This window comes from Rhinatrema bivittatum, chromosome 3, assembly GCF_901001135.1.
Source record: "Rhinatrema bivittatum chromosome 3, aRhiBiv1.1, whole genome shotgun sequence".
NCBI classification, from domain to species: domain Eukaryota; kingdom Metazoa; phylum Chordata; class Amphibia; order Gymnophiona; family Rhinatrematidae; genus Rhinatrema; species Rhinatrema bivittatum.
The window spans coordinates 272,542,091-272,664,142 of record NC_042617.1 but is presented as its reverse complement, the minus strand read 5'-3'; the positions used below and the strand labels follow the sequence as shown (position 1 = coordinate 272,664,142).

Here is a 122,052-nt window from a genome sequence, read left to right as displayed (position 1 = left end):
AAAGATCATACTGTAGGGGTTCCAGCCCTCTTGAGATCTCCAGATTATAATATCGCACATATTATGACTTCATCTTTTGCACAAATTGTCTATTGTGATTTGGTAATTAAAGTGAAAAAGCATTAGAATTTCTTTTGTGAGGCAACACTTTTTTTTCTTTTCCTCCCTGAAGACTCCTCATGGGTTTAATATGTGCAGGAGTGGCCCAACAGCGCACAAGCCTGTAGTCAGCCGAAAACATCATAGGGGGCACATATGGTAAAGCTAGGAGTCTTGTGAAGGCAAGAGAATACGTCTACATTTGAATAAATGGGATTTTTTGACGCACAAACCTTAGAATTTAACTCATTCCTGATAAAGCAATGGACCCTGCAACCTCAGCCAGCAGTGTTATTTTACAGAGCTTCCAGGTGACTCCCTTTGAGCCCGTAGAAATCCGCAAGGGCCCATCCCTCCACCGACCTTGCCCATCCCATCACTGCTCTGGAGCCCAGGAGACGCAACAGTTGAGAGAGTTCTTAGATTTCATAGCTGGGTCTCTATAACTCCTTGTTTTACTATACAGAAGTTTGAAACTGCTTAAATATACCAGTGCAAAAAGGACTTTTATAATTGAGGGACCCCAGAAATTTGGGGAAGGATGATATTCCGGAGGTCCTGGGGAGAGGTTGCACTATGTTCTGGGGAATTGGGGGAGGGAATGGTCTGGGTTCTAGGGAGTCCCAGGAGGGGGTGCATGCTATTTTCTCTCTCCATAGACAGCAGTTGCATAACCTTTGCAGCGTCCACGGTTTCTGCTGAGCTAGTGTGACTGTTGAAAAATTAGATCCCTGTTTGTTCTGCTGGATGAATTTTGTAAACAGATGACAATCTGGGGACAGCAGAATATCTAGGATGTTTGAAACCAGCTCCCTGTCATTGCCATTGCCCCGAGAGGACACTTGTGCCCACAGTGGAGAGAGGCTGAATCTCTGCAGAGGTCCTGCAGTTCTCTGAGGATGTGTCCTGCCTGCAAGTGCTACCATGGGGACAGCAAGTGACTGTGAGGCTTTGTGTTTCCTGACTGTAACTTGTGCACTGCGTTGATCTGTAGGGTGAGAGAAAACCATGAGGTTTGCCACCTGGGAGGTCAAAGGAATATTAAAATAACTGGAATTACTGTGCTTCTGACACTAGGGAGGGTCTAGTTTAGTGGCAATTGCTGGCACTAAGACATCACAGGCCCTGGCAGTTACCTTCATTTGGAAGGTTGAGCCTCGAAGACATTTCTGCTCTCAAGAGATGAAAAAGAAAGAGGATGGTAGGGGGAAAAGTGGCAAGGTACCCTGGGTAGATAAGAGAATGGTATCCAAGAGATTGTACTAAACTCAGAAGGCTGCTGCTCCTCCAGCAAAAGTGGGAATTTGGGGATCTGCATTCTCCATGTTGTGGGAGTTTCAGGCCACTGGGTTTCTTGTTTCTCTTTAATTAATTGTGGCTCTGTGAGTGTTTGTCTTTCTGAGCTGCCTGTCATTCCGATCCTTCAGGAGGCAGTCACCAAATTCCTGAGCTTGGAAGGGGCTTCATTCACCCAGATCTTCCTCAGAGTCGCAGGGAGATGCCACAGAGGTGAGGGGCGCGCCGATAGCCACAGACTTATCACTAGGTAAGTGGACCAAATAACTGCCCAATACAGGTTTTTTTGTGATAGAGAATTGCTGGATGGGGCAACAGAACCCAAGGGGGTTAGTTCAGTTCTAGTAGTTCCCAGTATCTGGGAACCCCACAGCCAGTCCACTGTTTAGAATATCCACAATGAATATAATTGAGATATATTTGTATTCATTGGAAACTCAGTATATGGAAATTTTATCTCATGCACGTTTGTAGCAGATATCCTGAAAACCAGACTGCGGAGTCAATAGGTCAGGTTTGGATATCATTGTTCTATGGATAGTCTCCTAGAAATAGCAGAAAGAGAGCAAAGCTTCTAATGAATAGTGTCGTGTTAACATGTGGTCCATCTAAAATAAGTATATGAAGTCTGTATATAAAATGCGACCGGACATCAGAACAGCGCATTAGTCCTATAAGAGAAGGTGCTAGAAGGGGAGGAGTCGGTCTCAGTGCTCTAGGAAGAGAGGGCACTAGAAGAAGAATCATCAATCTCTTAGTGCCTGGAAGGGTTTCACGCTTCCACACACAGGGGTTGGTGAGTGTAGTAGGGTGGGAGAACCCATTGTCCAGCACGGTGTTTCCCAACCGGTGCACCATCAGACCTGATCGATTGTGCCCACAGAAAAGCCGCCACTGCCTGATGCTCAGGTCCAGACCAACACCTGGGCTCTGCTCTTAGTCACCAGTAATGGCTCTTAAATATGCAGGAGCTCCTTTCCGAGTACTTTCAGGATGAAGCATCTATCTCCTTACTTAGCTGTGGCATGAGCCACGGTGTGTAGGAATTAGCGGGCACAAGCAGGGCACAGATAACCAGGCCCTGCTTTGTGCAAGGGCCACGTACGCAGCACCCCCTCCTTAATTGCCTCTCTTGAATCCTTCCAGCCTCTATCTTTATCCCCAGGCCGATTGAGATGGGGGGGACCATGCACTAAACGTTGGATGTAATTCACTCTGCGCATTAAGAGCTACAGGAAAGAAGTGCTTTGGAAGGCACATGCAGCAGTCATAGTAAGCGAGTCAGCTGCGTGCACTGTATGGACATGTGCCTTCTCCTGCACTTGTGTATATATAAAGAAAATGAGTCCATGGGCATCTCTGCCATCTTTCTCCCTTTCTTCTAAAATTTGGAACAGACTGGTAGGGCTTTCCTAGCTCTTCTTTTGGCCATACGAGTCCCCTGCATGTCTGTGCTGCCTGCCTGCTCCCTGGAGGTTGGTGTTGCCTCACAACATTTTTGTCATCATCAATATGCTTTGTATGCTTTGGACTTGAAAAGGTTGGGAAACACTAGTCCAACGTATAGATAACGGGTAAAGAGAAATAGCAGAGGGATGGGGGGGGGGGGGGGGAGATCAGCACTGTTGTTGAAAGCTTGGAGGTGTGTTTGCTCTTGTTCTGATGGAAAATGCTGCATATAACAGGAGACATTTGAGCAATGCCGATAATTTTGCATTTCTTCCTGCTCTCTTGCTCTTCCAGCTCAGTTGAACCAGGACTGAGATCTACTCCCACAAGCCTTCATTTGCAGATACCCAAGGATTTTTTTTTTCCCCTCCCCGTTTCTGTATCTCTTCCCAACTCATTTAAGCCACGATGACTGTAGCAGCAATCCTTGACTGAGAGCCATGCACCAGGGCTCCTTCCAGAACCTGGCAATCGTGGACCCTAAACTAGCCTTGGGTGGCGGTGTCGGGCGGTGATTGGGACTCCCTCCTGCTGGGAGCTTTGAACACTGCCCTCCACATCATCATCCCCGGCCCTGGCTAGACCAGGGAGCAGAAGAGCTGATCTGCCTGGAAATGGACAGCACTGCCACTAAAGCCACCAGACTTATTCCCCACTTAAGATTATCTTGGGCCTTTACACCATGGAAGATCGCTGCCTGTCGCTGCAAAATTGCAGCAAACCTGTCCTCTTGGAACATTTAACTGCAGGGTATTTTCCATCCCTCGTTCATGCCTGCCCTTTCACAGGTAACACCCAGCTGCCTGAGCCAGAGGAATCCTCCGCCGGAGGTGGCTGATGTATGTGGTGCATCACAGCCACCTGTTGGACAGCACTACCCGCTGTGTTCCCCCGAGTTTGCATAAGAGAGGAGTCCCACTATTGCTGCTCTGAGAGAGAATGATTCTTTCATTGTTCTTCCCCCTCTAAATGGGCTTGGGTTGGGGGGGGGGGGGGAGGAGGGATTTTTCTTCTGATTTTTGTTGCCTCTTTTTGTTCAGCTTTTCTCAGGGCTGCCCGTAGGCGTTGGCACAGAATAAGACTCACTTAGTCACAGTGTGATCTAGTGTTGCTGCTGAAGCGGTTTCCATGGCAATTCTTCTCCTGTCATGTCATTGGTTGATTTCAAAGGGGGTGGGATGGGGGGGGGGAGGGTCAGGCGTGGCGAGCTGCAGGTGAGTTCAGAGGTCACCACGAACAGTGCACCTGATAAGAGATGGAGGGTTGTGAGCATGCAGGAAATCCGTCTGCTGATACAAACTGTAGCACTCCTCTTCCATCTGAGATGAGTTTATATAATACAAAGCAAGTAATATACAGCCGTCTGTTTTACACATATAACACAGGGTTTCTAAGTCTAGAAAAGTACAGCACAGAAAAACCTCAGTACGAACTGCTGAACAAAAGATTTTCTGTAATCATGTAAGTTTATAGACTGTAAATATATGTATTTATAGGTTACTGTACAGTGAAAGAAAATGAAAATTGCTGCTATACTGACATGAAACTGTTTCTTATTCTTTAGCAGCAGCAGAATGGACTCCAGGAGGTGGCTAGGGAAGGACTGCAAGATGCCAGGGAAGGAATACAGGATGCCGGGAAGGTACAGCACTGTGCCGGGGAAGGACCATGAGATGCCGGGAAGGTACAGCACTGTGCCGGGGAAGGAATACAGGATGCCGGGAAGGTACAGCACTGTGCCGGGGAAGGACCACGAGATGCCGGGAAGGTACAGCACTGTGCCGGGGAAGGACCACGAGATGCCGGGAAGGTACAGCACTGTGCCGGGGAAGGAATACAGGATGCCGGGAAGGCACAGCACTGTGCCGGGGAAGGACTATGAGATGCCGGGCAGGCACAGCACTGTGCCGGGGAAGGACTATGAGATGCCGGGCAGGCACAGCATTGTGCCGGGGAAGGAATACAGGGTGCCGGGAAGGTACAGCACTGTGCTGGGTAAGGACCATGAGATGCTGGGAAGGCACAGCACTGAGCCGGGGAAGGACCATGAGATGCCGGGAAAGTATGTATTAATAGTAATATTTTATTTTATTTTTTTATTTTTATTTCACCATCTTTCAAACCAAAACATTTGAAACACCTCTGAGGATCCTGCCCAGTGTTTTACCCTCTCTAAACTGTCTAGGACCTTTTAGGACCCCCTTCCTAGAGGTGTCTTCAGACCCCTAAGAATACTAGGATCGAGCTCTGGGGGAACTCAACCTGAAAATTCTGGGAGATGTTTCCAAAGAGAAATATTCAAAAAAAGGAAAAGCAGTAATGTATTAAAATATAACTTTTTCTTTAAAAAGTGCACCAGTATTTTTATATATACAATCATCACTACTATGCACACATACTGCCACTTCTAGTGTTCAAAGGACTGCTTTACTGCTTGCTTTGTGTGGTCATGTCTCCTGTGCATGAGACCTACTCCTCTTCCAGGGCAGTATACGAAGACCCTATGCTCATTCATGTTCTCTTTAATTTTGCTGTGTTTGCTGCTCTCTTCTGTTACTTGGCAGAGTTGCCAAGTACAGGCTCTGAAACTGTTTAGTCCTGGCCTCTACTGAATCTGGCATCCTGTAATTGCAGGAAAGAGGTTGTGTGGACATTTTGTCTGCTAGGACATGAATTCTATACATAGGCTTTCAGACAGCCATGAAATTTCAAATGGCTATTGGGTCAGGCTAGAACTAACCTTGACGAAAATTCATAGAATCATGTGATCTCCCTTGGGTAATGAACTTACCAAATAATTTTTTTTATACATTCCATATGCTTACCTCTGAATACAGCAATTCATCAGTCATATGTATTTGTCTTATCTTCCTATATTTTTATATTTATATTGACAGATGTTGTCCTATATGTTTTTAATGTTCATATGATGCAGGTATAACATGCTGAAACGGGACCATGTTGGTTTGAGAGCTCCTTTATCCGTTTTTTGTTTATATACATATTTTTACATTTGATTTAATTTCACCATTTATTAAATATTAATTATTGTCAGAGTTTGTATTTTTACACTTCTTATTGTTCTGGTGCCACTGCTCTTCAGCAGCTTCCTTACTGGTCTCCAGTGGGTGATGGAACTCCATCTTTTTTCTTTTTGAGGAGAAAACTAGGTGACGGCCTAGATCTCTTTCAAGATTTTGTGCAAGTACTGCATCAGGTAGATCCTGCAGGATGCTATGCAGGGCGGGAACAAAGTGTTCTGATCACACTTTATCCCAAAAAGGTCCAGAGTTTGAGAATCATGTCCAGGGCTGTGCCACCAAGGCATTAGTTCTTCTGCCTTGGTCTTTTTTTAGGGTGGGTTTGATTATTAAATCCTTCATCTTCCTGGATAGAATGCTTCATGATTGCCTTCTTACCAATAGAATGTATGGTGTGTGGCGTTTCTCATCTTCTCTTGAAGAGAAAAAAAAAAGGGTGGGAAGGCAATGCCATTAACCTTTTAGGGGCATTCAGGTATTTCCCTGTACGTACCCAGATCAGTCCAGACTGCTGGATTTTGCCTCCCTTCCAGCAGATGGAGACAGAGAAGAACTTGAAGAGCACCCCCTCTTAATCTGGTGTGCCACCTGCGTCTCTTCAGTATTTCTCTATCTCTAGCATTTGGAGGTGGTGCAAAACCTGTGGTCTTGAACTTACAAAAAAAAAAAAGCGGAAAAGAGAATTTTTTTTTGTTTTCTTTCTCCTTGGCAGATCAAACAGGACAACAAAGTTAATCCTTCAAGGGGGTTGGCAGGTCCTAATGGGACCAACCCCCCTGGTAGAGGGTATTCCCGGAGCTGGGGTTGGATACCCTGCCTGCTCCTTAATTCCGTGAGGCACTAGGAATGAATACCGGTGGTCTGGTCCCTCCCCCTCTTTTGTCCCGGATCCGGAGACACCAGCATACCTCCAGTTTACTCCGGTAAAACTTTTGGGATCCTCTTTTTAAAAAACAAAAAAAAGGGGGCACAGCAGTGGAATTGAGCCGGGTACTTTCTTTTCTTATTCTGCCGCGGCAACCGCATGTTTGGTGGCAGTGCTGTGTCGTGCCTGCACTTTCGAACTTTGTGGCCGCTTGCTTCTTCGGCGCTTCTTTTCCGCCGGCCATGCCACATGCCTCACGGTGCTCGGCCTGCGGGGAACCAGCTTCACGGCTCTCCCGCGCAGGCCTCTGTTCCCGGTGCCTTTACAGTGGGGAGGGGACATTGGACGCCAACAGGGGAACAGCAGCTAAGTCCCGTGGTGCGAGCCAACAGCCAGACAGGCAGGAGACCACGGCTGCAGCGTTCCCACTGAGTGTGGGAACGGCGGTCATTTTGAGTTCTTTTGCTGCCGCATCGGATGGAATGGCAGGGGGAGGGGATCTCCCGCCTCCCCTTTCTCCTGCTGATTTGAGACCTGGAAGCCCTCAGGGCTCATTTCTGGATGCTTTGATGATGACCCTGAACCCCTGGTAGGGGATGTTAGGGGTCAACCTGCCTTTTGTGCTTTTGATGCACAAAGCTTATCTGGCGAGCCAGTCTCAGCAAGGTGGGCATCAGTGCGCAGGCCGACTGACGGTACTCCGCCCTCGAAGGTCCCCAGGCGGCTGGAGCCACAGGGAGGAGTTAGGCATAGGAAGATCCGGGGTCCCTGTGAACTTCCTCGTGGGAACTCGGGCTCCTTAGAATGTCCAGGGCCTGATACTCCGCGCCTCCTTCTCCCCTTCTCTGGAGTAGATCAGGGTGAGGAACTAGAGAAGGATTTGCCGTTGGATGGCGACGATCTGAGGGTCGTGCACTTATTTCAGAGGGATGAGCTTGACCTGCTAATTCCACATGTCCTAGCCGAGTTGGAATTTCGCTGCCTCAGGATGTCCCAGGCCAAGACACGGTAGACCCTGTTCTGGCCAGGTTGTGGGGTCCAGCTACGACATTCCCCTTTCATCCTATGCTCCAACAACTGATGATCCGTGAGCGAGATACTCCGAAATCAAGCCTGCGAGTGGGACGAGCTATTGACAAGCTCTATCCACTGCCTGAGGACTCCTTGGAACTCTTGAAGGTTCCTAAGGAGGATGCTTCAGTGTCAGCTGTCACCAAAAGGACAGTCATTTCGGTGGCAGGAGCAGTCACTCTTAAAGATCTTCAGTACAGAAAGCTCAAGGTCCATCTCAAAAGAATCTTTGAGGTGCCAGCGCTTGGTATTAAGGCTTCTATCTGCAGCAGTCTTATGCAGCGAGCGAGCCTGGGTTCAACAACTCCTCAGTGCAAAAGATCTCTCTTCTCAGGAGTCTGAGAGGAAGAGCGTTTGGAGGCAGTGTGGCGTATGGCGCAGATGCCTTTTTTAAAAACAAAATCATGAAATTGACTGACTGAAAACCTTGACAAAACACCTCAGCAAGACATCGCACTGACTAGTAAAGACTTAACTAACTGGGCCAAATTTGAAATGGTCTCCATTTTGGAAGTTGAACGACTAATTAAAACCTTAAATCCAGCAAATAACTCTCTTGATGAGATTCCCATTGTAGCACTAAAAGAATTAACACAAACTATCGCTCCAACCGTCACAGCTATTATTAATAAATCTTTAGAAGATGGCACTTTACCGGTGTACTACTTAAATTAGCAATAATTAAACCCATCATTAAAAAAAAGAACTTAGACCCTACTGACCTTAACAATTATCGCCCTATTTCAAATTTATCTTTCCTTGCAAAACTTATTGAGAAAGTAGTTTTAAACAGCAGTTTGAAACACTTGGAATCAAATGACATCATCTAATCAACACAGCATGGTTTCAGAAAACATTTTAGGACTGAGACTCTCCTCCTCTCTCTAACATACACTATCATGAAATGTTTTGACAACGGGCATAGATATCTCCTTATTCTACTTGATCTTTCTGCAGCTTTCAATATGGTCAATCATAAAACTCTCATCCATAGGCTAACTGAAATTGGTCTCACCGGCTCCACTCTACAATGGTTCACTTCTTATCTTAGCAATAGAAAGTTTCAAGTAAACATTAACTCCGCTAAATCCGAAACAATAACACTTGATACTGGTATACCGCAAGGCTCCTCTCTCTCAGCTACTCTTTTCAATATTTATTTATTTCCTTTATGCCAGCTCCTTTCCAGACTCGGACTAACATACTATATGCTGACGATATTCAGATTCTCATTCCGGTTTCTGATACTATTGAACAAGCTTTCAAACTAACTGAAATGTATCTCAACGTCATCAAAAAAACTATTGACCCATATGAGACTTAGCATTAATCTCAAAAAGAGAATTTATTCTTCTTGAAAGGAAAATATCAACTGTAAACTGTACTACCCAGCTAGAGAAAATTTCAATTAAATTAAGTGATAAAGTCAGAGATCTTGGCACTGCCTCAATCCCGAGCTAAATTTTAAAAAGCACATTTCAATAAAGATCAAAGAAGGATTCAGCAAACTTTTAATGCTAAAGCGCCTTAAACCTCTTCTACACCATAACAATTTTAGAACAATTCTACAATCATTAATTTTTACTGGCATAGACTACTGCAACTCCCTCATGTTAAGCTTACCTAAATCTACGATCCGACCGTTACAGATTCCTCAAAAAGCTGCCGCCAGAATACTAACCGGATGCAAAAAATCAGATCATATTACACCCATTCTTAAAGCACTACATTGGTTACCAGTTGAAAAACGCATCAAGTACAAGGTACTTTGTATTTAACATAAAGCCATATACGGCAATCAGGTAGAATGGCTAAATGCCGTGGTCAGTCTCCATACACCACAACACAACCTCAGATCGTCCAAAAAATGGCTATTATCAATCCCATCATTAGTGACAGCTCATTTTACCACTGTCAGAGAAAGCAATCTCGTTAGCAGGACCTGGCTTATGGAATACTCTTCTAACGAATATAAGATTACAGAGCGATTTTAAAACTTTTCAGAAAACATCTTAAGACCTGGCTCTTCAAGCAAGCATATAAGGAGGGCATTGGGTAAACTAATTCATTCCACCTACATTGCGCTATTTTAATTGTTATTAATTGGGTATAGTTTTGATGACTTTTTACTGACTTTTAGTTTTTGATATATTTATTAATGTTAATAAGTATTTACATTTGTTATTTTACTTTGCTCTTAGGAATTTGATGGCTGGTACTTAGATATTTTAATTTAATTTATCATTCTTTTAAAAATTCATTGTTATACTTTTCGACATCTTTGTTTAAATAATTATTTTTATTGAATTTTAGTATTTTTATTTTTCAGACTGTTTTGTTTCTTATTATTCTTGTTTGTAAACCGTTGACTGACTGCTCCAAACGATGGTATAGAAAAGTTCATAAATAAATAAATTTATACGACCACCTCCGTACCTCGTCCAGGACTATGGTGTCCACAGTTTCGGCCAGAAGGCTTTTGTGGATATGCAACTGGTCTCCCGATGTTTCTTCCAAGTCTCAGCTGGGGGCGCTCCCCTTCAAGAGCAAGTTCCTGTTTGGAGAGGATCTGAAGCAATTGATAAAGTCCTTAGGGGAGAATAAGGTGCATAAGGTCCCTGAGGACAAGTCTAGGGGACCTAAAAGTTTTCTTCCTATCTGCTCTTGCTTTTCGGGTCAAGTCGTTTCCATCAGAGTAAGGTCCCCCCACCCCCCCTCCCTGGGATAGACAATCCTTGGGGAGATCTCAATCTTGGTCTCACTCCTTTTCGGGACATAATCCGAACCATGACGGAATCGATCAAGGGTCTTTGGGACTCATATCCTCTCAATGAGATAATGCTGGCCCATTCTTCCATTCCAGTCATAGGTGGACGGCTGTCCCTGTTTTACGAGGAGTGGGTCAAAATGATGTCGGACCAGTGGGTTCTAAACATCATAGAACACGGCTATGCTTTAGAATTTGCTCAGCCTCTGTGAGACCTGTTTCTGATCTCCCTGCAGGTCACCGGTAAAGAAGCAGATCGTGAATCATACCCTTCACTGGCTGGGAAAGTCTTGGGGCCATAGTTCCTGTTCCCCCAGACGAGTGCAAGACCGGGAGATACTCCATCTATTTTGTGGTGCCCAAAATGGAAGGTTCTTTCTGTCCGATCCTGGATCTCAAGAAGGTGAACAAAACTCTCAAAGTGCCACATTTTCAGATGGAAACCCTGCGCTCAGTCATTGCGGCAGTGCGCAGCAGCGAGTTCTTGGCTTCCCTAGATCTAACAGAAGCATTTCTGTACATCGGGATCCGCAAGGAGCATCACAGATTTCTCCCGTTTATGGTCCTCGGGAGGCATTTTCAGTTTCATGCCCTACCATTTGGTTTGACAACAGCTCCCTCACCTTCACCAAGATGGTGGTGGTGGCGGCAGCTCTCAGGCGGGAGGGAGTACTGGTTCATCCATACCTAGACGACTGGCTCATTCAAGCGAAATCAGAGGACATTTGCAGGCTGGTGAAACACAGTCTTTCACTGCTTGCGCTCCCTCAGATGGGTCATTAATTAGTCCAAGAGCCATCTGCTTCCTTCCCAGATCCTGAACTTCTTGGGAGCACGATTCAATACCTGAGTCGGCAGAGTCTTCCTCATGGAGGACCAGATAACCAAGCTGATGTCACAAGTTCAACATCTCCTGTCAGTGCCAGTTCCCAGGGTCTGGGATTACTTGCAGGTTCTTGGCTGCATGGCGTCCACTCTGGAATTGGTCCCGTGGGCATTTGCTCATATGACGCCTTTGCAGAGAGCATTGCTTTCCCGCTGGGATCTGATGTCAGGGGTATTCCAGGTTCCATTGCCACTCAGAGTCTGCCAGGTTCAGTCTTGGTTGGTGGCTTGTCCTCGACCACTTGAAGCGAGGTGTGGATCCTGAGGTGCCTCAGTGGGTGATAGTAACCACGGACGCCAGTCTCTCCAGTTGGGGAGCCGTATGCCAATCTGTCAGCCCAGGGCCAGTGGTCACAGGAGGAGGTGCAATGGTCCATCTATCGCCTGAAACGAGAGCAGGGTGCTTGGCATTGCAGAGATTTCTCCCTCTCGTCCGCAGTCAGGCGGTACAAGTTTTGTCTGACAATGTGACGACAGTGGCCTACATCAATCATCAAGGGGGGAACCAAGTGTCATCCAGTAGCTTTAGAAGCAGAGAAACTGATGGTCTTGGCAGAACGACATCTAGCCCTGCTGGCGGCCTGTCACATAGCTGGGGTCTACAATGTACAGGTGGATCTTCTCAGCTCTCAATGACTGGACCCCGGAGAAATGGGAGCTGTCCTGGGACGCAATGATGCTCATCTCTCGCCAATGGGGCACTCCTCATTTGGACTTGATGGTGACTCAGAAAAATGCAAAGGCACCATGCTTTTTCAGTCACAGAAGGGAGCATGGGGCGGAAGGGGTAGATGCCCTAGTACTTCCTTGGCCCCACGATGTTCTGCTCTGTTTCCTCCATGGCCTCTGGTGGGCCAGATTCTGAGGTGAATAGAAGCTCACCCAGGGATGATTATCCTAGTAACTCCTGAGTGGCCTCGGAGACCATGGTTCGTGGACCTAGTCATCCTGGCTTTGGATGGTCCTTTGCGACTAAGTCATCTTCCAAACCTGCTGCGTCAGGTCCAGTATTTTTAGACTAGGCATCAACGTACTTGATGCAGAAGGAGAAGTGCCAAGGGATGGATCGTATGAAGCACCAAGAGGTGTTTTAAGGGCTAGCCTGGTGGCTCAGTGGGGCCATCCCTGTGTCTGGTCTTCCACGCTGCAAGCTGGCTGGGGAATGCTGTGGAGGGTAGCGTTCACAGCCTCCAGAAGGGAAGAGAGTCATCGTCATTGTCCCAGGGTGGCAATTAGTAGCTGGTTTCATGGCCCGTGATTGAAAAGTTCTGGAAAGAGCTCTGGTGCCTGACTTTCTGGCTGAAGGACTTCCACTGCAATGTCTAGACTAGGTAGGTTGGTAGGGATTATGAAATACAGGAAAGTTTTCTCAGGCAGTTGCCAAATGAAGGCTCATAATGCCTGGATTTCAGTCCTAGTTTTGATTGGGCTAGAAGTCCAAAGGCGCAAGAGGAAATTGCTGGGTCCAAAAAAAATCCCTTTCTTCTTGCTAGACTAGCCTTTACTATGGAGATACCTCGTCCCGGGTCAGTTTGTCAGACAAAGGGCATCCAGTACCCAGCATCTCCCGAGAACACTTATACTGATTAATAAAATGAAATTATAGTTTCTACTGAGTCTAAGTGTTCTTGTATCCCTGGCTATAAACATAGAGTGTGCTTTACACTCGGCTGATGGAGAGAGAGGACATGCTTCTTTTTTTTTTTTTTTAAATTTAAGGTTTATTAGAGAAAGATAATACCGACAATACAAAACCATACAGCATCTGTGAAGCATGTACAATAACAAAATTGACAGTAGAATAGATGCAATAAAGACTTACAACAGATTCTCTGCTTTTCTCAGTTATTGTGTAAACATATCCCCCCCCTTCTGTTCCCCTCACCCCCCACCCTTCTCCCCTACCATCCCTGGGAGCTCCTGCAAAGGTAGTATGAACAAATAACATAAGAGAAAATCAAACATAAAAGGAAATCATATCTTCTTCTGTTGTTGTTGCCATGTTAGGTATAAAGACCAGGTACGCTGAAAGGCCCCTATTTGTTTCCGACGGTGCGCCGTAATCTTACTAAGGGTACAAACCTTTGCCACCCGTGACTGAACCTGCAATAATGTAGGTACACCCTGAGACTTCCAGTGTAAAGCTATCTCACATCGAGCAGAGGTGACCACCAATCTAACAAAACGCTGTAAGGCCGTGTCGAGCTGTGGATAGTCTGAGTTAAGCAGGGCAACTATGGGGGTTAGAGTAATAGAAACATGCAATATGTCTGAAAGCCACACAGCCAGTCCCTGCCAAAACTGGGAAACAGCAGCACACTCCCACCACATATGATAAAAGGAACCTCGCTCCCCACAACCCCTCCAGCACCGATCCGAGGCCGTGGAATAAATTTTATGGAGTTTAGCGGGGGTATAATGCCACCGATAGAGGAGTTTGAAACTATTTTCCAAGTAGGAGGCTGAGATAAGACCCTTACACCCCACTGTAAAGATAGTGTCCCAAAAGTCGTCACCCTGCGGGGACCCCAGATCAGCCTCCCAGGCGGACAGGTATGTTGGGCGCGTGCCCATACCCTGAAGGAGCAGCTTATAAATTTTGGACATTAAGTGCTGTACTTTGTCAGCCGCTCGGCAGAAATTCTCAAAGAGACCAATTGGCTGGAGTAAATCCCGGGAAATATGGGTCGCTCTTGCGTAACTCATTAGTTGGAGGTAGCGATAGAAATCCCCCTGAGGTAAGTCATGCCGGGCCTGGAGAGTGGAGAACGTCACCCACGAGGAGTGCTCCCAGAAGTGACTATAATTATAAAGACCCTTAGCCAACCAATCTGCAAAGACCTGCGGAGCTGTACCCCCCAAGAATGACCCAGAGTGAAAGGGGGGAAAAAAGGACCGACCCCACCTTGGACCCCACCACCTGAGGCTTCCATTTATACCAAAGGTGTAAGGTACACTGAATCGTGTCCGGTAGGCCTTCCAATTTGGGCCCAGAACTAGGAGGTTGCCAGAGGATATTAGTCAGCAGGTGTGGCCCGATAAGTTCCTGCTCCAGAATCGCCCAAGGTTTGCGGGCGGTAGTTCTGTGCCAATCAACAACAGCTCGTAATTGAGCCGCAACATAGTATCGTAATAAGTTAGGCACTGCAAGGCCCCCCCGCATCCGAGGTTGAAACAATACTTTCTGGGCCACCCTGGGGTGCTTCCCCTGCCACAGGAATTTCATAATCCTGCGTTGCCACTTGAGAAGCAGTGCAGTTGGTATGACGCAAGGAATGGTCTGGAAAAGGTATCCAATCCGGGGCAGGATGTTCATTTTAAAAGTAGCAATTCGTCCCAGCCACGAAATGTGGTATCGATTCCACTCCTCCATTTCCCTGTACAATTTAGCGAGAAGAGGTGGATAGTTAAGCCTAAAAACATCAGAATGAGCCCCTATAAATATACCTAGGTATTTAATTTTCTCCTTTGCCCATTTAAAAGCAAAACGGGCTTTCAGATCCCGTGCCTGGTCCTCCGGTAACGTAATATTAAGGATTTCGGTTTTGTCCCAATTAATGGAGTAGCCAGACACTTGACTGAAGGTTTTAATAATCTCTACCACGGCTGGCAACGATTGCTGAGGGTCCGCAAGGGTCAGAATGACATCATCAGCAAACATCGCCAACTTGGAGGAATATGACCCCACACTAATGCCCATCACGTCCCTCGACAACCGGATCCGTTGGGCCAAAGGTTCTATAAATAGGGCAAATAGTAATGGAGAGAGCGGGCAACCTTGGCGGGTGCCCCGCTCAACAATAAAGAACGGGGAATAGCCCCCATTTACCTTAATGCAGGCCCTCGGTTTATCATATAATTTCTGAATCCAGGTAATGAAAAAAGGCCCAAAACCCATGGTATGCAAGACTTGAAATAAAAAAGGCCAGTGAACCAAATCAAAGGCCTTTTCCGCATCCATAGCCATAAAAAGAAAGGGGATATGATGGCGCTTAACCCACCAGAGGGAATCCAACAACTTCCGCACATTATCGGACGCCATGCGACCAGGGATAAAACCGGCCTGATCCGGGTGAATGAGTTGTGCTACATAACCGTTAAGCCTGTTAGCCAGGATTTTAGCCAGAAGCTTGAGGTCTATGTTCAGCAATGAGATGGGCCTATAAGAGCCACACTTGGTAGGGTCCCGTCCCGGCTTTGCAATGATCGTTATACCCGCCACATTAGAATTAGGATTCAAAACCCCCTCGTGTCGCAAGGCATTAAACATGGCCGTAAGTAGGGTAAGTAAATCACCGGCAAAGCATTGATAAAACCGGGCAGTAAACCCATCCAGCCCCGGGGACTTGCCAGCCTTAAGTTGCTTAATGGCAAATAACACCTCAGATTCTGAGATATCCTTGTCTAGCGTATCCCTGGCGGACTCTGATAACTGGGATAAGGGAGTGTCCTGTAAAAAGGATTGTATGTCCCTGAACTCTATAGAGTGGTTATGGGAATACAGTGCAGAATAAAATTGTAAAAAGCAGTCACGGATCGCATCATTGGAGGTAAGTGGTGCACCATGAGCACCTACAATTTTAGTAATAGTGTTTTGTAAGCGTTTGGCTCTCAACTTATGCGCAAGCAACTTCCCCGCTTTATTGCCCCCTTCAAAGTATACTTGTTCCGTTTGCTCCAGCTCATGCGCAATTTTGGCCGCATCCAGCGCCCCAAGTTGCGATCGGTAGTCAGCTAAGGCCAAACGGAGCACTTCAGTGGGGGTTTGCTTGTGGCGCTGTTCTAAGTCCAATAATTTGGCAGTCAGGAGCGAACGTTCCCGCTGGGTCTCCTTTTTAACTCAAGAGGCCCGAGCTATAAAAGTCCCCCTAAGCACTGCCTTTAAACAGTCCCAGTAAGTGATGGCGAGATGTCAGGGTGAAGGTTATGAGAACTGTAATCTGTAAGTACCCGCCGACATTGATCCACAAAGGAGTCACTGTCAAGTAAGCTATCGTTTAGGCGCCAAAAGCGTTGGCCTTTGTCATAATTAGGGAAAGTCAGCTCAGCCCACACCGGAGCATGATCGGACCACGTGATCGACTCTATAACCCCTTTGCGCACATTTTGGATCACTCCCCTATCCACAAAAACATAGTCTATCCTAGTGTATAGGTTATGGGGGTTCGAGAAAAAAGTATAATCCCTCTGGGTGGAATGCAAAAAGCGCCACACATCTACCAGCTGAAAGTGGTCCAAAAAAGCAAGGAGGCTATTGCGGTCTCTTTTCAAAGTAGAACATCGCCCCCCCGAGGAATCAAGACCAGGGTCTAAGGGCAGATTGCAATCTCCCATCACCATCAAGTGACCCACTTTTTTCAAGAGGACCAGCTTCACCAGCGCATCATAAAATTTGGCTTGGTGAACATTGGGGGCATATACGTTAAGCAATGTATACGAGACCCCAGCAATATTAAGGACCAGCAATAAATATCTACCCAAAGGGTCAGCAACACTGTCAAGCAAGTCAAAAGCAAAGTCCTTGTGAAATAGAATCCCCACACCTGCATATTTAGCAGCTTTAGAGCTAGCCGCCCAATACTGATGCGGGTAAAGGGCAGAGCTCATTAAATGCTCATAGCGCCGCTTTAAATGTGTCTCCTGGAGACAAGCAATCGCAATATCAGCACGCTGCAGATCTTTATATAGTAATTTACGCTTACGGTGCGTATTCAGTCCCTTAACATTAAAGGACTGTACCTTAAAGGTAGCCATCCGGACAAGTGATGGTGCATTTCAAGTGCCCCAGCGTATATAGAGCAGACAGAGATAAGAGCAGGAGAGGTCCCCCCATGAAACAAGAGACAACTAAACATAGTACCAAGCAGCACGTAGCCCTCAGTGAGCCGGGCAGTAAACAACAAGGCAATGCACTCCCAGAGAGGAGATCCCCACTATTCCCCATTCCCCCCCTCCCCCCCTCCCAAAGGAACCACAATCATCTCTTGGGTCCCCCATCATCTAGGGGTGAGTGAAGACAGCTTCCCAGGTGCCGTCCCACCCGGCAGCATCAGCATATTATCAAACATATAACCAGTAACCAAACCCTCCACGTCCGGTGCGGCTTAACAAGAAACAGTGTCAAAGCCTTCAGAGCCAAAGCAGCCAGATCATGTAGGGGCTCTGTTCGCGATATCTGGATCCGGGGTGCGTCGCAGTCTCTTTCCCCCCTTTCCCATCCGCTGCCAGCGAGGTTCCTCCCTGCGGTCGGCACGTGGCGAGGAAGATGGCGGCAAATCCGTCACAGTATAGCCAAGGTCCTTCAAGATGCCCGCCGCTTCATGCACGGATTGTGCCTTGTGCGTTGTACCTTGCACAGTAAAGCTGAGGCCAAAGGGGAAGAGCCAGCGGTACCGGATGTTTTCTTTAATCAAAACAGCAGTAATAGGTTTCATAGCCTGGCGTTCTTCATAGTAGTCGGGGAAACATCAGCATAGACTTGCACATCATGTCCCTGCAGCTGCACCTTCCCCCTCTGGCGCGCCAGGGCCAGGATCTTCTCTTTCACAGGGAAATCATGGAAGCAAGCGATCACATCCTTGGGTTGATTAGGAGCTCTCTGACCCTGGACCCTGTGAGCCCGTTCCAGCTTGACCACTAGAGACCCTCCAGAGCCTGCAGCATTTTGGTTTGCATCTTGCTGTAATAAATCAGTGCAAAGCTCTGTAATAACTTGCACACAGTTAGCAAAGTCAGAGGTCTCAGGAATGCCCCGAAAGCGCAGATTAGCCCTCCTATTCCTGTTTTCTAAATCTTCCAGTTTGGAGGAGAGTTGCTGAATTTCACTAGCCATTTCCTTATGGCTATTCTGCAGCGAGCTCATTTTATCTGCCTGAGATTCAGTGAGGGTTTCATACTCAAAAAGCCTCCTCCCCATTTCACACAGTTCCTCCTTCATTTCACCCACCGTTTCACGGATCTCAGATTTAAAAGAATTGAGATCGTGGCTGAGCTCCCCAAACCAAGCCTTAAACTCACCCCGAGTAGGGATTTCCGAATCGGGGAGTGCCGGTGCTGCAGCTGAGGCCTCAGAGATCGCTTCTCCCGTCACGGCGGCCATTTTGTTTTTTCAGGAGAATTTTCCCGGGCCGATTTCTGGTAGGAAAACTTGCAAAAGTCGGGTTTGGGGGCCCGATTCGCCATCAGCAGCCTTCGGGGGTGAGCTTGGTGTTGGAGCCGCGTCAAAAGGTGGAGGGATGGCTACGATATTATCTGGATGCTATCCGGCATAGCCAGGAGCTCCAGGCTAGGCTGCCACTCGAGCCGCTGACGTCATCAGCCCCCCCTGGACATGCTTCTTTTATGAACTCACTCTGGCCTACAAGGGTGGTTGCCAGTAGCCTCTGACTCTGGCAACTGAAGACAAGTGAGGACTGGTCACGTAGCTCCCAGATCCTAGGTTTCGCCCAGGCTTAATAGAGCATTGGGGCTGATTTATTCGGAAGAAGCCTATTTCCCAGAGTGTTTCAGGTTGAGTTTCCCAGAGCTCGATCCCAGTACTGAAGACATCTTAGGAAGGGGGTCCCTAAAAGGCCATAGATAGTTTAGAGAGGATAAAATGCTGGGCAGGATCCTCAGAACCCCTCTCTTGCTCTATTTTCTCTCCTTCCTCCCCCCTTCCCTCCATGTTCTCTCCTAAATTGCTCGGTCCAGAGCACTAATAAAATTGGGGAAATTTAAAAAAAAATAAATAAAAGGCAAGTAGCAGAAATCAAGTCCGTGTCCTACTGGGGAAGGGAGGGGTCAGAGGATGTGTCTCAGGTGGCAACATCTCTCCTTGCGTGGGGCAAGCCAGATGAGCACATCATGGCTTATTAAGGAGCAGGTACTGTAGTTAAAATAAATAACTCAACACTGCCAAAACACCAGTGGTCGTGAGCAGAACTGCCACGGGAGTAGCAAGACCGCTGCAGGCAATAATAAACCCAACCAGGCACCCTGTTTAAAGGTAGGAGGGGGCTAAGCAGGTCCCCAGCATTATGGGGTCTATGTGCCTCATTTTTGATGCAGCACCAGAATTGTATACGCAAGAGGAAGATGATGTCCTCCTTCCCCTGACTAAGAAAGACCAACTGAAAACCAATTCATCGACTGAATCAGCCCAGCCTCCATCAGGGGAAGAAAAGTCTTTATTCCCAGGTGGGCAGATACCTTTATCCCCTTCCTTGCATGCCTCATTAAGAGGAAGTCTAAGCATATAGACACCTTTCCTTGGGGAGGCTAGTTCCTCAGAATTTACAACATGTGATGCCATGGCAAGGTGGTTTTTCACCAGAATTTGTACTAATAATGCATCAAATATTTTGTGCATTTCAGAAACCAGAAGGACCAGCATTGCCTAGGGCCCCTTTGGATAATCACTTCTTAAAAAAGCAGTCAGCTAAGCAAACATGGGGAGACCCTAGAGATTCCCCTCTCTTTCCGGACTCTTAGAAGCCTAGAGGAAGCCTCTGGTCAGGGGATAATTCAGATCGATTCCCAAGTAGGTTCCCAGGAGGAAAGGGAATGCTGTTCAGAAGAAGAGGAATAAGACCATAGTCCAGCTATTCAGAAAGGAGGAACTGTCAACTATTTTCAGTGTCCTGACATTTTTAAAAAAACCTCAAAACAAATCCTTCATGATACTTATATAACTGTTCTCTGTTCAACTCCCAGATCCTCATGAAAGAGTGCAAAAGATTGACTATTGACAAAACAATTTGACAAAAAAATTTTTGTTGGAAGGAGCGGAACGTTTCATATGCATTATCATAAATCCCCACCAGGGGTAATATGACTGTTGATTGTAATCATAAACGTCCCACCTCCGACCATTATATGTGATAAATGTGCTACAATCCACAAGCTTTTTGTTGAATCATTTTTTATCTGTTACTATAAAACATTATGCATAATTAATTACGGTGAAATAAATCACTTCAATTTTTCAAGTGCTGTCAAACGCTCCTCGCAGCCTTGTGTACTGATCCCAACGAAGGGTAAAAAATCCTCAAAGCCGCTGATGACACAACCTAGAACGGCTTAATTGGCAGTCTCTTATGGCTTAGAAATAAGCTCGTACAACACCCCGACTTATCTGGTGGTTGAGCGGGTCACCGACGTAGCCACGTTTCAGGTCCACATTGAGACCTTTCATCAGGGAGTTTGTCCTCTTGCGATGTGTCGTCGGTCAGTGTTGAGCCATTGCCTGCTAAGTTCCTGGCGTGAGTCTTAAGACTCTATCCAAGGCTGACAACGCTCTGGGCTAACGGAAGTGTCAATTTAAACTCCCGGTTGGGCTAGCTGAGCAACCAATCTCCATCAAGCTCTGAACAGATGACGTATACAAAGATTTACCCAATCAAAAGGGCGAAAACTCACTCCATTCAATGCGCGGTGAAATGAAAATCATGCAATTGAATTCCAGTCTAAAAGTTCATTCAACCCTGCTGGTGCTTGAGATTGCAGAGTGAAAATCCAAAAGGCTTCTCGTTTATTTAACAATCGAGTCCAATTGCCCCCACGAGGAGGCAATGGGACTTGATCCAAAATAGTCCATTTTAAATCTGAAAAAGCATGATTCATCTGCACACAATGGGAAACAATCGGTGCGGTTAAAGTGGCAGTGTGTAATTTGGACTTGTGTTCATTTAAGTGGATTCTAATTTTCCTGACAGTACGGCCAATGTACACCTTGGGACAAGTGCATGCGATAGCATACACCACATGATCTGATTCACATGTGGTGTGAGTCTTGCGGTAAACTTTGTATTCTGTAACAGGATCTATCCAAGTTTCTCCATTCATGCTCTGTGCACAATGGGCGCAATGTCCACATTGGTTGTGACTACCACCTGGTTCACAAATACGTCCATCAGTCACCGCATGTATCAATGCGTCCCGGATATTCTTGCCACGTGTCGTGACTATTAATGGAAAATCTTTGAAAATTTCATGAAGCGCCAAAACTGGCCAATGTGCCCGAATTGAAGCAGCTATGGCTGAAGTAGCCACTGACTGGTTTAACACACATACTAAACCGGGATCTTGTTTTAGAGGTTTATAGGATAGCAAAGACACCCTATCAGAATATTTTGCCCGTTTATATGCACGTTTTACCACCGATTTCGGGTAACCCCGTTCCAAAAATCTGTCACTCAGGATCTGGGACTGAAGTTCAAATTGATTCTGATCAGAACAAATCCGTTTAATTCTGAAGAACTGACTAACAGGTAAGCCACGTTTAAACGATGGCGGATGGTGGCTATGGAATTTTAAAAGGTTATTCTTGTCAGTGCGTTTGCGATACACTGTGGTTGTAAATTGACCATTCTCCAAACTCACTAAGACATCCAGGAAAGGTACTTGGGTGTATGACTGCTGTTTAGTGAATTGCAAGTTGGGGTCTTGCTGGTTTAACCACTCAAAAAACAATGTCAAATTCTCTTCAGTGTTTTTCCACACTAAAAAGATGTCGTCAATGTACCTGACCCAAATCACAAATCACAAATGAACACAAGTCCAAATTACACACTGCCACTTTAACCGCACCGATTGTTTCCCATTGTGTGCAGATGAATCATGCTTTTTCAGATTTAAAATGGACTATTTTGGATCAAGTCCCATTGCCTCCTCGTGGGGGCAATCGGACTCGATTGTTAAATAAACGAGAAGCCTTTTGGATTTTCACTCTGCAATCTCAAGCCCCAGCAGGGTTGAATGAACTTTTAGACTGGAATTCAATTGCATGATTTTCATTTCACCGCGCATTGAATGGAGTGAGTTTTCGCCCTTTTGATTGGGTAAATCTTTGTATACGTCATCTGTTCAGAGCTTGATGGAGATTGGTTGCTCAGCTAGCCCAACCGGGAGTTTAAATTGACGCTTCCGTTAGCCCAGAGCGTTGTCAGCCTTGGATAGAGTCTTAAGACTCACGCCAGGAACTTAGCAGGCAATGGCTCAACACTGACCGACGACACATCGCAAGAGGACAAACTCCCTGATGAAAGGTCTCAATGTGGACCTGAAACGTGGCTACGTCGGTGACCCGCTCAACCACCAGATAAGTCGGGGTGTTGTACGAGCTTATTTCTAAGCCATAAGAGACTGCCAATTAAGCCGTTCTAGGTTGTGTCATCAGCGGCTTTGAGGATTTTTTACCCTTCGTTGGGATCAGTACACAAGGCTGTGAGGAGCGTTTGACAGCACTTGAAAAATTGAAGTGATTTATTTCACCATAATTAATTATGCATAATGTTTTATAGTAACAGATAAAAAATGATTCAACAAAAAGCTTGTGGATTGTAGCACATTTTGCACATTTATCACATATAATGGTCGGAGGTGGGACGTTTATGATTACAATCAACAGTCATATTACCCCTGGTGGGGATTTATGATAATGCATATGAAATGTTCCGCTCCTTCCAACAAAAATTTTTTTGTCAAATTGTTTTGTCAATAGTCAATCTTTTGCACTCTTACATGAGGATCTGGGAGTTGAACAGAGAACAGTTATATAAGTATCATGAAGGATTTGTTTTGAGGTTTTTATAGTATTGTAAGGATCCTTCTTAAATTGTATTGGTGCCTATTGATAATAGGCTGACATTTTTAAAGACATCATATACCAGCCCAAAAGACCTGGCAGAAGGGGATCCTATCCTGCAAGGATTAAAGAGACCTCTGAAAGCATTTTGTTTGCATAACACCTTAAGGTACATGTAGGTTATCCCATTCTATAAGAACCAAGGGGACTTAAGGGAGGCAGGGGTGTGAGTAAAATTTAACCTCTACCTCTGAGGAACAACATAATCGTTTTAAAATACCCAGAGTAGATGCCTTGGTCTCGGTAGTAATACGTAAAACAGTCCTACTAGAAGGGGGAATGGCCTTAAAGGACCTTCAGGATAGGAAGAGAAACCATTCTTAAGCAGACATTTTCCATCAATGCCATGACAATCCAAACCTCCAGTTCTGGTGGCTATGTGTCCAGCAGCTCCCAGAGGGCACAGCAACAGTGCATCTAGAATCAACCGTAGCATTTTGGCAGATGCCATGTACAGTTTGATACGGATGTCTTCCCAGGCACTAACCTCTTACGTTGCAGCCAGGAAGTTACTATACATGTGAAACTGGGCAACAGATTCAGCCTTTAAGACTCGCCTTTGCAAGCTTCTCTTTAAAGGAGGGCTTACTTCTTGGGGAGCAGCTGGAAAACCTGTATAAAGATTTGGGGGAATCAAAACCCCAGATGCTATCAGAGGATAGGCCTCCCTAAGCCCCTGCAGATCAGAGACCCACACAGATACAAAGCCATACAGGGAATTTCCCACAGACACAATACAAAGTAAGATTCAGATTTTTCAGGGAGCTAGAGGGGCTAAGATGGAACCACCCCTGCAGCAGCAGGAGGTAGCCATCTTCTCCAATAAAATGCAGCGAGTCCCTCTAGCAATAGTCTTGATTGACAGCCACCTCTTGCAGTACTATGCGGAGTGGACCCAAACTGCAACAGACCATTGGGTTCTGGACATCGTACAAAGGGGTTATGCACAGAATGTATGAAGCAGTCCCAAAGGTCTTTGATTTCTCCATGTACTTCTTGCCTCAAAAGAGAAGACAATAAGAGGCAAGCTACTGAAGTTACAGGGCCTCCAAGCCATACTTCCAGGGTACCTATTCAAAATATTTTGTGCTACCAAAGGAGGACAGTTCCTTTCGTCCTGTCCTGGATTTAATGATAGTCAACAAATGCTTTCATATACCCCATTGTTGGATGGAGACAATATATTCACTTATGATTGTAGTAAGAAAATAAGAGTCTTTGGCATCTCTGGATCCAGCAGAGACATATTTTCATATTCTTGTGCAAGCCTCCCATCAGTGTCTGTACATTTCTGTGTATTAAACCAATACATTAAATTCCAGGCACTACCCTTTGGGCTAGCAACAGCCCCCAGAACTTTCACCAAAGTCATGGTAGTAGGGCAGCAGCAGCCTTTGGCAAATAGAGCATAATTGTACACCATTATTTGGACTATTGGCTCATAAGAGCCAAATCTACTCAGGAGAATCATCAAGACCCAAAGGCAGCAGTGTACCTCCTGGAGCATTTGGGCAGAGTGATAAACTATGTGAAGAGCAACTTAACATCCATCTCAGACCCTGGATGGAATTCTTGGGTGCCTTTTCGATGCAAGAGAGGGGCAAAACTTTCTAACCTTCGAGGCTCTCCAGACTGATCAATCAGGTGTCTGCCTTCTGCTTTCATGACACCCAAAGTGTGGGACTATCTGCAGTTATTAGGGTTCATGTCAGCCTCCTTGGATCTGGTCCTATGGGCCTGAGTACATATGCACCCTTTACAGCAGCGCCCCTACTGTCACGCTGGTCCCTTACATTTCAGGACTACCAGCTCAGGATCCACTTGCCCTCAGAGGCAAGACAAAGTCTGGACTGGCGGCTAAGTCCCTGCAGAAAAGGAATAATCTCCCAGCTGGATCATCGTGACTACAGATGCCAACCTAAGGAGATGGGGAGCCTAGTGCCAGGGCCACATAACCCAGAGGCTTTTAGGCAAGAGAGGAAGAACTCTGGCCAATGAACAGGCCAGAAACAAAGATCATCAGACTTGCTCTGATACACTTTCTCCTGCTGATAAAAGGAAAGGCTGTCCGTTTTGGTTGTCCACGCCACAGCAGTGGGACGTGTAAATAAGTGGGTGGTGGGGTTGTGTTTACAGTCCCACTTTGGCACCGGAAACAGCCCTCTTGTTTGAATGAGCAGAGGAAGACCTATTCCTCCTAACAGCCTCATACGTAGCCAGGAAGGAGAATCTCCAAACTGACTTCCTCAGCAGAAACAGACTGGACTCAGGGGAATGGGAGCTGAGCCTGGACGCCTTGCAGCTGATGGTGGATTAGTGGGGGTGCCCAGACATAGACTTAATGGTAACCAGGCGAACTCCAAAGCTGACATGTTTTTCAGCCATTGAGCAGAGTTGGGCCCAAACGGGGCAGATGGCCTACTGAAAACCTTCCCTCCATGGCTTCTTATAGGCAAAGTAATAAGGAAGGTAGAGGACCACTCCTCCATGGTCATCCTGGTGACCCCAGATTGGGCAAAGAGACCGAAGGTATGCAGAGCTAATGAGTGGAGTTCCTCTGTCCATGCCCAGGAGCGAGGACTACTGTGGCAGGGGGGACCCATCGCCATTCTCTCTTGTGGCCTGGCCCTTCAAAGACATGCCTGCTTGGAAAAGGATACTCTCCAGCAGTAATATCAACCATGGTAAAGGCTTGTATGATCCGTTTCTTAAAAATAAAAGATTAGAACGAACTTCAATCGTAAGAATAAATCCATCTCCGATCATATCTTTTAAAGGATTTTTTATATGGTCATTAATGACTTTTATATAGTATTTGAGTTAGATTTTCTAATTTATATTTGCATACTGCAAGCACGATGTGACTAGACCTTCCTGCTTAGTTTAAAAACACATTGGCAGAATAACCGGCATTGTTTCAGTGTTTTGATGGGTTGTTTTTTTTCAAGTATATGTTTTTTAAGTATATGCTTTTCTAGTAGCACATAGTACCCCTTATGCTAAACAAAAGATTTTTTAGTTAAGATTTTAATGTAATACCCCCGATTTTGTCTAGGAATATGTTAGAAAAGTGATCTGGTATATATCGTTTGCACTGACATGCGCTATTCGATCAACACGTATATATTTGACAGTCTCAATGTAAGTAATTAACAACTACATTGTCTGCTTTTTATGAATTTGCACATGTTTTACATACATCTCTAAAATTGTTTTGTAAAATATAGGCACTGTCCTTTGAATAGAGCCTATGAGATTGTGATTTTTGCAGAGCATTTAAGGTTGGTGTTCAACTTTTTTCACATCAATTAAACGCTATGCAGATTAAAAGATCATTATTAATTTTTTATGTACATTGATTTTTCTATATAGAGTTGCTCCCAACACGGATTGTTTTAAGAGATTTAGTTCCAAGCTTGATGCTACATTAATGGTCCCAAGTTTCAATGAGAGTCCAAGGTAAAATTATCAATAGAATATCTAAATAAAAAGAAATAGCTCAGCGACATTATTAGAAACATATTCATATTATATGACCCTACTGTTTGCACATATTGGTATACGTAACATTTAGAATAGTCCATGTAACAGATGTTCAGTTAAACGTCACCATTTTATGTATTTTAAATAGTTATATATTTGTCTTTTAAGTTGTTTTATTATTTATTGTATAACTTTTGTAATTCCTGTGATTCATCCTCAGCCCCTGAGGCAGCCGCCATATGGGCGGCGAAACTCGGCCAGAGTCGGGCAACAAATTTTTAAACACGTCTCCACTACAATAAAGATTGAAAAAGACTTGGGCATCTAATTCTTTTTTGTTTTCCCTGGAAAGGGAAGGCAGCCTTTAAGATGACTATAGATAGGATGCATCAAGGAAACAATAGCTTCAGCTTGCCTTCTTTCTGGCAGGCTGCAATGCATGCGCACTTCAGAAGTGCACAAGCATAGTCATGAGTAGTGGCGTCTTCAGCCTCTCCTGAGGAAATCTGTAAGGCAGTCACTTAGTCATCCTTGCCCTTTTTTTTTTTTTTTGTAAATTTTATTTTTGATTTTTCATTCTTACAACAGAACTGCAAAAACACATTACAAAATATCACAATGTAACCCCTCTCCATCCCTGCCCCTCCCCCAGTGCTCCCTCCCCGTAATTTAAGCAACTTAAGTAGCAGACACTGTTACTATAGAGCAACCTGCCACTCAAAACTCTTCCGGGGTGTAGAAAGGACATTATCTGGCACAGTTTGCTCAATCATCATAAGGCAAACAGTACACTATGTGCTTTTGCAAAAATGAGTCATATTTAATTTGAGACAACGAGCGAGCCGAAAGGTGTTCAAAAACTACCATCTTAAGTCTTAATCTCCACTGAAGGAAGGCAGATTGTTCTACTTTAATCCAAAAATCCAAATTGTTTTTTCTTTGCCAACAGAAACGCTTTCTGTAACAAAAATCTCTGAGATTTGGTTGTAATGTGATATATCTGGTCCATATAAACAAATAAGCAAAGATGAGAGGACAATGGCAAAGTAAAACCTAATAATTTCCCCCAAAAAAACAGCACCAATATCCAAAAGGCCCATACCACAGTGCAATCCCAAAAGCAATGAAAAATAGTACCCGTGGAACTTGAACATTTTAAACATTTGTCTGTAGATACCAATTTGGCTTTAAAGGCCCAAATAGAAGAGAGAAACAAGCGACGTAAAAATCTGAAGTGTGTCTCCCAAAGTAAAATATTTTCCGAAACTTTACTGATATTCTCAAAACAAGATTTTAATGCTTTATAGGAAATAGGGGCATCCAACTTCCGGTTCCAATGAGTGGCTACTTCTTGCATAGGATCTGGCTGTTTTATGGCTTTAAGGGCTTTTATCAAGGAGGCAAGACATATTTTGCCCTGGGGGGACATTAAAAAAAACAACCTATCTAGCTGTCTAGCATACTCTGGTGAATACCATTTGAATAAGTCATGTTCAATAAAACATCTAACTTGCAAATAAGCATAGAATTCCCTATGAGACAGATCATATTCCAAACGCAACTCCATGAATGCACGAACAGTGGCAGAGTCCGCATATATGAACTGTCTCAAGGTAATTAATCCCTTAGCCGCCCATTTCAAAAAAAGCATATTCTCCAAGCCCAGTAAAAATCTCAGATAGCCCACAACAGAGAGAAATGGTGAGAATTCCCAAGGAATCTCTAGCTGGCCACACAACATCCTCCAAACGCGGCGACATGCATCTACAATGGGATTACTATTAACATAATCAGGTAACACTTGACCAGGGACATACAGTAAATTTCCCAGATTCAGTGGTGTACACTATGCCTGTAAAAAGCCAGTGGGTGAAAAAAACCTCTGAACCAGACAACCAATCTTTCACATGAAGTAATAAACCTGCTAAGTTGTAATTCTGTAGGTTTGCACACTCCATCCTGCCTTCTCCCCATGTTAGCTGCATCTTAGAAAGCACTAACCGGGCCCTTTTATTTCCCCACAAGAATTTCCTTAAAGCTCTGCCTAATTCTTCTAAGTGTCTTCGTTTAAGCCACACCAGTAGCATTTAAAGTACACAGAGCCGACGGCTTAACACCATCATCTTAAATGGATCCAGCCACAAATAGAAAGGGGGAGTGATTGCCAGGCAGCTAAATTCCTTTTGGTCTTTGAAAGGAGAGTTAGAATATTACAGTCATATATCTGGAGGATATTAACCGGAATTTTAACCCCTAGGTACTTCATCTTACTCCCTACCCAGCGCAAAGGAAAAGGGCTTAGCTAGTCAGCCTTTTAAGGATCCGGAAACATCCAAGGCTTCAGACTTGTCTAGATTAATTTTAAGGCCCGAGAACACCCCCAAACTGCCGCAGCGTGTGGACAGGATCCGTTAGGAAAACGAAAACATTGTCTGCAAATGCTGCTATTTTAAAGTGGTCCCCACCCATCGCGAAGCCCAATATATCTGAACATTCATCAGTTTTCCTCAACTAGGGATCCAAGGAAAGAATATATAGCAGTGGAGAGAGTGGACAGCCTTGCCTTGTACCCCTTTGTAATTCAAACTCTTTCGACATACAACCCTTTGCCAAGATGATGGAGCAGGGTTCCTGATAAAGGAGAGAAATATTACACACTAATATCCCTCCTCAAACCCAAATCGATGCAGGTCTGAAAACAAATACTGTCAAGCTACCCGGCCAAATGCTTTTTCGGCATCAAATCCTACTACCAACGCCTTTGTCAAATTAACGTTTGCTCTGCGTCATAGCGGTCCATAACCTCAGGATATGCTTGCTCACCATCCTATCCTTCACAAAACCAGTTTGATTCTGTGAAATCAAGGAAGGCAGCACCAAATTCAGCCTATTTGCGATGATTTTGGCAAAAAGTTTCAAATCAAAATTCAACAAAGATATGGGTCTGTACAAAGCTGGCTGACCCAGATCCTTTCCATTCCTTAGGGAGAACCATAATATAGGCTCGTTTACTATCTTGGGAAAGGCATCTTTCGATAAGGCCTCAGTGAAAAATTCTTTGTATCGCCTAGGTCCTCATTTATAATCTTATAAAAATCCACGTTGAGTCCATCTGGACCCAGGGCTTTATGTAAAGGACTGGTCTATATACTATCCAATATTTCCTGGCGGGTAAATGGTCTATTCAACTAAGACAACTGTTGGGTTGTTACCCTTCGCAGGGTTAAATTATGAAAAAAATGATTTCCACCGCACTAGCCTCCTCTAATCTATTGCTCTTATAGACCTGTTCATAGAAGGACCAAAAGATCTGACAGATCTCTGCAGTGGAGGTCTATCGAACTCCATTAGAATCCCACAGCACCTCAATATAATTATGCCCCTTTCTAACTTTTCCAGCCTTATTCCGAAAATGGTACAACTTATGATGTAAATGACAATTCAAGGAATACAAAGTCTCCCTGTAGCGTCGCTTATTAGCCACAGAGGGATATTCCATTAATCTCACTTTGGCCTTCTGAAACTCTTTCTAAATCCACTATATGCTTATTAAGCAGTTTAGTTTTCCAAATCAGATATGCAGTAACCTCCCTCCGCTTTACCACCTTCCCCCGTTTCCCAAAACAGAAGGGGATGGAATTGATGAAAGTTATGAGCCAGATATTCTTTCCATTTAACTCTAAGATATTCCTGAAAATCAATATCTCCTGTAAGATGAGTAGGGAAGCACCGCCAATGCTGTTCCGTCCTAGAGCCCCCCCAACCTGAGATCTATCCATATCATGGAATGATCAGAAAATTCAGTGGGTCCTATTTTGGCTTTGTGGACTTTAGAAAAGCTGTCAAAGGGAATCAAAATATAATCAATACGAGACATAGTCATAAGTGCCCTGGAGGTATGAGTAAAACGTTTCACTTCAGGATGCATAATTCTCCACACATCCATTAAATGCAGCTGTGTACAAAGAAAGGGAATACTTTTGTTTTTCCCCATTCTAAGTAAGTGCACCTGTGGGATCCGCAACACAACTGAAGTCCCCAGCTAGAATCAAAGTACCTGCCGAATGAACTATCAAGGGTCTCACCAATTCAATAAAAAAAAAGTATGATTTGTAAGTATTAGGGACGTGAACACTACCCAAGGTGACAAAGGTGACAATCTGACCATACAACGTCCCAGTGACAAAAACATAATGACCCTCGCTATCCTTGTGTGTGGATGAGTGCTCAAAAGCCACCTGTTTACCCACAAGAATCATCACTCCTCCTTTCCTATTCAACGCTGAGGAGTAAAAAACATCGCCCACCCAATCTCTGGATAGTTTACCATGTCCTTGGTCATTTAAATGCATCTCCAGTAAGCGAGTAATGTTAGCCCTTTTGTAGCCTTTCTCTTCCAGAAACTAGGAGCCATGAAACTATCTGAAAGTGTAAATAACTGTTCCCTATTTATCTCCACCTTACTCATAGTTTTATAAACCTTTGTCATATCTTCTCCATTTTCTCTTCTCCATGCTGAAGAGCCCTATCTGTTTAGCCTTTCTTCATAGGGGAGCCATTCCATCCCCTTTATCAGTTTTGCTGCCCTTCTCTGTACCTTTTATAGTTCCGCTATATCTTTTTTGAGATGAGGTGACAAAACTGAATGTAAAACCCAAGGTGTTGTCGCACCATAGATCTAAACAGAGGCATTGTAATATTCTCCATTTCGTTCTCCATTCCTTTCCAAATAACCCCTACCATTCTAACGCTTTTTAACCACCGCTGCAAATTGAGCTGACAATTTCCACTTCTTGTTCATAGACACCAAGATCCTTTTCCTGGGTGGGTGACGCCTTATATGGAACCCCGTAGTTGGTATTATTTTACCCTATGTGCATCACTTTCTGCTTGTCGACATTAAATTGCATTTGCCATTTAGATGCCCAGTTCTCAATTCTGGCAAAGTCTTTTTGCAGTTCTTCAGTCTGTCGGTTTAACTACTTTGAATAATTTTTGTGTCTGCAAATTTGGTCACCTCACTTATTGCTTCCTTTTTCAGATCATTAACATGTTGAACAGCCGTCCCAGTACAAATCCCTTAGGCACTCCACTATTTACTTCTTTCCATTGGGAAGACTACCTATTTAGTCCTACTGTTTGTTTCCTCTCTTTTAACAAGTTATCTATCCACAGCAAGACCTGGCCTCCTATTCCATTACTTTTTAGTTTTCTGAGGACTCTTGAAATTCAAATATGCTATGTCAACTGACTCACCTTTTGTTTCCATGCTTCTTCAAACCTTTAAAGAATTCTAATAAATTAGTAAGGCACAACCTCCCTTTGCTAAATCCATGCTGGCTCATCTCCATTAAATCAGATTTATCTATGTTTAGTAATTTTAGTTTTAGCAATAGCTTCCATTTTACCCAGCACTAGCGTCTGGCTCACCGGTCTGTAGTTACTCAGATCACCCCAGAGCCTTTTTGAAAATCGTTGTTACATTGGCTACTCTTCAGTCCTCAGTACAGAGGCAGATTGGAATGATAAGTTACAGATTGCTAGTAGCAGGACTGCAATTTTATATTGAGTTCCTTTAGAACCCTGGGGTGTAAATACCATCAAGTCACAGTGATTTGTTACTATTTAGTTTGTCAATTTGTTCTATTACTTCAAGATTCGCATTGATTAGTTTGTTTTCCTGAATCATAACCCATAAAGAATGGTTCCATTATGAGTATATCATCAATACTATTCACAGTAAAGACCAAAACAAAGAATTAATTTAGTTTCTCTTCTCTGGCCTTATCCTCCCTCTGTGCTCCTTTTACCCCTGGTCATCTAATGGTCACAGTTCATCTTTGCTATGCTAGCTCCAGTACCAGGATATCAGAGTTAGGGAGCACAGTAGTTATCCACTGCCCAGCAAAAGCCCTGATAAAGTGCCAACCATATGACAGAAACCTCTAAGATGTCATGTATGATTGGCACTTTTCACCTGCCTAATTATCTCAAAAATCTGTCTAGTAGTTGTGCTACATATAGGACATCACAGACAGATGGCGGACGTGATCTGACCATGAGGCGTTCTTTTTCACTTTGTAAGGCAAAATGAAATGAGAAAAAAAAATCAGCAAGCCAACTGAAAAAATGCATCCATGTCAAATGTCTTGGTGGATGACAAGGAAATGAAGGAAGCTACAAGACCACAGAAGTAGTCTAGTGGTTAGAGCTGCAAACCAGGGTTTAAATCCCACTGCCACTCCTTGTGACTTTGGGCAAGTCACTTTACCCTCCATTGCCTCAGGTACAAACTTAGATTGTGAGCCTTCTGGGGATAGGGAAATACCTACAGTACCTGAATGTAATCTGCTTTGAAGTGCCGAAAAGTGGAATATAAATCAAATTAAAAAAAAAAAAATTAGTAGAGACCTTTAGGTCTTCCCAGAAAGCTCTGAGAAATCCATTCAGTGCTAAGTACAGTTATATGACCCTCTTGTTTGAAGCTGCTTGTCTTCAGAGAATTCTCTTGTACCTTTTGAAAACCGTTTCTTTTTGTCATTACCCAATGCTGGTCATGCAGTGCGGTTACAGTACTTGATGGGAATTATTATATTTCATTACAACTTTTTAAAGACTAATATAAATCTTCTTTTATTTTCAGGTATCTTGAAATGCAGTATGCAACAGGCCTGCCATATAGACCAGTCCAGGGTACCAGAATCCATAGTCCTCAACTGACACAGGATTCCACCAGCTGGCAGGCTGCTCCTGCACATGCTTCTCTCTTCAAAAGCTTCAGTTCGGGGAGAAATATTCAGAAGACAGAGGAAGAAAGATGGGAGAGAAGAGGGAAGGATAAAAATAAAATGAAAGAGTGTGTGCAAAAAGAGGTCAGAAAGGCAAAGGCGGCAGCACTAGAGAAGGAAAAACCACAAAAGGAAGTAAAGGACCCAGCCAGAAAACGAAGAAAGGGCACTCCCGAGGCACTAATGGACTGGAGAAGCCCCAGTCAGTCTGGGAAGCACAGGAGAAGAGAGAGGTTTAAGGAGTGGTCCCAGGATACCAACTCTATGTACGAGAGAAGGAAACCTCCTTACCACAGAGATAACAGGGAAAAGGATTTAACTCCTCCACTTTGGGTGCGGGTTTCAGAGGCAAAAGTAGCCACGCTAGGCCAGGACAGTAGTAGGATACGGGACCAAATTCAGAACCCACCAACATATGTTGAGTCTAGATCAGATGTAAGAATGAAAAAACAACTTCGGCACCATGGGCCTAGGAATAGTAAAGAATGTCCACAGGAAAGGTCAAAATATGCAGAAATCTACAATGGAATGGAAGACTTGCCAAGTTATGAGATGTGCATGATGATGAGGTGCAGGTCAGAGCAGGATCTGTGGGACAGCGCAACAGAAAATGAACTGAAGACTCCACGAAAGCGGGTGCTGCCCCCACCTTACAAACCACCTCCTGCGTATGAAGCTCAGCATCGGATCCTTAAAGTGAAGAGGAATCGAGTTAATAATTCAGGTCAAAAACCCTCAAAAGATGCAAAACCAGGGAAGGCAGCAATAAGATCCAGAGTCCAGAGGGAGGAGCCTGATAGGTGCAAAAAGGGTGAAGATCAAGAGTATGTGGAGTGTTTCAACCCAAACCAAGACCAGCCCTATCATATCATGAAGAATACTACTGAAGAGAATGTCGGATTTGTAGAAACCAGAAGGGAAGAGATGGGTACTGAAAAGAGGATAAAGTTTGACCCGAAAATCTATAGAAATGTGATGTCTGGTTGGAAGCTACCTCAAGGCTTAAGCACTTGGAGCAGATTCTTAAAACACCAAGAAACTGAAGGTTCTCAGAGGGAGGGTATTGCACCACCATCTCAGATGCAAGAAGATGCAGAAAACATCTATGAGACTGTGGAATGGGAAAGGCTACCACCAAAATCCAAGAATCCTCTTGAGGAAAAACTCAAAAGGGCAAATTTGGTGAAGAGCCATGTCAAAGCAGGCAAGAGGCCAGGGCAGATGCCCTTCCACTTGGTTTCCAGCACGAGTGAAGGTTTGGCTTCATCTTCAAGAGCAGCACTAAAAGGTTCCATGTTCCCCACGGCTAATGGACCAAGTGCAGGACACAGGGCCAAGGAGAAAAAGTTACGCAGCATGATTAAGGCATCAGAGACTAGGTACTTGCAAAGCCAGGGCAGTGTAAAAGGAGATAAAATTCCAAAACACTCCTCTAGCCCTTGTGTGGCTAGCTCCAGTGATGTATGCCAGGATAAGTTACCTTATGAGTGGGGCTTCAGCTACACCGCTAATCAGTGGCAGCCCAAGGATAAGACAATAGCTGTTAAGAAGTACTACAGTGGTGGGGAGATGCCTGAACAGCCAAACCACCTTAAAGTACGTCATGCAAATGAAGCAAGACTCCAAAAACAAACATCCTGCAAGCCAAATGAGGAAATCTACCAGCATTCCAGCCAGACATTGCCCAAGCAAAGCATCCCACAGCACTGGAGGAATAATGAGAAGAGTTGGGGCTCCTGGGATAGCAGAAGGTTGGAAAAGGGAAATCTGTTTCCTATTGGAAGTTTGATGGGAGTTTCTGGAGGACAGGGTTTAGATTTTTCAAAGCAGAAAAAAGTCATGGCAGCCAACAGGCTGCCAAGCACAGATTGGAGCTGGCAGCCTGGTTTGGAAAAAGATTACCAGCAATGCAGTGCTGGTCCTAAAATCCAAGAAGCTGAAATTCCATGTGTGCAGCAGACTTCAGCAGAACATTATTGTGGACAAGCCCACATGTCAAAGAAGACACCTCGAGCATCAGTGGAGAATGATGGAATGTTTGTCATAGATGCCACCTGTGTGAATGTTAGGGCTGAATATATTTTCCCACCTAGGAAACCGTGGGTAAAATATGTACACCCTGCACAAGCTGTGGAGGAGTATAGAACAGCAAAGAACCGGGAACTTTCTCCAGAATGTTCTCAAAAAATGAACGAACAAATCTATGACAGACTTCCTCTGAGGACTCCTTGGCTGGAGCCAGTTCAAAGGAACCATCTGACACAAGGGAATGAGCTGCCATTTGATAGCAGTGAAAGGGTGTCTGGAGGACTTGGCATCCTACAAGAAGAACGACGCCCTCATTCTTTGCCAGTATGCCATCACCCAAGAAGTAAGACCCTGAAGGAAGGAATAACCAGGATTTTAGGTCTTTCCCTTACAGACTTGAACCCACCGGAAGCAGGGCAGAATAGCAATACAGATAGCACAGCAAATGTGCATCAGAATTCTAACAATGGCACTGGAAGGCAAGGGAGCAATGAGCCACGTCAAACCATAGGAGATGATATAGTTCCTAAGTGCCTGACTGGTGTTTCGGGCCATGTTTCAAAAACCAAAGACAACTGTCAATTAAAAGGACACATGATTTGCAATAGTACTATAGAAAATATGACTAACCAAGAGGTTCCCACAAAATATTCTCTGTATCTGGGTATTGTGTATAAGCCATCACTTGATTTTAATGACCAACAAGGTGAAGGTCACCTTTGTCCAGAGCTGATAGCAACAGAGAGAGACAATACTAATGTAAATGATCCAGCAGCAGACCAACAGGCTGTGAGAAGTCCTACATCAATGGACACCACATTAATTCCAGAGGGTGAGCTAAACCTGAACATGTGGGAAAGAATCTATCCTCCAACTGATCTTCTCCAAGAAAGCAATATTGATACTGTGGAAGAGCCAAATCTTTTGAACGTAAGGAAGATCGTGGATCCTTTGATAGTAGATGAGATGCCTAGTTACTTATCTACAGGAGCTGTATCTTATCTTCCTTTGCAGGAACAGGACTACGCTCAGACTGAGCATTCCCAACAGATAAGAGCTATAGAGGTCAAAGAGGAGCCACGTTTTGAAACCAATGGGAAGACTACATGTCCATCTGTAGCACATAAGGTAGCTGATGGATTGATTGAAAATGAGGGACTTGTTTTACACCCTGTGAATGAGGTGATATGTGCTGAAACTGTGCTTCCCACAGAGAAAATCTTTGACTACGCTGAAGATCATAAACTTGGCAAAGATGAGATCACTGATCCATTGAGAGTAGGTGATCCATTGAGAGTAGGTGAGCTGGCTGATGGAGTGCCTGTAGGAGATGGCACTATCCTGGTGCCTGTAAAAGAAGAGGTTTACCCTCAACTAGAACACTTCCAAGACCCAGGCACCAGTAGGACTGAGACAAAGCCAGGTCACTGCAATGATGGGGAATTCTCACATGACCAGACTTTGGGAAGCCATGTAATAGTGGCCAATGGATGCCCTGGAGATGATGGCCCTGGTCACATTTCCTTGAAATCTAAGGCCTGGCCTCCATCCAAGCTCTCCCAAGAGTCTAGTAGCATGTCTGGCTGGAGCATGAATCTTAACAAATACAAAAAAAATATTGAAAGGACACCAGTGAAACATCATTATATCAAGAAACCTGGGTTCTATGCTAAGGATCTGCGGGAAGCTGTTTCCCGCATTCGACGCCACACAGCTCCTGATTCTGATACAGATGAGGATCAGGACAGTAAGTCACCGGGAATGATAGAAATGGCGCCAGGAGATGGTGTGACCAGGAGAGAAGGGCAGGTGGATGTTGCCACCACCTCCAGCAGTTCTGATGGTTATGATTCTGATGTTACAGTGATTGTGTGCGATGAGACCAGTGATCTCAGTAGAGAGAAGACAACAGGACAAGTGCTTCCATTTCTTCAAGATGCAGTTTCAGATATTGCAGGCAGATCAGGGGACTCTGAAGAACCTTCTCAAGGAAAAGCCCAGAGAAGCAGTGACCCTGATCACCTGGCTTCCATGAAGCCTCCAGAGGGATGGTTGCAGCCTACACAAGACTCCCAGTATTGTATAGAGCTGAGCATTAGATCAGAAGACCTGGACACAAATACGGAGAGAGAGAAGGGTAGGGGAGACGTGGACCTCGGCATCTACATTGAGAAAGTCCTGGAAGAGCTGACCCGGGCTGAAATGGAGCTGTTTGGAATGAATCAGGATGAAGGTACTGAAACTCAACCATCTGCAGGGGAAAGCAGTAACCAAGGATGAGAATCCCTACAAAAGGTAACAATGTATTACTTCTGCTATTGCTCTTAATTATGCATTACTACTGTCTTAAAATGTGTTCTTGGGCACTATTCCTGGCAGTCTTGGTGACTATTTATTTTTTTATTGGTTGAAACTAGACCAGAGCCCCTGCCAAGTCCAACTTTTTATAATTCTAAATTTTAGTTGTTGAAAGCAAATCAAATTAAGGCACACTTTGTTTTCTGCAGATAAGCAGGCTCAATTAGCCATGACTTTGGGGAACATCCTCCGGTCCTCTAGGTGGCAGCGCTTTCTCAAAGCACACAGAGTATCTCCCATGTGACTCCCATCCTGCCTCAGTCTTGTTCTTGCCACACTGCTGGGTGCACATGGAGCTCTTCTCTCTTAGTTTATTTTTGTTATTAATTTAGTTACCTTCGTTCGCTGTTCGGAGGAAGATTCACAATGGATGGTGGAAGCTGGGTCTGTGCTGCTTGTGTCAGACCAGGTGTTGTTGAGTCTGCTCCGGGGCCTAGATGGAATTTCCCCAAGAGCGAGGACAGAGTGTGCCTCTTCGGCAAGGCCCTATGGTGAGCCGGGGACTCAATGTTAAGAAACCCATTCTGGTTCAGAGTGGAATATCGTGGAAAGTCCAGCCACTTGATGCATCAAAGTGCTTTTTCGCCGAACCTGACACATCGGTGCGCCTCATCGAAGCCGAGGCTTCCACATGCTTCATCGATGCGATGCATCCAATGCAGCGAGGCATTTGCGTCGGAGTGGCTGGTTGAAGCCGGGGCATCAGCTCATTCGGCAGCACGTATCTTCCCATTTGGGGATCCCAAGTTGCATACCTCCCTTCGCCGGCACAGAAATATCATGACCTGATTGAGGTGCAGGGGAGAGTTGGCCGATGTCATCGATGTGCACAGTCAATGCTGGAAGTATGCTGACCTGTGGAGGCATTGCTCCAACATAAATATAGGCAAGGCCTTGGAGGCCGGCCAGCAGGTGTATGTGGACTTACCTTGTTAGGCCTCATCGGAGGAGAGCATCGCCAGTTGGTGAGATGACTTTAGCACTCCCAAGATAGGTCCCTTCGAGAAACTCTTCGAACACCTCTCTGATCAGGATGACAGAGTGGTGAGGCGGTCAGTCCATCTTGCTTACACACATGGGGTGCAAGGAAGAATGTTTCTCCTGTCCAGTGCATTGGTCGATTTGAGGTTGCCTGACCCCAGCGTGGAGGTTCATGGCATACTATGAGTCGTTATCAGTCACATGTAGCCCAAACTCTTCAACTCATTGGAGAAAAGGGATGACTTAGACCTGTAACAATGTGTTACAGACCGGGAAAATGAAGCGCCAAATTTGGCAAATTTCTTTAGCAGCCCTGGGCAACAGTCTGCATAAAGGAAAACAAAATGTGACTACGTCCAAGGACCATGGTCTGTGGCTGGATTAGTGGCAGAGCACAGTGCCCAGCCAGCAAGTGTCAACCAGTCGGAAAATGATAGCAGGGTCAGCCATGCGATTACACATAACCCACTAATAATCGAGGTGGGCAACACGGGGATGCAATGCCTGCACCCCTCACCAGGCCAGATCAACATATGACGAGTGTAAGAGGTGGCAACTCTGGTGCTAGTCACCCTCCATGGCGCCCAAAGAAGGGCCATCTGCCAACAGATGTACCATGCCTCCAACGAGGACGGGGGCGCCCATACACATCAGATTCAAACCCAAGCGATCCGGTGAGGGCAGTAATGGCTCGCACAGGTGGCCAGAGGATGATCCCCTATACAGACGAAGGAGGAGGATAGACTCCACAGACAGCTGCTGAGAAATGGGACTCATCTGGCAGTAGACAGGAGCCCAGGCCTCACACTCTGAATAACCACAGCCTGTGCAAGGATTCCACAGTAGATGGATGCCGTGGCACCTTACTCCTGAGAATGGGAATCTAACCACGCAGTGGCAGGTTACCTCGTCAGGTGGGGGACCACCCTAGTACACCTTGGTCGCCAAAAGCAATAGGGAATCCAGGCTCCCTTGTCTGCTCACAAGGGCTTCGACTAGTACAAGATGCTTCTCTCTTCCCAGAGATGAAGAGACTACCATATAATTTCCTCATATCCCACATATAATGAGGACCACTCAGAGACGAAGCTCGAATGGGATCGGTATCACACTCAGGACCTCAATGGTCCACAGAGACCGTGGGATGCTTACCTGGTTTGTCCACCCATTGGGAAGCTAACACCCATGGAAATACACAAGGCCTGCTGTCAGGAAAGGTGATCCTTCCTCCACCCGATATGCTCCTGCTAGCATCCAGCATTGAGGAGGTTGAAGGACACATCAACATACTTGAACCTACCAATCCGGAAGCACAGCATAGGGGGGTCTTCCAGTAAGTACCCTGCATGGAAGGACTACCAAGGTGATTGCGCCAAGCATGCAAGGTGGAGTGGAGAACACAGATTAAACTTTCTCTGCTACCTAGGAACTGTGTAGAAGATTTTCTCCCCCATGCTGAGCAAGAAGGTCAACGGCATCAGACAGGGCACATCAGCACCATTGCAGCCTATTATCTCCTCAGGATGACTCCCTGGTGTCATATCTAGCATTGAACTCCAGATTACCGAAGATTCCTCCGGCTATGCCAGCAGTCAAGAAGAGTGGTCCTATGAAACTCTAGCCTGAGCCGGACTTAACTCAGGTTTTTGCTATATGCATTGTCAGACAGCTGTCACCAGGAACATCGTGCCAGGTGGAAGTCTGCCTGGGTCGCCCTCAGTTCAGGAAAGAGGGTCAGTGAATGATGGGCGCTTATCCACTGCTTCATTGTATCACAAATCTCGCTGCAACAGGGCAGCGCTATGAACGCATCCTCACCCTTCCTGGGGTTATCTCGGCTCTCCTACTTACTCAGGCAATAACTGTGCCAACCATCTCCCAGAGCGACTTCACATATTGAATCCCAAATCTGCCCAACCTACTGTGACCGCTGCGTACACTCGGAGTCTAGCACTCCCAACTACGGCGTCCTTCAAGATGAAGTGCCTGGGCTCCGGGTCCTAGTGCATCCTGTCTTGCTCCAGCAAACAAAGCATTCTGATGCTGCGCCGAGGCCACCAAGACAGAGCAATTGCGGCATCCATCGCACTACGAGGGATGCGCTCATAGAGTCGCCATGCGACCATTGTTGCATGCCTTAAACATTACACTGCTGCTGATAAGCAGGTAGCCACAGAGGGTAGAGAGGATCAACCCATCCTCTGTCAAGGATAAGTGAGAGACTGTCCGCGACTATGGGTCAGGTTGATTGCATCATTGGAAACTGGAAGAGGTGGTACACTGGCCCCAGGGGGTGCCGACACTACAACCTTCCAGCTTGGGACTCCCCAAAGTCATGGCTAATTCAGCCTGCTTATGTGCGGAAAAGAGCAAGTTTGCTTACCATAAATGGTGTTTTCTGTGGATAGGATGAATTAGCCATGTAATTCCCGTCCGCCTCCCCAGACAGTCTGCTATTGGACTCCATCCAGAGCTTGGATAACAGACTGAGGCAGGATGGGAGTCACATGGGAGATACTCCCACACGGGCACATAGAGCACAGCTCTGTGCACTTTGAGAAAGCTCTGCCACCTAGAGGACCAGAGGACATGCCCCAAAGCTATGGCTAATTCATCCTGCTAGCGACAGCAAACACCGTTTACGGTAAGCAAACTTGCTCTTTTCAACTTGTGCCTAGCAACCCAAGGAGATAAAGAGACTTGGCAGAGATAAGCCGAGTCTTGAACTCATGTCTTGGGATGCCTCCTGAAGCTTTGTCCCAGGCTCTAACTAATCATGCCTTCTTCCCAGCTGCTGAAATGGGGTGATTAAAAATAAATTTGCCCCATTGCTGGAGTTTTTGATTCCCAGGTCAGGCCTCTGCTTCCAAGATGAGCTAGGGCTGCAGGAGAGTCAGCATTTTCAGCCTCTGGAAGGGGGAGGGGGAGTCCTGGTCCTCATACAATGGTGACACCTAGTGGCCACATTTAGAGTTCATGCCTGCAGGATACTGGTGGATGCCCTGGTGCATGGCCCCCAGCTGATAACTGTTGCTGTATTGACTGGACTTAAAGCAAGCTGGGAGGACAGAGAAAATAGGGGAAAAATCCTTGGGTGAATCCCAAGGCGCCTGATGCCAGACCCTGAGTATGTTTAAGCTGGAAGCCCAGAGGAGCAGGAGGAATTTGCTAGGGCTCAACTACAACTATCCTTCAAAGCAAGAAGCTTCAGGCCACAAGGAGCTGTTCCAGGGCCCCTGGAGCTAGGTGCTTATATCATAGCTGGAAGATGGGGATGATGCAGAGCTTCTGGCGGCATTGCCCTAAATTTTGTCTGTCTGTTTCTTTGTCCCACAGATCTGACAGCTCTTCCAGGCTACTGGTGCAGGAGAATTCCAGGAACAGGGAAGCCTCCCCTGGATTCCAATGTGTGCAGAACTCTTCCAGGTGCCAATTTCCCTGCAGTTCGCAGGGATGGTTTGGTTTATTATGTTCATCCTGATTAATTCTTAGCAGCATGCATCTGCTTTTCCTTTATGTCTGTTAATAGTTGCTGCTACCCTTATGATCTATCATAGAAATTAAAAGGTGTTGTCCATGATCTCAGTATTGGTGAATTGGTTGAGATGAGATGACATCTGTACCATAAGAGGTATCATGCATAGTATTCACTAACTTGTTTACCAATAACCAATTAACACGAAATGGCCTCTTACAGCATTACAAGAATCACGTGCAAATTATACCGTACTGTAGCACACCAGTGGGAGATTTGATGTTTTATGGCCTAAGTGACATCTAATAAGTTCTCCTGGAGAACCTATGAATTTCATTTTCCTACAACTGTTGTCCTGGAAATGTGGCAATCCATTTATGCTACACCTGCAACGACCAGTGTGTTGTATAATGAAGCAACCACTCTCTATGCCATTTCTGTTTATAGAGCTCCCTGTAACATGCTCTCTGGCTAGGGAGGCCAGTTCTTGAGAGGGTGCCCACAATGCACACACCACCTGATAACAGAGCTGATCTTTGACTCCTGCAGCTGCCTCCAGCCACCTATTTATCCCTTGCCCTAAAGAAGAATTTCTGTCAGCTGCAGTGCAAATAGGGCTTGGACTTTTTTCTTTCATGCTTCTACACTTATTTTTAACAGACTATGGAGTGGCTCTGCTGCTTGCATTGTAAGCTCTTCCCTGCTTTACTCAGTAAGTAACATTAGTGGTTTTATATATATGGGTTTTTTTTTGTTACCAAAATTATCTACAAAAGTGCATGCATCTTGCTGGGAGTAGCTAGCTAGCTGTTTTGCTCTCCTTTAGCCTCCTTAGTGAGGTCTGCAACTTGCAGACTACAACAGTCTCCAAATCTGAGCTTACACTTTCATTATGCAGGTGCTAAAAATTGAGTTGATTTACAATGCAGTAAGCTTATGCTATCCTAATGCAGTGGGAGTTTAAAAAAATACACTGACTTAAAATGTGTGCAGAGAGACTTGCTTAATGTGCATAGAGTGATTTACGTACAACTTGTTTTCTGAACGTAAACCAGGTTTTTTTATGCACACACATGTTTTGGCTCCTAAAACACAGCTTGTGCACAACGTGTATTTTCTGCACAGAAAGCCTGAGTACAGGAGTTCCTTGTGCACAAACCCTAGCTGTGAAAACTTTACTTCAGTTTTGACCAGGATTTACATTTCAAGCATTAATGATACAGGAAAAAAATGTACTCGTCTGTAGGGGGGGAGGCTAATAGCTTGATTAACAGGGGATTTGCATGAACGTGTGCCAATGTATGTGCACATCTTGGCACATGTTTTGTTTTGTTTTTTATGTATAAAACTTAAATTGGCAATAAAGTTTATGTACACAAAGTATGTATACAATCTGGCCCAAACATCTGTGCACTCGTTAGCACTTCTTAATAGAGAGGGGCCTTAAGGCAATGTTTGCTGTCTAATATGCCTTCTGGCCTCAGTGTCTGTACCATGGAAAAGTCCACCACCACTACGTGATCGGATCCAGAGCAGCAGCCAGGCATTGCTCTCAGCCTCAGTGGTGGCTCTTAAACGTGGATGAGTTCCTTTCTGAAAACATGTGTAATCTCGCATGCCTCTTCCTAGCTACAGCATGAGCCCTGGACTGTAGTAATTAATGGGCAGCATGCACTGCATGGAGTGCTGGGCCCCACTTTATAGGGCACCTTCTCATCTTCCTCCTCCTGCATTTCCTCCTTTGACTCTTTTCAGTCTCTGTCATATGCCCAGGCTCCATCAGAGAGTGTAGTGAGCATTGGATTTTGACCCAGTCTGCATGTTGGGAAAAGCAGCGGTGGAGGAACATGTGGCAGGCATGCTGGCTACCCATACCATACCAACTTCTCCCTTCTCTTAAAATTTGCAGCCAGAGCTAAGTGACCCATTGTAAAAAGCTCATCTGTCTCCCAGCCCCCTCTCTTCCTTTGTTTTCAAATGTGGAAGCAAAGGCTGCTCCTTCCCGTGTGTCCCTAACTCTTGTATTAAATATGTGTCCTCTGCCTGCGCTGCCAGGTGCAGTTTGCTGTGCCACAGAACAGTTTTGTTAATGTAGATGTGCCTTGGGCTTGAAAAAGTTGGGAAATGCTGCCTTAGGGTGGTAACTTTTTTTTCCAGGACTGAAAAAGAATGTTTGTGCCCACCAGAGCGTGCTGCAAGCCTATCATTCTCGGGCGAGCTGCTGCAGAGCAAAACAAGTAGGTGAGGAGTGTGGGCTAATGGTTGACTAATGAAAAATTATAGTTATACTCTCTGGAGAGAGCATGCCATCTACAGCAATAACAGAGAAATCAAGACATTTGTTTGTAAATGTGCAAACAAAAGTATGTGCTGCTTTACTCAGAAACTGCTAACATGGACAATAGCACATGTGTGATAGGGAGAAGATTTTCGGGGGGAGTAATGGGATGCAGAGAAGACTTTAGCATTTAGGTGATGGAGGCTGGTTGCTGAGGACCGATTATGGACCCAGCAGGAACTGCCCAGGTTGCCCTCTCGTAGCCTAACTGCAGGTCACCACCCACTGCCAGCTAGTCCTGCTTTTCTAGCTCCCATCTACCACTAGCATCCTCCCGCAGGACATGAAGGGTAATCAGAGTGGGAGCCTGAGCTGCCCTAGCACTCTGCTCTGTGTATTACCACCTACACCCCCAGCCCCTTGCAACCGTTATTAAGGTCTTCTTTATTTTAAGGCTATTAAATTAATTTAGAGCAATCTTATAAGATGTCTCCAACGTGGGGAGAGGGGAGGACTCAGTGGTGGGGGTTTTAGGAGGAGCACGGGCAGCCTGGGTCCACTCCCCAGCTGGGCTGAGAGGAATCAAAGGAAAGGGAACTGATCCCAGACCCCTTTTAACACCGCCGTCAAGGACAGCTAGAGCCCCGTTTTCTCTAGTGAGTGGGACACTGGATGAGAGGGAGGGATGCTTGTGATGGAGTCTTTCTTGTAGGGTCTCGGGCAGCGAAGGCAGGAGGTAAATTGTAATTAGGGCACCTCAAGTACAAGGTTTGGAGCTGTGCTATAATTAGCTTCTTAGGAGGGTGACTAAAAGTGTGGGGCTGCCATATGTCTGCATAAAAGTTAACAAGCAAATTGGAATAGCTTAATCCATTTTTTGGCTAGCTTTCTGCCTCTAATGTTCCCTTCCCTGGCTCCAAACAATGAGCAAACGTGAATCATAAATTGTACTCCAATGAAATGTGAAAAGGGAGTCCTTCCATCCTTACGGTGAAGAGTGTGAGGTGGGTGCTGCTCTGGCCCTTGCCCCTTCTTCCCTGACTGCTATTTTGGGTGCTGCGATGCGTCACACTGGGACCTTGCTCGCTCCCTCCCTCCATTTCCTGACATTTCAGTGTCCAGGACTCCTTCCTGTCTCCTCTCAGTGAATCAGACCAGAAAACCCCCCTGTGGAACTCCGGAAACCGCCTCCCCCACAGGAGGGGGGGGGGGGGGAGGGAGGGGATCCCCCACTGGAAAGAAAAAAAAAAAAAAAGCAATACAAAATGGCAATTTGTAGCTTATTTTAAACTGGAGCCCTGTAATTATTGGGAGGATGACACAGGTGGGGTTGGGTGGGCGAGCACTGAGCTGCAGGGGTTCTACCTCTGCTTGCATGGGGCTCTTCCAAGAGGCCCAGACGAGGCGGCTGATAAAATTGGAACAACAGGAATCACTTGGCTCCCAACTGAAATTATTTTATGAAACTCTTCCAGGAACTGGGAGCTTATGCCATTAACCCACACCGCAGAAAATGCACTCGCCCCCCCCCAGCTCCAGCCAAAGTGTCACTGTCTCTCCCCTCTCTTCTGAAGAAGGGAATTACCGATCTCAAAAAGCACCTGTATTGCATCAGCTTTAGCTAATTCTTGCCGTGGTTCAATACGAGGTATCCGGGCCCAGTTTTATGCGGGACCAGAACGCTGCCTTGGAAGGAGTTTGTAACAAACTTGTGCGGTACTGGTAAGATTCCTGGGCCTTGGGGGTGCTGTAGAGGCAGTGTCCACAGGGGAGGGGGGAGCCTTAGCCATTGGGGCACCTGCCCCTATCCAGGCTGCCTATGGCCTGGCTTCATGAAGGGAGCTGATCCTGGTGCCCTGGCCAAGGATTGTGCCTGCCATAGCTGAGGGGGAAGGGGGAGGGTTAAAGATGTGGAGAAAACTCCTGGCTCGCTCTGAATGAAGGATGATGCGGTAGGCTTGGTATGGGCAGTTTCCGTTTCAGCAGGAAGTTCAAAGGAGCAAGGAGGAAACTGCCGGGCCAAAAAAATAAAAATGTATCGCAAAACTGATCATTTTCAGACCTATTTTAGGGGCTATGTATATTTTGTTTCTTGCATGCATGTGGAGATGCTGGACTTGAGGCGAGGGCTGGGAACTGGGTAGGCCCTAGGAAAGTAAACCGGAAGTGGTGTGGAGAGAGAGCCCTGCAGAGTTACCGTGTACTTTCAGTGGCTGCCTGACCCCGGGAAAGGTCTCTTCAGCCTTCTCCCATGCCTAAATGTAAACAGTAGGTTTACAGGGCCGGTGCTTCCATTAGGCGAACTAGACAATTGCCTGGAGGGCCAACATTTTGGTGGCGGTGGCTGCAAAATCCAACCAGCGTGAGGCCCAGATGGGGTGCTGTGCTCTGCTGGAGCTGCTGCCAGCAGGTACGTTGGAGAGGGGTGCAAATACTCTTGCTCCAGCTCTGGTTAGCAAAACTATGTTTAGAGAACAGTAGGTCATCATCGGAGCCCCCTGCAAGCATGAGATGGAGAGCTATAAAGCCAGAATGGCAGAGGGAGCTGGGGCCTATACTGTGGAGTACCAGTTCCTGAGAGCACAGTTGCACAGTGGCTGAAACGTTATAAGCTGAACGCGTGTGCTACACCCCATCACCACCTTCATCATCAATATAAAGAGCATAAAAAACAGCAGTGGCACTTAAGCCGAGAAAAATAAATATCATTTTGGGAATGCAAATAAATATAGCTATGTGTTTTTGAATCTGCTGGAATGTTGTAGCTTTTTTTATGCTGTTCTTTGAGTTGGCGGTTAAGGCGCTACTCTTATGCTGCCTGCATCGGCGATCAGTGTGAGACGTTTCTGCACCGGGAAACCATTTTGCACGTTTCTATTATGCCTATATAACGCGCAACTAGCATAGCAATCCAAATTACTTTACCCGATTAGGCAGTCTTCCCCTGATTCCAATGTGCTAGCATAGGTTACCCTATTCAGATGTGCTTTAGCAGGGCGACCTCTGTTTAGCTTCTGTCTTGCTTCAGCACCTGGTGTCTCTGTGCTGACCCGGGCTGAGGTGTCATTTCTGCGGCGAGACAGTCAAGAACTATCCAGATGTCAAACCGCTGACCGCACGCGGGGTCCATGTGCACTCGGGATGAGTAAGCAGGAGAGGCTCCCCTGCAGTGGACGTGCCTGAGGGCCAGATCTGGTTTTAGACTATCTTCCCACGCTCATCACTCGTGTCCTCCAGTTGCTGAGAAATTATACATAAGGATTATGGAAATATACCAGAAAGATCGATCTAATCTGATTTTAGTTTTGCTCCTTACCTAAGTGTATAAAAGTGTTTGCAAACTCTGTCGCCTCCTTCCCACGCCATTCTACCGAGGGTCTGATTACTTTCATTTACTCAAGCATAGCATCCACGGCTTTGTATTTTAACAGAGAACTCAGACAATCCCCCCCCCCCCCCTCCCCATCGAGAGCTCTGTCACCTGTCACAGGGCTCATACGTCACCCTCATTGCGCCCATCAAGGTTTTTACATCCCACCACGTATATGCAGTTCTGGCTTCGTCCTTCACTGCTGCTAGTTAGTAGTTTGCTCACTCTGAACCCTCCAGTTAAGGTTTATTCACCTGTGCAATGTCAGAGGTCAGCCCGGTTTTTGGCAGCGACTGGGTTAATAAGGGCTCTGGTTCCCCCCCCCCCCCCCCCCAGCCCTCCCCGCCCCCATCGCTCCCTTGTCAGTTCGGCCTCTAAACTATTTTTCCTGGAATGTAAAGGATTCAGAGGGTGAAGCCAGGACCACAGGAATGTGTGACTCACGCTCCTCTTCCCTGCAGCTCCCTAGTACTCGTCCCTTCTTCGCTCACCCCTGGATGGCAAGAGGTCCTTGGTGAGAATAGGCTGGGAGTTTATGGACGGTCCCTAGTGGCAGCCCCCCCACTTTTGAGGATGACAGGCTAGGAATTTGTGGAAGGTCCCCCGATGCCAGGCTCCCTTTGGTGATTCGCTGCTGGGGCACCGGAGGATGGTCCTGGATGCCCGGCGTCCCCTGTCTCTTAACTTCAGGCCGGGCAGACACAGCATCTGGGATTCGTTTCTTTCCTGGAAGAGCGCTGCGAAATGTTTTAAGTGCAGAGCAGCCATTTCCGTCTCATGTCCTGGCGCTGAGGCAAGGCAGCCTTCGGGCTTTACTGTCATCGTCTCGTCTGTAGATGAGGACAGGGGGCGGCCGATCTCAGCTCTGCCCTGTCTGCGTGCCCCTCAGCGGGTTTCTGTAGGGTAAAGCACCCTGCCCTCGCCTGCCGAACAGAAGGGGGTGCCAGGGATAGTTATTTTTAATGAGGCTGGTTTGGTGAGGGGCTGGGGGGAACTTTTTCCTTTGCCCCTCTCTCTCTCTCTCTCTCCCTCCCCTCGTCCTCCCTTCATCGGTCTTGTGCACCACATGTGGCTCCCATGTGTGCTGCAGATTTACCTTCTCTGGGAACTATCCATCTTCAGAAACTCATCACCACCAGTGCAAGCAATTAAGAGCTTCGGCGGATAGTGCTGAGGATGGAGACTGACTTGGTGCCAGGGCGTAGATTCAGGGCCAGGAAACTGCACAACCCGAGGCAGGAGCCAGCTGGCATCTCACCCACTGCACTCCTGACCCCCCTCACCTTCCTTTGGACCTCACGCCGTTTCCAGTAACATTGTTCACCAGGCCAGTAATAGTAAGCCAGTAACCTGCTCACCAGGATGGTAATAAATAGTAAAACAACAAAGTTTAACATGGATTTTCTTACTCCAGCTTTTCCTTGCTATTTCTAGGAGATCAGCTGCCTCCCCCCCCCCCCGCCAACCCTTGTCTTGATTACATTATTTTCCTCACAGCGATGCCATCCGGGATCCTGGCAATGGGAGCTTCCTCTTAGCACAGTGCCGCAGCCGGATCCCAGCAATGTGAGCTTCCTTTCACCAGTGTTCTGCCTCAGAATCTGCGGATTAATCAGTATTGTTATTAATAGTTATTCGATATTGAAGTCCAGTAGCATTTAGATTGTTGTTGGCTGAGCATAGTTTTTCTAAACCCCCTTTCCTATGGAGAGAATGTATACTGGCGAGTAATCACTTTCAGCTGCCCTTACAGGAATTGTCAGGCTTGTGCACTTCACTTTCTCCCCACTTGGTGGTGCTAGGGCACCAGACCGTTTGTGGGAAACCGGAGCAGCTGTATAGCAGACCCCGGGACAGCACGCAGAAAAAAAGCTGCACTCAGTCTAGACCAGCGGCACCCTCCAGGTACCTCCTTTATACATCTTGAAAGAGGCCATGCCCTCAGCTTGCGTCTGCCTGAACCACCTGCTGTTCCTGTCCCTCCCTTGGGGGGTAGATACCTGCTGAGAGAGGGATGTGGGCACGGGATGCTCTAGTATGAAGCAGTGGTAGGAGGCTGCAGCGTGAGATCCCTTTACTGAGGGTGGAAGAAGCTTACCTACAGCCCCCTTGATGCCCTTGGGCTGCTATTGCTGAAGGTGTATGCATGAGGCTGGGGCAGAAAGTGCTTAGATGGAGGCTGCCTGTTTTCCTACTGTGTTTTAGACAGTCTTCACTCTCCCAGCGGTACTCTGGGTTACTGGCTGAACCATCTGACCCTGGGCTGGGTTTTCTCCCATGATGCTTTGCTCTACCACCATACCTTGGGCTCTCGTCTACAATGCCCAGGTAAGGCTCTTGCAGTTCACCGAAATAAAAAAAAAAATTGATATCCAGGATCACATATTCTACCCATTGTCCATTACAGTCCTGCCCTCTGACTTTAATTTTCCTTCCCTATTTCTCATCTACCTGGGTGTTTATCCCAGGCTTTCTTGAATTCTGTTACTGTTTTTGACCTCCACCACCTCTGTGGGAGGGTCATGCCACGCATCTACCATCCTTACTGTCAAACAACAACAACAAAATCCTAATGTTACTCCAGAATCTACCACACTTTGAACCTCATCGTGACCTCTTATTGTAGAATTTCTTTCTCTCTATAAAATGCTTGCTTCTTGTGCATCATTTATAGCTCTGAGACATTTGAATGTCTCTATGATATCTCCCCTCTCTCTCCTACAGGTGTGAGAACCCAGCAAAGGAACTCTGTGAGGGCTGGGAGGTTTTATACTGCTATGGAATTTTGTAAACTGAAAAACAAATTATTCAAACATAAGCCTGTACCCCCTAAGCAGCCTCAGGTTTGTGCTGACATACCCATCAGGTAATAATAATTTAAAAAATCAAATGTTGCTGAACTGTAATGTTGTTTAATTATAATCAAAGGTTATGCAACTGCATTTGTGTTTATATGAAAACATAAAAGGGCAGATTTAAAAGGGTTATGCTCGCCGAGCCTATTTTGCATAGGCCCAGCGACGCGCGCAAAGCCCGGAACGCGCATATGTACCACAGCTTTGTGAAAGGGGTGGGGGCAGGACCGAGGCCTCTGGCACAGCGGCCGTGCTGGGGGGATCGATGCCGAGGGAATGGAGCAGCCTCAGAGGGAACGGGGAAAGCCATTGGGGCTCCCCAAGGGCTCGGTGTGCGCAAGGCACACTAGTGTGCACCCCCTTGCATACGCCCCCGGATTTTATAACATGCGTGCGGCTGCGTGCACGTTATAAAATCGGGCGTACATTTGTGCACGCACAAATGTACCCTGCGCGTGTAGGTTTTAAAATCTAGCCCAAAATGTATATGTAAAAAAAAAAAATAAAAATCAAATGTTTGTACTGACATAGTTAGTTATAGAAAGGTATGGGCCATTTAGGTTTGTCTTGGCTTTTGAAGTGATTATGGAGATCAACAACTGTGTATCTGTGAAAGCATATTTGAAGAGCTTTTGTCGTAAAGAATGGCTTATTTTAAATCTTTGGTCTGGTTTGATTAGTGAGCGTTCTTATTTTTGTGTTGTATAAGTCTCACTTTAGCACCCGTGCCAATATCAGAAAAATAGATCCGAGCCTGTGAGAAAACCGTCCTTTCGTATCTTGTTTTTGCACATCCTGAAGCCATGTCAGAGAGCAGAGGAGCCTGGAGGTTGCACCCTGCCATGTGGCTGTTATTGTTTACTTACAGGCCGATACAGTACAGTGCGCTCCGATGGAGCGCACTGTTAACCGGCATTTGGACGCACGTTTTCGACGCACAAGCTTTACCCCTTATTCAGTAAGGGGTAATAGCGCGTCCAAAACGTGCGTCCAACCCCCCCCCCCCCCCGAACCTAATAGCGCAAGCAACATGCAAATGCATGTTGATGGCCCTATTAGTTATTCCCACGCGATTCAGTAAGTAAAATGTGCAGCCAAGCCGCACATTTTACTTTCAGAAATTAGCGCCTACCCAAAGGTAGGCGCTAATTTCTCTGGGCACCGGGAAAGTGTACAGCAAAACAGTAAAAACTGCTTTTCTGTGCACCCTCCGACTTAATATCATGGCGATATTAAGTCAGAGGTCCCAAAAGTTTAAAAAAGTAAAAAAAAAAAATTTGAAATAGGACCACAGCTCGTGGGTTGAAAACTGGACGCTCAATTTAGCCGGTGTCCGGTTTCCAAACCGTGGCTGTCAGCGGGCTCGAGAACCGACGTCGGCAAAATTGAGCATCGGCTGACAAACCCTCTGACAGCCGATGCTCCTGTCCGAAAAGAGGCACTAGGGACAAGCTAGTGTCCCTAGCGCCTCTTTTTACCACCGGGCCTAATTTAAATACATTTATTTATTGTATCGCACGCACAGGAGAGTGTCCTGTGCGTGCACTGGGAGAGCGGGCGCTTGCCCGCTCTCCCGCGTTTTTTACTGTATCGGCCTGTCAGAAAGGGATTACATGCCTTTATATTGTCCAAATAGTTTTTGCCATAAACTATGCCTCCTGGAAATTGTATTTCATAAGTCAATAGATGCTGCAAGTCTCCACTATACTAAGGAGGCTTTTGAGAACCTGAACAAGCTAAATTTGTCTGTCTGTCCCAAGCAGCATCAGGTATGATGCCTCTTATACCATAACAGATCATCACTCACAGCACTTGTTAACGTATTATAAAACACCTGTGAACAAAACAGTACATAATTCACACCTCTTATGCCCAAAGAAACATTAGTTTCTTCTATAAAACAACTGAGAATGCACCATTATGGCATGACATCGTATCAGACTGGAGACATCATGGTTGCGCCTCCATAATTTACTGTAAAGTGCCTACAAGTTGTATATTAATTTTAATTTGCGTATGTAAAATCTCTTTACCCAAACCTGTACTGAAAGGTTTCTAAGTGGCATACAATCTATCATCAACTAAAATTCTTATGAAAGCAAGAAGATGTGCCTAGAGTAGTGGTTCCCAACCCTGTTCTGGGGACCCCCCAGCCATTCGGGTTTTCAGGATATCCACCGTGAATATGCATGAGAGATCATTTGCATGCACTGCCTCCATAACATGCACATTTTTTTTTCTCGTGCATATTCACGGTGGATATCCTGAAAACCCGACTGGCTGGGGGCGGGGGGGGGGGGGGGGGCCAGGACAGGGTTGGGAACCACTGGCCTAGAGGATTATTCCCAGATCTCCAAGAAAAAATAGTGAAAGGAAATGTATTTATTTATTTATTTAACGCCTTTTTATACCGACTTTCGTAGGTGCATCACATCGGTTTACACAAAACAGGAAAAAAGAAACTGGAGGATTACATATAACAAATTTGAAACATTTTGAATGACGCGGGTAAAACAGAAATAACTAGGGTGAAGGGGAGATATAAGGGAGGGTTACATTTAACAGGTTAAAACTAGTATACACGGAACCTTGAAATTCATTTTAAGAGAAATAGAAAGGGGTAACTGAGGCTATTTACATATGCATTTCTTTGAGTAAACCTCCCTTTCCCATTTCTAAATCTTTTGTAACTAATTTTACAAGCGTCTTTTGTAGCTGGTTTAGGAAGCAGGCTTCCCACTTTTCTGCTTGGTAATGATTCATTACAATCAGAGTAGCAAGGCAGATGGGCACCTGTCAGGCCCAGCCAGACTGCCCAGTGTCTTTCCCGGGGCAGTGCCATAGATTTCAGTTCATCTCTGGTTTTCCCTGCATGTTTTTTTTTCACAGCTAGGGATGCTCTGCACATAAGCATCCAAATGCTAGAAGGTGACTGGTGATGTTATTCATTAAAGTCTCAATCAGTAATTAATTTCTAGCTACCTAGATTTTAGATAAAATCAAGGAAAATCACCTTAGATTTAAAGGCAGAGTCCATAAATCAATTGGATTGATGAACTAGTGTGTTGCTTTGATTGTATTATTACTAATGTATCATGTGGTTGTTTAAAAGCATTGTTTCCATTTTGATTTAAATATTCAGCACCTCTTGAGACGGTGTGGATATGCTACATCTGTGCAAATTTAGAAGGAAATGGAAGGATTTCTTGGATGATATCAAAGATCAGTGGGTATAGGATAATCTGCTTAGGCAATAGATGGGCCAACATTTTGGGGGGATCATGGAGACAAATCTATTGAGAGGCAGAGCCAGCTGTGGCAGTGCGTCTCTTTGGCTTTTCTAGATCACCACTAAGGGCCGCCAGAGAGGGAGGCAGCTGGAGCCAGCTAAAAAGGAATAGATATCAGTCCATCTCAGCCTGTTCTGCTGTGTTACTGTAATGTACCAGACTCTAGAGCCTGGACAAAGGTGAGGTGAGTGAGGCATCTGTCTTGGCCATAACAAAGAAGGGGAAATGGGGGGGTGGGGAGGGAAGAAATCCATGACAATCTGAACTAAAGATGGCCTTGGAAGTGCAGCAGTAAAAAAAAAAAAAATAAACAACAGCTCACATATGGGCCAATCAGCACTTTGACTGAAGCTGATGGAAGAGAACCGCACGCCAGCCAGGGCTGTCAGCTTATGAAAATGAGATTTTTACCTACAGCCTGCCAGATTTTTAATACAACCTAACTTTTTATGGACATACTTTTGTTCTGTTGCCATTTTGTACACAGCTGGACTTACTATGCCGAGATTCACTCCTCTCTGCACTGAGGGTTAGTTCCCAGCTCCCAGGAGGTGCGCCCCCCCTCCCAGAGAGCCTGAGCCCACAGCACTATGGCCGTGCCCTGTTGCTCCTGGCGTTCTTACTGGAATAGTCACAAAACATGAGAAATGCAACTAGGTAGCTCAAACCGAGATCACGTAACTAAAAAGAGACCGAATGTCCATTTATAGAAACCCCATGATTTTAAAGTTTATGGTGCAACCATTCGGGCCGATACAGTAAAAATCGTGAGAGAGCGGGCAAGCGCCCGCTCTCCTGTGCGCACAATACAGTAAATTTAATTTATTTAAATTGGGGTCCGCGGCAAAATGAGGCGCTAGGGACACGGGTTCGGCAACCGGACGCCAGCAAAATTGAGCGTCTTTGGGTAGGCGCTAATTTCCGAAAGTAAAATGTGCGGCTTGGCTGCACATTTTACTTTCTGTATTGCGTGGGAATACCTAATAGGGCCATCAACATGCATTTGCATGTTGTGGGCGCTATTAGGTTCGGGGGGGTTGGACGTGCGCTTTCGACGTGCTATTACCCCTTACTGAATAAGGGGTAAAGCTAGCACGTCGAAAACGCACGTCCAATCGCGGGTTAACAGTGTGCTCCGCTGGATACAGTACAGTGTGCTCCGCTGGAGCGCACTGTACTGTATCGGCCTGATTGTGAGCAATGGGTATCAGCAAGCCAGACACGTGGTACTTAACAACCACCTCCATCAGTCTTCTCAATCATGTACCCAGAAATTAACTGTTGATCAGTTCAATTATTTTTTTTTTTGGTTCTTTTTTGTTATTGCATATAAAATTCCAAAAGCTGTAAAATACACAGTTCTTTTTCAACCATAACTAGTACTGCATAACAAAAAAAAAGAACAAAAAAATTATTGAACCGATCAACAATCAATTTCTGGGTACATGACTGGGAAGGCTGACGGAGACGGTTGTCAAGTTTCATGTGTCCCACGTACTGATTCCCATTTCTCACATTGATTTCACCTTATTCTTACTAAAATGACATTATTTGTATAGCTATGTCTTTTTTCTTTTTTTTTTTTTTTACCGACTGTCAATAAATGTACAGACAGTTGGCAACCTTGACTTCAGCAATGTGGAGCTGACCCACATGAGTTGGCAGAAGAGCAAAGCCCTGCAGTGGGTGGCAGCTGTAAAGGAGCCAGGTCTGGTGTGTGGCTGATCAGGGCCCACCTTAAGACACAGGTAGTGGCCCAAGTAAAGTATAAACTAGTGGACTTCTCTTGCTTACAAGAACATACAATACCATTGTGATTTTCCAGGATCTTTTTAATCATATCAGCCAATGATTTTCCCGTGTGTGAATGTATAGGTACACATTTAAACAAACAAAAAAAACCTCTCCAGTGGTTCACCACTAATTTTATCCGCATAATGAATTGTGATAGCTGACTGGTCAGCATTCTTTATAACACATGCAGAATCAACACATATCAAAAAATTCTTTGCTGATTTCATTTACCGTACAAATGCCCATTTGAGGCCTATCAAATTCATAACCTCTCTGCGACATTTCAATAAATAGTTCTTCACATCCTATTGGCGTACGTCACCATTTTCCTGGGGGGGGGGGCACTGTCTCCAAATGTGTTTGATTTTTTGCACCCACCTTAGCAGGAATGGACTTCACTTGTAAGCCAGGAAATGTTGATTCTGATCTCAGTCTCTCAAATTTGCTGCTAGTGCTCTTTTTTTTAACATTTGCATTGTGGCAAAGAGAGCTTTCTCCTGGAGTTAAAAGGATTTATTCCAGTTGTTTGGTGGGCACGCTTTGCCATCCCTCATGTTTTAAAGCTAGAGTCCATGAATAGCCTCATCAATGGTACATAGCTATAGTAGTAGTCATCTTGCTGAGATTTGGTCTTCATGTTATACAATAAAGTCACTGCTTGAAGGTACTCAGCAACACATGGCGAGAGAAATGTATTCTGCCCCCCCCCCCCTTTGAAAATGCACAGCAAGGATTCATCACCAACATCACCACATTTTGCTGCTCCGTGAGATATGGTGATGCCTGTTTTCAATCGATGAATCCAGTGTCTTGCTAGGCAGACTTTGATACAGGAGTGGGACCCCCAGTGATGATGCACCTTCTGTCCATTGGATAAAATGGCCTGGTGGCTTACCCCTGCTTTGACAGGTGACCCCAGGGGAGCTGGCAGCAAAAGAACTCAGGTGCCAGCAGGTAAAAAGCTAGCTCCCATGTGGGCCTGGCGGCAGCTGTAGAGCCAACTGCTGTACGGGGCCAGCATAAGGGAAAAAAAAACCAAACCCAAAGTCGGCAGGTGCAGGGGCGTGCATGAGGAAGTACTGTTCAACCTGCTGCTGGAGCAGCCCGCTAGTTCACTAGAACCAATGAGACCCGGATGGGTGGAGAAGCAATCACACTGATGAGAATAATTTCTTCCCGCCCCCGTCCTAGCTTACTGGGAACCGAAGTCTAAATAACAGCCAAGAAGGAGCGGTAAGATTAAGTCTAGAGAAGGGAATGGGAAGGAGAGAGTATGGTGAGAGCAAAGGGGTCGGGCAATCTTGAAACTATACCCTAAGTGCAAAAATACCTTAATCTCAGTAGAGCCAGGTGCTAGGACAGGGATGGTGAATTCCAGTCCTCGAGTGCCACAAAGAGGCCAGGTTTTCAGGATATCCACAATGAATATGCATGGGATAGATTTGCATACAGTGGAGGCAGTGCAGGCAGATCTCTCTTATGCATATCCATTGTGGGTATCCTGAAAACCTGGGCTTTTTTTTTTTTTTTGCAGCACTCGAGGACTGGAGTTCGTCATCCCTGTACTAGAGTCTAGAAATATAAAACTTTGAGTGTTCGTTAATGTAGTGGGATCTCATGTATATTTTCCTTTATTTTTGGTCTTAAATTCATTTAGGTGGGGAGCATTTAACCTTCCCTTCTCTGTATTCTTTCTCACCTTCTTAAACTCCAAACAAGTTAGTATGCAGGCCACTTAAGGGCCCTATGTAATAAGCATTTTTCGTCTTTGATATATTTAGCCTGGAGTGGAGGAGCCTCTGTGCTTAGGCCCCCAGCCAGTTTGCTGTATTCTTGCCTACTGCATGGTGCCTGGCAGCCCTCTGCCTATGTCTGATGGGGATATTGCTTAGAGGTGATGTTCCCTGGTGGAAAAACTGAGTAACTTCTGAGAACCTTATTATATATATATATTTTATTTTTTTATTTTTTTTTGCTCGTCACCACAGGGGAAAAAAATGGTTTATTTTATTTATTTTACAGAATTTAGAAAGAAGTCAGTCTGAGCAGGAAAAGGTGGTGTCCTCTGGCCCGTGTCCAGGCTAAAATGACAGGCTGTGGACCAAACTCGATTTATTTTCCGAACAAGAGTGTGTCAGGGTTCCGAGGCCTTTTCAGTGACCTCTTCGTTCCCTAATTATTCCACTCGCACCCCGAGACGCCATCATTCTCTCTATATTGTTCCTGCAGCTGAACAACAGGGAACCAAAGCCATCGGCAGGGGTGATCCTGAGTAGCCTGGGAAACCGAGTCCTGTGTAAAAGCGGCAGTTTGAAAAACATGATCGTCCTTGCCAGTTTCTTAATTATAACTTCAATTAGCAAAAATAAATAAATAAAGAGCTAGAGTGTGTTTGCATGAACTTATCCTGCCCGAATTCTGTGCTGCTTTTCCTCGCCCCGTCAGACCCCCCCCCCCCCTCCTCCCTGCTGTTTCCCTGCCGGTCTCCTCTCTACCCTGCCACCTCCACCTACCAGTTCTGCGCCCCCCCCCCCCCCCCCGATCAACTCGGGAAGGGTAGGAATTGCCCTGTATCTTCATTCGGGTCGGAACGATTCCTATAACTCTCCAGTCAGACCCCCCCCCCCCCTTAGAAAGAGACGGAGTATCACCTGTTTCATGCCAATGCGCAAGCTTTGACCTCAGCAGGCCCAGAGGCTGGCACGCTGCTAGTTTGCAGGAAGCCCGAAATTCACAGGTTGCCTGTAATAGCGCTGTCACGACGGCAAGATGGGGGGAGCTGAACTTTTAACCCATCAGATGCAGAGGCTCCTCGTCCTTCAGTTCCTCACCAACCACGCTCAGGCCCCGAACAATTCAAAGCACATCTCTCTCTCCCAGAAGCTGCTGCTTCTGAAAATAAAGAGACGGGTGGTGAATCGCTTTGGTTTTCCCCAGTCCTAAGCGTGTTTGTGGGGAGTTTGGGAGCGCCCCAGAAACCACAGTATACTTGGGAGGAGGAATGCTCTTCCCGCTGGGGGGGGGGGGGGGGTGAAGGATCTGCCACCATCCGCCAGCCTGGACTTAATTGAATGCAGGTGGCAAAGTGCTGAAACACACAGCTTTATTTTAGGAAAAGAGGGGCAAGGTCGCTCTCCCACATCCAGAAGAGAGGAGGAGCCCACCCTGATGTGAGTGTGCTTATTATAAACACAAGTAAGGCATGGAGACCACAGCTCGACAGAAAGAAACCCGCAGTATGATCTAATAGTTTAATGCTAAGGCAAGGCCTTCTGCAGATCTCACACCTGTTTTGAGGTCGCTTTGTCCATTTTTTTTTCATTCCCATGCAGTGAGAGCTGCTGCTGTGTGCTCAGCGCTTTCTTTCCATTTGCAGGAAAGAAAAAAAATGACTTCAAATTTCCTGCTAGCAGAGGAGGAGGATTCGTTTGCTCCACCGTCCCTTGTATAAATCGTGCAGTCCTCGTTTAAAACTTTGGGAAGGGAAAGGTGGTCAAACCGAGCGCCCCCTTGCCCCTTCCGTTGACAGAAAAGAGCTGGGAAAAGGAGAGACCACTCTTTGGTGGGCTCAGATCCCGTGAGTTCCGGTCTCTTTGGAGTTGCACCTTTTTGGTTGGGAGGGAGGTTCCCTTTCCACCCAGGAGCCGATCATGGAAAGGAGCGTCAGACTCTGCTTCCCTCTCCCCGAGGTGCATAAAAGAGGACTGTGCGGCTTTCGCAGCTGTAATGGCCCCCCCCCTCCCCACGGAAGGCGCCGCCACGGCCCGGGGATGGCGGGAAGTCCCGCCCGCCGGAGCTTTCAGCACCATTGCGGTGGACAGTTCCCTGGTGTGTTTCACCTGCCTTCCTCGCGCTGGCTGGGAGAGCGCGCGCACCGGGGCAGGCCTCGATCCCGCTCCGGGGTAAAAGAAAGACCGGGTCTGCCTTTCCCTGATGGACTTTCGGCCGGGCGGTTCTGCCTCCCCAGAGAGCTGCATCCCGAGGAGCATAATGGGTCCCCAGCCCTAAAACCTGAAGGGAGGGTGTAGTTCAGCATTTAATCCATTTTGCAAACAAACTGAAAGATATTTGGGGGGGATTGCTAATATACCCTTCTCTCCCTGACTGGCCCACCCTCCAAACACACACACACACACACAGACACACACATCCCTTAGATTGTCCTCCTATAGATACAGCTTCACACAGACACACACACACACATCATCATAGATACACATATACATTTCCTGACAAACTTGCTTCCTAACATACACCTTTCTTCTTCTCTCATCTAAAGGACTTAATTCAAGGGGCTTGTCAAACAATCCATATTTTCATTATATGTTGTGGGGGGGGGGGGGGGTTGGAAGGGCAGACTTGGAGTAAAATTACCTGAAAGGCCCCTTCTCTGACTTTGCACATTACCCTTACACCACCTCCACTGACTCTGAACACCATCCAACCTTCTCCACCTGCAACCCCCCACCCTCTTAGCCACTGCCAAAGGCATCCATCTTCCTTCCTCTCCTACACACAGGGCTGGGCTTTTGGGGTGTGTGACCTGCGCAGCCACACTGGGCACCATGCTTAAGGGGATGCCACCCTTCCATACGATGTCTGCAAGCAGGAGACTCGGGAACACTGTGCAGGAGGAAGGAGGCTTCTGTCTGTGGTGATAGGTGAAAGATCAGCCTGTAGGGAGGAGGAGAGGTGTGGAAAAAGAGGGGGGATACTGCTGGGCAGAAAAGAAGTGATAGAGAGAAGAGCATGCTAGAGGGAGAGGGAGGGGGGTGCTGGATACTGTGGGCAGGCGGAAAGAGGGCAGGACAAAGGAAATACTGGTGCTGGGCAGAGGGTAAGGGAATTGTGGGAAGGGAAAAGATGGATATATTGTGCTGAAACCCACTGCCAAAGGAGGGAGTGCTGTGCCAGAGCTGCTGCCGAGGGGGTGGGGTGCCAATTTCATTTTTCACACAGGGTGCCACTATCATAGAGCTAGTTCTGCCTCCACAACAACTCTCACCCACCTTCTCCATCTATAACCACCACCCTGCCCAGTAACATCCACAGCCCCTGACACAAGCCATCCTCCACTTTTCACATCTCAAGGCCTTGCACACTCTTCCTCCCCATTCTCCCACTTTCCCTCTCTCCCTACACACATATACACTCTCTCCCCTTCATTTCCCCTCCCTTCCCCTGAGAGGCTTTCACTCCAGTGTCACTTATACTGTCTTTGTACTTAGCACCAGCACCAGAGCCACTGATAAAAATATATACTTTATTCTTCTAGTAAAATTCCGGAGAAGTGATTTTATGTGAAGTACTTCTGTCAAAAACAAACACAAAACACTTTGCTGAAAGCTATGGTAGGTTTGTCTAACTGAAGCTCATGGGTTTTGTTCGGACTCTGTTCAGGTATCGCATAATAGAATTATAATAAATATTGGTTATTTACAACAAGAGAAGTTACATCAGCATTTCAGTGCACTATATTTACAAAACTAAAACAAAAATTACAACTTTAGAACTGAGAGAATACTGCTACAAAAATATTTGGTAACTTTTTTAGCAAAGTCCAAGAAGAAAGCAAATATATTTGGTAGTAAAGTAGACTCCATGTGTCTCTGGCAGTGTGTTTGTGTGAATATTTAAAGCAGGATGTGGAGAGGGGATGTGTAACAGTGAATGTGTATGCCTATGGCATGGTATGGAGGGATCATGGTATATCTGCATAGGAGAATGTATTTTTTTTTCATATGGGGTTTGATGTCCTTCTGATTTACTCATGAATTTTAATAGTTTAAACGTGTCAAGTACAATCACTATGTATACACAGACACATGATGTTGAAAGTGAATCTGAAAACTTTCATTCACTTGGATGGCTCTGTGCTCTGCTCCTGGCTGCTAACAGACAAGAGTCCATCACGGTCCTCTCTGATAATCCCAGTTCAATCCTTGGCCAGTTCCTCACTCATTGTGTGCCAAGCCTTGTTCCCATTATCCCTGCCTCTTCATGTCTCTGTTATAATTGGTGGTTTCCTGGAAACAGAAAGATTGATGTCTTTTCGTGCTCCTCCTCAGAGTCAGCTCTGAAGGTATTTCCAATGAAGTGATTAGGATGAGGTTCTTGGGTCTGAAGAAGCTCGATGTATGTACCTTGCCAGGCACTTCCAAGCGTGATACTCATGTGCTGGTCCTTTGACATTGCCAGCCCACAGAGCAGGAATCCCAGTGCCTGTTGTCTCCAGCCCTCTGCCCTCACAAGCACTCATGCAACACTTGTGTGTTGGTGCAGTTCAAGCAGCTGACATGGCAGCACCAGTGGAAGGTGCAGTTGCATCTCTCGGTGACCTGCTCTGACCGGGTCCTGTACCCTCGCCCACAGCAGAGCAGCTCACAGCCATCCAAGGCCATAGAGGAGCTGTTACAAGTACGCCCTGTGGTGCCCATGATGCCTGTCTTACCACTGTACGTACAGAAGTTTGGGGACTTCTCAAAGTAGACCAGGTCCTGGAGGGAGGGAGGCTTGTGCGCTGGGTTCTCCGGCTCCAAGTGGTACATGTCAGCTCTGGATGCCCGATTGCTGCCTTTGTTGCCATAAATGACCCTGGAGGCTCCGTCAAAGCGATCCTTCAAGAAGTCCCCCACTGATCGGAGGGTGGGGAGTCGCATCCAGCAGGTCTTCACCGTGCAGGAGCCGGACATGCCATGGCACTTACACTCCTGCCGCATCTCTGAGAACACTGTCTGAAAGAAGAAGGATGAAACCCCATTAGTAAGTCACAGGATGTGTGGAGTCCAGGAGATGGGGAGATAGTACAAGTGTAATGTGCTGCTAGTAGGTGTGAGCTTCTCTCACTAGGAGGGGAGATTCAGCAGTGTGAACTTCCTCGGGGCAGTTGTAGTGTGAGATAATGATATTATAATTGCTGACTGAGCAAATATACTCAGTTCTGAATATTTCTCTGTCTGGATACAGTGTTTTGTTTGATTACCATAGCATTAAGTAACATATTGGCAAAGAGCAAATATTAAGAATTAATAGCAGGTTTTCTATAAAAGTTGGTGTCTTCTCTCCAAAATTCCTTGTCCCTCACATTTGGAAAGCAGAAGCTTTGACCACCTCCCTTCCCCCTACCCCATCGCCTTCCAATTAATTCATTTTATTGCAATTAAAAAATTGTAACCATTTCCTCACAGACATGTCTGCAGATAGCAGGGCCCTTAAGAGTCTGGCCAGATTAGCCTGCTGTGATTCATCTGTAGAGGACTGTAAAATAAATTAATTGCATCTCCACATGGGAAAAAGAACACCCTTCCAACCAACCACCTCCCAAAGCCATTACTCATCTCTCTCTACTTCTCTTTAGATTTTACACTGATGCACTCTTTCTCCGTCTCTTGCTCCCTCTCACCCTCCTTGCCATGCACATTTTCCTTCTCTCCTTCTCTCCCCCTCACCATCTCCTTCCATCTCTCTTCTTCTTCATCATCTTTCTTCCTCGCTGTCTCCTTCCATTTATTTCTCTTCCCTCTCGCTCGTTCTCTTTTTCTCTAGGACCAGTGGATCCCAGATATGTCCTGAGGGATCCTCACTAGGTTGGGTTTCAAGAGCTTGACAATGAATATGAATGAGGTGAATTTGCATGTACTGCCTCTATTATATGCAAAGGTTTCTCATGCATATTTGTTGTAGATATCTTTGAGAATCTGATAGTGTGGGTGTACCTGAGGACAGGTTTGGGGGACCACTAATCTAGATTCTTCAATACTGGCCAGTGAGCCTTTTCTTGGGTCTCCTCTATGACTTATTCAGTAGACGTATTGCACAGAGATGGAAAAGTGTTTGGTAGGGGCTTACCAGTCTCCCTGCTTCATTGTTATGAAGGTTCATCAGGAACTTCAGGTCTCTTCCCCGTTCGCTGGAATCCACAAACTCACGACCAAAAACCTTCCCAAAATCAATGTTGTCACTGCAACCTCCCCAGTGCCAGTCTGGACCCCCGGGACCCCTCCTCCTATAGTCGCACGTGCAAGACTCGATGGACCCCTCGGAGCAGGACCTGGCCACTGAGTGTGTGACCCCAGCACTGGTCAAGGCGAAGATGAAGGCAGTTTCCCTGCAGCCTGCAGGAGAGAAGGGACACTTTACCTGGTGCCGACCAGAGAAACAATCTCCCTCCAGTTACAGTTACACCTGCAGCATGAAACCAGAGTACCAATAATTGTGCCATTTTTATTGTGACCGAAAAAACCCTGAAAAATGAAAAGCCTAAGTCATTTTTAGCCTACTTTCAGAAATAAAAGGTTGTTGAAATTGCTATGTATGTATGTATCCCTAATAACTTTCTTGGTTGGTGTACACATTAAAATTTCAGACAAAATAAGGAGGGAAATGGGAACTCTGATATAGGTGTTGGGGGGGGGGGGGGGGGGGAACGGGACAGGACGGAGTATCCAGATCCATGCATATACACGTTCAGTGTCCATGCGCATACATTTGTCTGAAAAATAGGCTCCTTTTAGTTCTGTCTGGAACTTCTTGTTTAATTTATTAGCCCTCTCACCACTGAAAGTAAGCTAACCCAGCCAGCCCTTCAAACAAACACTTTCCTTCTGTCAATTAATAATCCCAATACCTGGAAAACAGGAAGAGGCATTAAGGTGGATCATAATGAAGAGCCAGGACTGAACATTCTGGTTGACCCAAGTGCTTCAGGCAACAGAACATAGGGAGGATAATTTTATAATAGCCCACGCAAGGCTAAACTTGTGGGTACTTTGTATAGGGGCTATAGCTTGAATTTTCAAAGAGGACTTATACACATAGGTCCACTTTGAAAATTCATGGATTGTCCCTGCAAGCACATACACATAGGCACAGAGTTACTCTGTCTCCTGAGCAGGTGTAACTTTCTACATGTACATTTACATGAAGACTTTTGAAAATCGAAAGCATGCATATAAATGCTTTCCTCTCCCCAACTCTGCCCCCTTCCTCCGAACACCTCTCAATACTACAGGTAAAAGAACACATAGAATGGGTTTTGATGTACTGTACACTCACATCCTCTGAATTGATTTTCAAAGTACCACTTACTCCCATAAAACAGGGTGTTTGCATTAAGTCGTTTTGGAACTGAAGCCTTACTTGCCTACAAATTCTCTATTACATCCAACAAATCCAGATTTCCAATTTAAAAATTCTCCTTCCTACAGTTGTATCTTTTTTTGCATTTTGATTGATACTAGAATGGCCTCTGGGTGCACACCCTGTCTGGTCAGGGGTTCTCAGGATGCCTGACTCAAAGCCATCCTCCCTTAAATGATTTCTAGAGAGCTGCCAGTGTACAGAATGAAATTAATCACAATTTACAGCAGAACTTGCATCTTTTAGAGCCCAAGGAGGTACAGTGACTGTCTTAAAGACACAAAGTGTGAAGGAGACAACTAGTTTGTACAAGCATTCATCAGTTACATAATTACAGAGTTGGTTGGGTTGAAATACAGACAGAGGTCTACTGAGTCCAGCCTTTTTCTGATTGCCTAACAGCTCTGTTTATGTATCCTGGTGAGACCTCATTTGAGTATGTGCAAAATTCTGGAGACCGCACCTTCAAAAGGATATAAGCAGGATGGAGTCAGACCAGTGGAAAGCTACTAAAATGATCTATGGTCTTCATTAAAAACACATGGGGACAGGCTTCAAGATCTAATATATCCTGGAGGAAACGAGGGAAAGAGGAGATATGATAGAGATATTTAGCTACCTCTGAGGAATAAATGCACAAGAAGCAAGCCTCTTTCGGTGGAAAGGAGGCTCTAGAATGAGAAGACATGGGATGAGAGTGATTATTCAGAAGTAATCTAAGAAAATATTTATTTATAGAAAGGATCAGAATTCAAGAAAACATGGGACAAATATAGGGAATATGAGAGAGAGAGGAAGAGTCTATAAAGTTGAGCAGGAGATGAGGATGGGCAAACTGGATGGACTGTATGGTCTTTATCTGCAGTCTTATTTCTATGTTTCTATGATCATCCAAGGAAGCGTGAAAAAAAAACCCACTTTGAATGTGAAGACTAATTCTGCAACAATAAAAAAAAATTCCTCCCCAGACCCAAATATGGGTATTGGCTCAGAACTGCTGGATTAGAAATTACTCTTAACATTGTGCCCACTAATAACTTTTTCCTCTGTGAACTTGTCCAATTTACTTTTGAACGGCTTTGGTGTTGCAGCTATAACTACTTTTGCTGGCAAAATATTCCATAAATTCATCACTGCTTGGGTAAAAAAAACCCCCAAACAAACAACACCTCCCAGTGAAGGTGGTGAAATCTTTTACCTCCCAGGTCAGAGTGTCTGGGCAAGCAAGGGTAACTTGGCACCAATTGTGGTGGTGACTTTTGCAGGACAGAGGGGAAGGATCATGGGAGGAGTCAAGCAAATGGAGACTAGCCAGCAAGTAGGGGCATAAAAAGGAGCAAACCAGGTGACTCACCATCCTTTTCTCTTTTCCTGCTCCCACTCACCCACCCTCTTAACAATGCGGTTAAGGAATTTATTGGAAGAGGTGATGCATAAAAGGTTGGCACAGACGGGGGGGCAGGCACCTGTGTCAGCGAATGCAAGGAAAGGAGGGAATTAGCAAGGCGTGAATTGGGCATTGCCCGGCCTTCTGGCTAGAAAATGATAGAGGTGGGGCATGGACTGGATCAGGATGGACATGCCAGCTGCTACTTTGGTCTGGCTGGTACGAGATGGCAGGCTGAGGGCAGCAACAGGTGAGGAGCCACCACAGGTTGAGGGATAGGGACTGTATTGGACCCATAATGCCACGTGTGGAAACATGTAAGAAAGTTGTGACCCTGTTGTACCAATAAATAAAGTGTGCTCTTGTGATTTGTGTAGTGGGTTTTGTGGATGAAGGGAGGAGTGAAAGAGGGAACTCATGACTTCCTACGTTAAAGGATGCCTTCTTGTTTAGTTAGCATCAAAGACTGACCTCTGTTGACTATCTTTCCGAAGACATTGGGGCCCTGAGTGATGGGGCAGTTCCACCTGCGGTTCCGGAACTGCCATTTGCACTCCTTGATGGCGCTTTGCAGGCCACTGCTGATGCTGTGCAGGATTCCTGGATTTTGACGAATCAGTTTCCTCTGCTTCCGGCTCAGCAGTTGCAGGCTGGGGTCCAAAACCAGCTGCACATTCTTGGAGTCCATTAATAAGTTTGTGGAGGTGGCGACATTCACAATCCCCCTAAACAGAGTATGAAAAGGAGATTCAGTGTGATTTGATTGCAGTATCTGTAAAGTGACTATACTAGCATGGATTTTGTTGTCTAATCAGCAAAAAAATAAATCTTTTTTTTCTGTCTTATGATATTATTTTTTCCTATTAAGTAGGCTAAGTATGGATATATTTTGCACTGTCGCGTGGACATGCAGGAGCTTGTACAGAATAGTATAAATTTAGTTGCAGAATTCCATGCACCTTATCGCAGAACCTGTTTTTGCTAGATCAGGGCTTCCCAAACCTGTCCTGGTGATGCCACAGCCTTTTTATAGATATCTACAATGAATATGCATGAGATAAATTTGCATATAGCAAGTTTCCAATGTATACAAATTTTTCATGTGCATATTTGTGATGAGTATCCTGAAACTCCAAGAGGCTGCAGGGTCACCAACTATCCTAAATTGTAGGAGGGACAGAGCAGAGTCTTGTATTGTATAATTCCAAGACCTAGGCTTCCTTTACCTTCCTACAATAGTTAACTGAGGCCAACCCTGAGACTTGGGTTTAGCTATGGAAGATAAGTATGGCAGAGCATTAAGCAATAGTGACCAATAGGAAGGCCATTCAGTGGCATTTAATGTCCACCAGAAAGAGAGAGCAGAGGACTGTGGTCAAAACTTTATCAGAAGGTAGTATTACCAGCCACAAGATAAAATGTTAAAAAATAAACTTAAGAGAGTTCAAACTTCTCATGTGCTCAAATTCCTTTACTGGTGGATAAAATCCCAGTAATAGGCAATGGACCTTATTCAATAAAGATTGCTTTCCATAGATACAGAATGGGAAAAAAGCCCCCCTCCCTTTTTTTTTTTTTTTAAATAAAGTCCTGTGATGACATGGCTCATCTCCTAATTGAACATTGCTATCCCTTTTATAATTCAGCAACAAAGACGGCTGCAGAATATCCTTAGGGGTCAGAGAGGGACTAGGATTTAGGATTTGGAATTCCTTAAACTAGACGGAAGGCTATTACATATCTCTGAAACAAAACATATTTTTCTAAATGCATTTTTATTGGAAGAAAATGTAGCAATTAAAAAAAAAAGTCTTTCCTTTAAGAGTTATAAAATGAAAAAAAAAACAAACTGAGTCAATGCATGTGGACCAGCTAAAATAGTTGTGAGTAAAACATATAAAACCCACTTCTCTAATTACAGGACAATAAGGACATCACAGAAGGACCCCCCCCCCCCCCCATGCGTCAAACCCAAACAAGGCTACTGGCAGAAAGACAATCATTAAAGCAGTGAATTGAAAAAAAAAATAATAATAATAACAGCCAATTTCTGTGTAGAGGAAAGAATATATCACCCTGGGGTCGGTCTACCCCCGGGGGATATTATGTAAATTTTAGGTCACTGTGGGTGAAAGAGGGAACAGTTACGTAGCCAGAATGAAAGTCGAAAAGCCTGAAGCAAATGAAACACGGGCACCGTGGTGCAGAAAGAAGATGTCATTTCTGCCTATACCGGAGCGATGTGCAGAGCTCCCTGCACTGGCAGGAGGGGGTTGTGGCGCATGGGAGATGCCGGGTGCTGGATGGTAGGTGGGATCTTGATGCTCATCTGCCGGGCATTGGTGGAGAACCAGTGATGAAAGAAAACAAAAAAAAGCTGAACTTGGAAAAGGAGGGATAGCCTACAAGAGTCAGGCGTGGAGGGCTGGCAGCCGGGATGCCGCCCTGGCAGGTAGCGAAACCGGGCAGGTGGGTGTCCACGGGTTCTAGGGCTCTGCTCCGATTTACTTCGCTGCCGCGTTCTTAAGCTCGGAGACTTCGCCTGGAGAGGCAGAGCCGCAAGGTAGAGATAATCTCCTGCTTCCCCACCGTAACCCAGATCAGCCAGCAAGCTGATCCTTCCCTCAAATCCCAAGAACGTAGCTAGCCAAAGGGGGAAAATCGGGAGGGGGAGGACTCTTCCCCGGAATACATTTTCTTCACTATGAGAAATAACAACGTAATAAATTTCTTTTTTTTTTTTTTTGTCATCTCGTTTCAAATGCCACGAAAAACACCCAGCACAGACACCGCTCAAAAGGCAAAGAGCAACCTGTGAGCCTCCCCCAAAAGAGCGAGACACCCCCCCCCCCCCCATCATGGTGGCTTTCCACCCAGCACACGTTTCCGGCTGGCACCCACCGGCCACTCTCACTGCCCCTAGCGCAAAGGCTCTGGCAGGGCTATGACACGGGAGGGCTGCCCATGGTCGCGGAAACCATACCCGGGAGCCCGTGCCACGGCAGATATTAAGCATTAATCGGATGGGCCGGTCCTGTCTTAGCAACCCCTGACGAGAGAGCCCAGCTGGCTATGGAAAAAGCAGGCAACTATGGTCCAGCTGAAGCCCCCTCGTATAACGGTGAGGCTTGCAACTGAGCGCGGAAAGTCCGAGCTTTCCTTGGGATAAGTCAGGGAATACAATAACTTATCCGCATAATCATAAACATCAGAGATCCAATACAAAACAAAAAAGAAAAAAAGATTATTTGAATCTAAATGGCGGCCTGCCCAACCCATCGCTCAGCTATAATCGGAGTGCAGGGACCCCTGCCCCGGGGATGGGACACCCCTTCACCTTGCAAGTGGCAGACTGAGTGCTTCTCCTTCTGCAGTCCCCGGGGCTGCCTCACTCACGGCGTCCAGGCCTTGCCTCCCTCCCATCTGACAGAGAACCTCTGAGCTACCTTTGCTAGCGGAGACTGAGCTCAGGTCAGACTTTGCACTCTGAGGATGCTTTCTCCAGGTAAAAAAAAACCCAAAAAAACAAACAACAACAAAAAAAACAAGCAAACAAAAAAAAAATAAACATATGACTGCTTCCAGGGACAAAAAGCAAGGCAGCACATTAAATCTTCACCACATCCATTCGCTTACGCGAATAGAGAGTTAAGATCCATTGCTATGGCACTGCCCCCGTCCTGTCCCTAAGGAAGATACCTCAGCTACTGATAATTCAAATTCAGTTTAGATTTAGTAAGCTCCAGTTCATATGTCGGAGGTTAATAGTATCCGTTATAACATGCAGTCTATTACCCGGCCTGTGCTTTCAATTTGGTCTGACCTGTATATGAATCATACGCGTATAACTTCTGTATTATATACAAAGTCATCATCATGTTATGTGATATTGAATATGTTTAATGAAATTCCTCAAACTGGACGGAAGGATATTGCCTATCTCTGAAACAAAACAGGTGTTCCCAAACGGGGAGGTGGATATCTCCTATTACACCCACCGCAGAAATCTGGCTCCATCCTTTAAAAAAAAAAAAGAGCACGTACCTGCAACTGATAGTCTCATTTTCTTTTATAACATTGATTTAACAGAGGCAAGGTCATGCGGTAAAGATACAAGGAATTGGGATTTTTGGTCGGAGATGCCAGAACCTATTTCAGCATGAGCAGAAAGAGAGAGAGAGAGAGAGAGAGAGAGCGAGCTTGAGAGAGGAGAAGAGGGTGCTAGAAATTAAACTTATTAGACGGTAACTCTTACCTTGCAATTCAAAACAGCGAGCGAGAGAGAGGAAGGCGGTGCGCGCTGCCCCAGCATTCGAATGGTAAAGGTGGGATTCAAGCGCTCATTGCCCTCCGCTCTCTGTTACTGATTCTGAAGAGAATAACTTAAAAAACAAACAAAAACCACCACCTCCGGTTCTGCGCTCCCCACAGCACCCCCCAGTCCTAAAAACGAGACCCCGGGACCCTGGATGGCTCCCGGCAACCTGGCACCCGGGAGAAAGGGGTGGCTGGCACCACCAGCTCTCACCAGCTCATCCTTCCCGGATCCCTTTGAGTAGAGGGAAAGCTGGTGATCTCCCTAAATTATAGCAGCGAAAGACTCTCGTCAGTTTTTGTTTTTTTTTTGCAAGTCAGACTTACCACCATCTCCCGCTGTTATTCACCGCCAGAGTGTTGGATAAGGAAGAGAAAGTCAAAACCCACAAAGTTTTGAAGCCCAGAATAAGTGCTAGTGGCTTCATGTCTCTCGGGGGGCTGGGGGGGGGGGGAGGGGGCGTCTCCTGGCTGGAAGGGAAGCCCCCGGGCAGGGCGGACGGTTCTCCTTCAGAAGGGCTGCAGCGCGGGCTGCGCGTTCCTCATCTTAGGCAAAGCGTCTAAATGTAAAGATCTGAAGATGGCGTAGCGCGCGGACCTTATCTCCGAGAGAGCGGGCGGGCGGCTATAAAAATAAACGGCTAAATGAGAAGAGTCTCTTCCCTTGGATCAAGCGGCGCTTGCAGGATCAAAACCCACCCCCCCAAAAAAACAGGAACATAGGAGAGCGGGATCCGATCTTCTGGTTTCTGGCAAAAAAAAAAAAAAAAAAAAAGATGTATCCCGAGGAAAATGTAAAAAAAAAAAAGGGGGGGGGGGGTCCCAAAAGAGACGTTCGTCTGATGTTGTTCTGCTGGGTGCTGAGGGCTGCCGCTTGCCTTCAGTGTCTCCTGACCTCTTGCCTGTTCTTATAGAGGGGGCAGAAGGAGGGTCTCCCTTGGCTGGAGGAGCCCCGGCTCTGACAATGAGGCAGGAGACTCCTTCTGCTCCTTATTCAGAGCAGGAGCTGTCTCTTCCCATCAAACTGTCCGTCGGGGGTGGGGGGGCGGAATTAATGCTCTTTTAACGTCCGCGCAGGCGACCTCTGTAAATCCAGCGCTCTCCCCCCCCCCCCCCCCAACGCTTCTCAGCCCAGGAGCCGCGCGCGCGCGCACACACACACACACAGGACGCGGGGAGAGGAGGTCTCTGCTCCCCCCACCCCCAGGAGCTCTTGCCTTTTTTTTTTTCTCAGGTCCCTTTGGCTTGGTCACTGTTGAGTAATAGGGTCATGGGGGGTGGTTTCTTCAAGCAGCTAAAATGGATGGATGACTTCGTGAGATGAAAAACTGAAGGGTAGGGGAGTGGGGGAAACAGGGCATGCATGCGCGTCCCATCGTATTATCTGTACTGCATGGTTGGGAGAAAAAAAAAAGCAAAGCCTTAAATAAAACAATAAAAGAGAAACAAAACCCCGATAATCAGGCGGTCTTGGTGCCGTGCACAGTGCGGTCCCTCACAGGCCCTGCGCTTCCCATCAGATCTTCAGGCTTTCTCTCTCTCCCGTCCTCTTCCTGGCAGCGCTCCCTCTTGTCACCAGAGGCCACTTAGGGAGTTTCGCCGGCTCTGAGGCTTGTCTGGGGACATTTTGCGCTCTGGGTTAGATTTTATTTCTCTCTCTCTCCTGGCTGCACTTTGGGGAAACGTCACTGCGTCCTTCCTCGTGCGGTCTGGCGGCGAGACAGGATCTAGGAGAGATAAAGTAGAATCTGTAACCCAGGCCAGCAGATGTGGGCTATTAATTGCTAATCGGGGCTGAGCCACACTTTTTTTTCCCCACCCCTAGTCTTTCTGAACCAAGGAAGAGCCTGCTGAACAGTTATCCTGGCAATTGAGAAGTGAATGGTCCCGGATTCGCGGGGGGGGGTCCGCAAACGCCTACCTGGCAGGTGGGGAGAGAGCAGCATCCTGGAAGGTGAGGGTGCCTGGAGGGTGAGCACGAAATCCGCCCATCTCCCGGCTACAAGCCAGGTAACAGCTGAGGAGCAAGGTTCAGACAGGCCCAGGGGGAGGACCTGGTGCTGGGCCAGGTTGCAGTCCCGCACTGCGGACGCAGGGGGGAGGCCAAGGAGCGGGAGCCTCTAAGCGCCGAACTGCACGCGCATCTTGTGGCAGCAGATCCCGGGAGGCAGGTAGCAAGTGGAAATCGAGGCTTGGCTTTGCGCGTTTATCCTTCTCGCCTCGCTGACGTTGTCGGATGCGGGTGCCCCCGGCATTGCTCGGGCGAGTCAGTTCGGCAGCGTTAGGAGGAAGAGGTCAGTCAGGTTGGTACCTTCCAGGAGAGAGAGAGAGAGGCAGAAGAAATCCGAAGAGTTGACATCGTGTTCAAAATGAAGCTGGGAAAGCAAAGCGACATTTTTAGGCACATGTCATGGTCCCAGCTGATACATTCCCAGCGTGGGGGGGCTGGCAGTCCTTTGGCGAGTGATGAATGGGGTGCAATTGAAGGCGGGGGTTGGGGGGGGGGGGGAAACAGCTAGTATAATGCACATTTTCAGCCCCGGGTTGTGTGTGTGCCCACGTTAGAGGTGCTGGGAAGAGGGACGGTGTCGGTCTCCAGCCCGGTGCGCGGGCAGGGTGCAGTTCTCAGCGGAGCCCGCCAGGGGGCGCTGCTGCCTTCCTTATTCCCAGGCTCGGGCAGAGGGCGCCGGGTTCGCTGGGAGGGAGCCCCGGGTGCTGCCCGTGCTCTCTGTCTGGGTATCGGGCAGGCTGCGCCTTGGTGTCTAACTTTCGTGGTTCTTTGTTGTTGTTTTTGATTGGGGAGGGGGATGGGGAGAGAGAGAGAGAGAGGAGCCATCGACCTCAAATTGCACCTGTTAAACTTAATGAACGGTGCTACTTTTGTCCACAGTTGGTGGTGGGCTGAGGGGGGGAGAGGGATATTTTTCCATCTATGTCTTTATGCTTCTCTATAATTGTTTTATTTAGTGTTTCCAACCCCACCCCCCCCCCCCTTCCCGTAATCGGCTTGGATGAGTTTGATGCTGTAAAAGCGGAATATAAATCCAAGAAATTAAATTAAAAGGTGGTGGGTGTGTGTGTGTGGGGGGGGGGGGGGGGGGCTTCTAATTGCAAAAGAAACCCGGAGAACCGAAAATACTGCCCAGCAGCTCCTCCGATCAGAGAAAAGCGTATCCAGCACATAGGCAGACCTGGGGTGGGGGTGGGGAAGCAATGCAGAGGAGGAGAGGGAGATGCTTCCCCCCCCCCCCCCCGGGTAAGGCTGCACAGACCCACGGGGACTCTCGGAGCACAATCTGGCCCTGCGGCTGTAGGAGTGGAGAATGGGCCGGGCCAGAGCCGGGTTTCGAGCCCCTCTCCTAACAAAAGCCCCGGGCCCCGGGGGCTGTGTGAAATGAGCAGCGCCGGCAGGAAATCCGCAGGAGATTAGAGGCAGCGTTAGGCCACCTCTTTGTTTTAGACTTTAGTGAGGACCTTTTCAGGCCGTTTTATTCCCCCCTCTTTAATCCCCTAATGTAGCAGCAGCCTTTCGCCGCCCTTCCCCTGATTCAGTCATGCAGGCGGAAGCGGATTAAACCCCGATCCCTTTAACTTGGCTCCTTTCAACACAAAATGGACTTTCAATGACTTTTCTTCTAAGGAGCCCTTGGAAATCTCCCTCCCCCCCCCCCCCCCCAAGGATCATTTACACATTAAATTAAAATCCCAACGATGCAGCAAAGGTTTGGCTCATAAAGACCGAAAGTGGCAGCTTTGTGTCTGCGGGCAGCAGCAGCAGGGGGCGCGTTATACCGAGAGGGGGGGGCCTGGGAGCCAGGGCCGGATGGACCTTAGGAGCGCTGGCTTGGATAATCTGTTACCTGTGCGCGGCGATTCATCTGCCGCAGGAAAATACCAACGCACAGCTTTCCAGTGAAGAAGGCTCACTCCCATTTTCTTCGTAGCAAAAATTCGCTTAGCGAGCTTTTCATGCATTTTTTTTTTTTTTTTAGAAAATAAATGCATCTCCTGTAGATATTCGCCAGTGCCTGGGACTTCTTCAGCCTTTGAAAATCTTAACGAGCTGGGGGTTACCTGTTAACATCCCAGAGGCTACTTTTGTTCTCTTTTTGCACATTCAGAAAGTGAACGCTACCTGTCCATAAGGGAGGGGAGGGAGAGGAACAGAGACACGGGTGGGGGGCAGGGAGGAGGGAAAAACAGCAGGAAGAGCAAGGAGAAGGAGCTGGAGAAAGGGGGGGGGGGGGGGACTACACGAGTTAGGGGGAGAAACAAGAAGGGGCGGGGGGACGATGGAGGAGCAAGCAAAGGTGGCGGAGAATGGGAAGCCCCGAGGCTTGGAGATGCTGCGGAGCTTGAAGTGTGGCAGCTCGGCAGCGAGTGAGGGATTCGTTCCGCAGGCAGTGGAGAAATCCTACCGCAGCGTCCTGCCTACCTGGCAGCGTGAAGTTAACGTTGTTTGCGGAGCAAATGCAAATCTGCAACCGTGGACGGTGCAGACTCTTGGAGCAGTCCGGCAGGAAGAGACTGGCACGTTCGCCCGCAGGGACCCCCTCTTTTTTTTTGGGGGGGGGGCCTGCCCCTGATTTTCAGACTCCTGCAGGGCTTATTTAAGGAGTGAGTTATGTGGCACTTACCAGCTCCATGCTCATCTAAGTAGTTATACCTTCCCTATCTAGGGCTAAACTATAGCGGGATAGGGGTAGAGCTAGGGCGTTTTCTTGCTTCGCCCCAAAACAAAAAACGTCTAAATAAATAAATAAATAAATACATAAATCTTTTCGTCACTTATTCTTCCCTAAGTCCTTGGCTTTTCGAACAAGCGTTTTTTTTTTTTTTTATAATTGCTGGGTTGTTTTATTTTAGCTGCTTAAGGAGTCTTAGCATGAATTGAATTCTATTCTCAGCTGGGTTTGGGTATTTGTTGTTGTTGGTTTGTTTGTTTTTTACAGTTTTGTTCGTATCATTTATGATTGCCTTTTATTATTATTATTATTATTATTTTAAAAGGTTGCTGTATTCTCATCTTGGGAAAGGCGTTTGCTAAATACATTTATATGGTACAAAGAAACACAAACAGTCACACAGGTCGAAACAGACGCCAGAGGTTGGCAAATAAGCGGAAAGCGATTCCTCCCAAAAGGATTACATTGCCTAAATATTATATAATGTCTCTCTGGTTCCCGTGTGGCAGCAGGAAAGCATCGGGGGGGAATGACTGTGAGAGGCTGAGCAATGCCAAGCAGAGACGGACATTGTGGCAAAGCTTCTGAGGACCAGAAGTGCTAATTCAGGAAGAGAAGGTGGGAAGCTGAACCTTGAACAAAATCCTACAGTGGCATGAAAGTTGGTAACGAGGGACGAGCCTGTAGGGCGGGGAGTGGGCGAGAGATGGCAGTGAGGGGAGACGGTTAGAGCTGGCAATGGGGCGGGGAGGGTGCTGCTGGATAGAGACTGGGCGATAGAGGGAAGGGAGGTAAATTGTGGTGGAGCAGGGAATAGATAAGGCTTGGCGGTGAGCCAGAGGTGTGGCACTTTACGGCCACTTGCAGGAGATGGCAGTCAGGAAAGAGTGTGGTAGGGGAGGGAATGAGTGTGAAAGTTGGCAGTTAGGGAGGAGTATAATCTCTATATTTCTAGGGTAATCTTCCTTTGTCTCATTCTCTGCAGTCTCTCTCTCTCTCTCAGAGATCTCTCCTCCCCCCCCCCCCCCTTGTATCCCTCTCTATCCCATTCCCTGCAGACCCCCCCCCCCCTGCTGGCTGGGATGGAGATCTTTCCTCCCTCTGTATCCCATCGTCTGCTGGCTGGGGCAGAAGTCTCTTCCTCCCCTATGTATCCCCCTTCTGCAGCACCCCCTGCTGGTTGAGACAGATATCTCCCCTCTCTCCCTCCTTGTATCCTGCTCTATCCCAATCCATCCTCTCTATCCCATTCCCTGCAGCACCCCCTGCTGGCTGAGACAGATATCTCCCCTCTCTCCCTCCTTGTATCCTGCTCTATCCCAATCCATCCTCTCTATCCCATTCCCTGCAGCACCCCCTGCTGGTTGAGACAGATATCTCCCCTCTCTCCCTCCTTGTATCCTGCTCTATCCCAATCCATCCTCTCTATCCCATTCCCTGCAGCACCCCCTGCTGGCTGAGACAGATATCTCCCCTCTCTCCCTCCTTGTATCCTGCTCTATCCCATTCCCTGCAGCACCCCCTGCTGGCTGAAACAGATATCTCCCCTCTCTCCCTCCTTGTATCCTGCTCTATCCCAATCTCTCTATCCCATTCCCTGCAGCACCCCCTGCTGGCTGAGAGAGATATCTCCCCTCTCTCCCTCCTTGTATCCTGCTCTATCCCATTCCCTGCAGCACCCCCTGCTGGCTGAGACAGGGATCTCTCGAATTTATTTTTTTTCTTTAATTCCTCTTTCCCAGCCTCTCACAGCAGGGGAGATATTTGGAGTGACTGGCGCTCCTCAAACCTCAGATGGCTGGCGGGATCCCAGCAGGGAGGTTTTTCTCCCTCTCTTTACAGTAGCTTTCCGTTTTTGAAGCAGTTAATCTCGGTTAACACCCAGCGAATGAAAAGCCAAGGGGGGAATTCACAGACACTTTATCCCAGCGAGTCGAGGCAGAAGCACAACAGGCCGGGAGTTGTTTGGAATTTGGGTGCTGTAGGGAAGATGAAAGGCGTTGCGCTTGTACCTTGAGTGTGCTCCGGGTAGGTGTGGACCCCAGTCAGGGTCTGTGATTGCGCACCACACGCATTGCAGGTCCTGTGACCCACGTAGGCGCTGTGCACTTGCACAGTGAGGCTCTGATGGGGCTCATTGCCTCCTAGCGTTGGCTGCATGGTATTGGGTGTTAGGTGAATCTCTCCTTGCTCATGTAGTTTAGTTGGGATGGCGGTTCGTGCACTCAGGCAAGGGGGGGGGGGGGCTGGAATGTTTTTAGCTGAGTTTAGGAGGCGGGCATGAGATGATGTGAGCTCAGGTAATGATGTTAGGATGGTGGTACCTTGGGGATCTGATGCTCTTAGTTGCATACCACTGCCATTAATACATTGCGAGATGCACAGTGCAGGAAGGACTATGGCAAGGAAGTAAAATTGAACAAAAACAAAAAAAAAAACCAAAACCTCGCTGATACTCTGCTCTTCCCAGTGGTGCTGTGAGATGCGTTACAGAGGCAGAGACAGCTGTAGGTATTAGGCTGAACGCACAGCAGAGATGCCCATGCAGGTTTGGTTGTGGCAGACTAAGAGCATGCCCCGTCCTCCTCCACCTGCCCCTCTCCTTCCTCCTACCTTCACCGCTCCCTCTATCATGCCTTCATTGCAACCTCTCCCTCCAGCCCTCCCTGCTTCCCTCATTTCCTTATCGATCTTTCCCTTCTGCTCTGGATGCTGCCCTTGGATTGTCAAGAAATGGACACATGCAAGAGAAAGCATCTGAGAGTTGTGCTCTGCGTATAAGAAATACAGGATTTATAGCACAAGAAGTGCAGGAAAGAATTAGGGAATACGGATTAGGGATTGCTAGTTTTCAGTTAAATGTAGGCATTGTTCCTAATTGTACAGGAGAACACACCTCAGAAAATCAGAATGTAAATTGCAACACAATGCACGCAATCTGTTAATAAGCTTGGATTTAACAGGTCCGATTTCCTTTCGGTACTGTCACTATTGGCAGTTCTAATGACATTATTATTATTATTATTTTAAATCCCCCCCCCCCCCCCCCGAGCTCTCTGGTCTCCCCGCTGCCCGAGCCCGACTCGGGCATCTGTCCCCCCTCCGCCTGCTGGACCCGGAGGGTGAGCTGGAGGCGGAACCGAGATTTCCCCCCCCCCCCCCCGCCAGTCCCTTAAGTCAGCAAAACATCCCCATGAGTCACTGACGCCCAGCGCGGCCAAAACACACAGGGCCAGGCCTCGGGGAGGCGGCGAACACATCACGGGCAGCAGCAGCAACTGCGAGAAGTGAAACCGTCAAAGCCTCCCCGCCTGAGCTTGCTTCTGTTAGGAAACGGTGCAGCCGGCGGGAGTCCCGAGATGTTATCCGGCTACAGCCAGGGCGAGGCCTTCCCAGGGAAAGGAGATAACAAGGGGGGGGGGGGTTTCCCAAAAGCACCCCGAGGAGACACGGGAAGAGTCCCCCGTCCCACCTCTACCTCAGCGGACGTAGGGACGGAAATGGGTCCCAGAGTCCCCAAATGGAAGGGAATTAAACACTCACCCGATCCCCTATGACAGGAAGCACCAGAGAGAATGGCAGATCCATTCCCTCCCCCCCCCCCGGAATGAAGGAGGCATGAGCATCATATAGGCACCCCTTCCCCTATGGAAGAAAACTGAAAGGATCACACATCCACCCCCCTCCCCTATGGAAAGAAGTAGGGAGGGGGTCACACATCCACCCCCTCCCCTATGGGAAGAAGTAGTGCGGGGGGTCACACATCCACCCCCTTCCCTATGGGAAGAAGTAGGGAGGGGGTCACACATGCACCCCCTCCCCTATGGAAAGAAGTAGGGAGGGGGGTCACACATCCACCCCGTCCCCTATGGAAAGAAGTAGGGAGGGGGGTCACACATGCACCCCCTCCCCTATGGAAAGAAGTAGGGAGGGGGGTCACACATGCACCCCGTCCCCTATGGAAAGAAGTAGGGAGGGCACATGCACCTCCCTTCCCTATGGGAAGAAGTAGGGAGGGGGTCACACATCCACCCCCTCCCCTATGGAAAGAAGTAGGGAGGGCACATGCACCCCCCTTCCCTATGGGAAGAAGTAGGGAGGGGGTCACACATGCACCCCCCTTCCCTATGGGAAGAAGTAGGGAGGGGGTCACACATGCACCCCCTCCCCTATGGAAAGAAGTAGGGAGGGGGTCACACATCCACCCCCTCCCCTATGGAAAGAAGTAGGGAGGGCACATGCACCCCCCTTCCCTATGGGAAGAAGTAGGGAGGGGGTCACACATCCACCCCCTCCCCTATGGAAAGAAGTAGGGAGGGGGGTCACACATCCACCCCCTTCCCTATGGGAAGAAGTAGGGAGGGGGGGGGTCACACATCCACCCCCTCCCCTATGGGAAGAAGTAGGGAGGGGGTCACACATCCACCCCCCTCCCCTATGGAAAGAAGTAGGGAGGGGGTCACACATCCACCCCCTCCCCTATGGGAAGAAGTAGTGAGGGGGGTCACACATCCACCCCCTTCCCTACGGGAAGAAGTAGGGAGGGGGGGGGGTCACACATCCACCCCCTTCCCTACGGGAAGAAGTAGTGAGGGGGGTCACACATCCACCCCCTTCCCTACGGGAAGAAGTAGTGAGGGGGGTCACACATCCACCCCCTTCCCTACGGGAAGAAGTAGGGAGGGGGTCACACATCCACCCCCTCCCCTATGGGAAGACGTAGGGAAGGGGGGGGGAGTCACATAGTCACCCCCCTCCCTTACGGAAGGAGGCCCGGGAGGGAAATCCCGCACCCCCCCCCCCCCCCCCCCTTTAGAGGTGCTGCACGTGGAAGGAGGTCGGGAGGTAGTCACCCAGCCATCCTCTCTCTCTCCTAGCATGAAGAGCCTGTGCGAGCCAAACGTTTGGGGTCGTGGAGCTCAGATAACTGCGGCGGGGCCTTGGCTTGCACCAGAGCATTCCATCTCTCTCTGGTAATGCACGGACAGGGGCTTAAAGAGAAAGCGAGGCATTTAGCAAGCCAGGCAACGGGATCAGGAGCAGGCAGGCAGAGAAGAAGCCAGACACAGAGAGGGGAAAGGGCAAATCTATGCCCCGGTCTCTCTCTCTCTCTCTCTCTCTCCCTGCACCCGGCAGACAAGAGGGAGCACGGAGAGAGGGAGAGAGACACGAGGGAGAAGGGGGAGGGAGGGAGCAGCGCTGGCAGGGCAGGAGGGTGGGAGGGGAGCGTGTGCTACCTGGAAAGAAACCACAAGCTACAAACGCCGGCTGACAGGTGAAAGGCAGCGAGAGATGAAAGGGGAGCAGCTGCACTGGGGGGGGGGGGAGAGAAGGCAAAACCGTGGACAGGCCCCGAGGGAGTGGCTCTTACCACACAGAAGGAGAGGAGAGGGGGGCAGGCGAGGTGAAGGGAGGCTCCGGGCTGAAAAAAAAAAAAGGAGGGAACAGGGAGTGAATCCCAGAAGAGGCGAGAAAGGCGGTGCCCGGTGCTGGAGGTAAAGGTAAGGCGGCGCGGGGCACCGGCAAGGGGCGGACGAGACGGGGGGAGGGAGGGAGGGCGCCCCTACCCGCGTGCGGCTTCGGGGGTGACACCCGGCAAAGCAGGTCTGAGTAGTGAGAGAGAGCGGGAGAGAGGGACGAGGAAGGGCAGCGGTCATCTGGACGTTTGGAAGGGGGAGCTGAACGGAAGAAAAGTAGACGCGGGATTCAAGGAGGGGGATGGAGGTGCGCTGAAGGGTGAAGGGGAGAGAGAAAGGAGAAGAGCAGGCTTTTCATTCCCCAGACGGAAAGAGCAGAGGCGATTTTTTTCCCCTTCTTTCTATGTCTAAGAAATCAAATAGGGGTTGTTGGGTTTTTTTTCTATGAAGGAAAACGGTGTGTGGGATCTCCGCGGGTTTGGGGTTTTTTTTTTATAGGGAAATAAGAGAAACGAAAGAAATATCTTTAAAATCGAGCATCTCTTACCTCCAGATTGCACGTGTGAGAGGAGGATGCGAACCTGAATCCGGCTGCCTCTTCTTAACACTTATTTTTTTTTTTGGGGGGGTATCTGATGCCCCCTTCCCGTAACGGTGGCAACACCTGCCCGCCCCACGCCGACCGAGGGCTGGCGAGCTGACTCCAGAGGAAGCCGGGGAGGTGGGAGGGAGCTGCGGGGGGGGGGGGGGGGGGGGGGGGTGAGGTGCGGCAGGAGGAGGCTTCGCGTCTCCGGGGCGGATGCGCTGCGCGTCCTCCTCCAGCGGTTTTCGCACATCTGGGGAGGCAGCGAGCGCCCGCTTCCCGCGCAGCCCTCACCAGCGGGAGGACGCTCCGCTCTCTGCAGGTTAAGGAAAGGTTTATCTGTTTTATACCGGGCTCAGGTATCGGGAGGGTGGAGGGGAATTGGGGGGGGGGGGGGGGGGCGGAGGGGATCCCAATGAGTTAGGCATGCAAGTCATCACAGGAAGAGTTAGGGAGCATCTGTCCCCTGACTGGGAGGAGGAATTTGGACCTCTTTTTTTGGGGGGTGACGCTGCTTTTATTGCCGCTGGTAAGAGGCAGTGACCTAAGGGAACGATTTCATATCACCGCTCTCTTCTGAGGTTCAGAGCTGAGACACCTTGGCAAAAGATCAGAGGGGGTGTGTGTGTGTGTGTGGGGAGGGGGGGACACGACTCAGTGCTGGAAGGACAGGCATGGCCGAGGGGGGGGGGGGGGTGGGGGTGAAGTAAAGGAGGTGCTGGGAGTTCCAGTTCATTCTGGATCTGGCTCTTTTCATTAGGGCTTTAACTGAATCCTTTGCTGCTGTCATATAGAGCTACGGTGCAGGTTCCCCAGAGGAGGAGGAGACGCCCCACATGGGCCAGGAGATGAAGAAGGAAGTTACCTTTAGCACAGCTCACCGCCCAGAGAGAGAGAGAGCGTGGTCAGAGGATGGCCCGGAGCCCCCTCACAGTCATCTGCCCCTGGTTCCTCATCTGCTCCCTCTTGTTTTGCAGCAGGTAAGGAGAGAGAGAGAGAGAAAAGGAGGCCTGGCCAACTATCCACTGACCAATCTTCCACCCATCCACCCTGTTATCCATTAGTTCATTCACTCACTCATCAATTCTTTCTTCTAGCCATCTATCCATCCTTTCATTCAGATTAATCTTCAGATATCTGTCCATTCATTATTCCATTCACCCATGCTATCCTCAAACTATCTACCTTCCTCTGTTCGTTTGTCTTTTTTTCTTGTTCACTTTCTCCACTTCACTAGTTGTCTATCCATCAATCTCTCCATCAATCTCTCCATCTATCCGGCTCCCACCTTTTTATCCATGTCACAGTACATTTTTGAGCTTCACACTTGGATGTGTCCTATCTGTGCCTATTGGGTCTAATAATCATTGTTTATTTTCTCAAATTCATGACAATTATGAACAAGCAATAATGTCCCAAGAAGTGGATGCCTTATGATGCCACTGGGTCAGAGCCCATGACTGCAGCTTTCCAGTCCTGCTTCTATGCACGGGGGCATGGGGGTGGTGAAGGGAACGCATCTCCTTAAACAAGAATTATAATTGTGTGTATTGCAGGAATTCGAAGAGGATGTATATATTGGATCATATATTCCTGCTTCCTGTTTTTTAACCAATTGCTTTTTATTAGAGAGGTAGTAACAGATTAATTATTTCCCCTTCAGCATAAACATGTTTTGATCTGTGTAGTTCACTTGTGATTCATTTTGGCAGGGAGAGCAGTGTTCTTCCTGCCCCTCCCTCATATGCCATGGGAACACAGAGGTCTAGACCTCAGGTAGCTATAAACATGCTCTCCCCACCCTGCTAGGAAGGGCCCCATGGGGATCTAAGCACGTGCTTACAATCAGAGATGTCTCTCAGTCACTGGAACATGTTCAGTGGGTAAGATCTGGAGGTGGAGGGGTGCATGCCACAGTTACAAGATGGACTCAAGCATCATGGGTCAACGATAAGAATGAGATCTCAGGTTCACGAGCCAAGTGTAAGACCTCAGCACCAGGGGCAGAAATCTGACCTTATAACTATGGGGCAGGAATATAACCTCAGCACCAGGACCAGATTATAAAACAAGATTTGTAACCCTAGCACCAGGTGTTTAGAATGGGACTATGGTATTAGGGCAGGACTGGGACCTCAACAATGCTAATTTTTTGGGGGTTTTTTTCCCCAGAAACATTGTGTATTTTGCACTCCCTAGATTCCAGCTGATTTCCAGGTTATTTTCTCCCAGTGTTAATCAAAGAACAGGCAATTTGTATTGTTTTGTGCACAGATGCTGTGAAGGGAATTGTCACCTGCAAGTTTTATCAAGTGATAAGATGGGATTCTCTCAAGTGTGCATGAGCCATACAGCCCACACATATGGGCAGCTCATGTAAAAGCTCATACATGAGTATAAGCAATGCAGTATGATATCATGCAACCAAGTCATGCAATATCCACCTCACTGTAGGCAGCTAAATCATGACACATGCAACAACTGATTTAATTTTAAGGGTAACTATTTTGCTGTTAGGATGATTGGTTTATGGATCCTTCTGCCTCCCAGGCTGTATAAACATTGCAATCCTATCAGATAGTTGTATTTATTTAACATGTATTTATTTATTTGTATTTCTTGTTTGCCTTAACAATCGCTACCAAGGGGAATTACAGCCAGCTGAAATAACAAAATAACACCTTAAAATCCATACACAACAATAAGATCATAAATAATACCAAACACAGGACAGACTATATAAAACAAATCATCAGTTCTGTATAGGCCAACAATACCATCAACATACAAATAAATACCAAACAGGCAAACAATATACATAAAGATAAACCAAATTGCATGATTCATTCACATACAAGGTCTGGACCCCATATTATAAAGTTTGCTCAGCAGAGCACACAGTTTCACCCACAGTTGTGTGCACTTTTTTTTGTTCACAAACTTTATTCCTGATGCAGCAAGAAGTTTTGCACACAAAAACTGTGCATCTTGCTTAGCACCCTCACATGGAAATCCCATGAAAATGAAAGCATTAACCATCCCCCCCCCTCCCCCCCAGTGCAGAGAGGCACACTGGCTTAACTCAGGTTTTCTTAGCACTGGAAATTTTACTTCTGGTCAGAGGTGGAGTAAAGTTTCCAGTGCTAGTGTCAGTCCATGGGCAGAAGCTGAAGTTCCAACACTGGACCTGTAATCAGGATTTATAAGCAGAAAGCATGTTTTGAGCACATAAAGCCTGCTTTCTGAGCATAAATATGATTTATATGCACAAAAATGTTTTCTGCGCTGAGAGCATTTCTATGTGCATAAATCATATTTTATGCCCATAAAAGATTTTTATGGGCACAAAACAGGATTTGTATTTGTGTTCATTTTAAACTTGCATGCATTTTAGAGGCTCTCCCAGGTTAATGCACGCTCAGTAGGCTGCATGCACATTTGAACTTGGAGTTGTGTGCACATTGCGAAAGTCAGTTCACTTATTAACCCCCACATCGGGAGTTCCAAACATTTTTAGTGAATGCATTAAAAAACCGTGCACCAAATTTCAGCGCACTTCTTTAACGCTTCTCTTATTAAATCGGGGCCCTACATGATATACAGAGCCAGTAGGAATGGCTGTGATGGTCAAGCAAAGCATGTCTGCAGCTTTTCTTTTTTGTAAGCAGGATGTTTAATCCTGCCACTCTAGCAATGGTCATTACATCATCTTCTTCTCAGCGGGCTTGAGCTGCAAGACATTCACTCTCATATTCAACAGCTTTATAATATCAGCCAACAGGCCAAGAAGGGACTGTCCTTAGCTTGTGGCTCAAATTCTGTGCATGGTTCTACACTTCATCTTAGCCCAAAGGCCAAAAAGCATTGCCTGAGTATTTTTTCAGTCCCCCTAGCTTGAGAGACTGTGGGTCCCAGCAATCAGCCACTCTCAGGAACTTCCTGTCCATTGTGGTTTAAGAAGACTGAACTTGGTGAACTTAATGGATAAACATTCTCTTTTTGTTCTTTCATGGGACTAGAGTTTCTCCTCTCTTCCAGAGTTCTGTGCAATGACATCCTGGGACTCAAGATACACAGGGACCCTGTTCTCACTCCAAACACTGTCTGTCTGACCCTTCCCGGCCTCAGCAAGCGGCAGATGGGCCTGTGCGTGCGGAGTCCCGATGTCACGGCTTCAGCGCTTCAGGGCATCCAGATTGCCATCCACGAGTGCCAGCATCAGCTCCGCACACAGCGCTGGAACTGCTCCACCCTGGAAAATGCCAGCAAAGTGCCCCATGACAGCGCCATCCTGAAGCGAGGTACAGCGGACACACAAGGTTGTGCTTATGCACCTCTGTGTATGGCTATGTGTGTGTGTGTGTGTGCATCTGAATGGGTGCATGTACATGTCTTGGGTGGAACTGTGTGGTATGGGGGTCTGTGTGGGTGTTTAAATGTGCTGTGGGTGAACTAGACTCTTTGCAAGCTGTGAACCTCTCATAAATAAAAATTAGGTACAGAGGCTGCACAAGCTCACCTTTCAAGAACACGCAAAAAGAAAGTTTAGGCACTACAGCATATGTAGACTATTCTTACATTGGCTCCGTAGAAACACAGAGGGGCCGATGCAATAAACAGCGCCCAGCCCAGCACACAGGTTTACACAAGGTCGGATTTGTGTTTTGGAAAATGCACACCCAAACAATGTGTATTAGCCAATAGCCCCCCCCCCTCCCTGATAATCGCTGGGTGCCTCCAGCCCTGAAGGTGGCGTAAAGTCAATCTGCGAGTCAAGGGCTCATCTCAAAACTTTTAAGAAAAATCTAAAAACATGGCTCTTTAAAAAAGCCTTCACTTAAGAGTGTGGAGGGTAGAGAATGAAAGTACAGGGTAATGCAGATGAGAATGAATTTACTCAATCCTACATTTAAGAAGTAATATCTCAAAGAGATAGTAACTCAATAATATACCTGGACTTGACCAACATTACTCAAATAATGATTTTATTTATGAAATTGTAACCGAACTTTATTGGCACCTGTTAGAATGTACGATATCCTAGATTTACTAACCTTAGTCTATGTGCCTATTTGTAAACCGTTGCGATGGTATATAACTTAGCGACGGTATAGAAAAGTTTTTAAATAAATAAATAATAAAATAAATTGAAAAATACGGTCCTCTGTGGCTCCTCCTACTTAGTATCATTGTGACACTTGCATTTACTGCTTGTGTTGTTGAAAGATAAATGTATATTGGCTTGCTTAAAATAAATTTCATCTGCCGCACAGATTAGATGCCCATAGAAAGAGGCGCTTAGCATCTTCAGCAGCCTCAACGAAATTGTCCAGAAGCAGCGGGATAAAAACGGACGCTCACATTGAGCGCCCATTGCAATTGTGGGCGCCCGATACATTTAAGCACTAGGGATGCATAATTCTCCCCTGGCGCGTCCTTTTTTTACGCAGTCCCTCATTTAAATACTGCATCGGGCACCCAGGGGACTGTGGCTGCGTGCGTGCTAGGAAAACGGGCGCTCAATACGAAAGCCCCATTTTAATGCACGTCTTATTGCATGGGCCCGAGAATATGACATCAAACTGAGGGGTGCTCAGATTTCAAAGGGAATTATCTGGGTAAATCCCCGAATGTAAAAATTGTCCTTTTACGCCTCTCCCGCCCCTCCCAACAGCTAAATCTAGTCACTGAGTGTCACATGGAAGCACAAGAAAAACGGGCATTGAGTGGGATGGGGGGGGAGGTCAGGGAAGGCAGGGACTTGATCTTCCACGCCTCATGCATGCATTCCCCTGCAGACTCTGCCCATGGGGTAAAGCAGGGGTAAAGAGCATGAGATTCTTTGCTGAAGCTTCTTCTCAAAGGCAAACCACACAGGTAGTTTCCCTTTGAAAATCAGTTTTTAAGCTTCAAGAATACAACCCCCCCCCCCAAAAAAAAAAACCCAGCCCTCGACTTTCAGTCTAACCAGGGCTCTGAACATTGCCCTCTCTATAAGGTCCATCTACAGAGGGTGGTGGATGCATGGAGAAGTCTCATCATGCAGGTGGTGGAGATAAGGACAGTACCTGAATTCAAGAAAGCATGAGGTACACACAGATGATCTCTGAGGGAGTGGTAGAGATTGTGAAGCTGAATAGTTAGTGCGGATGGGCAGACTAGATAGGCCATATGGCCTTTTTCTGCTGTTACGTTTCTATGTTTATAATATCTCCACTCTCTTTTTCCCCATGCCCATCAGCTACACCCTCCTCCCTCTCTTTTATAACACCTTGCCCCACCAGAAGACCTCATCCTCCAGTCTCAGGCCCAGCCTCAGTCTCCCCAACCCATACTATCGGACCACCCAGCCAGCCTTGGACCTCTAGCACATCCCCATCTCGGATCCCCACAGCCAGCCTCAGATCCCCAGTCCCCAGCCTTGAAACCCTCAACTTCGGACCCTTCACAGCTCCCAGCCTTAAAACCCCCCATCCCCTTACCCTGCACCCTTCTGGAAGCACTCCTGCAGGCACGTCACAGCTCTGTGAGTTTGTGCTGTGGCCTCCTGCTGAATGTCAGGAGGTCAGTACCTTGAACACAAGAAAACATGTGATAAACACAGAGGATCTCTGATGGAGTGGTAGAGACTGTGAAGCTGAATGGTTGGTGTGGATGGGCAGACTGGATGGGGCTGTATGATCTTTTTCAGCTATCATTTGTCTGTGTTCCTGCTCTTCCTGTTGCAATATCACACCCAGATCTCACATGACCTCCAGCTTAGCCTCTCTTCCTTCTGAAGCTCCCCTGAGATTCTCCCAGGCTTTCCTGAATTATGCTATTCTTTTGGTCTCCACCACCTCAGGGCCTAGGCAGTGGGGAAGGGAGAGTTATCCTGCCCCCTCCTCCCTGTTGGGGTGGGGGGGAGTGTATGATCCCTCCTGCCCAAATCATCTTCTTAGGGCATAACCCCCTCCTCCCTGCCAGGGAAAGCACCCCCCCTTATCCCCACTTAGCTACTGGCAGCAGCTCCAGCACAGTGCCCCCTTCTTCGGCTATTGGCTTCCCCCCTTCTGATCCTTGATCTGATGGAATTTTGCCACCTCCAAAATTGTGGCGCTCTAGGGGACCACCTAGTTTTCCTCACGGAAGCACCGCCCCCCTGCTCCCTCCTCACGGCTCAGGCTGTAGCAGCACCAGAAGATGAAGAAGGACCAGCGTGGGCAAAAGAACCAGCCCTCTGGCGCTGCTGGATGCTGTGATACCCCGCCCCCCCCCCTCCTCCCACACAGGCTTCCTGTTACCCGGGAAACTCATGCAAGGGGGCGGGGCGCCGCAGGGTCCGTCAGCGCGAGAGGGCTTCCTGTAGGCCCCGGGCCTGATTCTTCTTCGTCTTCCTCCCTGCAACCGGAGCCTGCACCGCTGGAGGAGATTTTGCATCAGTGGCGTGGGATCTTCTTGGTGTTTGGGTACTTGCCAGGTTCTTGTGGCCTGGTTTGGGCCTCTGTTGGAAACAGGATGCTGGGCTTGATGGACCCTTGGTCTGACCCAGCATGGCAGTTTCTTGTGTTCTGATGGAGAGAAATGGCCGCACGGCAGCAGATTTGGATTTAGGAATAGCCAGCGGCAGAAATGCTCCAGCGCCTGTAAGAATTTGCAGCGAAGGCAGTTGCCTTTCCCTAAAGCCAGGCCTGCATCACCTCCCTGGGAAGGCTGCACCATGTATCCTCACCTTTCTATGTGAATGCACAGATAAAGGTTAACAAATACGAAGATTAAAAAAAAAAAAAAAATAATAATAATAAGGCGATCCTTTATGTATTTTTTTCTGTTAACTTTAATTTTTGTGCAGTCAGTAGACTAACACCGCAGCCAAACTACTTTTCTGTGAAAAAAAAGATTTTTAATGCTACTTCTGTGCAGCGGTAATTTTGTTTAAAAAAAAAAAAGGGGGGAGGGTAACCGAGTCGGGGCCAGCAGCAGCCATCGCCTTCTACTTTTTTTTTTTTTTTTCCAGTGAAGAAGAGGAAGCGAGATCAAAAAGGTTCCAGTTTGGCAACCTGGCATGACTGGCAGAAAATCACCCTTACTCCTGAGTCTTCCTCCCTGACGGGCCGGGGCTGAAAGGCGCGTTCAGCAGGCACAGCAATGTGTATTTTCTACACGCAAAACCCACCGCCGATGCAGCAAGGCGTTCTGCCTGCAGAAAATGCACGTTTCCAAACGGGAGCACCGTTCAGCACCCTCGCTTGGAAATCCCATGCAAATGGGGGGCACTAGGCATTATACCCTGATGCAGAGAGACTGCATCTGGCCGGCGCATCCTTTTTAGCGCTGGAAACTTAACCCCCCGGTTAGAGCTGGAGTTAAGTTTCCAGTGCTATGGAAAAAAAGGGTACAAAAAAGTTTTTTAAAAGTCTAGAAAATAGAAAAAAACCTCTCTGGGTAAGGGCTGGTAGTCCCTGCCACTTACCTGGATAATAACTGACTTATGCGTCTTTATATGGCAGTGGGAAGCAGTCGATAGCCACATAAGTAAGTCAGTCCTTATACAGCTGTCTGGTGTGGTTCACCACTACTTAGCTGAATAAAGTACTTCTCCAGCTAGGCAGAGGTGACCTGCAGCAGATAGCTGTATAATTACTGATTTATGTGTCTATCTGGCAGCTGTTTCCCACTGCCAGATAGATGGATAAATCAGTATTTATCCGGGTAAGTAGCCCCCACTAACCCAGATAGCCCGCCAGGCATGCCTCCACCCCCTTTCCTAGTTAAAATGTGTGTTCAGTATGTTTCAGATGCACATTTTACAGATTTTTAACTCCCGATGCATTAACATATCATTAACTTACTACACAGGGAGTTTAAAAGAAATCTTGGTGTTAAAATGTGCGCTAAAAACCAGCGCACTTTTTTCTTAGCGCCAAGATTATTGCATCAGCCTGTTTGAGCTTCATATCATGAGCTAGACTTTCCTTTCCTTGGCGAAAGGTTTGCCTTTTTTCCGCATTATTTCTACCTTTGAGATACGTGGCTGTCTCCGTCCCTGTCATGGGGGCTTTTGCTGCAGGCTCAGCACCTTTGCTGGACTGCCTTTTGGCGGTATGACCTCCAGGACTGGGCATGGTACTCCACGTGATCATCAATGATTTATACCAAGACATTATCACCTCCCTTTTGTTTTTGGGGGTTTTTTGCCTCTTACTTGATAGACCTGTCCCTATGCATCCTCCTATCCCTCTGGCTCTGGCTACTGCCTTGTCCCACTCTATGAACTCAGTAAAAGCCATCACAAGCTAGGGAGTCCTGTGTAGTCCAGAACCAACAAGGGCTCCTGGAACTCTGCGGTGCAAATACAGCGTGTGACTGTGTGCGCGTGTGTAAACGTGTAAGTATATGTGCAAGTAACCAACAAGAGCTCCTGGAACTCTGCGGTGCAAATACAGCGCGTGACTGTGCGCGTGTGTAAACGTGTAAGTATATGTGCACGTAACCAACAAGAGCTCCTGGAACTCTGCGGTGCAAATACAGCGCATGACTGTGTGCGCGTGTGTAAACGTGTAAGTATATGTGCACTTGTGCGTGAAGACGTTGTAGTTTCCTATCTGTCTCCCTGCACGAGTGTCTGGTTAGTGCATGCATCTATTTTTTTGTGTTTTGTCTGTTGTGAATATTTGTGCTCCTGCGGGTGCCTGTAATGTACCTGTGTTTTCATCTTTGTAAAGAAGTGACTGCACGTGACTTTACACACATAGCTTCTGTAAAAGTGTGGGGAGGGCAGGGCGCCACCTTGGCACCATGTCCACACTAGGCCATGCTGTGGCAAACATGTGGTTAAAAATGTGTGGGTAGCCATGCGTGCATCTTTGAGGGTAAAGCCCCAGCAGAGGGAAAAGAGAGGATGCACGAAGGGAGATGAAAGTGAGGACGATGAAAGGAGAAGGAAGGAGGGAAAGAGCAGGGTGGAGAAGAAGAGGTGCTGAAACAGAAGAAAGAGAGGGAAAGGGGAAGGGAGAGTACGAGGAGGGAGGGGGAAAAAAAAGAGAGAGAGAGAAATCAGGTTTTTTGTTTGTACTTGCCCTGGCTGGGTGCAGCAGAGAAGGGGTTAATCTCAGCTCTCGGCTGATGCTTCTTCCAGAGGGAATTTCCCAGGGACAAGTCACAACTTCTTTGTGGCTGCCCTGGTTTCTGCAGTGGGGCGGGAAGCTGGGCTGGAAGAGGAACCGTTTCCCTCGCAGGGGGGGGGGGGCACCCTAAAAGTCAAATAGGACCCAGCACGCTGGGGCGCTGGGGTAGAGGGGGTGGCGGGATCTCTCACCCCCTCATATCCTGAGACCAGAACACGGCATCCCCCAGGCTCATTTGCTGGGAACCATCCGTCTGGCCTTTGGTTACGATGGGGTAGGTGAGGACAGTTTAGGGTGCTCTGAGCAGTTTGAGGGGGCTGTAAATTCAGGGTTCTTCTTTCTTATTTTTTCCCTCTATGCTTTTATATATATTTATTTATTTTTATATACCGACATTCTTGTATAATATACAAATCATACAGGTTTACATTAAAACAGAGGATGCAGGCAAAATGTTTCCTTTGTCTAATACTTTGAACATTTATAACAAGGAAATTGTTAACAAGGGATAAAAACTAAGAAAAACACGGAGAAAGATAAAACAAAAGAGGAAGAAACATAGAAGTTTAAAAATGAAAAGGAGGCACAATGGGTTGCACGAAGGGGTGCACAAAGGGGAGTGCCCCTTTGTCGCGCCCCTTCGGTGCGCGACGCCCGGTGGAATGGCGCCGTTTACCGGCTCGACGCTAGGCGGGATGATGTCAGAGGGGGGCAGATCTCTTGCTCACTGTTTTCCTCTCAGCATTCTCTTTTCAGATTTCAAAGCGGATTTTTCATTTTTTTTTTTTTATAACTTGCCTCAGGGTCCTTGTGACATTAGCAGGAGGGCAAATTTACCAAATGGCTAAATACTTGTTGCAGGCGCTCTCACCCCGTGGAGGATCTTGGGGCAGAATGAGCTGGGGTTGGGAACGGGGGGGGTGGAGAGGGGAAACAGGACCCAGCTCCTATTTGTTTCCACCAGCTCTCACGCCTTTCTCCCTCCACAGGATTTCGGGAAAGCGCATTCACCTTCTCGCTGCTGGCCGCTGGCGTGATGCACTCGGTGGCCGCTGCTTGCAGCCTGGGCAAGCTGCAAGGGTGCGGCTGTGAGTACAAACGCCGGGGCAACGAGGAGAAGATCCGCCTGAAGCTGAACCAGCTGCAGCTGCAGGCCCTGGCCAAGGTGAAGGGCCTGGCCACGGACCTCTCCCCGGTGCTCCTGGAGGGGCCGGGGCCCAACCCGCAGGAGACCTGGGAGTGGGGAGGCTGCGGCCATGAACTCAAATTTGGGGAGAAGTTCTCCAGAGACTTCATGGACTCCAGAGAGTCCCCGCGGGACATCCAGGCTCGCATGAGGATCCACAATAACCGAGTGGGCAGACAGGTAGCCGGAGAACGTGTCTCTGCCAATGGGGTTGGTCCCTGGATATTAATGGCAGTGCGTGTGTGTGTGTGTGTGTGTGAGTGTGAGTGTGTGAGTGTGTGTGTGTGAGTGTGTGTGTGTGTGTGAGTGTGTGTGTGTGTGTGTGTGTGTGTGAGTGTGAGTGTGTGTGTGTGAGTGTGTGTGTGAGTGTGTGTGTGTGTGTGTGTGTGAGTGCGTGTGTGTGTGTGAGTGTGAGTGCGTGTGTGTGTGTGTGTGTGTGTGAGTGTGAGTGTGTGTGAGTGCGTGTGTGTGTGTGGGGGGGGGTGTTTGTACCCAGCCTTAGGAACCTTGCATGAACAGCGATTGATCAATCTATCTGCACGAAGGGATATTTTATGCAGAGAAGGGCTTAGCTGAAGGTTGGTTTGCCTTGGGCTAGCAGTAACTCTCGTGCTCAGAGCTGGAAACCTGGAAACCTGGAACCCCACTTCCAGCCAGGAACGGACCTAGGCAGTGCCCAGAGTCTAAACATTTTTTTTTCAGGGGTGTAGCAAAAACCCTGGGGGGAAAAACCTAGGTGCCACCTATGCATTTTTAAGACATGGCACCACAATACAAAAAAGAAACAGTTGCTGGGTAGTTGTGGAGGGCGGAGACAGGGAAGAAGCTGGGTGGGGTCGGGGAGCTGTGGGGGAGAGGCTGCTGGGCAGGTGAGGGTGAAGAGAGGAAGAACGGCGGGCATGGCAAAAAAAAGGGGAGAAAGAGATTGGGGTGACGCTGGTGTGCTGAGCAGAGACTGACGGGATGAAAAAGGATGCTGGGGGAGATGAGAGGTGCCGGACGGGGGGGACAGAGAAAACAGAGGCTGGGCACTGTGGATGTGGGCAAAGGGAAGACGGACATAGGGCTTGGCAAAGGGTGACAGGAGAGTGAGAGAGATGCATTGCTGATCAGGGTAAGAAGCAGGGAGGGATGGGGGTGCCAGAGTTGCCACGGATAGATATGTAAAGGAGGAGGGTGCAAGACGGAAGGTCTTGCACCCTCCTCTTGCACCTGATACCCTTGGCTCTGTCCTGACACACTGCTCCATGTGCCATTCATCATGCGCAAGTCACTTAGACTCTAGCTCATGCTTTGGGGGAGAAAAAAACAGGGCAAAATAAACACACAAACAAATAAATAAACAAATAAATAAACAAACCAAACCCTGCGAGTCAGTTTGCTTGCATGCAGGCCGATACAGAACGGTGCGCGCGGCCGAGCTCACCGTTTAACCCGCGATTGGCTGCGCGTTTTCCACCGGCCGCGCGTTTCCCACATGGAAAACACGCGGCCAACCCCCCCCGAAACTAATAGCGCTCATCATACGCACATTTTACTCTTAGAAATTAACGCCTGCCCAAGGGCATCTGGTTCTTCGTCTTTCTGTGTGCAGACGTACTAAAGGTTTTCTCCCATCTTGTGTCCATGGGAAGCCTGCTTAGCAAATAGAACCCTTGGATTGGAAATTGCCTGAGGAAGGGAGGACATTGTAATCATGTGAATTGTCTTATCCAGCACTGGGGGTGGGGGGGAAGGGTTTAAGACTGAACACTTGGATTAGGTGGAGAGAGAGTGTGGATTTTTTTTTTTTTTTACTCTGAATGGTAGAATTATGGAATATTTTGCCAGCAGAAGTAGTTATCGATATGGTACTAAAATCAGTTCAAAAGTAAACCGGACATGGTTTTAGAGGAAACGGCATCAATGGGCATGATGTTCCAGTTACACGTCAGGGAAAAGCGTGAATCCAGCCATTCCCAGCTGATCACTGTCTGTGGGGGTCGGGAAGGAACTCTCCCCACTGCTTGGCAGACTCGGGGCTACAGATGCCGAGTTTTCTCTCTCCCTCCCCTGGATGGTCACAGTACAGAGAGCCATTAGGGTCATCAAAGGTCGGGCTCGGTGAAGCTTTGGTACCATTTTAACCTTAACCAGCTAAGGGAGGGGCGAGGAAAAGAAAACAGAGAGAAAGGAGCGGGGGGGGGGGGGGGGGAAGGGAGATAAACGAGATGAGGGCAGAAGTGAGGCAGGGTTAAGAAAAGGAGCGCTGGGCATGGGAGGGGGAGGGGGGGAGAGCAGGAAGGGTAATTAGGAGAGAAAAGGCAGGGTGGGGCTTCCATTAGCTCATCACCCACTGACTTCTCCCTGTCCTTGCGGCCAGGTGGTGATGGAGAACATGAAGAGGCGATGTAAGTGCCATGGCACCTCTGGAAGCTGCCAGTTCAAGACCTGCTGGAACGTGACCCCGGACTTCCGCCTGGTCAGCTCGCTGCTGCGGGAGAAGCTCCAACGCGCCGTGTTCATCAGCTCGCACAACAAGAACACCGGCGTCTTCCACCCCCAGCTGCGCCGGCGCCGGCTGGCCAGGGAGCTGGTCTACTTTGAGAAGTCTCCGGATTTCTGCGAGAGGGACCCCAAGGTGGACTCGCCTGGCACCCAGGGGCGCACTTGCAATAAGACCAGCCCTCGGATGGACAGCTGCGGCAGCCTCTGCTGTGGGAGGGGCCACAACATCCTGATGCAGAGCCGCCGCGAGCGCTGCAACTGCCGCTTCCACTGGTGCTGCTACGTCCTGTGCGAGGAGTGCCGCGTCACGGAGTGGGTGAACGTGTGCAAGTAGGCGCGATTCCGGATGCGCTGCAACGCGGCTGGCTTCAGCAAGCAGACGGGCCCGGAGGATAGCAGTCATTGCATCAGTTCCCTGGGGGCTCTGCGCCCCTGCCATGGAGAAAGCCAGAGATACAGGCCTAGGGCAAATCAGCGGATGGACGGGGGAGCACTCTTATCATCTACCCAGGCAGCGCTGTTTACAGCCTCCAACATCAACTGGGGGGGGGGGGGGGGGGAAGAGGGAAGGGGAATGAACCTGGAATGTTAAAATACAGCCCAGCTGATGCAGCGTCTTGTTCCTTCCTGTGACATCCCACCGCTGACACCAATAAGTGAGGGATGCTTCCTTCTGTCACTGTCCTGCAGGTTTCTGCTTTCATGTTTCTATGAACATGAGTGCTAGCAAGGTCAAAAGATCCTAAGGTTCAAGCAGCTGGGTGAGGATTTACAGACTACAAGAGGTCACAGGTTGAGGGAGCCAGGGACTATGAAAGATCACAGAGTGAGCATCCAGGGACCACAGGAGATCCCAGTGGGAGGATCTGAGAACCACAGGAAGGGAGAGGGTAAGGATCTGGGCACTGCAGGAGTTCACAAGGTAAGGAACCAGGGGCAGTAGTCGATCACAAGGTGAGGATCACAAACCACATAGAAACTTGTGCTCGGGTTCTCGCTCACTTGTCATCTCAGGATCCAGTCACAGTTGCCCATGGAGAAGGGAGGTGATCTGAAGATTGTCCTTTCCCACAGCAGAGGAAGGGAACCCAAAATATCTTTCAATCCTCAAGCATTTCAGGGGTCTGGAAGACTTTGGGAACATCAAGGAGCAGCCTCTGGTCAAAAGCATGCTTCACCCAGTGACTGAACACATGGAAACTGAGGTAGAGAGGAAAATGTTTCCTTACTATAGCCAGCGCTGCTCTAGAGATGCATTTTTTGGTTACTAGAGGTTCTTGGTATAGCATCTTTCAATGCTGAGGGAGAAGGGAGGGTAATTTATTGCAATTTATGTCTTGTCTTTCTCTTAGCTAAATTAAACTAAAATCATTTTTTGTACATGTTTTACTTATTGTTTTGTTTGCTTTAACATTTTGGATGGCACAGTAATTCAGATCCAGCTGTGAAAGTGAAACAGGGCTGCCACCTGGCTCTATATGATAAGGATAAAATAAAATAGAATAAACAAAAAGAGCTAAGCAAACCCAACAGAACAATCCGTAGCAAAAAAAGGGGACTATTTTAATCTATAAATATTTCACTCGCTATTTATCAGTTTTTAATTTTAATTAATTTAATTAATTTAATTTAATTAATTTAATTAATTAAATTAAAAACTGATAAATAGCGAGCGAAATATTTATAGATTAAAATAGTCCCCTATCTATATGATAAGGAACAGGCTAATTCAGGCCTGGTTTCACCCTGTTGCATGCAGGGACTTGTAGCTCTGATTCTCCCCATTGATTTATCTAAGACAATCAGAACTACAAATCCTTGCATGCAATAGCGTAAAACCAGGCCTGGATTAGACTGTTCTTCATGAAATGGAGCCAGGTGGCAGCCTTACAGTGCAAGCTTCTGTGCAGATCAGATCTAACTGCTAGAGTTGCAGTGCAGATCCAGTTTTGACACTGGGAGCTTCAGTGCAGATCACATCCAGCTGTGAAAGTATGAACTCCGGTGCAGATCAGATCCAGCTATAAAAGTGTGAGCGCTTGTGTAGATCTATTTGTGATAAAGAAAATTGCTTACCTGTAACAGATGTTTTTTTATAGACAGCAGGACAATTCAACCACACGAGTAGGTGACATCACCAGAGGAGGGCCGGATTTTAAATGCCCTGCGTGCGCCGGCGGCCTATTTTGCATAGGCCACCGGCGCGCACAGCCCCGGGACGTGCATAAGTCCCGGGGCTTCGTAAAAGGGGCGGGGGAGGGGCGTGTCCGGGGCGTGTCCGGGGGTGGTTCAGGGTGGGACCAGGGGGCGTGGCGCCGGCCCGGGGGCATGGTCGAGGCCTCCGGACTAGCCCCCGGGTCGGGTGATGGCGTGCCAGCAGCCCGCTGGCACGCGCAGATTTACATCTGCTTTCAGCAGGCGTAAATCTGCCAACAAAAGGTAGGGGGGGTTTAGATAGGGCCGGGGGGGGTGGGTTAGGTAGGGGAAGGGAGGGGAAGGTGCGAGGGGGTGGAAAGAAAGTTCCCTCCGAGGCCGCTCCGATTTTGGAGCGGCCTCGGAGGGACCCCGGATTTTATAAGATACGCGCGTATCTTATAAACTCCAGCGTACTTTTGTTCGCGCCTGGTGCGCGAACAAAAGTATGCGCTTGCGCAAAATTATAAAATCTACCCCTCAGTGCTTAGAAAGACCTAGAAGTCCTTCCAAGCATGAACAAGGGTTCCTATACAGCTGTTGCCATGCCTCAGGCATTTCACAAGCTAAGCTTCAACTCTACTGGAAAGAGGGTGGGATTGTGTGCTTGTCTACGGAGAACACCTGTTGCAGCAAAGCAACTTTGCTTTCTCCATGGACAAACAGGACTAAATTCAGCCATGCAAGCGGGGACTCGCAAGCTGAGGGTTATGAGGTAAAAACTATTTCTTTCTTGATGTGTGGAGCAACTGCAACCCAGAACAGCGCAGCTGGGGAGAGAGTTGACACGTTTAAGTAAATAAGCTTTTTAGTACTGCTTGGCCAAAGCTACTGTCCCTGCAGGAAATGTCTTCTAAATAATGTTTAATGAAAGTGTGGATAGAGGACCAAGAAGCTGCTTTGCAGAGTTCCTGAACTGAAGTTGGGTTGCTCACAGTTGATGTTATGTAGTCGTTGGCCAGACTTAGCATAGCAATACGAAATGCAGTCAGATGTCCAGGCTGAGAGCGTTTGCTTTGTAACTGGTAAACCTTGTTTGATCGAATTAAAAGAAACAAATATCTGTGTAGATTTTCTGTGAGCTTTTGACCTTCCCAAATACAACGAAGCCCTTTTGCAGTCCCAGGGTATAAAGCACTTGATCACTTTTGTTAGAATGAGACCTTGAAAAAAAGGTTGGCAGATCTGTGGCTTGATTTAAGTGCAATTGAAAACCACCTTAGATAACAACTTTGGATGGGTTCTTAAAACTACCTTATTTTTTTTTAATTTGGGTACATGACAAATGCATTAGAAAGGCCAGGAGCTCAGTTACTCTGCATGCTGAGGTCCCTGCAATCAAAAACAACATCTTCCAATAAAGATATTTTAGATCTGCTGACACTAGAGGTTCAAAGAGAGGATTCATTAGTTGAGAAAGTACTACATTTAGATCCTATTGAGTAGGAGGGACTTTTACTAGAGGATAAATATTGCAAAGGCCCTTAATAAATTTTGCTACTATTGGATGACGAGAGATTGCAAGACTTTCTAAGTGTTGGTGATACGCCGCAATAGCACTTAAGTGCCCCTGACAGAATTAGTTTTCAGCCCTGATTTGTGAAAACCAAGCAGATATCATAGAAGCAAATATCATAGAAAGGTTGAAGTCAAATAACTGAATAGATCTTCCCTCTGCGATGTACACCAAATGGAAAATCTCTTCCATTTAAATTTATAGGAATATCTGGCAGAGGATATTCTCACTGTAAGAATAATCTCCTTCACTTTTAGTGGTAAAGCATATCCTGTACTATTCTGCTTTCAATAGCCAAACCATGAGTGCCAGAGGCTAGGGTGAAGAAGTGTTTCGTTGTACTGTGATCATCTTTAGATCGAGTGGCTAAGCAATGGCTAGATTCAGAAACCATGGAAACCAAATTTGACATGGCCAATAGGGGGCTAATAGTATCTTCTCCCCTCATTGAACTGGCTTCAGAAGACAACTAACATGGGCCCTGACTTTTACAGTCTGAGGTACTGATACGTAGAAATAAGGGGAAAAGCGCAGGACTGCTTCAACGGCCAAGTCCACAAGCAATGCACGACAAGCAGCACTGTCTCCAGAAGGTTCATCACCCAGAAAAAGAGAAACGGGGGGTAACCTACACAGCACAACAGATACTACCATAAGAAGCTTGCTGGGCAGACTGGATGGACCATTTGGTCGTTTTCTGCCATCATTACTATATTGTTATAACTTTAAGATTGTTTTGGTTATCAGCAATATCAATGGAAAAGCGTACAACAGCCTTAGATTTCACGGAATGCAAAAAGCATCTGATGTGAGGGACTTGGTTGCTGTTTTTTTTTCAAGCAGTAGAGAAGGAGTTTGTGGTTGAACAGAGCTGCAAAGAGGTCTAATTATGCATTTCCCAGCGATGAAAGAAAAACTGTGTTGTACTGGGATGGGACAACTACTCATGAGGTTGGAGACAACAACTCAGTGAGCCTGCCAAGACATTGTCTTTTACTGGGATATAATGGCATTGAGAAATATCATCCTTGTGATCACTCAATTCCATATTTTGCATGTTTCTTTGTATAGCTTCAAGGATTTTGTTCTTCCTTGCTTGTTGATGTCATATATCACTACCTGAATCTGTACGACCATTCCTTTTACCCATGGCTTAAAGACAAGCTTTGAATATGGCTCTTAGCTTTATTTATTTATTTATTTATTTTATTGTTTTCTATACCGGCTTTCACGACCAAAGGTTGCATCAAGTCGGTTTACATTTAACAAGACGTGCATTGAACATAGAACTAGAGGTATTGAACTGGTGCAGAAAGTAATAGTTACAATGAACAAGGAAGTTTACAACTGGGAGAGGAGGAAAAAAGAGAACAGGGGCAGGAATATTTACATAGTAAAACGCATTTACAGAGAATATTTACATAATTTGCAATATTGGATCCGTGTCTAGAGGAGGTCGAGGGGTAAATGAAGTCGAGGAAGTGGTAGGATATTGGGGTGGTGGAGTTTACACTGGGATAAAGGGAAGAAGGAGGTTGGGACGACTAATTTAATGGTTGAAAGGGAACCTGGATCAGTCTGAACTGATTTAGAAGGTTTATGTACAGCCTTTGCACTTGTATGCTTGAAGTTCCTTAACAACAAAAAGGATTGAGATCCACCACCAACTTTAAGTAGAGGCATCCATCATCATCCTGTTGAATCTGCAGAGGATGAAAGATGACCACAAGGAAGATTTGAAGGTGGAGTCCACTACCTCAATGAATGGATGAGATGCCTGGAGAGTTGTACTATGTGAGACATTGGCTGTGAATGCTTTATGCCATTGAGTTTGCCTCATGTGTAGCTGTGCAAAGGGTGTGGCCACCATGTAGCGTAACATCTCTGACTGATACTGCTGTGCGGGTGGATAATGAGTGAACTATGCATTCTAACTCGTTCATCCTTTGGAAAGGAAGGACAGTGCTTCCTTTATAAGAATCTAAGTATGCACCTATGAAGTCCAATTGATGAGCTGGAATCAGATTGGAAATTAATAATGAATCCCAGCGAAAGAAGGGTGTGGAGAGTGTAGGAAATGGATTGGCTCACTTCTTGTCTGGACCTGCTCGATATTAGTTAATCATCTAAGTAAAGAAAAACTAAGACATTGTTTTTCCTGATATGTGCAGCTCACAACTTGCTAGGCACTTAGCGAAAACTCTTGATCCAGGACACAGGGAAGAGCATGGTACTGACAATGTTGATTTGCTACAGTGAATCATAGATGCATGTGATTGATGTGAATGGTAATGTGTGGGAAAGCATCCATTAAATTCAATGTGGTTAACTGATCATTACATTTACAGATGAGGAAGGATGGTACCTAGAGAATTCATTTTGAATTTTTCTCTCTTTAGAAATTCGTTTAGGTTTCTCAAGTTCAAAATAGGAAGCAGATTTCTAGATTTCTTCAGGATAAGGAAATATCTGCAGTAAAAACCTTTGCTCCTTTCCATCATTGGGACCAATTCTATTGCATTGGCCACTAACAGAGAGGCTAGTTCCTGCTTTAAGGAATACTATTTTTAATTTATGTAACATGGAAAAATGTATTGTAAAGCATGACTTGTATAAGACAAAGCCTACTTTTTTACATATTTGGAATATGTACCTACAATCATTGTCACACCGAGCTCATAGTATGATTTTGAACGATTTGTCAGCTGAGTAATTCAGATGATGTTCCATTATTAGAATGCTGTTAATGTGATATCTTGTAGTAGTTTGGTGATGGATAAGAACTCACCATCATTGAGCATTTATATATAGAAATATAGAAATGACGGCAGAAGAAGACCAAACGGCCCATCCAGTCTGCCCAGCAAGCTTTCACACTTGTTTTTTTTCCTCATACTTAACTGTTACTCTTTGGCCCTTAGTAACCTTTTGATTCCAATTCCCTTCCACCCTTGCCATTTATGTAGAGAGCAGTGCTGGAGCTGCATCTAAGTGAAGTATCTAGCTTGATTGGTTAGGGGTAGTAACTGCCTCCATAAGCATGCTACTCCCATGCTTATTTGTTTAACCTTATGTGTGAGTGCAATTCACTCATTGTTGGTTGTTGTCTGAATATAAATCCACTTTTCTTCATTCCCTCTTGCCATTGAAGCAGAGAGCTATGCTGAATATGCATTGAAGTGAAGTATCAGGCTTAATTGATTCGGGGTAGTAAGCGCCGTAACAAGCAAGCTACACCCATGCTTATTTGTTTACCCAGACTATGTAATTCAGTCCTTGTTGGTTGTTGTCTGAATATAAATCATCTTTTCATTCATTCCCCCCTGCTACTGAAGCAGACAGTTACGCTGGATAAACAGAGAGCTACATTAGATAATCATTGAAAGTGAAGTATCAGGCTTATTTGGTTTGGGGTAGTAACCGCCGTAACAAGCAAGCTACTCCCCGCTTTTTTGTGAATGCAAATCCATTTTTTTTCCACATTTCTTCTTGCTATTGAAGCATAGAGCAATGTTGGAGTCGCATTAACCGTGAGTATGTTTATTGAATAAGGGTATTATCTCTAGGTAGTAGCCGTCATTCCCGCAAGCCACCCTCTCTTCATTCACATCCTCTAGACCTTATGGATCCACAGTGTTTATCCCACGCCCCTTTGAAGTCCTTCACAGTTTTGGTCTTCACCACTTCCTCCGGAAGGGCGTTGCAGGCATCCACCACCCTCTCCATGAAGAAGTATTTCCTGACATTGGTTCTGAGTCTTCCTCCCTGGAGCTTCAAGTCGTGACCCCTGGTTCTGCTGATTTTTTTCCAACGGAAAAGATTTGTCATTGTCTTTGGATCATTAAAACCCTTCAAGTATCTGAAAGTCTGTATCATATCACCTCTGCTCCTCCTTTCCTCCAGGGTGTACATATTTAGATTCTTCAATCTCTCCTCATAAGTCATTCGATGAAGACCATCCACCTTTTTGGTCGCCCTTCTCTGGACCACCTCCATCCTGTCCCAGTCCCTTCGGAGATACGGTCTCTAGAACTGTGCACAGTACTCCAGGTGAGGCCTCACCAGGGACCTGTACAAGGGGATTATCACTTCCCTTTTCTTACTCGATATTACTCTCTCTATGCAGCCCAGCATTCTTCTGGCTTTAGCTATCGCCTTGTCACATTGTTTTCCCGACTTCAGATCGGTAGACACAATCACTCCAAGGTCTCTCTCCTGCTCCATGTCCATCAGCCTTTCACCCCCCATGGAATACAGTTCTTTCGGATTACCACACCCCATATGCATGACTCTGCACTTCTTGGCATTAAATCTCAGCTGCCATATCTTCGACCACTCTTCCAGCTTCCTTAAATCCCATCTCATTCTCTCCACATCTTCCGGCGTGTCCACTCTGTTGCAGATCTTAGTGTCATCCGCAAAAAGACAAACCTTACCTTCTATCTCGTACGCTATGTCGCTCACATAGATATTGAACAGGACCGGTCCCAACACCGATACTTGTGGCACTCCGCTTAACACTGCTCTCTTTTCAGAGTAGGTTCCATTTACCATCACACATTGTCAACCAGTTTGCAATCCAGGCCACCACCTCGGCACCCACTCCTAAGCTTCTCATTTTATTCACCAGTCTCCTGTGCGGGACCGTATCAAAAGCTTTGCTGAAATCCAAGTAGATGACATCGAGCGCTCTTCCTCAATCCAATTCCCTAGTCACCCAGTCAAAAAAGTCAATCAGATTTGTCTGACAGGATCTTCCCCTAGTGAATCCATGCTGCCTCTGGTCCAGCAATTCTCCTGACTGTAGATAGTTCACTATTCTTTCTTTCAACAGTGACTCCATTACTTTTCCCACCACCGAGGTGAGACTAACCAGCCTGTAGTTTTCAGCCTCCTCTCTGCTCCCACTCATGTGAAGTGGGACCACCACTGCTCTTTTTTAAATATGTAATTTAAAAAAGCAATGAAAAAGATTTAAATATAGAATATGAAGTTACTCCAGGGAGCCTGCATGAGGGCTAGGTGGAATATAAGTAGCAGTGTGAGGAAGTAAAAGAAATGAAACCTTCCCCTCCTCCCTCACCTCCACTGGAATAGCTTCAAAAGATGTGTGGAGATGGGAACGTCTGTAGTCAAAAATTTGGTGTTGACTTTTGCATGGATTGCTGCATAGCCCTTGGTTGGACCCTTTCTCTAGGGCATGATCTGCTTTGCTGGTACAGTTGCTTTTCAGGTTGCTGCTGTTGTAAACATTGCCTCTGAAAAAGGTACAGTTGCAACTTCTACAAGGATAATAGTATTGCCTCCTGTAATGTTGCAGTTGGTATTTCTTCAGAGTGGATTGTTGGTCAGAGGTTACTGATAGTAGCATTTGGAGACATCTTTTATAAGATCCACTGTCTCCTTAAATTTGTCTCCAAACAAATTATCTTCCGAGCATGGGGCATCTACCAGCACATTATGCATATTCTGTTGTATGTCTGAGGCTTTTAGTCAAGCTAGTCTTCTGGTCCCTATTGTTACTGTGTGATATGTTTAAAAAATATCATAAAACGACTTAGTGAGAAGCTTGACACATTCTTCTGTATCATTGAGATAAGGAGTGAACTGGGCTTGTAATTCTGAAGGAAGATTAGATGAGGTATCTTTACTCTTCTGTCTGATGTTGTAAAGATCCTGTTAGAATAATGTAGGTGGAGGGATACAATTCACAGTCCACCAGTTTATGACTTTTAAAGACATTTATTCAACAGACTTTATTGTGGGAAATTAAATACAAAGAAATTAGAGAAATTAGTAAAGATTCAGTATCATTTGGAAATGATGGGCCAAAATTCTATTTTGCAACATTGCTGATTGGAAGATCTTTCTTCCTGTGATATCTAGGAATTTAGCATGCTTACTAGGTGGAGCACTGGAGTGTGTGTTGGATCATTTTGCTTTCTTTAAGACTGTTTCTACCACTATAGACTCCCGGGGAAGCTGAATTTTTCTGTGGCCTGGGCAGGGTTGCACTATATACTTAAGATTCAACTTCTAGATGTTGGAATTGTAGAAAGAGGAGTCTACTACATCTTAGCATGGACTTCTTGAAGAGCCTCATGGATGGCATAGAAATGGCTTGCTTAGGTGCTTGAATGTACTTGAGAACACTAGGCAAGTTTTCTTTTGTCTCCACTTTATCCTCCAATTTAAAGGGAATAGACTTTGCCATTTTCAATGGGAAGACTGGCTAGGTCATGTCTTCTGGTGGAATGGTGCTCCTAGCTGGTTCAGGTGGGAGGGTTGAAGATAGACCTGTTGATTCCTCAAGTGACCGGGGTAGGAATCAAAAGAAGAATAAGAATTGTCCCCAGTGATGGAGAGTAGAAATGGAGGATCCACTGAGGAAGGTCTTTCTCTTGAGGAGACAGGAGTTTGAGATGTTTGTTGACAAACCTGTAGATTCTTGTGAAATGGAAGAATAGAAGATTGGGAATCTAACTGTGCAGAAGATTTTTCTAAGATGGCCTGCACGAGAGATGGAGGTGTTGGAGTGGTTGGAATATTCTTCATGTAGTTATGGACAAACTCCAAACACAACTTTTGCATGAAAGGGTGGTATTCAGGAATTGTTGGAGGAAGGACCACTGAAGAGGTGTCTGATTCTGGCACCAGATAAGTGTCTTTCCCTACAAGAGGTTATGAAACTGTGTTTTTGTGCCAAGTTGAAGTTGCTTCAGCACCAAAAGGTATTGCTGCAATAAATCTTTGGCACCTTGGCACTCGATGTTGATGGCACCATCACCTCCTCAACAAAAGAGGATGGCACCGACTTTGTGTGCACCGAAGGAGTTTCAGCACAGTGCTTCTTATGGGAGTGACTGCTTCTTGGCATCGACAGAGGTGATCTGCCTTTCTTGAACTCTGAACCTAAAGGCAGAGAGTCACGGTTATAGCATTGAGGGGACTCTGACCTTCTCTTTTTAGGCACTAGTTTCTCTGAATTTTTGTTGTCCTTTCCTCTGAAGGGGAAGAGAGATAGAATATTAGCTTGAGGTCCCTATAAAACAGTGCTTGTGGGAACATTCATCCACACTTTGCACAGCTGGCCATATCATGAGAGGAACCCAGGCAGCGGAGGCATAATTCATTGAAATCCAAGGTTGACATCTTGAGTAGAGTTTAAAAGGTTTATTTCCCAATAGAGGAGGGCTTCAGAAAAGTAATCTAATTTTTTTTTTTTCTAGAGGAGACTCACAAAAAAATTAATAAATATTGAAAAAATAAATAAATAAAATAAATAAAATAAAGTAATCAAGCTGGAAAAATAAGGAAAAATATTATCCAAAAAATCATGGCTGGTGGAGAGAGAAAGAGAGAGCAGAAGAAAATTGGCTGAGGAGACTTGCGCAGTGAAAACCGAGTAGGAACTCCTGCACATGTTCAAAAAGACTTCCAGATCTTTCTGAGCTCTGAGAGTGCACGTTCCACAATGGTGCTGTACGGTGACATCACCCTTTTTGTGTGGCTGAATTCAGTCCAGCTTGCCTCACAGAGAAAGGCAGGTTCCATCCTCCAAGCTCTTCCAAAGACTTATTTACTTATTTGTTTGAGTGTGACAGTGTAAGTACGAGAATGGTACAGAAATGGAGGCATGGGGAGGAGGGGGGGTGTAAGGATTTTGTGTGTGGTGGGTGGGTCATTTATGGGAAACATGATTTGCTTGCATCCATGTTCTAACTGTCCCTGTAATGAGATCAGAATCCGCTGTCCCTGCTCCGCTTGTGCTGAGAGTCCTTCCCTGTGGCTTGAGACGATCCACGACCTGCGGGTGCCACCAGACTTGTAAAGCATTCCTCTCAGACTAAGGTCTGTAATTATCTACCACAACAAAGGCAGCCAAGCCCCTCAGAAGGAACATCTACCTACCCTGTCCCCGCCTGGCCGGGAGGCGAGAGGCGCTGTGACAGCAGCTTTGCAGGAAGACCAAGGAAGGGGGAAGGTTTTTTTTCTTTGCCAGCATTTAATGAAAACAAGATTATACCATCACTACTTACAAAACCCAGTAAAAATCAAGCTGGAGAAACTGATGTAGAAAAAAGCACCAGCAATGAATCAGAGAGAGACACAGAGACAGACATATTTATTTAGCATATTTTATATACCGAGGTATAGCAGAGTTGCCTTCACTCCGGTTTACATATGGTAAAAGAGACGCACACAAGCAGAGAGACAGGCAGACAGACAGACACACAGTGGGAGGAACAACGTAAGAATGAAAACAAAACAAGAGCAATGGCTCAGCCTTCCCCCTCCTGTAACTGCTCAGAGGCCCTCTGAGACACCTCTGCACCCAGGGTAGCTCTCAGGAAGGATGTGTCCCCCCCGCCCCCCCGGACTTGTGCAGAAACCTAAGAAAAGTGACCCTTCAGCCAACGTACGATACTCCGTAGCACATATCGCAAAACTGAACTGGGCTCTAGAACAACCACAGGCATAGTGATAATCCTCAGATATGGATTAACAAAGGTGAGGAAAAAGATGTGAATATTCACTGAAGGAAGGAAAAGCTCAGTAGGGTTCAGCGCATACAATAGTACCTGAATCTGTGACTCTGGGCTCAGCAGATACAACTGTATCTGAATCAGTGACTCTGGGTTCAGCAGGCACGTACCTACCTGAAATTAGCAAGTCTGGATTCATCCAATAGAGGTACCCTATATCTAAATTGATGATTCTGGGTTCCAAAAGCACAGGTCTATATTTGAATCAGTGATATGCGTTTAGCAGATCTAACTTTTGTAGCCAATTACTTCAGGGGGAAGACCTGAACAGCTGGAGGGATCTGATTTTCTTAGGTCAGTCAGTGGCTGTAGTGGACATTGGTTCGAAACTCAATGTAAAGCAAATATTCCTCTCTAAGATTACCGCAGGGATTCCTGTTAGGCAATTCTCAATAATAGTGAACTACTCATTAGGAGTGGTTCTAAACGAGTTAGACTTTATCTACAAGGCAGTAGATAAAACAGGTTTTGTTCCCCAAAAAAACACATTGAGTTGTTACAGTTCTCAGTATCTGGGAAGAGCTGTTGAGCCATGATACAAGTTTGTAATAAATAACTGCATGCCAACCTCTTCTTGCTCCAACAGAAGCATTAAGGGGATCTCAGCATGCAGCTGATTTCCTGTCTCCTACAAGAGGATCCTTTTCCCCCAGCTTTCTGACCTGGAGCAAAAGTTACTTCCCTCTTTTCTCTAGTGGGACTGACTCTCAGAGATGACTCATCCAGTTTTTCCAGAGTGGAGATTCCAAGGGATTTGCTGCATGAACGTCCCCAGTAGCATTAGGTCGCCCAACCAGGGAGCTAAATGGATTTCACCAACTCCATGCAGGATACTTATTCCTGCATATTCCCTTCCACACGCTATCAGGCCGATGCAGCAATCATGGCATTAAAACACTGTGTGCGGGATTTCAGCACACAGTTTTAACACTCAGATTAAATTGTATTTTAACTCCCAAAAGTGCATTTTAACTCAGAAAGGAAGGGGGGAGGGGGAAGGGGGAGGGTGTCCTTGACAGGCAGATCGTTCAGTGGTAGCCACTGCCACTTAGTCGGATATGTACTGATTTATCCAGCTAAATGGCAGCAGCGAACCTCGCCGGATAACTGGATAAGTCAGCACTTACTTGCAAAGTGTATTTGATATATATTTTTTTAAGTTTTTATCTGTTTTTCTACAAGTTTTAAGTGCCAGCATAGTAGCACTGAAAACTTAACTCCATCTCTGACCCTGGAGTTAAGTTTCCAGCGCTTAGAAAATCCTGGCGCTAAGAAAATGCCTTCATTTTCATGGGATTTCCATGTGAGGGTGCTAAGCAGTATTCCCATTTTAGAACGCTCATTTGTGAGCGGAAAACTCCTTGCTGCATCGGCAGTAAAGTTTATGCCCACAAAATGAGCGCTCAAATGCAGGCAAAGCCGCATGTTGGCCAGATGCACCTTTTTGCATCGGCTTGTTAGTGCTTACAAGCTTTCAGTCTCTTCCCTACCACTAGGTCTGTATTCAGGGGAATGCTAAGGCAGGAGTGGCCAACTCCGGTCCTCAAGAGCCACAGATAGGCAAAGGTTTTCAGGTTATCCATAATAAATATGCATGAAATACATTTGCATGCACTGCACTCCTTGTATGAAAATCCATCTCATGCATATTCATTGTGGATTACCTGAAAACCAGGCCTGTTGGTGGCTCTGAAGGACTGGAGTTGGCCACCCCTGTACCAGGGCAGGCCACTTTAAGAAGGGTTTACACTAAACCTGAATCAGAGACTTTCAGCTCTAGCTGTAGCATACTTGCTGGCCGATTCAGTAAAGTCCGCGCACAGGCGAGTGGCATTTGCATGTTGCGGGCGCTATTAGGTGCCACGGGTTGGATCACGCATTTTCGGCCCCTTACTGAATAAAGGGTAAGGGAAAACACGCGTCCAATGGCAGGCTAACAGTGCGCTCCGTTGGAGCGCACTGTACTGTATCGGCCCGTTGGTGATTCTGGGTTCGACAGGTACAGCTGAATGCCTCAAGCCTCTTCCTTTCCTTCTGGGTTGGCTATTGTCTGTACCTCCTTCACCATTGCTAGGTGTTTGAGGCTCACTATAAGGACAGGGGCTGCACTGATACCTTTTCCAGCCCATAAGCACTATTAGTGTGACAGAAACCCCTAGGATACTGCTGACAAGGTGCAGGGATGCCTTGCTGCAGGATTTTGCTCATAAAATTGAGAAAAAATGATTTAGACCATTATTTTTCAGTAGAAAACACTGACACTCCTAGTCTTGATACCACTGGGGATAATATTTTAGTGCCTCATCCTGGAGCCCACAAATGCGAAGCCCATGAAATAAGCAGGGACATTCAAACTGCAATGGCACTTCAGTCCTGCCCTCTAGCACCTCCTGCTATTCCAGTACAGAGACAGACACACACACACACATGGAACCCACACAACTGAAGCCTGTGAAATAAGCAGAGGGCATTTAAACTGAAATTCCTAATGGGTGCCCCGAGTTCCATGTGCCTGTACCTGCGAGAGAGTGCCAAGAGCTCTCGCCACATGCCGCAACATCAAGAGGTCCCTGTTAATACCTCTTCCTTCAGCAGGGCAAAGGTTCTGGGTAGAAGGAAAATATTTCCGTGAAAGCAGGGTGGCTGTTTGGTTCTAGGGCTGAAGAACCAAGTGAAACGGTTTTGCAGTGGTAATTTTGTGAAAAAATATAAAAGGACCTTCATTGTCCTCTCCAGCTGCAATGGGGAAAAGCCAAATTCAAAAAGGTTGCAGGTTGGTGACCTGGCAGAAAATCACCCCGGCAGTTCTGGATTTATAGTGCCTAAAGTCATGTATCTTGTGAATCTCACAAAAAAAAAAAAAATCTTTAGCACAAGAGTTGAAAAAACACAGGCGGAGCTATCAATTGTGAAATGCACCAGTGAACCTTCACTGTGCTCCCCTCCAACACTCGGTCCTGCCCTGCAGCATCCCCTGCTATTCCAGAACTGAGGAACTCTCTTCCCCCAAAACACACACACACACACCCACCCACCTACACACACACACACACACACACACACATACTCTCTAAGCTCTACCAATGCACCTCGGTCCTGTCCTATAGCATCCCCTGCTATTCCAGAACTGAGGAACTCCCTTCCCCCAAAACACACACACCCACACACACACACACACACACCCACCTACACACACACACACACACACACACACACACATACTCTCTAAGCTCTACCAATGCACCTCGGTCCTGTCCTATAGCATCCCCTGCTATTCCAGAACTGAGGAACTCCCTTCCCCCAAAACACACACACCCACACACACACACACACACACCCACCTACACACACACACACACACACACACACACACACATACTCTCTAAGCTCTACCAATGCACCTCGGTCCTGTCCTATAGCATCCCCTGCTATTCCAGAACTGAGGAACTCCCTTCCCCCAAAACACACACACCCACACCCACCTACACACACACTCTAAGCTCTACCAATGCCCCTCGGTCCTGTCCTATAGCAGCACCCTTGTTATGCCAGTACTGAAACCGCCTACCTCCACAAACACACACACAGCTCTGCCATTTCAAAACTTGCACCAGCAGCACAAATAAACACTACTAATCCACTCCACCACTCATCTCTAGCATCTAATCTGCACAGGCACACATAGCCCAGCCCAGGTCACCCATATGCTGCTTCCTTGTGTCAGAGGCACAGCTGCGATCATTGTACAGCCAGCACAGGCCTCCTATAAGGCTCAGCGCATGCTGGCCGGGGCCGGGAGATTCAGGCAGGCTCAGGAAGCACTGCTCTAATTAGCAGCGGATGAGTTTGAGTGCAGGCAAGAGGACGTTGGCAGGGACTCAGCACTGAGCTCACTGCTCCCCGCACACAGGCACCGTGTGCAGCAGGCCCTCAGGAAACGCTCCACAAGCTGCCTGAAAACCCGGACGCAGGCGTACAGGAACCGGGCGGCCTCATCAGGTCCAAGCGAGTGGGGGGAGGATCTGGGCCGGAAGGTGGGGGGTGGGGGCAGAGAGACCTGATCCTGACCTTTCACCTCTAGGCTGCTGCTATATTACACAGGCCAGGGGTGTTGGCCCAGCTAACAATCTCATCAGGTCGCAGGCCTTCTCCATGCTCTGGACTTGGTGTGAAGTCCCTCTCAAAAGTATGGGGGGGAAGGAGGCAAAAGTGTAGGCCAGGCAGGAGAATTAACGTTTTTCTCATCTATGTTTGAGGAACTAAAACTCTCCTCCTATTTCTTTCCTCTTATCTGTCTTTCTCATTCCATCTCTCTGTTTTCCTCTCTTACACCTGTTCTATATCTGATTCTGCTTTCTCTCTCTCTCTCTGTTCTCCCCACCCCAAGTTTTTTTGTCTTTGTCTGTCTTTCTGTCATACTTTCTGTCTTTGCTTTGTCTCTTTCTCCGTCTCCCCATGTCACTTTTGTCTCTCTCTGCCTCTCTTCTCTCTCCCAGTCTCTTTCTTTATATTCTCTCTCTCTGTACCCCATCTCTCTCTCTATCTCCCTCCACCTCTGTCTGTTTCTCCACCTGTCTCTCTCTGCCTCTCTTCTTCTCTCTCTCCCCCTTGTGTGTCTGTCTCTCCCACCTCTCTCTCTCTCTCTACTTCCCTCCATCTCTCTTCCCATTCCTCTCTCCCCATCTCTCTGTGCCTCCTTCTTCCTTCCCATCTCTTTCTGTCTCTCTCTCTCTCTCCCCCTTCTGTTAGTCTCTGTCTCTCTCTAACACACAGCATGGCAGAAACCACAAACTCCAAAAATTCCAAGTGGATTTTGTCAGCTGAACTGTAGTCAGAGCCCAGAGAGATGAGCCAGCTCCAGACAACTCATTAGAATAATTTAATGGTTTATCCACAGATGCTTTGAGGGTCACAGCCTGGTCCTGCTGCAATCAAACCTTTTAATCATTGCTCCTTCCAATACTTACTGCTCGAGAGAGAGAGAGAGAGAGAGAACTCGATAGACCCTCTGTTTCATAGAAACGTCATTTACCAAAATCAGCAGGCAGTGACACTGAGTTTTTTCTAGAGGTCACATATGTTCATCCGTTCACCTTCTAAATAAATGTGCCGACTACTCAAACACAAGAATAATAGAGACATTTCTTTCCACAAATTAAGCTGACGTTTTGGTGCCACAGTCACATCTGCCTTATGGGTGTAGAAGGTTATCTTGATGAGATTGAAACGTCACAGTGCTTCGGTCATTTCTAGGTCTGAGCGCTCAGCATTAACCAGCAAGGGAAGGTTTGCTTTGAACACACATTTTCTAAATTGCCTTCGGCATCTGTAGACGGTTATTCTTTTTGATATATTATTCTATGCTTTTAAGTGTGACATGTTCTCTGCACTGTCCCGTGGCATAAAGTGTCAGAGCCGTGGTAGAAACCGTGGCACCTCGTGGCCTGATTTGAGGGTTGTGCCATCTCTTCAGAGGTCAGAGAGAGGTGGCAGGCACAGTGAGGTGGTATGAAGTAGAGGGGCAGAGTACAGTGAGGCAGAGTCCGGCATGAGCTGGGGGTCTGTGGCATCGTGCCAGGGGTGAAATTGGGCAGACTGGATGGGCCTGAAGGTCCCTTTCTGCCATCAGGTTCTGTCTGGCTGCGGAGAGAGATGGGGGTAGTGCAGTGAGGTGATGTGAGCCGAGGGAAAGTGAGATGGGGTAGGATTATTTTGTGTTCCCTTCTGTTCTGCCTGGCAACTGTGCTTCTTGGGGCTTGGGTTTTAAAGGATCTGTGTCTTCTTCCCATGAATCGCTGGCCCATGCACTTTAAGGGAGTCTCCCATTTAGGCAGTTCGTGTTCTGCAGTCAGCTTTTGTGCTCGGATGTTGTCTGATGGGATCCAAAGGGAAGAAATCTATCATTATTGCCACCCACGTTCAATGAGATAAACAGGTTTGTGGCAGCACAGTAACTTGCTGAGAGCTGCAGCGTCAGTAGCAGAGCTAGGCCTCGGCCCTCCCATGTTTTTTGGATCAGCTTCCTCTGTAAACCAGCTGATGTTATGGATCGAGCGCTTGCCTCTCTCGGTCAGACCCATGGTCCCCAGACTTATCAGCCTCCCACCCAGGGAGGGGCAGGTGTCAGGCAGAGCACCCTGGCCCCAGGCAACAGGCGAGCAGAGGTGCAGAGTGTGTCAGGTGTACAGAGTACAGCTGTGGATGGCCCCTTACAGCTTCTCCTCCCTCTCTTTGTAGTGAAGCTGTATTTTCTCTCAGCTTTGATCAGAATTTCCTGGTGTAGGGGACTCGAGGGGGAGGGGGAGGGGGATGGGGACTGGGAGAGGAACAAGGCCTCCTCTCTGCCTCTAAAGAACTTGGGGAAAATCTTCTCAATTTTCTGTTTTATCATCAAAACAACACTCGGGGTGTAAACAGACGTGGGACTGGAATTGGGAAAACACATCAGTCTGCCCAGCATCCCAGGACTTTCCCTTGGCCAAAGCTGGCCTTCTCTTACCTCTCCCCATGCTAGTTGGCTGTCCTCTGAAACCTAAAGTCTGCACCCCAGCCCAGGGCGTGTGGCTGGCACTGGGGCGTACCTGCACCCTTGCGCATTATATAGCAGTACAGTCACATCAGTGGTGACTTGGGTCTCGCAGGCGTGCTTAAGGTAAACGACATTGAAATGCTCTTTCATGGCAAACACATTGGGTTAGATGACTTTGTTTTGCAGGACAGTGTTAAACATGCAGGTCTTTTTTTTTTTTTTTTTTTTAACCGAAACACAATACAGATTGGTGTCACCCTGAGCTAGCCTGGTGTTAGCTTTTTTTTTAAATTTTTATTCTGTGCTGTTTGCAAGGTTCTGCAGAGTCCAAGAACCACAGCGAGAGGTGTCCAGCAGCACATTTCACTAATAGTTTCCCATTATCAGAAAGGGGCATAGGCCAGTCCTGACAGACCAGCTAATGTCCTTCCCATATTCAGGGGTACTGGTAGGGAATGAGGGTGGCAAGCCGCTTTCACCAGCAGTACATATCCCCTTCTCCACCCTCTCTCTAAGCAGCTTCTCTCCCCCCATCACCAAACACACAGAATTACCTCCTGCACATCTGCCTTCAGCAAGAAGCATTCTAGGCAAGAAAGAAAAAAGGGGACCCCCCCCCAAAAAAAACATCTGGAAGGCAAATTACCAATCGTAAGATTAATATCCTGCTAAAGGTAATAATCAGGCAGCGGCAGCTCATTTTCCAGTCAGACAGGGCATGTCGGAGCTTGACGGCCTCCAGCACCGGAGGGCCTTTTCCAGCCGCTCAGCGCTGGCTGTCTCCCTACCCTCCACCCCTCGGCACAGGGGCGAGGCAGACACAGAGGCACTTACTGCTATCTGCAGAAACACACAAGTCAGCCAGCCGCGGCCCTGGCAATAGATGGCAAACGTTTGACAGACTTCAATAAATCACAGGAAGGGGAAGCTTCACTCCCCAAAAAAAGGAACTTCAAGGGCAAGGGGTCATGATCTGAAGTGAGGGGGAGGGTCCAAGGAGATAATACTTCTCTGGTGAGAGGATGGTAGGTGCCTGGAGTAGCACTCCTAGCAGAGAGGGCAGAAAGCAGTGCGGTGACGGAATTTAAACTTTCTTGGGACAGAGATGGATGGAGGGCGGGGGTGGGGACAGGGTTGAGGAGTCGGGAGAAAGGCCTGACTGGGGTGGTGGGGGAGAAAGGTGCTGGATTAAGGACAGGAAGTTTTATACCCCCCCCCCCCTTCACCCAAAGTGGCAGAGAACCAGAGAGGAGGAAGACAAATGGACCGGATGGGCCGAGTGCCGTTCTCTCACTTGTCACAGAGCTCTTCATGGCCCCAGAGTGCAGCAGCCTCTCTTGGATGATCGTGGAAGTCCTTTGATTCTGTTTACGGGGGTTACCCTTTGCTAGGAAAATGCTTGACTTGCTATTGGGGGAGGGGGAGGGGCGCTTTTAAAGTGCAGAGCTGTTTCACCCTACCCTTCAGTCACCTACCCCAGTGGCTGTTTTTCTTACATGGCCTCTTAAGAGGGCCTCATTCCCTGCAGCTCTATCCAATTAAAGTTGTCCCTACCTCCACTAATCCTACCTATAACCATCTTGTTCTTTCCAATCATGGCCTCACTACTTTAACTCATAGCCTCTTATTTGTTTTTGTCCGCCTGTCTTAACCAGATTGTAAGTTCCAAGGAGCAGGGACTGTCCTGTTTTTTTTTAGCTATCTCTGTACAGTGCTGTGTACAAGTGGTATATACTATACAAATGATAATAATAATACTGCTGATAATGCTATTATATCACTGTCACAAGTCTGAAGAAGAATAACCAAAGAGGAGCCAATGCCATCTACGTCTCTAAAAATCAATTTATAACATAGTAGGGCAACTATTTGTAAAAGATTTGTTTGAAAAGATACAACTTGTATTCCATTTGTAGCGTCAATATCAAATCCATGTGGTATACCCTTAATTCAGCATCTTGCTTTCATTACGCTTTCGCCATCCACATAGTACAATAATCATGGAAACAGGGAATATGATGGCAGATAAAGAACGTACGGCCTAGCTAGACTGCCCATCCACATCTCCTGTTCAGTTTTATGGTCCCTTCCTCTCCCTCAGAGATGCCCTGTGCTTGTCCCATGCTCTCTTCAATTCTGATACAGTTCAGGTTTCCACCATACGTCCGCCACTGTTTCTGTAAAGAAATCTTTCCTCTTAGCTTTTCCAGATATTTTCACCTGTCTTCCCGTTTCTGCGATCTCTTGTAGCTTTCTAAAGCTAACCTTTTTTTCCTTACCTTTTCAGTCACTCCTTTAGAAAACCACGTTGGCCTCTTTTTTCTCTTTCAGTATCTCCTTTTAGTTTTGCCCACTGCTCTTCCACTTTCCCTGGCTTATTTCCTAAAGTCAATGAATCTTTGTGCTTTTCTCCTCTCCCCTCATCTTAAAGTTAGTTTTCCTGAAGTCTAAGACCCTCACCTTTGAATGAACCATCACTGCCTGTGTTCAGTGATCACTGGGTTCTAGATGATCACCCACTATTGTATCATAAACACTCTCCCCATTTGTAAGAATCAGGTCCAGTATTGCCCCCTAGGTGACTCTGCAGCTGGGATATCTCAATCAACATCCAGCAGATGGTAATTTTATGAATGTCTTCAATTAAATCTCTTCCATTTCTTCTGCCTATGAAGAAGTTCTGTATATCAAACCAATATAAATGAATACTCCATTCCCTCTTTCTAGATCAAATCACAGAGCCTCCATCTTACCTTGTAAGCCTTGAAGTTCTGTTGCTTTAATATTATTTTTTTATACATAGCACCACTCCTGTTCCCTTTCTTCCTACCCTGTATTTCCTAAATAGATTATAGCCTGGTATAACTATATCCTACTACTACTACTACTACTACTACCCTATTTCTGTTTATCATTTTTAAAGTGCTACTAGACATACACAGTGCTATACGGGCACACATAAGAGGCAGTCAGACAAACATATATGACAAACAAGAGTTGGAGAGAAGTGCTTTTATTATAGAAAGTACTTAGGATTTAAAAGCAGGTTAAAAAAGGTGAGTTTTTAAATGGAATTTGAATATGGCCAGAGAAAGTGCGGGATGCACCAACTCAGGAAGTCTGTTCCAGGCGTACGGCACAGCAAGTAGAAAGTGCATGTTGAGATGTGGACCCTTGGCTGAGACGAGGTTGGTGCTACCTGCAGAGGAACCCCTCAGGTCCTTGTCATCAGCAGTGGAACTGGGCGGTGCGGAGATCCAACTGGACCTTCATCAATACCAGCCCTTGCTCCCCACAGGTTGAGCCCTTGGGTACCGGGGCTGGCTGGACTTAGGCGCGGATCTCCGGTGATGAGGAATTCCATGACGAGAAGAGAAGACGGAGCCAGACAGTCCACAGTCGAGGCAGGCAGCGATCAAGCGGGGTCCAGGCAACATTCCAGAGATCAGAGCAGGTGGCAGGCAAGCAGAGGTCCAAGTCACATACCAAGGTCAGAAGCCAGAAGTCAATCCAAGGGAATGGAGGCAGGAGCAGGAACAAGGAGAGAGGAACAGGAGTCAGGAGCACAGAGTCAGGAATACGGCAACCAGCAGCTCCAATGGAATTCAACCTGTTGCTGAGGCATCTGATGGTTGCAAGGGCTGGGGTTAAATAGGACCCCAAATCTGACATCATCAGGGAGGGCCATGGGCATTTTCCCGTCGCAGGCTCTTTAAATGTAGAAGAGCAGCACGCATGCATGCGCCTAAGGAGCAGGCCAGAGGCCGCCTGTTGGACGGCATCCCCGTCATGGCGCGCAGGAGAACACGGCGGGGCCGGAACTAGCTGAGGGTGGCAGGGAGCATCGAAGGGATTTCCCACCACGGCGAGGGAACCAGAAGAGGCCCCCGCCAAGCCAGTAGCAGGGCCGGATGCCTCACTGTGCGGCCAGCCCACATAACAGTACCCCCCCTTTTTTTTTTTATTATTTTTTAATTTTATTTTTATTGCTTTTAAATATTTCAAAACAAATTATTTTAGATATATAATAAAAAAAAAATATCTCAGTGCTGTTACATACATTTCACAACAATATTATATATCATAATATCAGGAAATACTAGAAATCACAAGAAATTAGAGATCATTGGTAATTAAGTATTATGGAGCAGTACTGAAAAGAAATAACATTTTCAGTTTCAAATTGTCTAACTCCAACATCTAAACAATATTTACCCTTCTAAGCTTCCTCTAAGAGTGTGAGTCAAGATATGTGCGCAACTGATCTGGCTGACTAAAGATATATCTTGCATCCAGATGTTTTATATGACACCTACAAGGGTATCGTAAAAAAAATTGAGCATCTCTCTCTAAAACCTCACAGCTATAAATTTCCTATGTCTTAACTGGGTTGCACGCACTACATTGGGAAAGATTCTTATGGGATACCCATAGAAATCCTGTTTCTGGTACCTGAAGTGTAACCTTAATACAGCATCTCTTTCTAAGAGTGAGGAGAACTGAACTAATAAGGTAGCCTGTGCACTTGTTACGGTTATTCCTCTTACAAGAGTGATATCTCTCTATCCCCCTAATCATGTTCATCATGATGATGATTATGATGATGATGCCCCAATACACCACCGCTTTAGGAGAAGCCTTAGCCCAGCTTCTCCAGTTGCGCCCGAAGATGAAGCACTTCAACGAGTGCTTGATTACATTAATAATACTTACCCTTTGACCAAAACTTGTATAGATGCTTTGAGATAGATCTTTAAAAAGTACGCGCGTGCATACTTTTGTTCGCCCAACCGACGCGAACAAAAGTACGCCGGATTTTATAAGATACGCGTGTAGCCACGTGTATCTTATAAAATCCGGGGTCGGTGCGCACAAGGCTGCGCAAAATCGGCAGCCTGCGCGCGCCGAGCCGCGCAGCCTGCCTCAGAGGGAAATTTCCTTCTGCGTCCCCCCACCTTCCCCGTCCCTTCCCCTACCTAACCCACACCCCGGTCCTACCTAAATCCCCCCCCTACCTTTGTTGGGCAAGTTACGTCTGCTTGAAGCAGGCGTAACTTGCGCGCGCCACCTCGCATCCCTCGGCACAGGCCGCAGTGCCGGGGGACTCGGGACCGCCCTCCCGGCCCGCCCCCAAACCGTCACCACGCCCCTGGACCCACCCCGGACCGCCCCCTGACCCCGGACATGCCCCCTCCCGCCCCTTTTACGAAGCCCCGGGACTTACGAACGTCCTGGGGCTTTGCGCATGCCAGCGGCCTATGCAAAATAGGCCGCTGGCACGCTAGTGCCCTGTGCGCGTAAATCCTGGAGGATTTACACACGCAGGGCTTTTAAAATCTAGCCCTTTGTCATCTACTTCCTGGTTACCTTTCGGTCAAGTAGCTGCCACAGCAGAACTTATCATGGCCATACGCCGATTACAATCGTTATTACATGTAATTGTAATAGAACTTAATAGTGCTATCAATGCCTTACAAGAACAATTGAATGAGGTAACTTAATGGCTTAATATAACAGACAGGGCTTAGATTACATTCTCACAGCTCAAGGAGGTCTCTGCACTGTTTTGAACAGCTCTGAATGTTGTACACTTAGGGGTAGATTTTCAAAAACGGCACGTTGGCGTACTTTTGTTGGCGCTCCAGGTGCCAACAAAAGTACGTGGGATTTTAGTAGATACGCGCGTAGCCGCGCGTATCCGCTATAATCCTGGATCGGCGTGCGCAAGGCTACCGATTTCGTGTAGCCAGCGCGCGCCGAGCCGCGCAGCCTACCTCCGTTCCCTCCAAGGCCGCTCTGAAATCGGAGCGGCCTCGGAGGGAATTCGCTAACGCCCTCCCCTCACCTTCCCCTCCCTTCCTCTACCTAACCCACCCCTCCGGCCCTGTCTAAACCCCCCCCCCTACCTTTGTTGGGGGATTTACGCCTCCCAGAGGGAGAAGTAAATCCCCGCGCGCCAGCGGCCCGCTGGCACACCTAGACGCAACCTGGGGGTGGTTCCGGAGGGCGCGGCCACGCCCCCAGACCGCCCCGGGCCGAAACCACGCCCCCGGGCCCGCCCCCGAAACGCCGCGTCCCGCCCCGAAAACAGCGCGCCGCTCGGCCCCGCCCCCGACACGCCCCGACACGCCCCCCTTGGAAAACCCCGGGACTTACGCGAGTCCCGGGGCTCTGCGCGCACCGGTAGGCCTATTGAACATAGGCGCACCAGTGTGCAGGGCCCTGCTCGCGTAAATCTGCCCAGATTTACGCGAGCAGGGCTCTTAAAATCCGCCCCTTATAGTGAATCGATCTTACATAGTTAAGAATGCCATGGAAAAGATTGTTAATCTTGCTAAGCTTAATGTTGCTGACTATCAAGGTGGATTATGGGATTCATCTTGGTTTGATGGTATCTTCAATGGATTTGGTCCCTGGTTTTCAAAACTAGGAGCTGGTTTGGAAGTTTTTATCTGCTTTCTCATGATGTTCCTATGTATTGGACTTTTGATATGCCTTTGCCTTCCATGCATATGCCTCTGCTTTCGACGATTTGGATCTTCCATCACTGCAGTCATACCCAGGATGCCCGAACTGAAAATTATGGTCAACTCTTCATCTGCAGTGCAAGATCAATTAACTACTATCCGTCAGCATTTAATGATGGACATGCATGAGCTTCCCCATGAATCAGATGGGCAGGGAAAAACAAGCCCTTGTATCGATTTTCATCTTGTAAGATTTTTCAAGAAAATCTGTAAGATTCAAATCAGATTTATCCAAATTCTCTTGATTTATATTTCCTTCTCTATTTTGTGATTGCTGCAGATAATAAATCTTAGACAGGATAGGAATAGTTAGATCCGAATATTTTAAAATATTCTTCAAATAGCTCTTAAATAAATCTGTTGGAGATGCTAGATGTATTTTAGGGAAATTCAAAATTCTAAGATTAAATTTCCTAATTTGATTCTCCAATATTTCAAATTTTTCTTCATGTTCTTCCTCTGATTTTATTAGATTTGTTTGTATTTTTTTAGTTTCTCCTACTTTCAATTCTAGTGTATTCATACTTTTATCCAAACTATCTATTTTACCCTGAATATAAACATTTTTATTTAAAGCGTCCTGAACTGTTATAGTGAGCTTATTTATAGATTTCTGCATCAGTATCATCATAGAACCTAATTCTTCAATAGAGAAATTCTTTGGTACAGTAACAGAAATATCTTTTATATTCCCTGATTGCACTTGTTCTTCCACTCTTGAATGCCTTAGTGTCCCACCACGTTCATCTGCAAAAGAATAAGATAAGTCATTTGGTTCCCTGGGACCTTGATCTTCCATGTCCTCCGAGACATTAGTCGATTCTTCGACATCTCTCTGGGAGCCAAATGGATCTTTTACAGGTAAATTGAATTCTAAGTCCGTCTTTGCAGATGGGGGAACTGGTTTTTCTGGGGCACCGAGGGTTAAAGATGTTCAGATGCCTGGTAGTTAGGCTCCTGCTCCTGACCTAAACTGCCTGCGGCTCCTTCCGGTGCTGATGAGGAGATTGTTTGAAAGCAGTCCACTATACGAGGTTTCATCAGTTTCATATTAGGTGGAGAAGTGGAGGAAAACTCTCTCAGCTTTGCTTTCCTCTTTGTATGAGGCATAGCAATTGAGAGATATTATAAGTATCGCTGAATAATCTATCTTAAGCAATATAAACTTGCCCAAGCGTATTGACAATCAAAATAGACAAAAAATAAAAGTTACTTAGCTTGCCAATGAATTCTAGCCCGCTGAATCATGGTAACTCCGTTCTAAACCGTTCCAATCCGGGTTAAGCTGGGCAAAGCCGCGCACGGCTTTGTCGTCGCACCGGTGATGTTGCGCCGGCGTAGGGCAGATTTTATTGTCGACCCGGCTCCTCCCTCCTACATCACCACTGCAACAGTCCAGGAAATTAGAAAGAAATTCGCGGAGCTCTCTACCGGCGGGACCACTCAGCAGGCAAGCACAATTCAGTGGCCAGTACCCCCCCTTTTAAGCCTCCTTCCTGAGGGTTTGCGCTTCTGTGGATGGGAGACATGAAACTGTCGGAGTAGTTCCTTATCCAATATATTGGATGAGGGTTCCCATGTGTTTTCCTCGGGGCCAAAGCCCTCCCATGAGATGAGATACTCCCATCTTCAATTCCTC

At 46.9% G+C, this 122,052-nt stretch overlaps 3 protein-coding genes and 1 long non-coding RNA gene across 12 annotated transcripts; 3 read left to right on the top strand and 1 right to left on the bottom strand.

Moving 5' to 3' along the window:
• The first annotated feature begins 766 nt into the window (after window positions 1-766).
• Window positions 767-43,601, top strand: DDN (dendrin). The gene is made up of 4 exons (XM_029594648.1): window positions 767-1,645; window positions 4,409-4,906; window positions 33,226-37,693; window positions 42,074-43,601. Exons 2-3 carry the CDS (start codon window positions 4,419-4,421, stop codon window positions 37,676-37,678), a joined length of 4,941 nt encoding a protein of 1,646 aa, XP_029450508.1. The 5' UTR covers window positions 767-1,645; window positions 4,409-4,418; the 3' UTR covers window positions 37,679-37,693; window positions 42,074-43,601.
• Window positions 43,602-48,351: 4,750 nt separating this feature from the next.
• LOC115087442 lies at window positions 48,352-63,808 on the top strand. Of its 3 annotated transcripts, none has more exons than XR_003855522.1 (3): window positions 48,352-48,374; window positions 50,585-50,726; window positions 57,822-58,251. It is a non-coding gene; the product is annotated as an uncharacterized LOC115087442 (long non-coding RNA). The 3 variants fall into 3 exon arrangements; XR_003855521.1 differs by lacking the exons at window positions 48,352-48,374; window positions 57,822-58,251 and adding exons at window positions 48,665-50,188; window positions 63,675-63,808; XR_003855520.1 differs by lacking the exon at window positions 48,352-48,374 and adding an exon at window positions 48,665-50,188.
• On the bottom strand, window positions 61,049-81,452 carry WNT1 (Wnt family member 1). 3 transcript variants are annotated; one of them, XM_029594646.1, is made up of 6 exons: window positions 81,288-81,452; window positions 72,560-73,013; window positions 72,091-72,365; window positions 66,796-67,049; window positions 63,648-63,913; window positions 61,049-62,533 (listed from the first exon to the last, which is right to left on the bottom strand). In XM_029594646.1, the coding sequence occupies exons 4-6, from the start codon at window positions 67,010-67,012 to the stop codon at window positions 62,045-62,047; spliced, it is 972 nt and encodes a 323-aa protein (XP_029450506.1). In that variant the 5' UTR covers window positions 67,013-67,049; window positions 72,091-72,365; window positions 72,560-73,013; window positions 81,288-81,452; the 3' UTR covers window positions 61,049-62,044. The 3 variants fall into 3 exon arrangements, with proteins under 3 accessions (XP_029450506.1, XP_029450507.1, XP_029450505.1); XM_029594647.1 differs by having other exon boundaries at window positions 72,560-72,949; XM_029594645.1 differs by lacking the exons at window positions 72,091-72,365; window positions 72,560-73,013; window positions 81,288-81,452 and adding an exon at window positions 70,966-71,383.
• Window positions 75,843-95,636, top strand: WNT10B (Wnt family member 10B). Of its 5 annotated transcripts, none has more exons than XM_029594644.1 (5): window positions 75,843-75,941; window positions 82,118-82,303; window positions 85,362-85,624; window positions 92,419-92,795; window positions 94,978-95,636. In XM_029594644.1, the coding sequence occupies exons 2-5, from the start codon at window positions 82,236-82,238 to the stop codon at window positions 95,434-95,436; spliced, it is 1,167 nt and encodes a 388-aa protein (XP_029450504.1). In that variant the 5' UTR covers window positions 75,843-75,941; window positions 82,118-82,235; the 3' UTR covers window positions 95,437-95,636. The 5 variants fall into 5 exon arrangements, with proteins under 5 accessions (XP_029450504.1, XP_029450502.1, XP_029450501.1 ...); XM_029594642.1 differs by lacking the exon at window positions 75,843-75,941 and adding an exon at window positions 80,685-80,824; XM_029594641.1 differs by lacking the exon at window positions 75,843-75,941 and adding an exon at window positions 80,893-81,047.
• Window positions 95,637-122,052: the final 26,416 nt, after the last annotated feature.

Excerpts from the sequence above, each read along its gene's own strand:
- DDN (XM_029594648.1), top strand. The coding sequence starts at position 4,419 with ATGGACTCCAGGAGGTGGCTAGGGAAGGACTGCAAGATGCCAGGGAAG. Across the intron at positions 4,907-33,225 it reads GACCATGAGATGCCGGGAAA|GTATCTTGAAATGCAGTATG; the intron begins GTATGTATTAAT and ends TTTTATTTTCAG.
- WNT1 (XM_029594645.1), bottom strand. The coding sequence starts at position 71,066 with ATGAAGCCACTAGCACTTATTCTGGGCTTCAAAACTTTGTGGGTTTTG. Across the intron at positions 67,050-70,965 it reads AATAACAGCGGGAGATGGTG|GGGGATTGTGAATGTCGCCA; the intron begins GTAAGTCTGACT and ends TACTCTGTTTAG. Across the intron at positions 63,914-66,795 it reads CGGAAAGATAGTCAACAGAG|GCTGCAGGGAAACTGCCTTC; the intron begins GTCAGTCTTTGA and ends TCTCTCCTGCAG.
- WNT10B (XM_029594644.1), top strand. The coding sequence starts at position 82,236 with ATGGCCCGGAGCCCCCTCACAGTCATCTGCCCCTGGTTCCTCATCTGC. Across the intron at positions 82,304-85,361 it reads TCCCTCTTGTTTTGCAGCAG|AGTTCTGTGCAATGACATCC; the intron begins GTAAGGAGAGAG and ends CCTCTCTTCCAG. Across the intron at positions 85,625-92,418 it reads CAGCGCCATCCTGAAGCGAG|GATTTCGGGAAAGCGCATTC; the intron begins GTACAGCGGACA and ends CTCCCTCCACAG.